Genomic DNA, 144,179 nt, shown 5'->3' with positions numbered 1-144,179 from the left:
GTAGCGGTTGAATAAACTTCGACAGAGTTCTATATCTCTGGCTCTTCAACTTCTTCCACGTAGCTCGCTACAATATTTTATTCACATTAGACTGTCTATTAAAATTGTGTTCATTTAACATAATATGTAACTTTAAGGCAATTTCATCATGTCCCTGGTACCCGAGTGGGGTCTCTAAATCTAACATGATTTGTTAAAGTTAACTCTATGCAAATGTATTGTAGCCATCGGTTCCTTTGTGTGCGCGTGTGTGCGTGTGTGTGCGTGTGCGTGCGTGTGTGTACAGTTGTATGTTGAAATGATTTTCATTGACAAAAAAACAGAGTCAGAGTTCTGTACTCAAAATTGTCTACACTGAGTATTAAAACTTAGAAAGTACCAATTTTACCCAAAACGAATGACTCCGTGCAGTTACCATAAACAGATTTCACAGAGGGATCAAAAATCTCAACCTCTGCATCAACAGCAGTGGATCCAACCACACAACTATGCAAACCACAATGTTTCAGATGTAAATTCTGCATACTGTGCAATGGTTTTAAATCTAAAGTAACCTTGCAATAACCATCTTCACAGGGTAACAATAGGAGCATATACATACTTCAAAACATTTCTTCATAGTGGACTTCGATCAGCAAAGACATTTCTAATACTTCAAACATATCTTCAGTGGACATGGCAAAGACAGTTATAGTACTCTTTTCACATTAGATTTAAAAGTGCAAATACAAAATACTGTGAACTGTTATCACAAACAGTGCTCTCCCGAGGGCAAATAAAAAAAGAATAACACCATTTCCCTGAAATAGTCTAAATCAAACATGGCACAAAGTGAATAAGGCAAAATAAGAGCTAGTGCTTTGTTATTACGTTTACTCCTAAGCTTAAAGGGTAACTACCGTTTTTTTCAACCTGGACCCTATTTTCCTGTTTTTGTGTGTAAGTGACTGATGTAAATGTAAATGGACTATTTTTATATAGCGCTTTTCTAGTCTTAACGACTACTCAAAGCGCTTTTACATAGTACAGGAACCATTCACACACATTCATACACTGTGGCCGAGGCTGCCGTACAAGGTGCCACCTGCTCATCAGATAAACACACACACATTTACACTCCATGCGCCGATGGGAACAACAATCTTTGAAAACTGGTCCAGCATTGAGCTGCAATGTTATATAGGGCAACTGTGATTATTAACTGTGAACAGATTATTATTCTAAGTGTCTGACAACATTATGGAAAGATCCCTACAGAGATAGACCTTTTTGTTAAAGAGTAAGATCCTAAACAGTACTTTTAGTCTGGTGGAGTTTGGTGATGGCGATTTCGGGGTTGTTTCATGTTAAACAAAAAGGATCTTACTCTTTAACTAAAAGGTCTATCTCTGTAATGTTGTATGACAATTAGAATATTAATCTGAGACTGTCAGCAGCAAAAACAGCACTTGGACATAAATTGAAGGTGCGCAATTGTCCTATAATTTACATTGAATCTTGTTTGGCAGCTGCCCACTGCAGCAATCTCGCTTTATACTGGACCAATGTCGAAGATTGTTGTTCCCATCAGTCACTTAGGGGCCGTCCACACGGAAACACTTTTTTGTGCAAACGCACATTTTGCATCGTTTGGGCCGACCATCCAGACAAATCCTGCAAACGCACTGCCTGAAAACGCACTTTTGAAACCTGGTCTCAGGGTGAAAAAATCCGAGAACGGCTCTCATTTGGCTTCGTATGGATGGTGAATACGAATCCGTATTGATGATGTCATCGCAACACCCCTCTTTTACACCCTCTCCCACGGCTGCTGACGCACACAACTGCGGTGAAGCTAAGCGAGCATGTCCCTTCTCCATGGTCAAACCAGCTCACTTCATCTAAATACTTTGTCTCTGCTCCCTGACCCTTCCCTCTGCCCTGCTGGTCCTGGATTCTACACAAGATATATTGCTAATGTTATGTAGCCAACGTTAAACATCGCTAAAGTAGCTGACCACTCCAGCAGCGAAGTAACGTTAACTGCTATGGCTATCTATTTATAAAGTGGAAGTAGACAACTTATGAACTAGCTAGCTAATCTGTCTGCTTATCAACTCCTTGAACGGATTATAGTAACTTTTACCATGGCTTATTGTAGAAAGGCTACAGCAAGAAAAACGTATAGATTATTAAAAAGACATCATTCATGGATCATTGATGTTTGTTTGACTGCCGATGTTAGAGCTAGCTAACGTTAGCTCTCTGCTAGCGCGCTGCAATCATGCAAAATAAAAAGTAATCCAACAGCACATTATACAATGTAAACAAAGACGTTTTCTTGCGGTGGCCTTTATAAAATGAGCAGTGGTGAAAGTTATTATAGTCCACGGATGTATTAAGAGAAAGTTATAATCTAGCTAGTCATGTTATGATGGGAAGTGATATGACTATGCTCTTCTTCTCCGTTTTTTGGTGAATTTTTGTAGCAGAAGCAGTGCCGCCTATAGGCCTGGCATATGAAGTAGTGTATTGAGTCATTTACAAGTGGATTTGTTTGGACGGAACTATTCTTGAAACGAATCCAGGGAAGACGGGTAAAAAAACAGATCGTTTTGGTACGTGTGGACGGGGCCTTAGACACAAGAACATAGGAACATAGGGTCCAGGTTGAAAAACCCAAAGTTACCCTTTAAATTGTGCACTCTGTTTTCAAAGTGGTTTTACAAATGACGGAATATATATATATATATATATATGTGTAATTTTTTTTTCCTGAGGAATAAACACAAAGAGAAACATGTTTTATTTTGAAAATTTTTTCAAATGGCTTCACAAGGGGAAAAGCGGTCCATCTAACGCCACTTGGGATAGGCCCAAAACCTTTAAAGCACACAGGTTCATTCCACTCAATAGGCAAAAACATGTGGTTCCCAGTTTACAAAAATATTTTATTTAATAAAATGTATACTGATATATATTACCATAAAATGTAACATTCATCACAAATAAGAAAAAGAAAACCTAATCAGGGACTGAGGCCTACTGGTGGGAAGAGCAGGTGAAGGAGAATTAAAGAAAACTAAATTAAAGAAAAAGGGTTCACCCAGACACACAGTGAGATCACCAAATCCAAGGAAACACGGCACACAAGAAGGAAGACCACCACCACCCACGTCACCAGCACCACCACCAGCCACTGGAAAGGACAAACAAAAGGAGGTTACAACAGAATTAATTAACCCCAGAATGTACAACAAAGAACAACCTAAAACAGGAAATAATTCACAAAATCAGCTTAAAACAAGTTAACAGCAGAGAGTAGGCTGTGTAGTTAGCGGCAGAGACAGCTGTACATTTAGCAGCAGTAGACAAAGCAGACAAAGCAGCACGTTTAGCAGTTTACAAAGCAGCACGTTTAGCAGTAGACAAAGCAGCACGTTTAGCAGTAGACAAAGCAGCACGTTTAGCAGTAGACAAATGTTAGGTTGTAAAAAGTTAAAACCATGCTTTTGTTTTGAAAATAATGTACTTTTGGTCTTATTTAGCCTGCAGCTAAATCTAATCAAATAACCACACCTAATCAGCATTGGTCTGACTCACACCTACTCAAGTTTCTAAAGAATCATCAGGTCATATCAGTCATTTAGCATACAGGAGAAAGCTCCTTGTCTCAACACATGGAGATCTATTGTTTCTGCTTTTGACCGCCACTCCCTGCTAGGCCAGACGTGATTAGAACAAAGAATGTGTATTCCTATAGTTTGGATTGATTGGGAACGTACACCTTTTCTTTTGAGAGACATCGGACCAATAGGGGAAGATTTCATTTGAGGAAACACCCAGGTGTAGGGAATATAATTCGGATCCTGAGAAAGATTTGGGGCTGCAACTGTGACCCCGCAAGGGGAAGCATGTTGTGGTCCGCTGCAGTGTATTGTTTTGTCATGTCGCATGTTTCAGGACTGATTGATGTAATTCCTGAAGAGGAGGCATGTCATTTCAGTCCACTGCTGGCAGTGTTTCATGTTTCATGTTTCATGTTTGATTGTGTTTTGACTGTCGTTTTCATCGTGTTGTTCATTAAACCTTTTGCTTAATCATTCAATTCGACCCAGGCTCTCCTTCCTCCTCAGAAATCAAACGAACACGTCTTTTAGATTTTTCTTAACACAAAGCAGCACGTTTAGCAGTAGACAAAGCAGCACGTTTAGCAGTAGACAAAGCAGCACGTTTAGCAGCACGTTTAGCAGTAGACAAAGCAGCACGTTTAGCAGTAGACAAAGCAGCACGTTTAGCAGTAGACAAAGCAGCAGCGGCCCCAATCAACTGGTGGTGGAGTCACACGTGAATCACCACCTGTAGACTTCAGCCAGCTGATGAGCGTTCCCTGTCAATAAACACAAAATTAGCATGGCTAAGCTACATTAATCAAGGCTTTTGTGGGCTAGATGTAAGGTAGCATAACTGCTTTCAAAGTCAAACCTGCACAGGGAGAGGGAGGGAGAGAAAGACCCACACGGCAGCGGACATCTACCTGTGACCACACTAGCATTAGCTACAGGATAGCATTCGGTTTAACACAGAGAGAGCGAGAGAACGGACACTTACCACCGCTTGAGAGAACCAAAGAATAAAACGGAGCACGGCGCACAGAGCACTCAGTCGCTGCTCTGCAGTGAAAACACGCAGGCTTTAAGCATGAGGACACAGTAATAAAAAAAGATGAAACAAAGCAATAGCCGCAGCAGTAGCGCGGAGCATTATCTGCACAGCCCAAACACCTGACCCGGAAATGATGCAGCAGTGGGGGCGCGAGAAAGAGGGACGCACTTATATACTGCCGCCCTAGTGGTAAGCAGGCGAAATTAACTGCAGCAAGACAACCCCATTTCTATAATGCTACATTTGCATAAGGTTATTTCCATGTAGTTCCATGCAAATCCTGTCCAGTTAATTCAAACAAACAAAACTAGTCCAAACGGTATACCAACGATGCCTTTAGGGACAACTACGCCATTTGGCTGACGGCGCAGTCTCTCTGTGCCTTTCACTAGAAGAGCCTGTTTTTTATAGCGAGTGCTTTGTTGGTAAATTTCCCTCCATCAAGTTCCATGAAAATCAATACCTTTGGATTACCTCAAAGGTATAACGAAGGTCAGCAGGGTAGCTGAAGTTCAGGGCATACAGTACATCAGTCCAAACAGCATAGCAACAGCTAATGCTACATTATCAAGATCTTGGAACACCTTGATGCCTTCAAGGACAATTCCAATGTCCTCTGGTTCATCACTTGAAGCATGTTCTTTAAGAACATAAATCCCAACAGTGGTGTCTTCAATGGCCTCGTTGATGCATCCATGCCCTATTAAAAAAAAAGGCCAGTAAATAAGACCAATCAAGAAACAAATAAATTAATATTAAATCACAGAGACAAACATTTTTGACAGAAGTTGTAGTAGTAGCAGCAGTAGTTGAGTGTGGGAAGATATATAGTGCTGTAACTACGATTAATTTAACAAATTAATCTTGTGATGTTTTCTTGTTTATTTAAATAATCTGACAAATTTCAAATAATCAATGACTTCTAAATAAAGACTATACGTTGAAAATAATCACATTCCCACAACAACTAGCCAGTCTAAAGTCATGTCTCAGATTTTAGATATAAGTATTGATTGTATAATGCTATGAAACATATACATATTGCTGCACAAGGTTTTCTGGATCTTCAAACATGTAGATACAGACTATCTTGATGGCCCAGTTTTTAATAATCCGGTGGGATTTCGGATCACGGATTGGATCAAATCTTGGATCAAATCTTGATCTTGGAAATGGGTTTTTCAAAAGCAAAAGAGGAATTCCGAACTAAAATCACATCATGTAATCTGATTTTACATTTGATCTGGATCAAACCCAGTGTTGGGAAGGATACTTTCAAAACGTATTTCGTTACAGAATACTGAATACCATCCATCCATCCATCCATCTTCGTCCGCTTATCCGGTGTCGGGTCGCGGGGGGAGCAGCTCCAGCAGGGGACCCCAAACTTCCCTTTCCCGAGCAACATTAACCAGCTCCGACTGGGGGATCCCGAGGCGTTCCCAGGCCAGGTTGGAGATATAATCCCTCCACCTAGTCCTGGGTCTTCCCCGAGGCCTCCTCCCAGCTGGACGTGCCTGGAACACCTCCCTAGGGGGGCCCAGGGGCATCCTCACCAGATGCCCGAACCACCTCAACTGGCGCCTCTTCGACGCAGGAGCAGTGGCTCTACTCCGAGCTCCTCACGGATGACTGAGCTTCTCACCCTATCTCTAAGGGAGACGCCAGCCACCCTCCTGAGGAAACCCATTTCGGCCGCTTGCCCCTGGATCTCGTTCTTTGGTCATGACCCAGCCTTCATGACCATAGGTGAGGGTAGGAACGAAAACTGACCGGTAGATCGAGAGCTTTGCCTTCTGGCTCAGCTCTCTTTTCGTCACAACGGTGCGATAGATGGAATGTAATACCGCACCCCGCTACCCGATTCTCCGACCAATCTCCCGCTCCATTGTCCCCTCACTCTCGCGAACAAAACCCCAAGGTACTTGAACTCCTTCACTTGGGGTAAGGACTCATTTCCTACCTGGAGAAGGCATTCCATCGGTTTCCTGCTGAGAACCATGGCCTCCGATTTAGAGGTGCTGATCCTCATCCCAACCGCTTCACACTCCGTGCGAACCGATCCAGTGAGTGCTGAAGGTCGCAGGCCGATGATGCCATCAGGACCACATCATCTGCAAAAGCAGCGATGAGATCCCCAGCCCACCGAACCGCAACCCCTCCCCACCTCGACTACGCCGCGATATCCTGTCCATAAATATTACAAACAGGATTGGTGACAAAAGCGCGCCCTGGCGGAGGCCAACCCTCACCTGAAACGAGTCCGACTTACTGCCGGGAACCCGGACACAGCTCTCACTTTGGTCGTACAGAGATTGGATGGCCCTGAGTAGAGACCCCCTCACCCCATACTCCCGCACGCACCTCCCACAGGTATCTCCCGGGGGACCCGGTCATACGCCTTCTCCAAATCCACAAAACACATGTAGACCGGTTGGGCATACCCCCGAGGCCCCCTCCAGGATCCTTGCGAGTGAAGAGCTGGTCCGTTGTTCCAAGACCAGGACGGAATCCGGATTGTTCCTCCTCAACCTGAGGTTCGACTATCGGCAACCACCCTCCTTTCCAGCAACCTATGGGGTAAACTTTACCAGGGAGGCTGAGAAGTGTGATACCCCTGTAATTGGCACACACCCTCTGGTCCCCCTTTTTAAAAGGGGAACCACCACCCCAGTCTGCCACTCCTTTGGCACTGTTCCAGACTTCCACGGCAATGTTGAAGAGACGTGTCAACCAGGACAGCCCCTCCACACCCAGAGCCTTGAGCATTTCTGGACGGATCTCATCAATCCCCGGGGCTTTGCCACTGTGGAGTTGTTTGACTACATCAGTGACTTCCGCCCGGGAAATCGACGACAATCCCCGTCATCCTCCAGCTCTGCCTCTAACATAGAGGGCGTATTAGTCGGATTCAGGAGTTCCTCAAAATGCTCCTTCCACCGCTACTACCTCCTCAGTTGAGGTCAACAGTGTCCCATCCTTACTGTACACAGCTTGGATGGTTCCCCGCTTCCCCTCCTGAGGTGGCGAACAGTTTTCCAGAAGCACTTTGGTGCCGACCGAAGTCCTTCTCCATGTCTTCTCCAAAACTTCTCCCACACCCGCTGCTTTGCCTCTTTCACGGCAGAGGCTGCAGCCCTTCGGGCCTCCGGTACCCTGCAACTGCCTCCGGAGTCCTCTGGGATAACATATCCCGGAAAGACTCCTTCTTCAGTCGGACGGCTTCCCTGACCACCGGTGTCCACCACGGTGTTCGTGGTTGTCTACGCCTTGAGGCACCTAAGACCCTAAGACCACCCCGCCCCCCCCCCCCCCGCTTCAGCAATGGAAACTTTGAACATTGTCCACTCTGGTTCAATGCCCCCAGCCTCCACAGGGATGCACGAAAAGCTCCCCGGAGGTGCGAGTTGAAAGTCCGTTGGACAGGGTCCTCCTCCAGACGTTCCCAATTTACCCGCACTACACGTTTGGGCTTACCAGGTCTGTCCAGAGTCTTCCCCACCCCTGACCCAACTCACCACCAGATGGTGATCGGTTGACAGCTCTGCCCCTCTCTTCACCCGGAAAGTGTCCAAACATACGGCCTCAGATCAGATGAAACGATTATAAAATCGATCATTGACCTTCGGCCTAGGGTGCTCTGGTACCAGGTACACTTATGAGCATCCCTTATGTTCGAACATGGTGTTCGTTATAGACAATCCATGACTAGCACAGAAGTCCAACAACAAACAACCACTCTGGTTTAGATCAGGGAGGCCGTTCCTCCCAATCAACGCCCTCAGGTGTCTCCATCATTGCCCACGTGCGTTGAAGTCCCCCAGCAGAACAATGGATTCCCCCACTGGCGCCCCATGCAGGACTCCACTCAAGGTCTCCAAGAAGGCCGAATACCCGAACTCCTGTTTGGTGCATATGCACAAACAACAGTCAGAGTTTTTCCCCCACAACCCGCAGGCGGAGGCGACCCTCTCGTCCCACCGGGGTAAACTCCAACGCCGCGGCTCAGCCGGGGGCCTTGTTAGTATCCCCACACCCGCCCGGGCGCCGCACACCCTGAGCAACTCCGGAGAAGAAAAGAGTCCAACCCCTATCCAGGAGTACAGTTCCAGAACCGGACGGTGCGTAGAGGTAAGCCCCACCAGATCTAACCGGTAGCGCTCCACCTCCCGCACCGTTCCGGCTCCTTCCCCACAGAGAGGTGACGTTCCACGTTCCCCAGAGCCAGCATCTGCTGCCCGGGTCTGGTCCGTCGAGGCCCCTGACCTTCACTGCCACCCATGTGGCAGCGCACCCGACCCCAGCGGTTCCTCCCACAGGTGGTGGGCCCATGGGCTGGAGAGATGGGAGCCACGTAGCTTGTTCGGGCTGTGCCCGGCCGGGCTCCGTGGCAAACCCGGCCACCAGGCGCTCGCCGACGAGCCCGCCGTCTGGGCCTGGCTCCAGACGGGGGCCCCGGGCTTCCTCCGGGCAGGGTCACTCCATTTCTACCTTGTTTTTCCTACTGAATACTGAATACATGCCCACAAATGTAATTTGTAACGTATTCAGTTACGTTACTCACTCTGAGTAATGTATTCTGAATACTTGGATTACTTCAGGATTACTTTTATAAGAAGAATTGCGTTTTATAAGTGTAGGAATGCAGCTATCACATCCAGCTTACTAAACAGGCCTATAATGGTGTGTTCTTTTTATTCCAACTAGCTGAATGTGTACCTGAACAAGCAGATAGATTATTGTATTGGTAGTCCCGAACTGCATACTACAAAAATCTAACCGCAGTCTTGCTACCACGAGCTAATTTTAGCTAACGTTAGCTAGCATGTCAAACGGGGCTAGTCAGTCTTGAAACGGCTCTGGAGCTAGTAAATCAGCACGTAGGAGAATGTAAAGTCGCACGTCAACGTTAAAACAGCAAGGGGACCAGTAAAACTACAGCAGACGACTGGCTAATTAAAAAAATAACTTACTTTAAGATGCTTCTCCAGCTTGGAGGTGGAGTAATTTGGACGCTGAAAGGAGGTTGGTTGCTGGCAAGCAGAGGTTGCACTGCACAGTTATATTTCATTCTCCCTGTTCGTTCTTTAATGTGAAATGCTGTTTGAATTTCCAAGATAGAAACTTATTCCTGCCCTGGCTCTGTCGTGCCGGTTCCGACTCCATTGTGACTGATCACGCAAATAGCTATTTTTTTCGATTTCATATCGGGGCTTCTGGGAAATGCATAGAGTTGCCTTAATTTATTCAGAGTGAATGAATAAACTCGTGAAACAGAGAAGTATCGTCGTGTAATCCATTGATTTCAACAATGTAACTGTATTCTAAATACCAACTATTTAAATTGTAACTGTAACGAAATACAGTTACTCATAATTTGTATTCTGAATACGTAACGCCGTTATATGTATTCCGTTACTCCCCAACACTGATCAAACCTGCCCTTTGGGTTTTTAAAAACTTTGAACTCGGTTTGGGATCTATTTGATACAAAAAAAACAGGATTATCCTGATCCCATCAGAAGGGTGGATTCAGTTCAGAGTTTTTTTTTGTAAGTGAATGATCATAAAATAAAGGTTTACTCATGATATATACATTTCTTCATATTTGAAGCATATATGAAGCATGTCACATCTAATGAGATATGGACTATTGCATTATTGCATTAATGCATATGAGTATTATTTTTGTTTTGTTATTTAACATTATAACAAAATAAGGAAAGTAAAATGTTTCTGTTTATTACAGTGTTTCTGTTTCTTCAAATTAAAACAAACAACAGCTATTTGTGGCCACCGGTATTTTGCCTACCTGTTGTTCTTTGCTGAGCCAGCAGGCTACACTGTTGGCTCCATTTAAGGCTCTGGTAAACAGGATTTGGTAATCCTGACATTTGGTATTTGGATCACAGTGATCCAATCCAATGTTCCTTTAAAAAACGGGCATAAAAGTAAGATGGATCAGGTGATCCTGGATAGCAAAACATGGGATTTCCAAATCCGGATCAATTTGATCCAGATTAAATTTTTTGAAAAACTGGGCCGATGATACACTCCCGTCCCGCATCTATATCATCACACTGAAAGATTTTTTTATTTTATTTTATTAGCGTCTCAGTTTAGCACTTTTGCTTCATTTTGAAGTCAACTACTGATGTACAGTGTCATATGGGTATATATTCTTAGGATAAATAATAATTTCAAAAAAAAAGAAAAAAAAACCCAAACAGCTAAATATTATATTATTTTGATAATGTAAGAATACTAAAACTATATTACTGATATTACTATAGTCACTGCTTAGACATGTGTTGGTGTGGATTGCATTATGACTGTCTGCCAGAGTAGGAGACTGCTGCTGTAAAGAGGAGAGTTCATGTGTGGAGCACTGAGAGAAGAGGATGGGGCCCAGTGTAAACATGTGCAGTCGTAAAACTGACTTGTATTTGCATTAGCTTGTGTCACCCTATAAGGACATAAAAAAAATGGTGAAACAAACCTTGCTGCGCCTGGGGGAGTGAACCAACAACTGTACATAAATAGGGGAGCTTCACCGGCAGGAAATGGAGTTAGGGCACCTTGTGCTTCGGATGCAAGGGCTTCAGTACCTCAGCATTCAGAGGAATTATTCATGGAACCTACTTGGTTCGGGGCTTAGTGCATTTTCATTTTCTTTCAATTTAGCTTATTTGCTTTTTTTAACTTTCTGCTTCAAATGAAATAAAAATACCTGAGCTCGTGTTGAGCTAGGGAACCAAAAAACTCGTGAATCTTTTGTGCCTTTTTTTGGAAGACTTTCTCTCTTTTTCCTCCACCCCTGCCGTACGGGCGGGGGCCACCCCTGCCGTACGGGCGGGGGCCACCCCTACGGGGGACAGCTCAGACTCCTCTTTAACCGCCCGCGGCGAGTTGCGGCCCGGCGGGGACCGATCTTGACAGTCAGACCTCCTGTTATCTCCCAGCAGAGTGCATTTCCCTACCAGCTCGGCTGGTCACAGCCCCCGAGCGCTTGGCCTCTCTCGACACGGCGACCAAAGGAAGGCTAGCGGGCGTCCTTCGGAAGGAAGGGACCTTCGGTGATCCTGGGAGGAGCAGCCTTAAACCGTGAGTACTTAAGAAAAATCATTTGGTTGTGAAGATCCCCTCGAGCAGTGCTTTTCATACACAGGGGGATAAGAGCCTGTTAGTTGGGGACATCTAGGCTGGTAATCAAAGCCCTTTAGTACGGGCGTGTGTGTCTCTCTAATAAACTAACAAACAGGGTAGTATCTAAAATAACTCCTTTTAATATAGATTAAAACATCTGCTCCGCTGACGGTAACTGGTGTTGCCGTACGGCAGAAGAAGGCATAGAAGACGCAGGGGTTATCGAGGGGAAGACATAAAGGGAGTTGGCTTTTGACGAGAAAGCGATACGACGCCTCGGTAACTGTCACATCGCTCGTCAGTAGGAAAGAGATTGACAGTAAAGACAAAGAAAGACACAAATATGAAGATAAGTAAGAAAATAAATAAATAGAGGAAAGGTTAAAACTGAGACAAAAAGATGAATATAGTAGGAGAAAGATGAAAAATAAATAGACGCAGGGCCTCCCTTGCTTTCTGTACAATTTGTATGCCGTTCTTGCCAATAAATTGTGGTAAGTAAAATATTTTACCATTTTACATAACCTTTCCACAATTCTAAAATCTTATGTTTCTGCAACATGGCATCATGACTTTGTGTAAACATACACGGCACTTTCCTAAAGCCAAATGGCACATTTTGAGCTATCCACGTGTATGTCTACGCTGTATACAGCAGATGTAATCATACACAGCATGTGGCGTCGCCACGTGGCGTGTTATCGCGAGAATGTGCCGTACTATCCCGAGAACAACGTCACGCGTGAAAAAAAAAATATGAAAAAAAAGGTTGGGTTTAGGAAAAGAACATTGGGAAGGCTTTAGTAACACAAAAACACGACGGTGACCAACATCACACGCTTAGGAATGTTATTTTTGGTTAATTTGGTTGAAAGAAACCCATATTTCTTATAACAACACAGTGTTAGATGCCTTTTTACTGGCTGGTCTAAGATTAGAGTGACTAGTCAATAATTGCCACACATAATAATAATAGATGAATGTAGATGTCATGTGATTTTAAAATTATTATTAAATAATGAAATACTTTATATAACCCTAAATAGCTAACTTTAGCCTAATCTGACAAGCTACAGGCAAACAATGTATTCATAAAGTGCCTCATTCTTCTGGCAGTTATTACAGCTCTCATACTTTTATTTTGACACGTTAATGTTCCTTCCTGTCCAGAGCGCATTGGTTTGAGTCAACTTTGATCTTTAACACGTAAAACCAAAATAAAATTATAAACGAGACCTGTGTTACATCGGATTTTCAGTGATTATGCACATTATAAAAATTAGCCGATTCTCGCTGTTGGGTTAATACGGAAACATGAATAACAGAAAAACAACAATTGAAAAACGAGCAGTTTTCCAGTTAATTTTTTATTTGTATGGACATTGGAAAAATGGGAAAACGGAGCTCATAGTTTTGTTTTTTATACTTTAGTACCCTGACCGTTGTAGCCTGTTTGAGAGCCTCGAGATCACGTTTCCAGCCCAGGGTAACCAGTTGTTTTAGACCCATTGTTTCAGAATCTGTGTGCTATAAACTGCTATAATTTATGACAAATCCTTGTACACGGATAGTGCAGAGGTGTAGCAGAAGGTTGGAGTGCTTGATATAGTTACGTTTTTAAGCCTAAATCAAGGTAACCTGTTGTTTCGGAGTACTTAGATAAACAGTGATTCATGGCCTGCTGAGCAAAAAGAAAAACAAAGTCGTGTCCTGTCAACTGATGCGATTAACGTGGTAGTGTAGTGAACAGTGATGTGATTAACGTGGTAGTGTAGTGAACAGTGGTGTGATTAACATGGTAGTGTAGTGAACAGTGGTGTGATTAACATGGTAGTGTAGTGAACAGTGATGTGATTAACATGGTAGTGTAGTGAACAGTGATGTGATTAACGTGGTAGTGTAGTGAACAGTGATGTGATTAACATGGTAGTGTAGTGAACAGTGATGTGATTAACATGGTAGTGTAGTGAACAGTGGTGTGATTAACATGGTAGTGTAGTGAACAGTGATGTGATTAACATGGTAGTGTAGTGAACAGTGATGTGATTAACGTGGTAGTGTAGTGAACAGTGGTGTGATTAACATGGTAGTGTAGTGAACAGTGATGTGATTAACATGGTAGTGTAGTGAACAGTGATGTGATTAACATGGTAGTGTAGTGAACAGTGATGTGATTAACATGGTAGTGTAGTGAACAGTGGTGTGATTAACGTGGTAGTGTAGTGAACAGTGGTGTGATTAACGTGGTAGTGTAGTGAACAGTGATGTGATTAACGTGGTAGTGTAGTGAACAGTGATGTGATTAACATGGTAGTGTAGTGAACAGTGGTGTGATTAACGTGGTAGTGTAGTGGACAGTGGTGTGATTAACATGGTAGTGTAGTGAACAGTGATGTGATTAACATGGTAGTGTAGTGAACAGTGGTGTGATTAACATGGTAGTGTAGTGAACAGTGATGTGATTAACGTGGTAGTGTAGTGAACAGTGGTGTGATTAACATGGTAGTGTAGTGAACAGTGATGTGATTAACATGGTAGTGTAGTGAACAGTGATGTGATTAACATGGTAGTGTAGTGAACAGTGGTGTGATTAACATGGTAGTGTAGTGAACAGTGGTGTGATTAACGTGGTAGTGTTAGTGAAGCAGTGATGTGATTAACATGGTAGTGTAGTGAACAGTGGTGTGATTAACATGGTAGTGTAGTCAGTGATGTATTAACTGGTAGTGTAGTGGACAGTGATGTGATTAACGTGGTAGTGTAGTGAACAGTGATGTGATTAACATGGTAGTGTAGTGGACAGTGATGTGATTAACGTGATAGTGTAGTGGACTGTGAAGCAGACTTGTATATTTTTATTTTTGCTGAGGAAGGTTCGAATCCAGCGCGACAAGGATCATCCTAATTACTTTTAAAACACATTTGTCTCGCTGTACAATGTTATAGTAATGTAGGGCTCAGATATTCAGTTCAGCTCAGTGTAGTTTTTATTTGAGTTGCGACATGCAAAGGCCAGTAAAATTTTTATGAATATGTAGCGAATCTGTTGACGTGGGTAGGTTGATAGGTTTACGCGGCATCTGGACAGGCTCGGAAACCAGTAGGTGGAAAAACCAGAAGGCCCATAACACCGGCGGAGTGGGAAAGTGGTCTCGTCCCAGAAGCTGTGAAATCAGCCGGGACATGAAACCAATAATATCGCAAAAAGTGCAATTCTGTCTCCATATGTGGGAATGTATTTGGCCAAAGCTGAATCATCCATAAGCAGGATGACATCTATGGACTTTTTGCATGTGAATCTATCTGTAAGGAATCAGCTGTGACTATGCTTGACTCTAAATGAACCCGCTAGGCATACTGAAGCATCATAAGAATCATGGTTGGCAAAATGCATATCAATAAAGGATCAATGTCAACTGTGAATTCACACTAGAACCAATTGTACTGTCCCTAAAGTGTAAACATTGCCCATCAAACAGACAGATTGAAGAAAATGTTTATACAGTAATTAAAAGAATAGGCCTATAAGTTGATAATTGACCCAGGCCTGTCTATCATTAAGCTCTTTGTCAGGATCCTGATTATTTGAGGTTAAGACAAACTGAAATAGGTTATAAGTACAAAAAATATTATTCATAAATCACAAGGGAATCAGCAATCCTGTTAAATTAACTTTGTATTCTCAGAGAATAAATTAATTAATTCGTTAACATTACCCAGGGGATACCTGGCAAGCCTGTCAACTGAACTTCTGCATCTCAGCTGCCATATACGCACCTTTTGCTCCTCCATTAATGTGAGGGCTTCCTCTGGGACCCCCCGATCTTGTAGGAAATCTGTCACGGTGATTGACATTTTTACCAGGTACATGGAACTGGTGTTCTGGCGAATAATGGTCCTTTAACATTGACATAAAAGAGTCACATGAGGTTCACATGAGCTATTCGTTTATAGTTGAATAGTAACAACAATCAAGATGGTGCTCTGTTTCTATCTTTCTTTGATAGCATCTAACAATTTTTAGGATAGCGGGCTGTTGATGACTTCAATTCTGCTAGGCTGGTAACGCCAAGGTTAAGCATAAATAAATAGGCTTTACCTTATTGATATGATACAGCTTTCGGTTGAGAATACAGTTGCACCGCTTCAGAAACTCACCCTAATGCTCCGTCGTAGTGGGCAGTGCACGACACAAGCGCATAAATGCTGACGATTGGCTGAGGTTGAGTAAAATGTCATGGTAAGCAAATCAGAGGTAGAGTTGGGCGGGTGTTCGAAAGCACGCATAGTCAGATGCACAACGAACAACACAAGTGAGTCAGTCAACGAGAGAGAGACACAGGTATGGCGTTATGAAATCAAGGAGAGGGTTAACTTCACCTGCTCCAGATTTCCCACCGTGGTCAGAAAGTACAGGGGAGACACTCCCTCTGAAGCTAATCGCCGTCACTCTCTCACTTCTCCCGCTCTATCACACACACACACACACACACACACACACACACACACACACACACACACACACACTACGTTATTTGCACTACAAAGAGTGCATATATTTGTTATTTATTTTTTGGTATAGTGCTTAACAAGCATAATTTAATTTTGCCCAGTTGCGGCCTGTTGAGGTGTTGTTTTATTTGTATCGATCCACTATATAAACATAATATCTACAGTCGTGGCCAATAGTTTTGAGAATGACACAAATATTAGTTTTCACAAAGTTTGCTGCTAAACTACTTTTAGATCTTTTTTTTCAGTTGTTTCTGTGATGTACTGAAATATAATTACAAGCACTTTTATTGACAATTACATGACATTTATGCAAAGAGTCAGTATTTGCAGTGTTGGCCCTTCTTTTTCAGGACCTCTGCAATTCGACTGGGCATGCTCTCAATCAACTTCTGGGCCAAATCCTGACTGATAGCAACCCAGTCTTTCATAATCACTTCTTGGAGTTTGTCAGAATTAGTGGGTTTTTGTTTGTCCACCCGCCTCTTGAGGATTGACCACAAGTTATCAATGGGATTAAGATCTGGGGAGTTTCCAGGCCATGGACCCAAAATTTCAACGTTTTGGTCCTCGAGCCACTTAGTTATCACTTTTGCCTTATGGCACGGTGCTCCATCGTGCTGGAAAATGCATTGTTCTTCACCAAACTGTTGATGGATTGTTGGAAGAAGTTGCTGTTGGAGGGTGTTTTGGTACCATTCTTTATTCATGGCTGTGTTTTGGGGCAAAATTTTAAGTGAGCCCACTCCCTTGGATTAGAAGCAACCCCACACATAAATGGTCTCAGGATGCTTTACTGTTGGCATGACACAGGACTGATGGTAGCGCTCACCTTTTCTTCTCCGGACAAGCCTTTTTCCAGATGCCCCAAACAATCGGAAACAGGCTTCATCGGAGAATATGACTTTGCCCCAGTCCTCAGCAGTCCATTCACCATACTTTCTGCAGAAGATCAATCTGTCCCTGATGTTTTTTTTGGAGAGAAGTGGCTTCTTTGCTGCCCTTCTTGACCAGGCCATCTTCCAAAAGTCTTCGCCTCACTGTGCGTGCAGATGCGCTCACACCTGCCTGCTGCCATTCCTGAGCAAGCTCTGCACTGGTGGCACTCCGATCCCGCAGCTGAATCCTCTTTAGGAGACGATCCTGGCGCTTGCTGGACTTTCTTGGACGCCCTGAAGCCTTCTTAACAAGAATTGAACCTCTTTTCTTGAAGTTCTTGATAATCCTATAAATTGTTGATTTAGGTGCAATCTTAGTAGCCACAATATCCTTGCCTGTGAAGCCATTTTTATGCAACGCAGTGATGGCTGCACGTGTTTCTTTGCAGGTCATCATGGTTAACAATGGAAGAACAATGATTTCAAGCATCACCCTCCTTTTAACATGTCAAGTCTTCCATTCTAACCCAATCAGCCTGACATAATGATCTCCAGCCTTGTGCTCGTCAACATTTTCACCTGAGTTAACAAGACGATTACTGAAATGATCTCAGCAGGTCCTTTAATGACAGCAATGAAATGCAGTGGAATTTTCATGGCAAAGAAGGACTATGCAATTCATCTGATCACTGTTCATAACATTCTGGAGTACATGCAAATTGCTATTATAAAAACTTAAGCAGCAACTTTTCCAATTTCCAATATTTATGTAATTCTCAAAACTTTTGGCCACGACTGTATATACCGTACATGGTATTTGATACGAGGCTAGTCTCACTTTGTCCCACAGCAACATTAAAATAGTTTAGATTTGTGTACATTGTTTCTGTTAATAATGTATTGTATTAAAGTGATGGTTCGGAGTAATTTCACCCTAGGGTCCTTTGCACCACGACCTCAAGCCAAACACCCCCCCAGAAGCTTTTTTCACCTGGGTCGAATATTGGCAGGGTTAGCGTTATCAGCTGAATAGCTTAGTGCAGGCGCTAATGGATCCAAGAGTGTATCTTGTACATTACCCCACTAATAATGCCCGAAATGATACCAAACTTATACATTACTACAAATAGGTTATGTACTCATAAAACGATGGCTTGGAAAGTTTGTAAGTACACTAGGAGTTTATTTAAATAACACTTGCCTGCTGGCTTCTGCTCTCTGCTGCTACCGGCAGTAAGACGAGTGCTTAGGGACCGTCTACAAATTACAACACCAAAAAGAGATACAACAAAAATATTTATTAATTTAACTTATTTTTTAAAAGTGCTGTAGTACAACTAACAGGAGACAAGTTATAATTGAGGTAAGTTTGGAGACATTACCTTATTTAATTATTAAATATTTTATATTATCTCTTTTCGGTGTTGTAATTTGTAGACGGTCTCTAAGCACTCGTCTTACTGCCGAAGTTTAACACAAAATGTGGAAGAATATAAGAAAATCATGTAGAATATAAAAACAATCATGTTTAAAGGTAATTTTGCCATTACAGGGGTCACATTTGAGCATTTAAAAATGTACATGAAAGTAACGCAATAGTTACTTTCATAATTTGTAACTGAGTAACTAATTTAGTTACTTTTTGGAAGAAGTAACTAGTAACTGTAACTAATTACTTTTTAAAAGTAACTTGCCCAACACTGCTGAAGAGAGAGAGCACCTGGCGGCATTAAAACAAAGCAGTAAATCCGAGAAATAAAACATTTTCGCCAATTTCTCACTCGAAATGCAACTCCAACAAGCATCTCACTATCGCTAACATTATCCACATTCATATTTACAAACAACAAATAATATATCCAGCTACAAAAAGCCGGAAAGTCGAAAGTTAGACAGAAGTACAAAGAGTTGATGAATATGAAGATGATACACCGTCTTGTCTCGTCTCATTGGTGTTACAGATTTTTTTCGATTGCTAAACAACAGTGGGCACAACTCCAGTCTACACACCAGCAGTTCATGTGGACCAGACTCTAACTCCAGTCTACACACCAGCAGTTCATGTGGACCAGACTCTAACTCCAGTCTACACAGCAGCAGTTCATGTGGACCAGACTAACTCCAGTCTACACAGCAGCAGTTCATGTGGACCAGACTCTAACTACAGTCTACACAGCAGCAGTTCATGTGGACCAGACTCTAACTCCAGTCTACACAGCAGCAGTTCATGTGGACCAGACTCTAACTCCAGTCTACACAGCAGCAGTTCATGTGGACCAGACTCTAACTCCAGTCTACACAGCAGCAGTTCATGTGGACCAGACTCTAACTCCAGTCTACACAGCAGCAGTTCATGTGGACCAGACTCTAACTACAGTCTACACAGCAGCAGTTCATGTGGACCAGACTAACTCCAGTCTACACAGCAGCAGTTCATGTGGACCAGACTCTAACTACAGTCTACACAGCAGCAGTTCATGTGGACCAGACTCTAACTCCAGTCTACACAGCAGCAGTTCATGTGGACCAGACTCTAACTCCAGTCTACACAGCAGCAGTTCATGTGGACCAGACTCTAACTCCAGTCTACACAGCAGCAGTTCATGTGGACCAGACTCTAACTCCAGTCTACACAGCAGCAGTTCATGTAAACCAGACTCTAGTTCGTTTGTCATTGCTTGAACACAGTTTTCAAAACTCTACACACTTATCCCATCACTTTAACCACAACATGCACAACACTGTAGATTTACAGCACTTTGTTCAAATGCTAACACGCTGCTGTCAAAACTGTTAACCACACATTCAAAACAGAATAGATTTCAGTCTGGTGCCTATCAACCACTTCTGATTGGAATTTTAGCTGAAAGCCTAAGCAGGTGTCTTGTTTTAGACTAGTTACAGTTTTTTTACAGTTGCTATGACGCATTTCTCAATACTTGGGTCACTTTGTCAAAACTCTTCACACAGTGAGCACAACAGAAGTATATGTGGGCTAAACTATGGATCATTTATCATTGCTTTGGCACAAAATGCATTCAATGACTACATCTTTCAAATAACATGCATTCTTTTCTCACTTCAACACAACAACCGCCAAAACTCTATGTACCTACAGGCCAATTTGCACATGCTAACATACTGTTTTCAAAACTGTTAAACTTAAGTTCAAAACAATAACATAATAAAAAACTGAATAAGACAGCAATTTGCTACATTTCTACAGTACTATTGTAATATTTTGAATCGAAAAATTAAATGCTATGAAAACAATTGGACAATTGGACCAACCACAGCTGATTCTCATTATGGCTGAACACCTACACAGATGTTACTCTTTCAATTTCATTACAAAAGGAGACAACCTCAGAATAGTTTTGTATTGTGATGTAAACATGGACCCAGCCAGAGATGGAGAAGTGTCTGAAAGAGGAAGAAGAGTGGCTGGGAGTGAGTGAGTGGCATCTATTGTTAGAGTTTTCCGGCAAACCAGCAGGTAACTTGTATTCTGCATGGCATCTGACCGAGCTGCACATTACAGAAGTAAATGCAGAAGACCGAGTAGATTAGCATTCCTATTGTATCTGTATCAGTGGATGGTCCATCCATCCATCCATCCATCTTCGTCCGCTTATCCGGTGTCGGGTCGCGGGGGGAGCAGCTCCAGCAGGGGACCCCAAACTTCCCTTTCCCGAGCAACATTAACCAGCTCCGACTGGGGGATCCCGAGGCGTTCCCAGGCCAGGTTGGAGATATAATCCCTCCAGCTAGTCCTGGGTCTTCCCCGAGGCCTCCTCCCAGCTGGACGTGCCTGGAACATCTCCCTAGGGGAGGGGGCCAGGGGCATCCTCACCAGATGCCCGAACCACCTCACCTCAACTGGCTCCTTTCGACGCAAAGGGAGCAGCGGCTTCTACCCGAGCTCCTCACGGATGACTGAGCTTCTCACCCTATCTCTAAGGGAGACGCCAGCCACCCTCCTGAGGAAACCCATTTTCGCCGCTTGCACCCTGGATCTCGTTCTTTCGGTCATGACCCAGCCTTCATGACCATAGGTGAGGTAAAGCAAACTGATCGTAGATCGAGAGCTTTGCCTTCTGGCTCAGCTCTCTTTTCGTCACAACGGTGCGATAGATGGAATGTAATACCGCACCCCGCTGCGCCGATTCTCCGACCAATCCCCCGCTCCATTGTCCCCTCACTCGCGAACAAAACCCCAAGGTACTTGAACTCCTTCACTTGGGGTAAGGACTCATTCCCTACCTGGAGAAGGCATTCCATCGGTTGTGGATGGTGTGTATACAAATTCTTGTATTTTGGAATTACTCAGTGTAAATAAAAGACATACAATATATTGAAGCGTACTGCATCATGTCTGATTCATTCCAGTAACATGTATTGCAGTGAATTCTAAACAGTAGAGAGGTGTCCTTGTTTTACATAAGAAAGCCTTGTATAATGATAGCTGTTGTTAGTGTATTTTAGGTCATTGTTTTGTGGGTGACAAAGTGTGTTTGTTGGCTGTCAACCTTTGCTAGTTTTATGGGAGAAGGAGTTGATTTGAGACATGTATGAAGTGATTTGGTAGTTTTAGTGCATTTTGAATGTGAAATGAACTGCTGTGCCGAGCTGAAAGTTGGTTACGAGAACTGTGTTACAGTTTTTTTCGATTGCTAAACGAGGCACAACTGGAGTCACATGTGCAAAACTCTAACTACAGTCTGCACAGCAGCAGTTCATGTGGACCAAACTCTAGTTCATTTTTCATTGCTTGAACACAGTTTTCAAAACTCTACACACTTATCCCATGACTTTAACCACAATGTGCACAACACTGTAGATTTACAGCACTTTGTTCAAATGCTAACACACTGCTGTCAAAACTGTTAACCACACATTCAAAACAGAATATATTTCAGTCTGGTGCCTATCAAACACTGCTGATTGCAATTTTAGCTGAAAGCCTAAGCAAGTGTCTTATTTTAGACTAGTTAGTGAACATATATGGTATTTATACAGAGAAAGCTCAGAAAGTCTTTTTTTGTATACAAACACCAAATAAGAATGAAACAATTATACACTGTACTGTTTGAGAGAAACGGGTAAAAGAGCAAAGATACCAACATGTCCAGGTAAGATGTCTGAGGTTATGTACACAGCTATTAAAAAAAGTGAAAAACACTAAATCTTTACAATAGTAAAACTGCGTTCTTACTGTTTTTCAGAAAGTAATGGAGCTGAAAGCAATAGAAACACCACATTCATTAGTATTTAGAGATGATGCAGACATCCAATGTGATGAAGAAAACTTGCCACATGATGCTGGAGAGAGGCAGGATTAGTCACACTATTCGTTGGTACTGTTATGTACCTTTAGTTTTTTTTCCCCAGTAATTCCATAAATTACTAGAGACAAAATACTTTATTGAAGAAAACTGCTGATTTTCATTCCTTCTTGTTTATATTATGTAAAAATTGGTATGCTATACAATATATATTTTTTCCTTAAATAAACTGTTGAGTAGTGTCAAGTCACTCAAATTGTTCAAACTGTAAAGATGAGAAAGTTTGTAATTTGTGTATTGGTGTTTGATGCTAGTGTTTTTACCCTCAGTGCGTTCTGAGTGAAAGTGTGTGTTATCTCAGTGAGGCCTGTGCATACTGTTTGCTGCACTTAGCCTGTTTTGAGACGTGTGTTAAGAGTTGTGTTGCTTTGAATGAGTTTTGCAGCTGATGTGAACTGTTTAGCTCAGGTGACTGTAGGTAGTGCAGACTGGAGTTAGAGTTTTGCACATGTGACTCCAGTTGTGCCCACTGTCGTCTAACAATCGGAAAAAAAACTGTAAGAGTTGTGTTGCTTTGAATGAGTGTTGCAGGTGATGTGAACTGTTTAGCTCGGGTGACTGGTGGTAATGTAGACTGGAGTTAGAGTTTTGCACATGTGGCTTCAGTTGTGCCCACTGTCGTTTAGCAATCGGAAAAAATCTGTAACTGGCAGCTTTCAGAACGGTGCGTTGCAAGTAGCTGCAGGATTCATCAAGTCGTGAATCCTTGGTCTGAACTTGCTACTACACAGTGAGTGATACAGATTGTACTGACTTTTACTCGCTTAACTTTAGCTATGTTTACTTGAGGTAAAGATAAAGGGAGATTTTAGTTGGCTATGGTAAACAATAGTCTAGCTAGATTGAATTAATGAAATACAAGAACTAACTAACCTAGTTCTCTATTCTTTGCCATTAATATAGCATGCTATCTCTATAGTATTAAACACAATATCAGTCCCCACAGAATGTTGTCACTGAAAACTAAATGTCATAGTGTCACTGGTAATGCTATTGCACCGTTATATCCTTCAATTCATTCAGCAGATGGACACTGGAATATATTGAGAGAGAGAGAGAGAGAGAGAGAGAGAGAGAGAGAGAGAGAGAGAGAGAGAAGGGCAGCTGATTCTAAAGGAAGCAGCTTGATTGATTGAGGTCAGTAATGTTAGTGGTCTACAGCAATGGTTCTCAAAGTGTGGTCCAGGGACCCCCAGGGGTTCTTGAGGGGGTCCCCAGCAAAAAGTGATTGTTTTCACTATAATTCCATCCATAATTAACAGATTGTTTCATAGATTAATTCATAGACTCATTCATAGTCTTTCTGTAATAAAACATCTAAAAGCAAAAATCCTATTAGATGGGGACCCTTGGACAAAATCTAATCAAATATTGGTCCGTGGTCTAGTTTCTGTCAGTTTAGGGGTCCTTGATGTCAAAAGGTTTGAGAACCGCTGGTCCAATGGGCTAAAAGGTCTGGGATGGGATGTTTTCTTCTAACAACAGGCATTTGTTGGCAGGTCTAGGCACTAAGGCATAGCCTAAACAAAATTAATATTTATATATATGCTATGTTCTGACCAACTTAACTTTCTGCATTCATTTGCTGTAATACATTATGTAGATGTTGTAGGCTAGGCTATACATGAGCATACATAACATACATACATAAATACATATAGTATTCATTGAAACTTTTATTCCTCTGCCATCAGGTTATTAAATTCAAACAGTAGATACTTTAAATAGAATCCAGCAGAAAAACACAATTATTAATGCTGAAGTAGTAAGTGATGGTATTTTCTAACTTAGTTATAAGAAAACCGATATATTAATATAACTTTATACTGCTCTTTATTACGTGCAGTACAAAAACATAAATTTAATGAAAATGTTGTCTTTATGAACATGAACAAAAATCATTTTGATTGGCGTTGTCCTCGTTGTTTCAATTTGACTGTGTTGGCATTTAGCACATTACCGCCACCTTCTGCTCCGGAGTGCCACCTACACTTCCTGGCGCCCTTTGATTCAAATATACCATTTCCAGTAGTGACCAAACTTAATTTGATCATTTAAAATGTTCAATTCAATCAATTTCAATCAACGCAAAAGGAATCCATACAGTTAACATTCTTCAAAAACATCTGAAGTCTACATGATTGAACCATGTTCTTGAAAGGAATATAAATGAATTGCGTAGCATATTCTAAATTCATTTTTGTAAATTCAAAGACCTGCTATTTCCCATTTTATCAATGTGCTGGTAAAATATGCAAGTGGCTGGTAGATTTGATTCACTCACCAGCCCAAGCTAGTAAAATTTAATTCATTCACTAGCCAGAAAAATAATTTTGGACCTGCTTATACCTATACTGTACTAAATCATATCATACTATGTCAATTTGTTATACTGTCTTACAACATCATATGCTATATTATATTAATATTTTGTTATATTAGACCTTATTGGTAGCTGAACGGGTGGAGGGGGGACCTTAAGTTAGCCACTGCAGTAGCTAGAATTCAGCGAATAAAATCAAATTTGTGTATAAGCACTAGTCTATATCCAACACGTTCCACTTCCGGGATTGTTCCGTTGCCGCCAGAAATTCCGCCCAATTTCATTCTTTTTGGCCGGATGTCCGTTTCCTTCCGCTTCCTTTGTGTTGTAATTTTAAATTCCTCAGATCTCTGCAGGGTAAATCCAGACAGCTAGCTAGACTATCTGTCCAATCTGAGTTTTCTGTTGCACGACTAAAACTACTTTTGAACGTACACATGTTCCAAAACAAGTTTCTTCCTGAGGCTATTTTGCAGCAGCACCGTGTCTTTGCCCGGTGCTTAGCGCCGCCCATGACGATTGTGATTGGTTTAAAGAAATTTCGCTATAGTGTTAATTTCGTCAGACGAGACAAGACTAAATATGTTCGTCAACGACCTTTTTTTCCATGACTATGACGAGACTGCACCAATGTCCAAAAATGCTGACTAAGACTAAATTAACGTGCATTATTGTTGACGAAGAAAGACGAGACTAAAATGTTTTTCATAAAATAAAAACTAAGATAAAATCTCTCTTAATTTTCGTCTACAATTGTCTCTACTTTTTCATCATGAGATAGACTATTCAGCTGTTACGCCTTCAAAATATTCCGAATGAGTTTGTGCTGTTGCTGCCAGCCTGTGGCTGCAACACGAAATTCAGTTTTTCTGGGTATACTTACTTTATTTCTGCTCTGAACAGAAAAATGAGACACATGGCAACCAAAAACTGTTTTAAAAACCTTTGTAACTTGTCAGTCGGAGTCTGTTGGGCCCCAGCTTTTGAATTGTGTTCAGAGTTTTTGGTTCCAGAACAGCTGATTTGAGTTCAATCAACTCAGAGTAGGTTCACTCAGAGTTAAGCTTCACAATAAAAAGGCAGCATGAATGGAGCCATGATACTACGATTCACCATGGTAACAACCACAAACTGGTCAGCGGAAATACTCATGCGCACATAAATGCGTAAGTTCCAATACTATATTATATTAATATTAATACACTATGTATTAATATCATATTTAATCATGAGTATAATATTACAGGTGAAATGGTATTGAACCCATAATCTATTTCATTTAGGTGCAATCCTGCGGGTGAAAAAGTCCTAGGCCTACTATAACTATATACTCTCACCCCCCAATAATGAAATCTGGCCAGTTTGGAACCGATATGCATTTACAGTGAAAATTAAAATCTTTAAATCCAAATTAAGATTTTGGAATGTTACTCCATGTTAACTCCAACACAACACTTTGTTTAAATGCTTGAAGGAAGTATTTAATAAATGGGAAATGGGAAACTTTGAACATAAGCAGAGGGACAGACAGAGCTGTAGAGGAGCCAAAGTTAATTTTTAACTTTATCTAGTGTAATGTCGTTTTATTTCTGCTTTAATTCTCTTACAAATGCTGAAAGAGTTTATCTCATTTCCCACATGTAGATTTTGATTCTAACTTTGTGAGACATCCAGTCTGGAACATAATGTGAGCACTGTCTGTCTGAACAGATAGGGGCTACAAGGTCACCCTAAAACTAGCTCTAGTTTTCCCATGCCGTTTGAGATATAACTGGGGGATGACAGTCGTACAGGGAGGAGGAGGAGGCGAAATGGCCCCAAGATGTCTCTTGTATTTCTTGATTGTCTTCATGTGTATCAGATTGCCTGTAAAAATTGTAGTGTCATAATTAGCCAAGTGCGTGTGTGCTGTCACTTTGAAGATGCATATAAGCCTGGTGTTTCTGTTTGCTCATTTGAGGGACTGACTCCACACTGGGCCGCTGTGCCTTTTGTGAAATCATGTTGCTCCTATATTTGCGAATATATATTTTTAATAAAATACAAAAACCTAAACTTGGTTTAGTTTCAACTGTCTTATTTGTTTCACGTTACTAAACTTTGAAACCTCTTCCCCTGCTGCAAATGAAACTTCCACTACACTGTTATCAGGCAAATAAAATGCAGATACAGATCATCTGCCAACTGACAAAACCAGGAAATAGTTTGAGCTGTTATCAGTAGGTAGGTGAAGTTTGATTGATGGCCGGAATATTTCCCATATTTCTATATATTTAATAAATACAAAACCTAAACTTGTTTATTTTATTTTTTCCGTTATAAACTTTGAAACCTCTTCCCCTGCTACAAAGAAATACTACCCCCCCCCCACCCCCCCACCCCACCCTGATGACGTTAGGATGTATTTATTTTAGCTCCGCCTGACATGAATCAGACGCATAGTGGAAGCAGTGTTTGAGCAGCGGCTCTGACTGTATTTGCTGTGTACGCTACATCTCTTGTCTGAAGGGCAGAAAGGCTTGGGACTTATCCTTGACCAGGTACAATCATTTCTGATGGTTATTATTCACATAGCTTAATTATTTACTGCCCTTCAATTATTTATGGTTGTATTGTAGTATGTTATGAGTTTAGATCTGTGCATGGCAGCCGTCCTAATGACTACATATTTCAGTTAGTGAATGAACTGCACAATTTGACTAATTCCACATTGTGTCTGACAGGTACATCAGGAGGATGAGGCACACTGTGTCTAATTTATTCTTCACCACTGGAATGATGCTGGGATTTCTTTCCGTTCGCTTTCTGTCTGACCCAAACTTTTCAACAGAACAAGTCTCATATTTCATGAGGGCTGTAAAGCATGAGGTCAAACACGGTTTACAGCATGTACATACAGGTAGGCATTGTCTTAAGAGTTCATTTCATTGTGTTTTTATTTATGTTTTATGGCTGATGTCTTGTATTTGTTTTTCCTTTTCAATTAAAGCAGTAGTTCTTGGTGTCGACATTGTCTGTTAAAAACAATTCCCCTAAAAAGTTGAAATCAATGCATAATATATGTATCAAATATTGTTAAATATATGTTAAATTGTCATGAAAAAAATCTACATGTTATGTTGATATATTTAAAATGGACATTTTTAATGGGGGAGCAAATTCAACAGGAAAAATCAATCCAGATTGATTATGAATCCATTTACAGTTCTTTCTTTCTCGAGTTATGTTGGTTAAACTGCTGCAGTATTAGATTGTTATCATTAAGGCAAAATCAATTATAGCTGCAAGGTAAATACATATGGAGTAATTTAGGGATGTGTTTTTATAGGAGTTAAATCTAAAACATTTCACCCTAACAAAGGATATGTTTTAAAGTTTTAAAATTCAGTCTGTTGCTTTAGCCCCCCACACAGTCTAGGTTTTCAGTTTCATTTTATGAATCGACCGGGCCCTGTGGCAATAATGAGCTTTAGGATCTTTGGTCTTTGGATTTAATCATCTAACACTTCAGCTCCAGCTATTTTCAACCACATGGACATCATCATTGAAATTTCAGATACTGCCATTTTCCCAAAGGTAAGACTTGTTTAATTATTTTAAGTTGTAAACATTTTACAATGAGTTGCTGTAACAGTTAGCAGTTAAACATTGTTTTGCATTGCTGCAAGTTACCCAACAATCCAACTTTACTGGCTGAAAGTGAAAATAAAGATATGTTAGCCTAAGTTAACGTTACAGTGATTCTGCCTAATGTTTAGACTAAAAGCGTGGCAATGAAGACTGAAAAAGTAGCCGGTTAAATATCACAATTTCATGTGATTTTTCCAAGTATAACATTATAGATAATGGCCTCTAAGATACCAGCTAACATAATCTACTTTTGCCATTTTCCTGGCATTGGCCTGCGCCTTCACCCCTCCTCCACCCTAACAAGCTGAATTAGCTAACGTTAGTCTGTTAATGTGTTTTGCGCACTCTCTGGAGGGTATGCTTATCCCAAATTCACAGAGGCTCCATGTCAAGTACTGTTAGCCATGCAGTTTCATGTCTCAATTCACGGTAACATACAATGAGGCACAACAGGAGATGGCATAAGCATTTTCAGTTTTTCTCTGTCGGAGTATACCTTCAAACCGGTTTCAGCACGTTCTCACAGATTACACGGCGAGCTGAGTCTGAGGTCAGTAAATTAGAGCATGGTGCGGACTTTGCGCTGCTACAGAGAGGCTTCGTCCGTCTGTTTGCAACAACAGATTTAACACAATTATGTTAGCATGTCATGCTCAGTATATCCAAATTCTGTCAACAACGTGTCTCCACGATAAGACCAAAATAAAAGACCGTATTCACACAAAAAAAGGATCATAATACCTTTGATAAATGATTTGCCTGATAATTTTTCAACCACTTATAGGTGGAAGTGAAGGACACCTATAAGTGGTCATTTTTATCATGATAAAAACGTCACATCACTGGATATTAGCAATTTTCTTTGTTAGGTTCACTCTTAATTCTTATTTGCTACTACATGTTTCAGTGTTTCTAAGCTTTAATAATTACTGTTGCAAACCACAGTTTTTAATAATTTGCCATATTTTTTATGGAAGTAATTGTCCTGTAAGTGTGTCTAACTAGTTTGACTGTGTGTCAGAGCAAACTGGGTTATTTTAATGCAGTTCTGTACAGACTGTACTTAGCCTACTGTAAGTATAGTCAATTATATAGGTAGGTGTTATCATGGTGTGGTGGTCTAACACAGACTAACTACTCTTTACCTGAAAAAGATCACCTGTGGTTGAATCAATTGTGGTACTATGAATGCACATAAAGTACAAGACAGAGGCGTGCCACCTTTTCTAGTATGCCAGTTTCAGCTCCTTGTGGTTACACATTTTCACTCTGTTGCTTGTGTGTTTAATATGTTCCTGACAGAAATGTGCATGATTATTTTCCAAAACTGTTTAAAATATTTTCTGTTACCTCAATGACTATGTTTGAATAAGGCTAATATTTTCTTCATATGTGGCATACAAGTGTAAACTTTTGGTGTTTGTTTAGTTACTCCTTATATGTTACCTCGTATGTGTAAAATATGAACTTTTCCAATTGAATTTAAGCTCATTTGAATTTCTTTCCAGGTGCATGAAGAGTCTTTGACTGAAATTTATCAACATGTATGTATTTGACTTGCATGCAAAACACAAAATGCTGTGATACCACATTTCACATAGAGTACATGTTGTGTAAAGGTTTATACAATATTTTTGTTTTACTATTTCTTGTATCAGTTGGTGGCTTTGGTGGTGGATTTCATTTTATTGGCATCCTACTGATATAACCTTTATTTGAAGAGCGTTTATTTATTCTGGTGGCACACACCAGGCTCTTAATTACATTATTCATTGTTAAGTCTGGTGTCATGTTTAAGTTTCTGCTTGCTATTGAACTTTTGTCCTTTCACATTCTTGTCAATCTGGCAGAGATGGACGCAAAGCTCCGAGTAATACTTAATTATCGAGTTGAGAAGTTGGTCCTTCCGTCAGGAATCCCACCCACTGTGGAGGAGCTGCAAACTGTTGTGAAGGAGACCTTTGGAATTTCTGATGAGTTCAGTCTTCAGTATTTGGACTTGGAATTTGAAGATTACTTTACTCTTCATACAAGTGACCAAATTAAACATAAAGACACCATAAAGATTGTTCACACTTCCCTGATTGTTCTTCCACTTGATGTTTGGGCATTTCCTTTTTCAACTGTTAGGTAGCTGAAAAATATTGATTTTCAGTGCAACATGTGGTTGCTTAGAAATATCAAACCAACCATATTCATTTAACGGGAGTGGCATTATGTTTTTGAATTTATATTGCCACAGGCAGCTGTTATTGTACCTTGTGATTCCTCTGTGTACACCAGGGATGCAAATTTGACATGTTTTAATTGAGGAATTTAAAACAAATGAATGTGATTGTTGTAAAGTGAGTCCTATTTTAGCAAAAAGTAAATAAGTAAGGCTAATGGAATTACTTGACCTTATCCCAGACTCCATGTGATATTAATCAATTACTTTTAGCCATTTGAAAAACTTAATGGCCCTGACGATTTCAATTGGCACATAAATGAAAATGTAAAAAGAAATTGCAGACTGAAAACATTATCTTAATTTAAATGACAATGATAATTTAAACAGGACTAAACCTTAAATCACATCACAAATCACTGTGGACAATTTAAGCCAATGATGTAGCAGAAATGAAACGCCATTAAATAATTAAACTTTTATTAACAAAAATCCCAAATGCTATTATATTGTGTCCCTATTGTACACATACATGGTTTCTGCCTTTGTTTTCTTATAGCCTCTCTCTGTGTTTTATTGTTGTAATTTGTCATTTTGCACTAAACAACTTGAAAAATGTTAGATAAACATGTTTAGAAATAAATTGACAAATAAATGTTTACCTGCCGTTCTTATTATGCATGATGATTTGTTAACCCAATTTAAGTTACCTGTGGCATCATGAAGGCATGATATTGAGTGAATTATACATAGAAAAATGATGGCAACAAAGTGACATTCAATAGAATTGATTAAATGTAAAGTAATGTGAAACCAATTAAAACTTCAATGTAAACAATTAATTTATGTACGGATAAATAAGAAACGCAGTGTAAATGTGTTGAATTAGGCAACAATGTGCTAAAATATTAGTTAATACAACTTGTTTTTATCCATATATTTAGTAAATCTAAATTAATTTCTCCCAGCTATTTAGTAAATCTAAAGCAATTTCTCCTAGATATTTAGTAAATCTAAATTACTTTTGCTCAGATACTTATTAAACATAAATCAGTTTTCCTTGTGAAACTGATTTGGATTTACTAAAAAATGTTTGGCTAAATAACTTATCATTTTGCATGCTATTACTAAATCCAACACATTTTAAGTGTTGCTTTTATGAACATATACTCATTTTTTTTGTTTAAATTTAGTTAATTTATTCAATACTTTTTAAACAAAGTTGTAGAACTTAAAATCTATTAAATTATATTACGCATGGAAACTAAATGCACACTTCCTGCATTACTTCAAATACTAAGTTACTCATCTAGTGTGCGGTGGTTTATGGGATGAGTAGTTCCTTTGCTCTGAAATGACGATATGTACATACGTTGTATCAACAGTCCCGCCCCTCCTCTGAGAGAGGGGGCGTTCTTCTTCTACGGGGGTAGAGAGGGAAGGAGGTGTTTCTTCTTCCTCTTCTTCTGAATTTCTGGCAGACTGATGTGTATGTTATAAGGGCAAGGGTTTAATATATGAACTTATTTCTTCTATTTCTTAGTTAATATATCCATGTTTAGAGGGTGTGTCACTTTATTTCTCCTACAAATACTGGTGATACTGTTTACAACATAGTTTATAATATGAACAATCACACAGGTGTGATTGTTCATATTTTAAACTATGTTGACATGATAATATAATAACTCCATTAAATACACCCCTCCAACAAAAAATACATTATATATATATATATAGAGAGAGAGAGAGAGAGAGAGAGAGAGAGAGAGAGACAGAGAGACAGAGAGAGAGAGAGAGAGAGACAGAGAGAGAGAGAGCCCTACAACCCAGAACATGGGTTACTCTTTGAAAAATAACCCAGCAACCCAAACAACCCAGGAATTGGGTCAGAATATTAGCCCTATAACCCAGAAAATGGTTACTCTCTGAAAAAATAACTCATAATTTTAACCCAACACAAATAGAAATAACCCAGGAGTTTTTAGTGTGTAGGGGTTAAAAAGACTTCTGTAGAAGTTGAAGTATCAACTCATCTTTTTACTCAAGTAAAAGTGTAAAAGTACTGGTTTCAAAACTACTTAAAGTATAAAAGAAAAGTTAGTAAAACTAATGTAAGGAAAAGAAATGCCATTAAGGACAAAAGCTTAGGCTGCGCCACAGGGGCCTATAGTGCACTACCCCACCTCAACAATGTTTTTTTTTTTCTAAAGGCCATAATGACTATAATGTTATATTAAAATGCTAATGTAATATTTGGGATGGGGGGGTTTTTTTTTATAAATTTTTTAAATTTAAAAAAAAAAAATATTATAAAAAAAAAAAAAAAAAAAAAAAAAAAATATTTTTGTACTGGGGGGGAAAGGGTTTTTTGGGGGGGGGAAGATATGATGACTAGTTGCCTATAAATATTGTAATGGTGCAAAAGTCAAACTTCAGAGGCATGTTATCAATAGCCTTTATTGGATTATAAATGTACATCCAAGCTTAGCTGCAGGAATCTGTGAGGGCAACTGATGTAAGATAACCAAACTGGACAAGAAAATTGCCGGTGCTTGGTTGGGGGGTTCTCTTGAGTCTCTGCCACGGACATCTTGGTACTAGGCTACAGACGTCTGCTATTTCCTTGCGTACAAACCAATAGGGTGTCGGAATGGTACATGTTTATACTTCTCATCCAACCACAATAAAATTCACTCTATCTGGATGGCGCGATTTATCTGGATAGGTTTTGGTTTTTTTGGTGTTTTTTTAACGATAACAAGCCGGAATGAAAACAAGCCAAACTGAAATAGGAGTAACGAGGCTATTTTTAAAATGTAAGGAGTAGAAAGTACAGATAATTGCGTGAAAATGTAAGGAGTAGAAGTAAAAAGTCTGCTGTAAAATAATGACTCCAGTAAAGTATAGATACCCAAAATTTCTACTTAAGTAAGGTAACAAAGTATTTGTACTTCGTTACTTGACACCTCTGTGAACCAGTAAAGGATGTATTTTTTAGAGCTGGACAGACAGAAGCCGGGTCTTCTGGTCCAGCTGTGGTGTATGCCCCTCTCGTAAAGTGCTCTTTTATGGCTCATCAAAATCAAACCGCAAAAGAAGACGGGTGCTGTGTTGTTGCTAGGTGCTCATTCTCTCTAAAGACGATGATAATCAGAGGTGGGTAGTAACGAGTTACATTTACTCCGTTACATTTACTTGAGTAAGTTTTTGAAAGCATTATACTTCTAGGAGTAGTTTTAAATCACTATACTTTTTACTTTTCTTGAGTAGATTTGTGAAGAAGAAACTGTACTCTTACTCCGCTACATTAGGCTACAATGAGCTTTTTTTTTCTTTTTACCTCTTTGGTATTCTACGCGTCATTATTTTAATCCCCACGCCGCGCATGCTTAATTTTAGTGTTTTATTTTGACAGAGAGAGAGACTAGTAAAAGGCTCTACCATGTGACTGTGTTTCACCAATCAGACGTAGTTGTGCAGTCTCGTCATGTGACCATACTCAATCTCAGCGGCGGGACGGGTTAGCTTTACAGTCGCAGCAAAACTAAAATGTCAGAATCAACCGTCGGCAATGCAGACCCAGACGAGGAGGAACAGCCCAGAGGCCAGATCAACATGTCCTGGATTTATTTCAGTTCCCCGGCTTCACCTAACCTAACAACCGCGGTCCCGCATAAGCTGTGTCACCACGCTGGTTAACAACTAGTTCAGTCAACCATCAGGGTTTCCTAATCCAGCGGCACACGTGTTCACATAAAAGAGGCGATGTTTGCACGTGACAACATGACCAATAGCCACATATTTTACATAAGAAGAGCAAACTATAATTCTACATAAATATGAAGAACACCGACACGGAACACCGACACAGGCAAAACACAATACAGTCGCTGAACAAAAAATAGCCGACGCTGTAGATAAATTAAATTAATTAAATTAATTAAAATTAAATCACAACGCTTATCAATATCACTTCATCATCAGTCAGGACCAAGATCTTTCCATAAACTGCCGTTGCTTCAGCCTTTTATTTCAGTTGCAACCCTGGCAGTGGAAGAGATCGTGAGAACAAATAAAAAATATAAAAAACATAATTCAAACCGCGATTGAACCCGGTAACAAGTGATCCACCTTCGTGATACAGAAAACCCTGGTGAACCTGAAGTTAGCTCGTTAACGCCAAATCTTGCTTCGTAGTAGGACTAGGCCTACAGGCCTCTGGCCTCATAATGAAAGCATGTTTACCTTATATTGTATATATATAATTATAATATATATATATATATATATATATATACACAGTATTAGTAAAAGTGCCAAACAGCAGCTCCATGACCTTGTTCTAGTTCTGCCTGCAGAGCCTGGTGAAAAAAGTATAAAGGTTTGGAAATGTGTGTTACTTGTGCTTATATATTTTTTATGTATTATTATTTTAATGATTTTATTTTTTAAGTACTTGGATTTACCTGGATTATTTTAACTGAAACTATTTTGTAATTAATTAATTTAAATGTATTTAATTGATTGGATGAACTATAATTTGCCTAAAGATGATTATTTTGTATTTTTGTCCGTCTGATTGAATGCTTGTGTTAAAAAATAAATCAGAAGTTAGTCAACAGTTACTCAGTACTTGAGTAGTTATTTCACCAAGTGCTTTTTTACTCTTACTTAAGTAATTATTTGGATGACTTCTTTTTACTTTTACTTGAGTCATATTATTCTGAAGTAACAGTACTTTTACTTGAGTACAATTTTTGGCTACTCTGATGATAATAACACAGTGTGTTTACATGCAGTTTAAAAACCCGATTATATTCCCCCACTCATGTATACGGGGAGAACTGGCATAACCTGGTTACTCACTCATGGTCTTACCCCGGTTACTGCTGTGCAATGTAAACAAATTGAGTGACTTATTAGAAATGGTTGGTAGTATTGTTACCATAAGAATGTTTCATCACAGTAGTGAAACTGGTATACCAGCATATCACTAGCGGAGACCGGGGATAGTTGTGACATTTGTGTCTGTATCTTGGAGCTCTTTTAAGCCTGTGCGTTCAAAATGTAATACAAACTAGTTAGATATGTCTGCTATTAAATGGTGTAGCTGTCATCTCTGCAACCCAATGGTTTACTCTCAAACACTAGGGGCGAAAATGTGACAATTTACCTCATAGTACGGGTTAGTTGTGCCATACCCTGGGGTGAAATGTAACATTATGATATACACTGGGGTGACATGTAACATCATAAAATTAGGATTATAACACAAATTTGATATTGAAACTTTTATTCAACACTTAAATTACTTTTTTTACATAATATTTTTGTGTGTATGCATTGAGAGGGACTCCTCGGTCTGTCTTTTTTTTTTCCAAGACATGGTGCTCTTTGGATGCTTTTATATAGACCTTAGTGGTCCCCTAATACTGTATCTGAAGTCTCTTTTATATAGACCTTAGTGGTCCCCTAATACTGTATCTGAAGTCTCTTTTATATAGACCTTAGTGGTCCCCTAATACTGTATCTGAAGTCTCTTTTATATAGACCTTAGTGGTCCCCCTAATACTGTATCTGAAGTCTCTTTTATATAGACCTTAGTGGACCCCTAATACGTATCTGAAGTCTCTTTTATATAGACCTTAGTGGTCCCCTAATACTGTATCTGAAGTCTCTTTTAATAGGCTTTTAGCCGTCCCCTAATACTGTATCTGAAGTCTCTTTTTTAATAGAACTTCCTTAGTGGTCCCTATAATACTGTATCTGAAGTCTCTTTTATATAGACCTTAGTGGTCCCCTTAATACTGTATCTGACTTATTAGTCTTTTTTTGTAGACCTTAGTGGTCCCCTAAAACTGTATCTGAAGTCTCTTTTATATAGACCTTAGTGGACCCCTAATACTGTATCTGAAGTCTCTTTTATATAGACCTTAGTGGTCCCCTAATACTGTATCTGAAGTCTCTTTTAATAGGCCTTAGCACTCGACCCCATACTGTACCTGAAGTCTCTTTTATATAGACCTTAGTGGTCCCCTATACTGTATCTGAAGTCTTTTTTATATAGACCTTAGTGGACCCTGCATATGTAAAGTCTCTTTTATATAGGCCTTAGTGGTCCCCTTAATACTGTATCTGAAGTCTCTTTTATATAGACCTTAGTGGTCCCCTAATACTGTATCTGAAGTCTCTTTTAATATAGACCTTAGTGGCTCCCTAATACTGTATCTGAAGTCTTTTTTATATAGACCTTAGTGGCCCCTAATACTGTATCTGAAGTCTCTTTTATATAGACCTTAGTGGTCCCCTAATACTGTATCTGAAGTCTCTTTTATATAGACCTTGGTGGCCCCTACGCTAATAGTGTGTTCTGAAGTCTCTTTTATATAGGCCTTAGTGGTCCCCTAATACTGTATCTGAAGTCTCTTTTATATAGACCTTAGTGGTCCCCTAATACTGTATCTGAAGTCTCTTTTATATAGACCTTAGTGGTCCCCTAATACTGTATCTGAAGTCTCTTTTATATAGACCTTATTGGACCCCTAATACTGTATCTGAAGTCTCTTTTATATAGACCTTAGTGGTCCCCTAATACTGTATCTGAAGTCTCTTTTAATAGGCCTTAGTCGTCCACTCATACTGTATCTGAAGTCTCTTTTATATAGACCTTAGTGGTCCCCTAATACTGTATCTGAAGTCTCTTTTATATAGACCTTAGTGGACCCCTAATACTGTATCTGAAGTCTCTTTTATATAGGCCTTAGTGGTCCCCTAATACTGTATCTGAAGTCTCTTTTATATAGACCTTAGTGGTCCCCTAATACTGTATCTGAAGTCTCTTTTATATAGACCTTAGTGGTCCCCTAATACTGTATCTGAAGTCTCTTTTATATAGACCTTAGTGGGGTCCCCTATACTGTATCTGAAGTCTCTTTTAAATATAGACCTTAGTGGTCCCCTAATACTGTATATGAAGTCTCTTTTATATAGACCTTAGTGGTCCCCTAATACTGTATCGAAGTCTCTTTTATATAGGCCTTAGTGGTCCCCTAATAATACTGTATCTGAAGTCTCTTTTATATAGGCCTTAGCCTGGTCCCCTATACTACTGTATCTGAAGTCTCTTTTATATAGACCTTAGTGGTCCCCTAATACTGTATCTGAAGTCTCTTTTCCGAAATTCGGCCTTGGTGCAGAATTACAGCCACTAGAGCCAGTCCCACAATGAGCGTTCCTTAGGATGTACCATTTCTGTGTCTGTAGCTATAAGGAGGAGAGAGGGGGGGGGGGTGGAGGGCAATGGGGGTTGGCGGGCTTGACCAACTGCCACTTTGCTCGTTGTAAAAGCCATGATGTCTCTCCTCTCCCGCGGGCCCGGCCAAATTCTCTGGGCGGGCAAAGCAGAGAAAGGGGGAGGTAACCTTTCCCCTTACTGACCTCATAAGGAGAACGATTCGTATTGGCCCATCTGAGCTTTCATTTTCTCAAAGGCAGAGCAGGATACCCAGGGCTCGGTTTACACCCATCACCATTTCTAGCCACTGGGGACCATAGGCAGGCTGGGGAACTTAAAAAACTCATAAAGTGACATCTTAATGCCATGGGACCTTTAAATACATAAATACAACCAAACTCTTTGCTTGGGGTAGGTTGAGACCTTGGGTTGAAGGTTCTGCTTCTTCACATGTGTAACAAGGAATGAACATAGCATGTTTAGAGTAAATCTGGTGATTCAAAACTTGCTCCTGTTTGGGGAAATTGGTGTTACAACTGACCCGTGTTACAACTATCCCCGGTCTCCCCTACTTATGATAAACCTTAGGTCTTAAGCACACAGGACTCAAATGTCCATGCAGCACTTTTCTGATACTTTGTTCTGACATGTTTCCAGTTAAGAACGAGAGCTCGGCAGATAATTCCACTCACACAACACGGATCTTGTGCTGGATCATGACGGGCCCCAACAACTTGGAATCTCGCACCAAGCACATCAGGGAAACATGGGCCAAGCGCTGCAACAAAGTGCTGTACATGAGCTCCGTCAAGACTGACTTCCCCACTGTGGAGCTGAACGTGAGCGAGGGGAGGGACAACCTGTACTGGAAGACCATCCGAGCCTTTCAGTACGTCCACCAGCACCACCTGGACCAAGCAGACTGGTTCCTGAAGGCGGACGATGACACCTTCGTGGTCATGGAGAATCTACGCTACATCTTGTCCAAATATGATCCAGAAAAGCCGTTATACCTGGGCAGAAGGTTTACCCCCTTCATCAGGCAAGGCTACATGAGTGGAGGAGCAGGTTATGTCCTCAGTAAGGAAGCACTGAGGAGATTTGTCACAGGGTTTAATACTGGGGAATGCACCCATTTCTCCACCATCGAGGACATGGCTCTGGGCAAATGTATGGAGACAATGGAGGTGAAGCCTGCTGACTCCAGAGATGTGAAGGGGAGACAAACATTTCATCCTTATCCTCCAGATCATTACCTGGTCAGACAGCCTCCGAGACCACGGCCTTGGTATCTGATTTACGACCACTATACTCCAGTAGAGGTATGCAACAAAATACACAAGTTCCTGTTAAGTATCTGGATTTAGACTGGTCTTAAGAAATCCCATAGTACGAGCTCAGTGTCTCAAGATGCCAGTAAGAAGCCCATCATTCCTGCATTAAAATGAATCCATATCGGACAATTCTGCACCCCACAATTGAATTGTGCAAGCAAGTAATCAAGTAAAATGTATTTATGAAGCACATTTTACGGACACAATCACAAAGTGCGTTACGAGACATAGAAAACATACAAGAGAACATAATACATATACAAAAACACAATTGCACACAAAATGACATAATAAAACAAAGTGCAGATGGGTCAACCAAACCCCTGTCTAAAAATGTAGGTCTATATCTGATTTTAACAAGAGTCCACAGGAACAGCAGACTGTAAGGGTGGGGGCAGAGGGTCCAAAGCCGGGTGCGTGGAACAGACAGTAACTGTAACCACATTAATAGAGGAGGGAGGTCATTCTGAAAGATATTTCCTACTTGACAGAATGAGCTATCCTACTTTCAAGATATTAGACCTAAGAGAGCGAGCTGGCAAAAATGAATGAAGTAGTTCAGCCACATATGCAGGTGCCTGATCGTGCAATGCTCTATGTGTAAGAGTGAGAATTTTAAAAACTGAATCCTGTATGTGACCGGGAGCCAGTGAGGACACTTAAGAAAAAGGGTAACATGTGTGAGACCATCTATTTGACTTAGTGAGTAGCTTTGTGTCAGCGTTCTGGATTAACTGAAGACGATCAAGAGGAGACATACAAAGCTATAGTTTGTTTGCTCCAACCCAATCAGTTGTTGAGTTTGTAAATTTGGAGCGTTTTCACCTTGCTTTGATTTCGTTTCATACGGAGAGAAATCCAAGTGAACCAAAATGCATCACTTCTAAACCATTTATTGGTCAAATGTATCTGTATCTTGCGGGAGCAAGAAAGTAAACACAGGAAGAAGGTCCTATGTTTTGGATGCAAAATTACAAATCCCACTATGGCCACGCCAAGACCCGCCCTACGAAGCAGCTCGATTGGTTGGGCTTAGGCATTTGACCTCGAGTGGTTAAGGTTAGGATAGCTGATTGGTCAGGGGAATGGACCTGAACAATTCAGGTTACGTTACCTTGCGTAAGCATGGATGCCTGGCCAATAAATGCTATTGAAGGGTTGCAGGTCTTGACGGGGCCATAGTGGGACTCATAATATTGCGTTCTGGACTAGTGCATATTGCTCTCATCTCCATGGTCAAACCAGCTCATTTCATTTAAATAATTTTCTAGAAATTGTTTTGCGAGCAACATTACTACATCTGCTCTGCTCACAGAGACTTAGCTTTGCCGGCGTTTACACTACTGTCCTGCTATTATTACAGACGTGAACTCACCACAGACACATGCCTCATTCATGAATTCATGGTGGTGCGCTGCTGAGAGTAATTAGGGGCAAAAGTGGAATGGATATTTGGCTACAACCTTCATCTAAACTTTATGACAAAAGGGGAATTTAGATATAGGCCTATAATTGTTGGGTAAAAGCAGTGTCTAAGTTGGTTCTCTTTAATATGGGCTGGATGGTAGCGTGCTTAAAATAGGAAGGGACTCGTCCTGTGGACAAGGAAGAATTTACAATAGCTGAAACAGCAGGGCCAATAATTGGTCAAACTTTAAAAAAAGAAAGAGAAAATGGTAATCAGAGGGCCTAGAAGATCATCTTCATTTTCCTAATCAAATCCAACAGATCTTGTAAACTGATTGAAAAGAATTTTAACGAGTAGATTGAGAGGGGGTTGGGCAAGTCCCAGGATGAAAAGTGGATCTAATAGCCATAGTTGTGTTGGATTGTACCTGCTAACCTCTTTGTTTCTCTCTCTTTCTCTCCAGGGTCCAGGTTGCTGCTCAGATTTTGTTGTGTCCTTTCACTACATTTACGCTGTCGAGCTGTACGTTTTGGAGTACCTGACGTACCATCTGCGGCCATACGGATACCATTACAGGTTTAATCCGGATAGTGATGAAGAATTTAACACAACAACTATGTCCACATAAAATGTTGGAGTGCGCACAACAACCTCTGCACTAATTGGAGTAGGGGTTGGAGGTACCAGCAGGTTTTAGAGCCATAATATGTTTAATTCTCCCCAACCATTAACTTTATAATTTAAGACTTTTTAAAAGATGTGTTGATTACCTCCACCTGCTCAAGTATTCCTGCCCACGTCTGATTTCAACTGCGAGTACTTTGTTCATGATGTTTAGGGGTGTGAGTGGGTCTGTTTTACTAGCTGTTACTTTGTATGAAATAAGAAACGAAGAAATGTAAGGAAATATCCAATTTTAAGTGCCTTCAATCTACCTTCCTTATTTTGGTCTTTTATGGCAATGCTACTGTATTTGAAGAAGCGTGTCTTTCTCTGCGAAAACATCTGTGTATATTCTGTGTTGAAGTTGGTACAAAAGAATGAAGCAAGTTCTGGCAGTCACGGAGTCAAGCTCGGCTATTATCTCAGCTCATAGCTGACAGTTCCTAAGCCAGCACACCAGCTGATGGCTCAACTGATTGCCTCCTGAGCATATGATTGGATTTTCAATTAGAGAGCTCTATTGAACTGCTTTTCCCAGCCTACCTTGCTGCCTCCCGCAATTGCACCTGACTGCAGTACGCAGATCGGGGTTGGGCCAAATGTGGGCGGAGCTAAACGTTTGACTCCGTGGGCGCGCCATCAGGTGGCGTACATCATGCAGCACATTCTCAAACGTCAATAAATAAATAAATAATGATATTTGAATTGTAAAAAGGAAAAATGAACGGGGTTGGGAACGCCAGACAACAACTGACGGTTGTTAAGGCAGAGGCGGAGTGGCAATCGGGAAAGTCTGGACGGACTAACCTGCCAGCTGGCTGCCCGCGGACGGACGCTGGCCGGCTGCCCGCGGACGGACGCGCTGGCCGCTGCCCGCGGACGGACGCGCCGCCGCGCGTGACGGGACGCTGGCCGGCTGCCCGCGGACGGACGCTGGCCGGCTCCAGGGGACGGACGCTAGCGCCCGCGGGACGCTGGCCGGCTGCCCGCGACGGACGCTGGCTGCCGGTGTTCCGTTTAACGAGAGGCCATGTTAACTGGCGACCGTCAGCCAAATGCGTCTGCTGTTGTCGTAATTGACGCGTACGCTGTTGAAAACGGGAAGAGAATACATAGCTGTCCGCGTGAATGCCTTTCAGTTAAGTTGTCATTAAAATGTTAAAACAACGACGTTTACGTTACCTCTCTGACTTGTCTTTGGAGTGTTGTCTGAGGAAACTTGTCAGGTCGCGGTTTGAATGTGGCTTGCTGTTAAGGAAAACAGGAAGACAGCGTTGCTCTTCCTGTTAATGTCTATAATACGTTTTATTGAATAGACCTATTAGTCTGCAGAGCTTGTTTAAGTAAACACATGTCACGCATGGATGTATTAAGAGAATGATGTCACGTAGAAAACTATGAATAAATTAATAAACAACTTGGATTCGAACTCGTACCATTGTGGGGGAAAAAAACAATTCAGCAGTCTAACGCACTGCGCCACCAAATTGCATTGTTGATTGGTGGGCATGGCATGATATGAACTCAAACATCACACAGAGCCTCTTAAAATTAGGAGGTAGCCAGATCAAGTTGTGACCATAACCACACTGCATGCAAATAACTGACAAGCTGCTCTTGCTCAGAAATTGTCTTTGTTTTGTTTGATTCTCACAAAAAATGCACGTCTTGTATGTTTGTCCACGGTAAACACATTGAAATAAACTTGAAACTCAAGTGTCCATCTCTGATAAATCAAATAATAAATCAATCAATAAATAAACAAACATGATTTCACGGGATTCGAACTCGTGCCATTGTGGGGAAAAAAGCAAGAGACTAGGTGACCAACACAGTACACCACAGGTTCTACAATGAGTTATGGTAAGTATAGTATCAAAACATCTCATATATCGTATATTTAAAACAGTAGGCAGCTAGATTAAGTTGTGACCACACTGTCCATGTACATAAGATCATTTTATTTTACTGGTTTCCAACACAATTAACAGCCATTTAAAACCAGATAATTGTTATAAAATGTTGATGTGGTAACAGTACAGTTTAAGTAGGCATTACAAAGCTGGCGCAAAGTGAGGTGTAGGTAAGTCGAAGGATATGCGAAAGTGATAAGGTAATAACACAATATGAATAGACAGTCAAGTACTTACTTTTTCAATATTATTTATATTATGGTCACACTTAAATATAAATATAATTTATATTATGGTTAATTACTTTCGCTGTTATGTAATTACATATTTTTCAATCTAATTTCACGTCAATTACTTACTTACATTACAGTATTTTTTTTGCACTATGGCCACCTCACTTTACTTAAATACTTTTTATATAATGCCACTTTACTATTCAGTGTTTTTTTTTTGCTCATTGTCTGTTGTTTGCCTGTTTGTTTGTTCGGTTGTTTGTTGGTTTGTTTTTATTGTGGAAAAACTGCTGCTGTAATAAGTGAATTTCCCCATTGTGGGATAAATAAAGTATTATCTTATCTTATCTTATCTTATCTTACGACAACAGCAGACGCATTTGGCTGACGGTCGCCAGTTAACATGGCCTCTCGTTAAACCGAAACACCGGTCTACAAAATTTCCCGGGAGATGTTTTGGTTCCACTCCGCCGCTGGGTTAAGGAAAGGATAACGGGGAAAGCAAACGTAATTCGCGGGAAACGAGCCCATGTCTCTGGGGGACTCCAACAACGGACGGTTGGGTTAAGAAAAACAACAACGGGAAAAGCAAACTTCACACGCGGGAAAAGATCTCCGGTCAGCTTGAAAGTCCTGCGTTTTCCCTTCAGACCAATTGCCAATTGCTATTTGGCAAGTGGGCGGAGTCAAATGTTTAGCTCCACCCACATTGAGCCACTCCTCGATCTGCCTACTGCAGTCAGGGCTTACTCGCCTCCCGAGCTCCTCCTTTTACATTTATATTTATAATGTCTGACTTAATCAATGTCATGTCTGTTGTCACTGATGCTGCTCTGTTCTGTACCCTATGGGGATCCTGCACTGCTGCTCTCCCAGCTTAAGGCTTTCCATGTATGAATGTATGGAAGGGCGGGGAGGTGTGCTCTCTCTGCCTAATGCGCTCCACGTATGCATGTGGAAGTGCGGGGAGGCCCCAGAATAGAGCCATACCGCCAAATACAAATTGCAGTTGAATTAATCCATTTATTGACAAAGTGTTACTGACTAAAATGTGTAGTTTGGCAGTAGCAAGGGTAAACCACATTATTTGACTGTGACAGATGATTTTTAAAAAAAAAAAAAAAAGATGCAAGGGCAGGGGTGTCAAACATATGGCCCGTGAGCCATAACCGGCCCGCCAAAGGGTCCAGTCAGGCCCACTGGCTGACTTTGCAAAATCTGTAAATTGCAGAGAAGCAATTAATTCCAATTCCAAATTTACCCCTTTAATCTCAGAGAATATCCGAGTTCAATTTCCGTAAATGTACAAAAAGTTTTTTCTCTGAATATTACCCCTCTCTCCTGGGTCCGTAACAATATTTTTTTTCTACAATGGCCTTAGAATACTGTCGTAGCAGAAGCAACTTGCATTTGCCAACATCAAGCTGAAAAGAAACTGGACTGGTGTACTGGTCTGACCCACTTGAGATCAAATTAGGGGGATGATAGCCCATGAACTAAATGAGTCTGACGCCCCTGAGCTGGGGATCTGCTTCTCCTGCAAACAAAGCAGCCACTTCTTGTATACTGGCCACCAAAAGGATGATGGGATGATGTACTGTTTGGGTGCCCAGGCTGCTCACCTGGTTGAGAGTGCGCCCCATGTACAGTACACGTTTGTCTCTGAAGTAAAGGCTGGACTACAATAGAGCTGTTTGGAGCAGTTGGTGAACAGTGTTTTCTGTTGGAGATGGTAAGTCCCTTTGGGGGGGACTTTGGGCTTTTTCACTTTGTAAACCTATAACGTGCACAAAGAGATATATAACACAATAAAGGAAAGGGGAAAAACCAAAAAGCATAATATGAGCACTTTAATGACAGTTCAGTTTTAGCAGCTAGCACCTAGCCTTGTCCAATGTGCTCCAGGCTCTGTGGATTTTTGTGACTTTTTGTCCCTCTCTGACCCGCCTCCAGACCCCTTTCTGTGGATGAAGCTCTGAATATAACACAGGAAATGTACCAAACTCACACAGTAACGTAAACAACATTCCTCAGTCTAGTTTAGTCATGTTATTTTAATTTTGTTCTCCAGAACCATCTGGCGACCCCCAAAAAATGATCTTGCGACCCCCAGGTTAAGAACCACTGATCTAAATTAAAGAAATTAGATCTTATTTATTGAAAATTTTCATTTTTATTTTGTTGAACTACCATGTTCTAAGTTTACTATTCCTTCTGGCACTTTTACAGTGTTAAACAATAAAACAATATATTTTACAGTCAAGTGTGTCTCTTTCCATACAACATTCATCATAATGGAGGATTTGTGTTAAGATGAACTAAAACAACTACAGCTTAAGAAATGAACATTGAAGTAGCTACAACATAGTGTAAAAAGACCATAAAGAGTTTAGTCATTAAGATGCCCTTAAAGGCATCGCTGCTGTGTGGACACATCTTAAAGAAACACCTACAAACAGTGACCCACACAAACAAGATATAACCAGAATACAATACCCTAAAATGAAATACAAGTTGTTTTACATAAACTACATCTGTAACAACAGTAACTATATTCACATTGCAGGTGAAAGGGCCTCAATTCTGATGTTTTGCCCCTGTGCTCTTTTTTAATTTTGATATAGTAATAATGTCATGACCTACTTCTTACTGCAATATACACTACCGGTCAAAAGTTTGGGGTCACTTAGAAATTTCCATTCCACTCCATTATAGACAGAATACCAGCTGAGATCAGTTGCATTGTTTTTTTAACCAGGGCAGCAGTTTTCAGATTACATTATGTGCTTACGTAATCGCAAAAGGGTTCTCCAATGTTTTCTCAGTTAGCCTTTTTAAAATGATATCAGATTAGTAAACAGTAGGAGCCTTTGGGACATTGGATGAATGGTTGCTAATAATGGGCAATGTAGATATTGCATTAAAGATCAGCCACCCACTCAGATCAGCTGGTATTCTGTCCATAATGGAGTGAAATTTCTAAGTGACCAGTACTACTACTACTTTGACCAGTAGTGTATAATTAAAATGACAAGATTTACACACAATGTTAATAATTCAGAAATTAGTTGCCATAGTAATAGACAGAAACATATATACTTTTTACCACGTGTCAAACTCATGGCTCGCGGGCCAAATCCGGCTCCTCTCAGATTTTGACCCGGCTCGCATATTGATTATTGATTTTAGTTCACAATCTTTTTTGGCCGCCTAGCTGAGCGCCAAACCAAAAAGACAGACAGGAAACTGTTTTTCAAACTGTAATTACGCCACACTCCGAGCAGAATTAGACAGATTTCTTGACTTTGAGACTCAGAAATTCCCCCAGAAGCAGAGAGTTTTTATATCCGGTTGCTGAGAGTTGGCTAGCTGCTTTTAAAAATGTAATCTATAGAAGTGATTTTTCTCTTATACGACAGGCTTAAAGTTTTTAGTCATACCTTGACAGGTTCGACTGCTGACTCTGCAGTCGCCTTCAGAAGTGTCACGTGATGTTGCCGTGACGTCTACTGTGGGTGTGACAGATTCAGTTTGGGTCCTTCCACCTGTGGGACGGAATGACGCTGTGTCTCCCCGCCGTCCAACGACCCCCCAGGGAAGCGGGCGCGGAGCCTGACGGTCCCCTAGACGGCAGAGAGAGTCTCTGTAGAACTGCGTCCCAGGTGTGGGAAAGTTGGTATGCTCCTTCAGCCCGTCGTTTAAGAAGAAATCACTTAAAGAGTAGGCTAAATGAACTTGTTTGGATTATTAATGTAATCTATAGTTTTGCTTGATTTGCTAAACCCTATGATGGCTAAGAAACTTTTTTGTAGGGCTTTGTGTTGACAAAAATGCTCCAAAAGTCAAAAAAGCGACAACAACGTAAAAGAAAAGGCGACAAAAAGTTGAAAAAAAAAGCAACACATTGTTAAAAAAAGTGGCAAAGACGTTGGAGAAAGCCACAAAAAAATTAAAGAAAAGGAACAAAAATTATGAAAAATTCGTAATATAGTCAAAGATGCTTGACTTTTTCAATGAAATAAAAGCATGCGAATAAACTCGACATGTCTGGCCCTCGGTGTGATTCTCATGTTCCACCGGGCCCGAAGTGAAACTTGACACCCCCACTCTATACGTTGTCTGTCCACACCTGTGAGTCCTGCCCGGCTGCCTGGATTAGACAGAATGTTTGAATAAACCGATGAGCGACATCTCTTTGTCTGTTGGGGCTTTGGTATTCTATAGCTGACTCCATCTTGTTTCCATGTTGCTATTTTTGGACCCACATGGGAGTGACCAACACGACGACACTGTGGGAACACTTTCAGGGGTGCTGTTTAAACCCCCTCCTGGTTTAAATGCGGTTCCATCGCCTCCATAAACTGTTTCTGCTGTTTAGATTTAATGCAATAGTTTGACGTTTTGGGAAATACTCTTCTTTGCTTTCTGGCGAAGGGTTAGGTATTCAGATTGTGACCAACCACACTCATAGAAAATACTCTCTAGACCTACTCTATCTGTAAAGTGTCCTGAGAGAACTGTTATAATTTGACACTAAATAAAAAAAAATCAAATTTAATTGCTGGCTGTAGCTTCATACTTAACATCCACACATGACAGCCTTCATCCGTGGTCTAAAATGTAAAGAAATGAAGTCTGGTTTGTAGAGTAAGTATCGTAATGATATTGTATCGTGAGGCCTCTGGTGAGTCCCACTCCTAATATGCACCACAAAATGTGTCAGCTGTTAGTGATTTCATCAGCTCAGAGAACAGGAGGAGGTCTGTGAGACCATGGAAGAAGTAGAACCGGTTTTGCTAACGTGACGGCACTGACTGATGGGGGCAAACATTGGGAAGTCACACAAAAAGCACCTAGCCTTGTCCAATGTGCTCCAGGCTATGTGGATGTTGGATGTGTTTGTGTCTTTTTCTCTCCCCCTGACCCGCCTCCAGACCCCTTTCTGTGTCCCAGGACCTCCTGATTTACAAATGAAGCTCTGAATACAACACATGAAATGTACCAAACTCACGCAGTAATATAAACCATTCCCCGGTCTAGAATTGTATTTCATGTTTTTCTCCCCGACCATCTGGCGACACCCAGAAATGATCTCGCGAATGATCTCGTTTCTCTTAGCGATAGGGTGGGAAGCTGAGGAGGGTCCAGCTGGGAGGAGGCCTAGGGGCGAGACCCAGGACCCACCCTGGCCTGGGAACGCCTCGGGATCCCCCAGTCAGAGCTGGTTCATGTGGGTCGGGAAGGGAAAGTTTGGGGTCCTCTGCTGGAGCTGCTGCCCCCGCGACCCGACCCTGGATAAGCAGTTAAAGATAGAGGAGTGATATTACACTGGGAACACAGCGCCCGCCTTAAGTGCCGCGTAGCGTACATACGTGCCTGATCGTGTGCCTGGCCTTTCACAAGTATTTCTACGCACCGGTGTGAACGGACAGATTGGATAATAGGGGCGGCAGAATAAAAATCGCTGCGCTACGCTGCTATACCCTTTACTCCTGCGGTGTGTTTTGGCTGTTATAGTACGTTCTCTACTCATGGTAAAGAATTTGAATGTGCTGGAAGAGCTTAAGCCAACCAGTTTTGTGATATCAGTTACCCAGGATCACCAGTGTTAAAGCTGACGTGGCTTTGTGATACATGCAGGGTTTCCCCCAGTGTACTGTAAGCCTGGTGGCCCACCAGGCCTAAGCCATTGGGAATTCTTTTTTTTAAATGTTTGTTAAGACGTGTTTTAAAACTAGTTACAGTGGGGCTGATCAATTTGAAACTTAGACAGAGTCATATATTCAAATCTCCAGTTAGCTTTTAGCTCTGACTTAATGTGGGGCCCTGTGGAATCTGGGTTTAGCTCTTTTAAATTTCAATTTTGCGATTCCATTCATGATTGTGTTACCACAGAAACTATTGGGCTCTACATTAATGCTGCCATCGGTCTGGGACTGGTCCCGGCCAGGGCCCTCTTTGAGAAAAAGACACTTGCAACCAGGCTAAACAACTTTTCTGGGGGAAACCGTGACGTGCCCCTGGTTTTTCCAGTCCAGTGTAAAGAGGGATTATGGTTAGTGTTTGCATGGAGGACGACGAGGCAACAACAAAGAAAGCAAAAACAAAAGCATTTGAGTTTGGGGACGACATTTTGAACCAGTCCTGTGACACTCCTGTCAGCCTGTATTCTTTTTGAGTTATATATTTAGGTGTAAATCCAAGAGCAGATAGAAGTATTGTCCAAAATGATTAGACAGTTAGTACATGTGCAGCAGTTGAAAACTGAGCAGGAGCACCTGCAGTGTGAACGTAGCCTGAGAGACACTGAGGAGGGCCAAGTCTGCTCTTCATCACCATCTGGTTCAGAGTGAGCTGCTGGTCTGCATCATCAGTCTGTTGTGTTCCTCAGTGGTAATGGAGCATGTTGGCTCTGCACACACCCTTCTCTCCAAACTCACAGTTTGTTACGTGTAGACGCAGGAGTTCTTGCAGCCAGCTTCAGTCTCAAAGTTGTTTGCGTTGCCCTGACAACCTCCGTACCAGAACTGAGCGCAGGCGTTGGCCTCGGGGTCGTAGTACCACCGGACTACGTACTGCCGACAGGGACCGGGGTCCAGAGGCTGACTGCACCCCCGATCTGGAAGGACAAGAAGGGTGCAATAAATGAGTTGTTCAGCTTAGATGAATAAACCACTAGCGTCATTTCAACTGCATTTCACGGTTGTGTCCTGTGGCAGATCCTAACCTGACACAGACTGGAGTTCAAACAGAGGACAGTGAAGAAAAACAACCTGGTGAATCTGAGTGGACTCTTTACTAGTTACTTCATTCCTAGTCTGGATCATCACGAGTACATTTCGCTACGGGACACAACAACAAACCTCACGCTAGCAAGATAAACGCTGAAAATGTCTTTGAAGAACATTTGTATTGTATAACAAGACAGGCCTGCTTGATTCTTTCAGAGAATGATTGTAAACATTTAAAAAGAATATGTTTCCTCTCTAAATGGGACGTTCTGGGACTGATTGGTGTAGGCTTAATATCGTCAGACGAGACGAGACCTCCACAGCATGAAGAACTACTTTTTCCCTACACATTCCAAATTGTAAAGCTCAGCTCCTTATAATCTATTCAAAGGTGGAAGTATTCAGAGCCTTTACTTAAGTATAAGTAGAAATACTACAATTTAAAACTTGCACTGAAGTAGAACAAGCGTATTATCAGTAAAATATAAGTATCAAAAGTAAAAGCACACCCTTGAGTGTTATATTATGATATATGATATTATTGGATCATTATTTCAGATGCATTAATGTGTAAGGGGCTTTGACTTTTGGACATAATCAAACGCATGTTTAAATTGATTATGTTGCTCTGTGTATGATAACTTTGTCACTACACAATGACGGTAGCACATTAGAAGAACTATCTGTAAAAGAAACCATGCTCCTCTGGCCCCCCCGTAGTGCTCCAAATGGTGTCAGGTTTCCACCGCGCCCGAAGATTAACAACCAATCAGAGCAGAGGAGAATCAAGAATGTTTTCAGAAACATATTTTAGTGTTTAGCTATAAAATAAGAGAGTTTACAGCTAAACACTGTAACAGATCAGCGCTGCCTAGTTGGGCCGCAGTTCAGAGAGTCCTGGGCTCTGATTGGTCGTTTTCCTTATGCCATAAGGAGAACAAGGGGGAGGCAGAGGGACGGGATTGTTTTCCCCCCACAGATTATCGGATTCATGTAGTACTGTCAGGATACAGTGACAGTTTGAGCAAATGTGATATAAGTACATTTTTATAAAAGTTACCAACTGTAGCTTTAAATCTAAATATACAAAAGTAACTACAGTAACTGAAATTGGAAACTATGAAATTAATCTAGTGGAATAAAAGTTACAATATCTCCCTCTGAAATGTAGTGGAGTAGAAGTATGAAGTAACATACAAATATCTAAATATTGAACTTGTTATGAAATACATTACAACATACATTCCTGAATCTGTTCTCATCATTTACAAATAATCACAAAAGATATGGACATGGTCACCCCAAAACTTAAACAAAATAAAATGAATGGGGAAAAAGAAAAAAGTGGGAAACTAGGAGGGAGGGGGGGGGGTTGTTGTTGTTGGAAGATCGCCGTTGGTTTAGTTTCCGCAGCACCCTTTGTAGGCGCTGTTTAAACTAGCACAACTTTTGATTTCCCGTCATCTTTTAGTTTGTGTCTTTGTGAGGTAATACACTTATCAGAAGACGGATTTAAGTGACATGTACCGAAGGCGTAGTCCTGTGTTTACCTGGCAGCGCTGAGTGTGTCAGCGGGGGAGGGGGGGCGCTGGCCGGAGCCTCTGTGCTCTCAGCCTCGTACAGCCAGTCAGTGAGAGTCTGAGGACCCGCCACGGAGATGGCCCCGGGGCCCCCAGGAGAGCCCGGCGTGATGTCCGGCAGCTCGTTCCAGGGCTCAGTGTCGAGCAGGTTCCCGTCGGGCCGCCGTGCCTCGTGGGGCAGTGGGGTCGGGGCGGTTACTGTCTCCACTGGGAGTTCAAGCTGGGAAGTAGAGGAGTTCAGATAAGACACTCTTGTAGGTTACACCTTTAACACACTTTGATTTTTTTCCCAGGGCTGCCAAAATTAACCCTATAATAACGACTTAACACAAATTCCTTTTTCATGCCACTAATTCTTTTGACACTCGATTTACGCACAAGAGTTCTGTGATTTGGGCCTCGGGCCGCCCCGTAGTTTGGGAAATCAGGAAGTGATGCTGCAGTAACTAGTGGTGTGCAGTACTGCAATATTTGGTATCGATCCGATACCAAGTAAATCGCTGATATCGATACGATACCGATACTTCACGTGACGATACAACTTCAAATCAGAAGAGGGGGGAGGAGGAGCAAAGGGTGTGACAGGAGCGGCCCCGACACAGACAGCCAGAGAAACTGCAGCGGTGCATACCGAAGACAAACTAAGCTAACAGTAAAGCTAAAGTATCAGTCTCATTACACTGGTATTGATCAATATCAATACCAATGTTGGTATCAATCTTATCGATATTTGGATCGATCCGCCCACCACTAGCAGTAACCTTGTGGACAGCTAGCAGAAACAAACCTCCTTGAGTAGAAATGGATAAAGAGAAGGGTCTTCTGAAAGGCAAGTTACGTTTCAAAGCCCTTCCAGATGGTTCTCTCCACAAGATTATTATATTTTACTAGTTATTTGCACGTACTGTCGATGTGAACCGAGTTACCACGGGAGTAGTCGAGTCTCAAACAGGCCTACCAAGCACACACGGCATACAGTACCTTGGGGTTATTCTGAAGAATATTCTAGAACGTATTGGTCAATGTTTTGGATTGTTGCAATAATAATAAACATTTGCATTAAGCAAGCATATTTGTCTGCTCCCATGTTGATAACAGCATTAACAACTTGAAAGATATCCTTTTTGAAGTACATTTGGAAGAGATAAAAAATGTGTGATTAATTTATCTAACTATGGACAAATAATGCAATTAATCGCAAATAAATATTTTAATCGATTGACAGCCCTATTTATTTATTTTTTACAATGCAGTCTGTTGTGGTTTCTATGCAGCCACTGTTTATTTCAATAAACAATGAAAAGAAGCTTGCAGAGACTTGTTTAAAAGACTCGATTGCTGTAAAAATGATGAAATGGGGTCATATTTATGCATATTCATGTATATAATTATTTTTTGATCATGCAAAAAAACAAAACATGCAAGAATTAAATCCCCCTTTCAATACTACCATGGATATAGAGCCACTCGGCCAGCCATGCCAAAACACTCATTTATGAACTTCAATATCCAATGGAAAATAATCTCAAAATAAAATAACACAATGTGGTGTCAACATAAAACACAGCGCCGTGTTTGTTTTAGCTACGATCCTTTTCATAAACTTAACTAGTGGTTTTGGCGCCTAAACTTAACTGGTGCATGACACTGACTCCTCTACCACGGCCCCTGAGAGGAGCGTCATCTGGCGGTGCCTGTAGCCGGCTCACAGTCACCTGTTGGCGGCTGAACACCTGCCGCTGGTAGCCGGCGTCCCGGAGCTCTGTAGCAGCTAAATACAACCAGCAACTGCTGCTGGGATTTTACCGTTCTATGGCACTATAGACACGTTACAGCGCTTTACTTAGTTTAAAATACTTCTATTTTAGGTTTATAATACATGGTCTATTCAGAAAACCGCACCCTGGTCCTACATGGGGACTCATTCTAACTAAATAATGACATACATACACATAAAAATGTGTGTACATTACAACAAGGTGTTTTGTCACATTCATCACCTGAAGACAGTTTTCTCAAGTACTCAGTCTATCTATCATTTTTCCAAACGAGATTAAAGCAGCATTACTTGGATGTTTTCCTCGACTGGGAACTCTTTGGAGCGGCGGTCTTCTGGAGCCTTCGGGTGGATTTCCATCGGTGGAAAGACAGAGTTTGGTAGAAAAGCCATTGTGTCATCCTGCTCACAAATCCGACTCAGTATTTTGCTTTCCAGAGCTGGACCAAAATGAACAACATAATTAGAAAGAATATTTTTTACAGGAAGTGACAGAGGAAAGATTTATAATAGTAAGCAGGATTAATAATACATCAAAGTAGTAGTAAGTTATACCTAATGTTTGACAAAAAATCAAACTACTGTTCATTTCACCTTTCACAACAGTTATAACAGTGTTATGTCAGCACATTAAGCACAGCCCTTCAGAGTGATTCTGTACTAGACCAACGGAGGTGTGACTGATAATATTTATGGAGTTTGTCATTCTACTGTTTGTTCTGACTGACAGAAACATGTTTTGAGTTGTTGGTACTACAGTTTCCATCATCCTTTCCATCCAGTGAGCCAGCACTTATCTTTACTGTAGCCCTGTTTTGTGCAGCTTGTGTTTCTTTACCTTTTGGTGACTCTGACCCATGAAAGTCATGCTGCATTATACGACAAGTAGATCCGACCAGCCAATCTAATTGGTCAACTGGACATTTAGAAGGTGCTCAAATCAGCATGACAGCACACCCAGAGCCGTTTGTTGACATGATGCTCATTACAAAAAATATTACTCCACCATTTCCATGGCAATGTTATAGAGTTGAAATAAAAAATGTGTAATCATGAAAATTAGAACATTATGTTATTTATTTAGAATATTTTACACTGTAAAAATAAAAAATAAAAATAAAATAAAACCCCTTCCTCTCTCCTCCCAAACCCGTCCCTACAACCTATTAAATTGAATAATTATTCAACTTTTATTCTTGTATTTGTATATTATTATATTTTATCCTGTTTTATTTTCATCATGACCGTTTTTAATTGCTCTTTAATGTTTCATGTAAAGCTCTTATAATTGCCTTGTTGCTGAAAGGTGCTGTAGAAATAAAGTTGCCTCTCCTTACAGCCCTAGCCTGTCAGTCAGTCCCCAGGGCACAGAGACCACCGTTGTGCCTGCTCGTGTCAGAGGAAGTGTAATGTCAACAGCACCGCGACCGCTTCCACCTCGCCATTAATATCATATCGCAGCAAACGCTGTCTGCGTGGAGTTTTGTAAAACTGTCACCACACTAGAAACCACTTTATCGGCATCGCCGTGACTCTCTGGGACTTCAACCAAACTGCAGAGCCCACGTAGTTTAGTCGCGTTTACTCCGTCCGCACCTCTGCACGCGTGTGTGTGTCGGACCTCTGCTCTCTGTCAACATGCAGAGAGGACAGATAAGCTTGCGTTTACTCTCAGGTACCGAAATCTGGCACCGTTTGATTTTACGTGAACCATTACTCCCCAGACAGCAAAATGTATTTGGGCCAGATTTGGACCAGGTCTTCATTAGCATTTGGCGCAGATCCGCTAAACGGACCTGGGCCGGGCTCATCTGTTCCAACGGCCCAATACCGGAACAGGTTGGAATTACGGATCAGAGACAGATCTGGGCCAGAATTGGCCCAGTACAGTTATTAATGCCATGACGTGTGGTGCGGATCTGGCCCAGACTCATATTTTACATCTGGGGCTCATCTGGCCCTGATCTGTGATTCATATTTACAAATATCCATGTAATTTTCAAAATAGTTTTTATTTTTTATTTTAAAAAGGCAAAAGAGAAAACTACAGCATGAACAACCATCTGACGTGAATCCAGATGCACAAAAAGAGAAAAAGCATATGTTTAAAGATCATTGTTAATTATTCAAATTACAAAAAAATACAAAACCAAGTAACCTAATGTGAACACTGCGCCTACTGTAGGTATATTTACTGCTCATTAGTTGGGTGAAACCGGGCACGGCGTCCACCCCCGCAGTCTTAAGGCAGATCTGGCTACTGATTTATCTCCGTGTCCGTGGCTTTGTCAGACATGCGATTCTTCCTCATTGCTCCTGTAAGACGTAGCCTACAAAAAGCACACAAAAGCAAAGAAACAAACAGTAGGCTATGTTAGATTAAGTATTCAAAGATTATTTATTACATGACATTATAGTAAAATGCTTGCACAAATGTGACGTGGTGTGTAGTGAGTGAATGAGTGAGAGAGTGATTAAGTAAAGACTAACAAAACTAACAAAAGACGGTTTAGCCGGGTAGCGCTAACAAACGATTTTGCAGCTAACACACAATGGACACGATAATAATAAGCAAAGATCACTGATTCAGCCTTAAAGCCTGTTCACATTAGTTGTGGATGTTTAAAAGAACCTATAGCTACTACAAGCATAGCCTAGCTATAGGTCTACTAGCCTACCCAGCGTATTGTCTGACACGTCTCAGGTTGTCAGAATGTCAGTGTAAACTAAGTTTGTAAACGTTTATGTTTAGCCTATACATATTTAACATATTAACATGACATCAACAGCAGTTTACTTTTACAATTTTACTTGTATAATGCACTTACCAATAATCACAAAGACGGTGCAGCCTGCAGTCTTCCTCTCTGCATTTCAAATAGAGTTGCGGGTTTATGCAGGAAAAAAGCGTTCCGTTAGTTGTGGCGCGTCCGGTCTGCGCAGCTCCCGTGGATCTGGCCCACACCCGCCGGGCGGACTCCATTCAGTTGTGGCGCGTCCGGTCTGCGCAACTCCCGTGGATCCGGCCCACATCATGATGTATTAGAACGGGCCCACACCCGCGGAGCGGACTCAATTCAGTTGTGGCGTGTCCGGTCTGGCCCACACCCGCTGGGCGGACATATTTCAGTTGTGGCGCGTCCGGTCTGCGCAGCTCCCGTGGATCCGGCCCGCACTCGCCGGGCGGACATGTGGCGTGTCTGGTCTGGGCAGCTGCCCCGGATCTGCGTTGCACCCGCCGGACGGACTGTCATTCTCAGAAGCTACAGACAAGTCTGGCGCAAAGTTGGTGCAGATCTGCATACTGAGTGTGACTGCTGCGCAAATCTGCTGATTCGAAAACGGATCTGGCACAGATGTAAATGCTGTCTGGGTCGGTAGTACCGACGTGATTCGGTCGGTACCGGTAAAATTACCGGGTTTGGTACCCAACCCTATTCAGCAGGCACTAGACATTTACTGGGGGGGTTTGTAAGAACATTGCCCCACAATATGAATACAGTTTGATTATATCTTTTATATAGTATATATAGTATAATCACTCTGGTGTAATTTTGGGTGAACTTGTTATAGAAAACCAAGTCTGTATGGACAAACTCTTAAATGTGCCAGCATGCCAATACAACAATAGTCAACAGCAGGGGCGTAGCCATAATTTCAGAAGTAAAAAGCAGAAGGATTTTTATTGAAAAGATCCTGTACCATTTGTCATCTGAGGGGAGAGTAGGGGGTCCGGGGACATGCCCCCACAGAGGATTGTTTTTGGCCGTAATACCCCAAATTTGGTGACCTCTGGCACATTCTAATACCACTATTCATATACCATACTATATCATATACACTGATCTTAATTTTTTGCATTTAATGAGTTTTCCTTCCTATATTTTTTTGTATGTATTTTCATTATATATTATTTTATTATTGCTTATGTATATGAGTCTATCAATCAACTGACGCAACCTGAGTAACGTGCACACTCGCCTACTTATGGTGCGTTCAAATCCACTCAGGCGTGTTTTAAGTGTGGGGGATAGAGGGCCCCCGCGTAGCCCGTGTCCGCTACTCCCTTGGTCAACAGAAGGATTGGGCATCGAGAACCCGTTCCAACTTGGAATCATTTCAAAAATTACGATTCCAATGGAACCGTTTGGAAAATTTGGTTTTTAATCCGATCATTGTTCGACATTTAACATGTGCATGTTTTGGTTTCCGTAGCGACCACTGTATTTCCAGGTGTTGTGTGGCTTTATTTTACTTTGAAAAAGCCCGGTAAAACTGTAAATCACTATGGAATCCAAAAAATATGTTCCTGTTATCTGTGATTCTGTGAAATAAACATGTGACCTGTTTCAACTCCACCCCACAAAGAATCTGAATGCAGAATGGATAAGTGCCAGATTTGAAAGGACGAATCGGAATTAGCCTTTCGCCAAGCCCCGCCCCCCTTAGTTACTGTTGCTACGTCCGACAAACAAATGGTCAAACACGACCAGCGCGACAGATTGCCATGACGGGAGGAGGTATACCCGTGCGTGTCAGTGACCTTTTTTGGAGCAATACCTCCGCGATATCCTCCAGATCGAAGCAAAAGGGGTTACAGTATGCAGTGGAGGGATGTATTAAAATGTTCGACTTTGTTGTAAACTGACGAAAAATAAAGTTGGGGAGCTCAAAGACCCAACACAACAGCAGCTAATGTAGCTAGCATTAGCTAACATGTTAACTAATGTTGGCTAAAGCTAAAGGGCTCGTTAAACTTAGCTTAGAGAGTAGGTTAACTTTGGTCCAATTTGTGTTCTTGCCTCTAGTTAGTAGATTTAGACAACACGGTAACTAGTTAGCTGTTAGCCTTAGCTTTGAGCAGACGTATTTATGCTTCGTAATGTTCAACACATTTGTCCACATGGTTTGATCCACTGTAGGCACCGCTCACGTTGGCCCTCATTTATGAAACGTTTTCTCTTGAACGTGAACGATTTATTTGTATTATTTCGGCTTGTTTTTCCAGCCCCTCTGCTGTCAGGAGACCGGGTCCAGCACGGGGGGGGGGGGCGGAGGACACGCACTCTCCCGCAGCTGTTGCCTCGTTCTGACTCATGAAAAAAATGAGTAAAATAAAAGACACTGCATAAACTCAGCTACTGTGTGTTTATTTAAATATAAGTACACCTACATGTAGGCCTAAGAGACTGCAATATAAGCCTGTATATTACTATTAGGACTATAGAATACATGTGTCAAGGATGTAGGCTATAAACTTCAGCTGGAGTCCGATTTACTACGGCAACACTGTTGACCGCATGATCTCTTTTCATTCCGCATTCTTTCTACAGTCTTTAATAACAGTTTTCAGGCTGCCAAATAGTACACACGTTAGTGCAAATGAATCCTCCAGACAATCTCTCGGGGTATCTAGTGTCCGATTTACAAACGCCGTGGGCGCACCGCTTCACCATCTTGCTTGTTTGTCGGACCTGCTCACATAGTAACGGTTGCTATGATGTGTGATTGGACAATGGCCGTTTTGGGGGAGGGGCCGGCGAGAGGTCAATTGGAATCAGAATTGTTAAAATCAAAACGATGCCCAACCCTAGTCAACAGTGTGGTTGTGGTTTGTCTGAGGCGTGAGGTGACATTGAGTGCTTACCGGGGAGCATCCTGAAGTCATCTATGAGGTAGACGTGCTCTTCATCAGGGTCAGAAGCAATAACATCCATCTGAGCCTGGAACTCTTCATAGAGAGGGTCCGTCTTGTTCGCGACTCCTATCACAAACATCTCGATGCCCTCAGCGTGGGCCTCCGTCGCCGTTTCTTCAAACTGCATGACGTCGCGGGCGTCGGCGTGGCCATCCGTTAACACCACCGCCACCTTCCTCACGCCAGGCCGCGAGGCCTGGAACAGCTGGTTGGCGCGATGGATGGCGCTGCCCGTGAAGGTGCCTTCGCCGAGGTACGGCATCTTCCTGACGGCGGCCTTGACGTCGTCCTGGCTGAGCTGCTGCTGCAAGCTGACCACCACCACGTCCACGTGGCTGTAGAGCACCACGCCGATCCGACCGGCGTCTCGGCTCACAGGCAGCCGCTCGATGACGGCGTTCACAAAGTCCTTCACCAGCTTAAAGTTCTCTGGTCCCACGCTCTCGGAGCTGTCGACCACAAACACCAGCTCCAGAGGGCTCGCTCGGCACTTGAGACCACAGCCTGGGCAACAGATGTCAGAGATAAATTATATACATTTATATAGGTAAACAAAAACATGAACCAATGCAAAACAAAGCTATGTAACACTGTAAGTACCATCTCTGACAAAATATGCTACAATAGTCAATAGCCTGGAATAATCATTACATAACTTACATTACAAATGTCTGTTCAGACTTCACTTAACTTAAAATGAAAAACCGAAGCACTGCAGAGCTTCTTGGAACTGGTCTTTGTGAAAATAAAACAGGGGGGCTCTTTGGTAGGGGGGCATAAACAAATCCAGTGAGAATAAAAAAAAAAAAATCCAAGGCACTTGTTTTTTGGAAAAAAGGTAAAATGCCTTTTTAATCCTGATAAGGGACCTCTCAAGACCAAGAAAAGTAATAATGTTTTTCTTGGTCTTGAGAGGTCACACTTTTACTTATGGGGATTTTGCCCCCCCCGCTTACCCCATTCATAATTTGGGATGGACTGGGATAGTGCGTTCCATTTATCTCGGAATTCAGAAGCCGGAGCTGGGAATGACGTCACACCCGAATCGAATGTGTTACATTTACAAGTCAATTTTTCGTTGTTGGGTAGCTCTAGCCAAGTTAGCTATTGTTAGCAATACCAGTTGATAACAACGCATTACGCTGTTTTTTTTGCATACAAATAGTGTAACATGACCACAGACAGAAGTTGGAGTGGTGTGTATGACTCATTTAGTGAGAAAAAGACAGAAGTGCTAAAACTGTATGTTACTACAGCTTTCACAACTGTGGGGACAGCCGTGTTAGATTTTGAACTCAGGACACTCGGTGGTTGTCCGAGTTCCGAGCTCGGAAATCCGAGGTCAGGGGGCGTTTCCAGCTTTACCTCGCAAAATCTGACTTCCGAGTACAAATGGAACGCACTATAAGGGAACACTGTTTTACAAAGTAGATTGGTTGACCCTGATTACCAAATGTCTGCACCTGCTGATTTGCTCACACCTGATGCATTATGTTTTCACCTTTCCTGTAACTTCCTGCTGAAGGCTGGACACCAAACGCATTGTTGTTTTTATTCTTATTCTACTTAGAATGTGCTATATGTAATAAAGTGGTGGGACTGCATTATATCATAAGGATGTTTCTAATATTTTGTCGACTTAATTTACATTTATTAGACAAATTGGCTCCAAACTAAGCAACACATAAACAATTACTTTTGACTGATGATTAAACTGCTGCCAAACTTGATAAAATGTGTAATTTACCACAGATTTCCCTTATAATCCTGATGACCTCTTCTCTCTGTGTGCAGAAACAAAGAAGACGAAGAAGAAAAAAGGTCTTGAATTTCAATGTTAAGATAGAAAGCTCAGTGTCATTTTGTCACTTTTTGTCACTTTACTCACCTTCAGTCCTGGTTCTCCCTTTTCTCCAGCCCTCCCCTGTAACATTAAACTCCGATTAGGAAGTGGAATGATAACAGAGTGTGGGCCAATCTCCATAGGACAAGCACACAGTGAGCTTATGTAAGAGACAACACATTCTCACTCCCATCGCGTCAAAAAGAGACGCTTGGTCAGGTGCCTTTTGGCGTCATATTTAGATGTCGGGACTCTTGGCGTCACTATTTGACACTTTCGGGACTCGCGTTTTGCCCTTTAGCGTCATATTTAGAGCCTCTGGGTCGAGACTCTTGTCGTCAATTTTTGACGCGCTTGGTCGGGACGTACGTTTAACTGACATGCGACACAAGAACGGGACAGTTAGGTTTAGGAAAAGATGGTGGGTGGGGTTCCAAAATGTACATTTCAGTGACATGCGGGACAAGAACCCTGGTCTCCTGGGTGAAAGTCATACGTGGAGTTTGCGGGGGGGGCAGGGGGAGCACTGCCCCTGTGGTGGCTGAAACAGGTAATTGCATTGTTTAAAAAATTTGTGGAATAATTACTTCTGGCATGACCAGATGTTTTATTAATATTTTAAATAACACAAAACAACTAAATAGTGGTAGGGTAATACATCTGATTTCATAAAGGCCTACTGCTTTAGTAAAAAAAAACTTTTTATACGACTTTTATACGTTTATTCCACTTATTCCACAAGTGGAGAGGCCTCGTTCACCTGTTTGGAGCTGGCTGGTGAATGTGATGCTCGTATAGGCCTTGCTGGATACACCGTGACCCTTTTTGTGGATCTACTGATCGCTGTGGATTACTTTTTTTTTCGTGTCATTGGATTACAGCAAAATACGGATCTTTTTTCTTAATGTGTCTTAACATTTTATGGTGTGATTGCGCTTCATTTCTGCATTTGGAGAGGCATCTCAACAGACTGGAGGTCCATCACTGATTGTTCACTGTTACATTTTAGTTGAATTTAAGTGTACAGCCGTGCTGCAATTGGATTTCATAAGGGCGAATTGTTAAATTGTTACAATGTAATTTAAAATCTTCTTTAAAAATAAACATATATGTTTATTTAGCATGTTTGTTTTGTCCATATGTGATTGTGCTGTGTTCCCCAAGTGGTAAGCCAGGTCTCAGCTGCTACAATGAGTGTTTTTTTTTTTTTGCCCCCCCCCGGCTCAAGTGTCAAATTCCGCTTATGGTGAAAGTCCTGTGTTGTTTGACCCATTCACCCCCCGAACCTTCGTCCTTACACAGAGTTTAGGTCTTTCACACCTCTACTGTTGTCTCTCTTAATACTACAACATCATCTTACAGCGCCGCGGTGAGTTGCCGCTCTGCCCGTTGTGTCCCGTACAGATGCTAAAGGGTGAATTTTTCGTCGGTATCTGACGCTGAGAGACACAGACCAAGCATCAGTATTTTACGAGTTAGGAGTGAGAACGGGTTGGTAAGGGATGCTCCAATAGAGCTGGGCAATATATCAATATTATATTGATATCGTGATATGAGACTAGATATCGTCTTAGATTTTGGATATTGTAATATCGTAATATGGCATAGATTTAGTCTTTTCCTGGTTTTAAAGGCTGCATTACAGTAAAGTGATGTCATTTTCTGAACTTACCAGACTGTTGTAACTGTTCTATTATTTGCCTTTACCCACTTAGTCATTATATCCACATTACTGATGATTATTTATCAAAAATCTCATTGTGTAAATATTTTGTGAAAGAACCAATAGTCAACACTACAATATCGTTGCGGTATCGATATTGAGGTATTTGGTCAACAATATCGTGATATTGGATTTTCTCCATATCGCCAAGCCCTATGCTCCGATATCACCGGTAATGCTAATTAATGTTTGTTTTCATCCAAAACAGTCATGTGATTATTATTATTTCATCGAGATAAATTATCCCGCTAGGGGCCATTCATTAAACCATTTTAAAAGAAGAGAGCACAATGAGATGATTTCATTAAAAGAGCTCCTGTAAAATGTCAAACAATGGAAAACCATGTGGAAAACAAAATGAAAATACGACATTTATGTTGGATACGCGTATTCATTTAGGGAGGTTACAATCTCTATATTGGTCCACACAGATGTTTTCATTTCCGTCTCTTCAGTGACAAGAAACGCTTGAAATGCTTTATGTACGTCAAAAGTTATTCGCTAAGTCTGTTTCAATTGCGCTTGGTCGCTGTTATTTGTTTCTATCGATACAGCAAATTTTTCTACATAAATTTATTTTTGTGAATTTTGTGTAAATACCTATAAAAACAGGATGGAAACATATTTATAAAGCTTCTTGCAATTACTTTTAAAACTATGCAATTAAAAAAAAACATTTGCGGTTTGAGAGATTAAACAATAAAATAAATTGAAACGGAGAAATAAGCACCACTTTTGTGTAAAAAGAAAAAGAAGAAGAAAAAGAAACTGAGTCCCACAACAAATTATAGCTGAAAAACAAATCATTCACAGAGAACTGTGATCATCACAGACCTTTTGAGGAACTGCTTGGGAGATTACTATATAAAGTTATTCCAAGACTGGGCATGTTATATTACCATTGGTCCAGTAGATCCCGGTTCTCCATAGTCTCCCTTGTCTCCTTTCCTTCCCCGGTCTCCAGCAATGCCTCTGTCACCCTGTGTGTTTGTGTGTGTGTGTGTGTGTGTGTGTGCGTGTGTGCGTGCGTGTGTGTGTGTGTGTGTGTGCGTGTGCGTGTGTGTGTGTGTGTAAAAGCAGTCATTAGTACAGCAAATTTGGAGCAATATGTCACAGGCCATGCAGCCACTGGCACATGCAGTAGCTGTATTGTTCTTACCTTCTCCCCTGGAAGGCCATCCCCCGGTGGCCCCCGAGGGCCCATTGGCCCCTGAAACCCAGGCTCTCCCTAAGAATAAAGATGGATAAATTTGTTAGTGTGACAAGAGTATCATCAGCATATAGAGGTATCTGGAAGTCCTTCCCATTGAATGAAACACCGCAGATTGATTGGTTTGATGGAACAGCAAAGGCATACGACTCAACAGGGACAACCTATCAACACGCTCAGCTCCACCAGAGCTGAGTGCTGAATCCTCAAAAAAAAGAACCTAACCCACCTTTGGTGAACAACATGAAACAGTTGGAATTCGGGTTGGGTACCGAAACCCGGTGCTAATATGGCACCGGTGCATAAACTACCGGTATCTACCGCACCAAATACCAACATGGATTTCGGTGCCTCAGACGTTAGAGGCAACAGAAGCATCGCTGCACGTGACCCTAGTTAACACATCGATACACTTGAATATCGCAATATTTTATTTTTCAATACTGTATCGTTTTTTTTTTACGTTCAAAAATATTCATGTAAGACAGTGGTTCACGTTTATGTTGTGTTTAAACCCCCTACCGCTAGATGGCTATGCTGAGACGCAAGTGTCCTTGCCTAACAGTGCCTAGAAATGCCTGACTTTTTACTAAAAGCTAACAACGTAGCTATGGCTGAACTTTGGCCTACTTTAGCCTATAAAAATTTGTTCACTAAGAACTTGTGAACCACAATCCCTGTGTACTGAATTGTTTACCTAAAGTAATCTTCTTTGACTTTTATGAACATCATGTCATTAGTTTTTCTAAAATTATACTAAAATCCCAATATATCGCCTTACGCACAGTATCGAAATATATTGCAATATATTGAATCGTGACCTATTTATCGTGATACCATCGTATCGCCAGATTCTTGCCAATACACAGCACTATTAGCTACCGTTAGCTAGTAGCTGGATTAAATACGGTTAAAATGCTGACATCTTAACGGTGTAAGGTGTGACTGTATTTCACTGTAGAGGATTCCAACACCGGCACGTACAACAGTCTGCTGCTATCGCTGTCGGAAAAACAACACAGACGGTACGTTTACTTGAAACTGGTAGCCTAAGTGGTGCATTCAAACTTATTGTAAAATACCCTTTTCTGATCTGGTGGTTGTTTTTGTCTTTTAACAGCAATTTACTGGTGAAATAAGTTATTGTTATAAGTTATTGTTATTACATTTTTAATAAGTCATTTCATTTAGACCATATGGCCTTAGCAATAAACAAGCCGACTGTCTTGTGCTCTTCCTTTTTTTAATATATATTTTTTTTAAAGTATCGTTTCAGGTACTATTTAGACACTGGCCCTGTTTTAAAAGTATCGTTTTAGCACTGGTATTAGAAAAAAAAAAACGATACCCAACCCTAGTTTGAATACATGTGTGATCCCATTGTCTTGAAAGACACTATACCAGCCTTTGTTAAGTGTTTGTATGCTCTACCTTTGGTCCCTGAATGCCCTCTCCTGGAGGCCCCATCATGCCTGGTGGGCCAGGCTGCCCTGTAGAGCCCTGGGAATACCACACATCACAGCAACTCAAGTCATACGGCTAAAATCATGATGATATGCAGAGGAAATGGTTTCTAGGAACAATATAAGTTGTTTAACTCCTTTCAGACTGCATGTACACACACTGACCTTCAGTCCATAAAGCCCAACTCCAGGAGGGCCCGAGGGCCCCGGCACGCCCGGCAAGCCTCTGTCACCCTGGCAAACAGAGAAACTTAATAAAAATATGTCCCACTGCTTATCCATCTTATACAGCACCTTACACACATTTTAGTTTGTTCCATTTCCGCTATTGTCTCTTTCCAACGACAATAAACACAGGTCAACAGTATCTGTTTGAATTGGTCCATGTAGCCTGCTATGAATTTCACAACCATATCCACCTTTATGAGGAGGTCATATTTTTTTGGCTCCGCTTGTGTGGAAGCTGATAGTCAGACGGTACAACGTCTTCTGTGAATCAGCTTCTGGCTTGTACAGTAATATGCTATGGCTATTGTGTACAAATATTTCAATATAAAAAATAAAATCCTATTTTCTGACTCTGGTATGTTGAATGACACTACAGTTCCTATGAGCTTTAGTGAATGTCCCTCTGAGGACTCTCCTAACACTTCATAAATACATTTAGTAACACTTAGGGTTTCCCCCAGTCTATTGTAAGCCCAGTGGCCCACCGTGCCTCAGTTGTCCTCCACCAGGCCTAAACCACTGGGAATTATTTTTTTATGTATTTTAAGATGTTTTTTTAAAACTACAGTTACAGTGGGGCGGCTCGGTTGGAAACGTGACGTAACATTAGTTTTTACTAATGACTTAATGTAGGGCCCTATGGCGTCTGTCTTAAGGCTGTACTCCTTAAATACAGTGTCAAGAGAGGATGCTGCTGTCCAAAATACACTCCATCCTGGACAACTCCTCCCACCCACTCCACAACACACTGGTCAGTCTGAGGAGAAAGGGAAAAAAAAAAAAAAAAAAAGAAAGGGGGGGGGGGGGGGGGGGGGGGGGGGGGGGGGGGTCCTGGGTGTTACACAAAGGGGGAAAAAAAAAGCCCAACCCGCATGCCCCCACATCACATTTCAATTGTGTTGAACAATTATGTACATTATTTACTTCCAACATTGTCAAAATGTGTTATTTATTTTCTACTACTTATTATTCTATTTTCATTGTATTATGTTATTTTTTACTTTATAACTCACAATACAATTTGTGTTACAATCCATTTGAAACAATCTTTATAACCTAATCTCACTTTACTTCTACTTCTAACGTTTTTATTGTTTCTTATTGTAGCTATGCTACTTTATACACTTATTAATTTGCTCTTTTTTTACTCTTATTTTACCGTGAATTTCACTGTGAACAACTGCCACCAATTAATTTCCTTGAGGGGATCAATAAATAAATAATAATAAATATGCTGATTCTGATATATGCACGATTCCTTCCATGATTGTGTTATCACAGAAACTGTTGGGCTCTACAATAATGCTGCCATCAGTCTGGGACTGGCCCGCGCCGCGCCCTCGTTGAAAAAAAGACACTTGCCACCGGGCTAAACAACGTTTCTGGGGGAAACCCTGAACACTTGTGCTTCACCTTGGCTCCCGGTAGTCCTTTCCCTTCAGGTCCCATCTCTCCTTGCACTCCTGGTAAGCCAGGCAGCCCCTAATGATCAAGGAAAAGATGTTCATCCACAAACCTAAGTCTTTCTCACACATTGAATATGAGGATCATTCAACTGTGCTCCTCATTTTTGATGTCCGTTTCCTCTCACCTGTGGTCCTGGGAAGCCATCTCCCTTCATTCCTGGCGGCCCCACAGGTCCAATGTTTCCTTTGTTACCCTGAAGGAAGAGCAGAAGAACAGTCAACATACTGGGGGACAAACAGTTAGAAAGTATAAAAGATATACTGAACTGCAGGTGGGTATATTGCAAACATATTGTAATGTGATTTAACTGACCTCAAACATTCAGACCCTACATTATTAAAGTATCGGGGAAAGTAATGAGGCGTGATAGATAGATGCTACCTTCGGGCCAATGATTCCTACTCCATGTTCTCCAACAGGTCCAGCTGGTCCTACAGGCCCAGGATCCCCCTGTTTTTTTGGACAAGTGAACGAACAACCCACTATTATGGCTCATAATATAAGCAATACAATCTATATACTTATATACCCCCTCAAAATTGTGTTTTGTTTGATGTACAGTGCCTGAATTAGACCAAGAAAATGTGCCAGTACCCTAATTCATCAGTTGTGTGACATGATCATTGCATGTGTCTTGGATATATTTATATTCATCATATATATTATAGGCGTGAATCCGAATAGTCGACTATTCGGCGATTCAATCTAAGGAGCCTGATTCGACCAATCTCACAGTCTGAAAATGTGGTTATTAAACAAAAGATCATTCCATTTGGCCTTCAGTATATTGGGGGGCTGGATGTCGGATTTTGCATTGAATTGCTTGTTTTGTTTCCGATAAATCATGATATAGCCTGTATAAGCCTATTAATAATACTGTTAATTACAATTAAAAGTAAGGGTACTCATGTGGACAAAAATCAGAAGTGCCAATACTTAGTAATTGTGAGTACTGGCCCATTTCAGGCACTGGTTATGTATCAGGAGACTTCAAACACAGTTGTGGTTAAACAGATGTTATTTTTCTAAATAGTCTAAATTTATAGCTATAGCTACTAGTTTCTTTACACATTGTGATTCTACACTCTAAACAAATGTTTAGAGTGTATGATCTTCTTCAAATAGAATAAACTATTCAACAAATATATATGAGGAAGATCAAATTTGCCCCATCGACCAGCTACAGTGTACAACATTAAAATGCTGCATACATGTTATTGCATCTGTAATAATCCAATAATATGATATACTGTATAAATAACTTAACAACCAAATAATTTCTCTGAGGGGATCAATAAAGTATTGTGATTCTGATATATACAGTATATACACACAATTCTGCTGCATTATTGATTACTTTTACTTCTGTCTTGTCGCACTTTTACTTTGTAACATCCTGCATGCAGAACTTTTACATTGTGGTATTGCTACTTTTCAGTGTTTCCTCTATGTTAAATTATTGTGGCAGTGTGCCATGGCAACATTTCTTCTGCCACGCTATCAGAAATAGGGGAGACGCACAATAGTCACGGTTGCCTTTTAAATGATCCTGCCGACATAATGCACCAACGGGGGGTTGGCTGCCACTCACATTGCAATTTAACAACAAGGAGAACTATTCAGAGGTTATTGGGACCGTCCAGTTTAACTCCACATACTGTTGTGTTGATGGAGTTTATTGTCAAAACGTTCGCTTTCTTCGAGTCAACTATTAAACGACCAGCTCCACCAAAAACGTCACCGCGGGAGATGGCTTTGAAACGCACACCCCAAAATCAAGGTAAGAAATAAATAACTAAGGCTAACATTACAAGAAACATAAACAGGCTAGCTATCTAAATGTTATCGATCTCACGACGTGACTTTTTGCCCAAAGACAGCGTTGTGGAGAGTGAAACGGGAGACTAGAAAAAGGCGTTCAGGTAGTGGGTTGTTAGGATGGCTACAGTAAATCATAGGCTCCTGTTATCTGAAAGATTTTCAGTGTAATGGCTCAATATCTCAATGATTTCGACAATGTGGATGAGGTCGTTATAATTGGATGGCCTGTAGCTTCAAGCCCAATTCCTTTGGATACAAGCGTTACATTTTGGAAGATAGACGGGATTCTGAACAGCGATGCGCGTGCGCGCACACACGCACACACACACACACATGCACCTGACTGGGAAAGATACCGCTACGCTCGTTACTGTAAATAGGCTACAATAAAACCTAAAAGTATTTAAAGCTGCATGGATGGGCCCTTGCGCACTTGAGCGCGTCGTGGTTACTGGCGGACTCCGCTCCTTGCGACCGTGCATTTGCGCGGCACTCAGGCACCGCAAATCGACACCAATGAAAAGGGAACTCCGTGCTGAGTTCAACGATACCTCACACAAGACTCTAGGTCATACAGTTCATTAGCTGTGAAAAGGGGAGTGGCTAAATTATAGGGGGCGGGCCAAACCATCACCAATTAAAAAGGAACTCTCTGCTGAGTTCAATGACACCTCACACAAGACCAGTGTTGGTCATCTTACTTTAAAAAAGTAATTAGTTTCAGTTACAAATTACTTCTCCCAAAAAGTAATTGAGTTACCACATTGTAAAAGTAATTAGTTACTCAGCAAAGTAACTGTGACGTTATTTTTTATGTTCTATAACGCTATTACGTTCTATAACATCTTTAATGTTAAAGTTGCTGACCCGAAAAATCAAGCATTGCTTTGGGTTAGCAGCAGCAACAAGTGTTGTGTTAGCATGTGTTGATGTGAGGTGATCATAAGATTGGAGTTGCTTGAGGCAGACGTGGATAAAGTCTTTTTTCCTGGGCATAGCGTGCGTGTTACATAAACATTTTTGCCTTTAATTTCAATGAGTGAGAAGTAGTGCCGCTACTTCCAGTTTGAGAACGCTACCTTTGAATTTCCCTGGCCCGTCGCCATTGTCGCTGTCTTGTGTTTAGTGGTAGTCAGAGCGTGCAGTGAGACAGCGTGAGCAGGGCATCCGCTCAGCCAATCATCATCGCATTTGCAACGGTGTCATCATCCCCCCCCCCCCGTTCTCTCCAGGCAGCTGATGTGCAGCCAAAGCCTGACAGCTCACACTTCATTCAACCAAATTGTAGTAACGCGCCACTTTACATTCTCAGTAACGATAACGCCGTTGCAACGATGGGAAAAGTAATTAATTAGATTACTCTGTTACTGAAAAAATAACGCCGTTAGTAACGCCGTTATACTTAAACGCCGTTACTCCCAACACTGCACAAGACTCAACCTTAGATGGGTCAGCAATTATGAAAGGGGGCGTGGCTTAAATATAAAAATATAAATACAGCCAAACCATCACCGATGAAGAAGGAAGTCTCTGCTGAGTTCAATGATACCTCACGCAAGACTCTACCTTAAACGGTTCAAATGTTATGAAAGGGGGCGTGGCCTGAGTAAGTGGGTGTGGTCGTATTATAGGGGGCGGCTCAGTATCACATGTAGACCACACATTCTGAGTTTCATGTAAATCGGATGATGTTTGTCATATAAGGCGCATTCCTGTTGCCAGCGGGGGGCGCTATTACCAAAAGTCAATTTTGGCCTGTAGGTGTCCTCAGGCCTGGACCCTTGTCAATCGTGAGAAATTTCGGGCGGATACGACAACGTACACTCAAGTTACAACAACTTCTTTGTTCATCGCTAAACACTCAAAATGGCCGCCACGCCACGCCCACACCATCTGACGAAAAGTTTTTCTTTTAATAACTTTTAATCGGGAAGGTGTTGGGATGGTACAGACCAAGTTTGAAGTCCATTCGATGAAATCTCTAGGAGGAGTTCGTTAAAGTATAGCACCTTGACTTTTAGGCCTACTTCCTGTTGCCACTAGGGGGCGCTATGACTTTAAGTAAATATCGGCCTTTATTGTCCTCAGGGTTGGACTCTTATGAATCCTGAAAAGTTTCGAGCCAGTTGGACAACGTACACTCGAGTTACACCCGCTTCCTGTTTTGATGGCAAAACGCACAAAATGGCCGCCCCGCCACGGCCACGCCCTATGAAGAAAAGTTTTTCTTTTAACAACTTTTCATCTTTAACGTCTTAAGATGGCACAGACCGAGTTTGAAGTTGATCGGATTAAATGTCTAGGAGGAGTTCGTTAAAGTACGACATGTGGAAATGGCCAAAATCGCACACATTTTCGAACATTGAAATCAAAATGGCGGACTTCCTGTTGGGTTTAGGGTATGGCTCTAATGAAGTTTTTTGTACATCTTGACATGTTACATATGTGTACCAAGTTTCGTGAGTCTCAATTTTTTTAACTTTGTAGGGGGCGCTAGCGAACCATTTTTGCGCACCTATTCCCAAAACCCTTAAAATACGTAAATTTTCACCAGACTTGATGCGACCGCCAATTTTGGTGCGTTTTTCAATATGTTAAGCCCCTCAAAAAGGTGATTTATTTGCAGAAAATAATAATAATTCCTTCAGTTTCAATAGAAATATGTATCTCACCTGTCTACAGGCATACACATGTAGGAAGCGATATATTTCAATCTGATCTGTCTGGGCAGTCCACTCTCGTCCACACTGTGCTGTTTACACAAACACAGCTCTACTCTACTCTAACTAGCACATTTTGACAAACAAGCTAAAACGAAAGCTGTTGCAGTGTAGTCTAACTGTTTATCTTATTTTGCCTCAAATCTTGAAATTTGGGCCAGAATAAACTCCCCTTTCTGGTCTACCTATCCCTGCCTCTGCTGAATTATTTTTACCCCCGGTGGGGACAAAATGTAACCCCACCCCTCAAAGTGATCAATGCTATTTCACCAATAGACCATGTATTATATACCTAAAATAGAAGTAAAGTGAACAGTCTATAGTCTATAGTGCCATAGAATGGTAAAATCTAAGCAGCAGTTGCTGGTTGTATTTAGCTGCTACAGAGCTCCGGGACGGCGGCTACCAGCGGCAGGTGTTCAGCCGCCAACAGCTGACTGTGAGCCGGCTACAGGCACCGCCAGATGACGCTCCTTTCAGGGGCCGTGGTAGAGGAGTTTAGCCAGAAAAAGTAAGCGTCATGCGGCAATGACAGTAAAGTTTAGGCACCAAAACCACTAGTTAAGTTTAGGAAAAAGATCACAAATCGCAACCTGGTAATAACTGAACATGAAATTGAAAAGTGACAGTACATTAAGCAGGAAAAAAGCTTTAGTTGCCTATGCTGCAACAGTTTGGCACAGAGATGAATCAGAATACCTTGCCCTAGTCATGTCTGTGGTTGAGGCTACATAGTCCATGTTTGAAATTATGTTTAAATGTAGATGATTGTGAGCACCATGCATGTTTAACTGTGCAACAATATGAATGTCACCCATCACTCGATCATAGGAGCTAAGCTGGTCAGTCAGCGTGGCTGTTTGTTTTGGCCGTTTGTGTGTGTGGGTGTGTGTGTGTGTGTGTGTGTGTGTGTGTGTGTGTGTGTGTGTGTGTGTTTGTGTGTGTGCCATCACCTTTGATCCTGGTAAGCCACGCCCGGCCGGTCCAGGTAGGCCCATCATCCCTGGACTCCCGGGCTCTCCCTGAAAACAAAGGGGTCATTAATAAATGACATCACGCGGTCAGCAGGTAAATGCATGTGTCAAGACAATCAAAGCAAAGCAAACATGTACCATGTATTCCTACGTCTTAAATACCTTTTTTTTTTTAAACAGCTACTGATGTCTGCTCAGTGTCATGCTTTGGATTTCTGCTTCTACCATCTTAGCAGTTACTGGGCCCTGACCCACTCTAATAACTCTCCAACTGCATGGGTCCCGTGTGTGTGTGTGTGTGTGTGTGTGTCCGTCCTATGTGGGTATGTAAATCCCCCCAGGGGATTAATAAAGTGGTTCTCCTTATTCTGACAGTACTTAGGCGTAAACTGTATTCTGCATACCTTAGCTCCAGCAGGTCCAACGGGGCCTGGAGACCCTGAAAGTCCCCTCGCTCCACGGTCACCTCTGTCCCCCTGTGGAAAAACACCTGCACATGACGTCTTACATCCCAGCCTGTCTGGTACTGTAATAGGAAGGTATATTTTGAATTCCCAAGGAATCTCTGCTACTTAATACAACAATCCAGTAAGTCAACATTGCATGTACGTACCTGCGTAAGTCAACGAGGACATTATCAATACCGATATGTAAATATGTACTGTAACCACTTACACAATTCCAAGTAACTACTTGCGTATGAGCCAGTTTTTACAAGTTGCACCTACAAGGAACCCACATGCAACAGCTATTCATACAAAGCAACTTTGTTCATGTTAAACAAACAGCTATCAGGATATCCTCGTGGATTCTGTAAATAATACCTGGGCAGTGAGTATGCATTACCTTTTCTCCCGGGAAGCCTTTGCCCGGTGCTCCCTCTAGGCCTCGCAGACCTGGCAACCCCATCTCTCCCTAGATTAAACAGCAGACCAAGCCGCATTACAGCATTAAACCAACATGTGCAAATAGCGGAACACAAACTGCTTTGTGACACGTGTGCGTGTAGGCAGAGGAGGGAGCAACATCCTGCTGGAAACTCGAGAAGGACCTTCAGCGTGACTCTTTAAAGACAACATGACTTTGCATCTTTACTTCCTTGATATGTCAATCATGCTGAAGTGAGATGCTGAGGTGGGACATGACACAGAGAGGGGTAATTTTATGTTCACTCCTACTGTTTTTTTTCCATTTCCTGTTTTGTCTCCTAACTTATTTCTAACTATAGTAAATCCAAGTTTAAGTCTGGGTCCTGATTGGTTCACACAGTCTGCTATACATTTATCAGAGCTGGGAACACCTGAAACCATCAGGGTCACCACAGATTTTTTGCTTTGGAGCAAAGTTACCTAAGGGCTAGGTGGACTGTAACTAAATATATTTATCTTTTAGTTCCTATAACAGAGTACTTTTACTTAAGTAAAGGATCTGAATACTTCTTCCACCACTGCCTAAGGGGATTAACTATCTTTTAACTTGCTCAGCTATCTCACTGTGTTTGGTGTGAGAAATGTACTGATGCTAATTCATCAGTACGACGATGCAGGTTATCAAATGATAACGGTCACTCAATCTTTCTCTGGAAGCTGATTCAAAAGTTTTCACACAACTACATAATAATTTAATTTCAAATAATCATCTTGTTACACAATGATGGGCCCATGTCATAGATCCACTGTCTTCCAGAAAGGGACAGTTTTGTTTAGATCTTTTTATGACTACCCATTTCAAAATATAGAAAGTAGGCTACCTGTTTGGTAACTGGGTAAGTTCCATATCTGAACTGCACTCAAGCCAGATTGGACCATATAACTTACAAAACTTACAAAATATGAACCTTTGGCCTGCAGTCCCTGACTCACCTTAGGCCCAACAGCTCCATCCTCCCCAGGAATGCCAGGTATCCCAGCAGCCCCGTCGGGCCCGGGCTCCCCCTGGAAAAACCACACATTAACTCAAAACTCCTAGGTCCCACTGTGCTTTTTCACTGAACAGGCTTTATTTAAAAGGGGAGTTTGGTTGTCCTACCTTCGGTCCTGGTTCACCAACACCCCTATCTCCCTGAGGTCCAGGCTCTCCAGGGAAACCCTGGTCACCCTGGGAAACCATATAAATCACTGACTGATCACATCACATGACCAACAACAGAAAGATGCTTTAGCGCTCCCTAGCTGGTGGGTAAATCTAAATATTTCAAGATTTTACATCTTAAAGCTTTGGTGCGTAACATTTTGATATTAATGAACGTCCGTTCGTACATTTTCCAGTTTTCTAAGTTTTGATTTGTTTTTATATATAAAATAAAAAACACAAATATTGAACAGGTGGTTGCCAAAGGGGGCAACCAGAGACTAGTGATGGGACATCCGACTCTTTTACGTGAGTCGGTTCAACCGGACGGTCGTTGGTTAGCCTACCGAGTTAATAGATTCGGTCACCGGTTCGCGTGCCCTCGGCGGGTAATCGCGTTCCCCCGCCAGGAACCAAGACACCGCGGAAGACTCGAGCGGTTGTGGTTACATTCGGTCTCGACATACTATTTACACACTCATACTGACCAACACTAGACTCACGCACTTGCCACGGTTACATTCGGTAGCCTGGTGGGCGGTCTCCTCATGACAGTCTAACTACCATGTAGCAACATTCACTTCAAACATTTAACTTAACATAACTACCAAGATAACATTATGTGATATAATACTTTCCCCTTGGTAAGGTAGTCTATGAATTTGTTCCATGAACACAATTCTAAAATGCACGAGACATAAAGGCTTCTGCTATCGGATGATAACTCAAACTTGCCGACAACCTAGACACCCGTTTGATTACATAGACTCATGCATTAGGCACGGTTACGGTCTGGTTCAGTAGCCTGGTGCGCGGTCTCCTGGTGACAGCCTACCTATCACGTAACAAACATTTAACTTAACATAACTACTAAGATAACATGACGTGCATTTGTATGTGATATCCATCGATAATGTAGTCTATGAATTTGTATGTACACAATCATCTAAGATGCACGAGAAATAAAGGCTTCTGGGATTGGTTGATAAATCAAACTTCCCGAGAACAAATGAAGTAAAAGAAAAAAACAGGGGTGAGTCGGTTCATTGACGTATGGCACTCTTGTCTCCCGTCGCTATGGGCGTGCCATAGGGGGCTGGGCCCGCCCCCCCACTTGAGGCACAGATCTCTTAAAAAAATTACTTTATCTGGAGACTGGAGACTGGAGAGAGGACAGCGCTGCCTCCACTTAAAGTACCGGTAGGTTCAAAGTCTCTGTGCGTGCGTGTGTGTGTGTGTGTGTGTGTCTCATGGCAATGCATATCAATCTGTTGACTGCTTTAAAATGCAATGTTTGAGAGATGCTTTAATAGAGATCTAATATGTTGTATAGTCAAGTGTTTTATGGATATTCATAACATTGCTTCTATGTAATGTGGTGTAGGCTATAGGCTACCTGGTCATATTGCTGTTGGTTATGTTTAACGTGATAATTACCTGCTGTGCGAATAGCGTATTCGATTATTATAAATATACGTACTGTAGGCTAAAGTAATTGTGCCCTCCCATGCATTTCATATGCCCCTTAAGACTGAGGTCTGGCGACGGGTCTGGTCTCCCGGTTCAGTGACACGAGTCGGGGTAATTAACCGGCTCTTCGGCTGAACCGCTCTACCACTGAGCCACATTTTTATTGGGTGGGCTGGCATTGGGTGTGGTGGGTTGGCGTGGGAGTAGGGCTGGACGATTAATCGAAAATGTATCAAGATCGAAATTCTGAAGATGTTATCGACGTATTTTTCCCGTGACGATAATTTTGATAATTTATTCCTGTTGGTAGGCCTACTTTCTCCTTAAAACATTCTACCGTGTGTGTAGTCACGTGACTTCCCCCGGACCAGTCAGCTGCATGGAAAGCATAACGGAGGATAACTCAAACACAGAGTCCTAGTCAACTGAGCAACTTGTGCCCCAAAAAAAACACAATGTCTGTCGTCTGGAAACATTTTGGCTTCAGAAAAAATTATTTAGAACAATGTGATTAATTATCATTCATTTATGGTCATCGAGGTAGAATGTGCAATTAATCGTGATTTTGATTTTAGGTCCTATCGTGCAGCCCTATGTGGGACTAGAGATGGATGTGCTTCGTATGTTTATGTGCTTTATGTATTTTAATCTGGCAATGTTTCATGTTTGTTTAAAAAAACAAAAGCCCTTCTAGCGGCGGGCATTGGAAATTAGCAATAGCCATAAAAGCTGTGATGCTGTACATTGGTAACGTGTTGCACAAATGTCTATGTCGAAGCATCTGTCCCTATTCAAATACACATGAAATGAAAAAAACTGCTACTAACCTTTGGTCCAACTATACCCAGTCCAGGAGGTCCTCTGGGACCAGAAGGCCCAGGTGGCCCGTGGTCCCCCTAAAGGCAGAGGGAAACATCACAATTCAAAATACAGCTACACAAATGAAAGGCTAATTAGGGGGAGCAGATTCCTAACATTTTTATTGGCCTTGCCTTATCTCCTTGCATGCCTGCCCCTGGAAAGCCCACCAAGCCTGGCAGCCCTGGTGCTCCGGTGTTCCCCTGAGGGCCAGACAGGATACAGGTCAGACAGGTAATCCGTCACAGCATCAGAGGGTTTTTACCATACGTGTGTCTGCGATCCCAACCGTGTTTAACCGTACCTTATCACCTTTGTAGCCGACTCCTGGAGGTCCACGGCTGCCTTTGGGACCCTCATACCCCCGGTCGCCCTGCAAGAAACACACGGGGAGGGTTAGGAGTACAGTAAGGCCCAGGAAATAGCAAATCATTATATTGGCATATTAAGACTCAAATCATACAACTATAATCTGAATGATTACAGTATTGACATATCTAGGCCTGTAACAATTATAACATAATTGTCTAATTGTCAATTTTTTTTTTTATAATTTGACTGAAAGAGACGATTATATTGTTAATTGCAATTATTTCTGAGACAATTAATTGTACAGCAACATTTGGAATGTCACAGGCTACAGTATAGCAGTTACATTTGAATACCTTCCACATAATTTCTGATCAGGTGGCTTCTGATTTTCTAACACCTATACCACAAATTATAAATAAAACAGAACTTTAAAATTAGTCTTTCTTCCCTCTATTTGTGTCACATCTCATATTTTGTAAGCACTTTGTCATTGTTTTGGGAAATGCGTATCCCCGTGCATTGCAGATGATCATAAAGTGATGGTTCGGAGTAATTCACCCTGTCATAACGCTAACTCGTCCAATGTTAGACCCAGCGGAAAAAAGCTTCTGAGGGGGTTGTTTGGCTCGAGGTCATGGTGCAAAGAACCCTAGGGTGAAATTACTCCGAAACATCACTTTAAATAAAGGATAGATAAAATGACACATGCTAGTTGTAGTGAGCCAGCTTGTCCTGGAACTTACCTTGGGCCCTGGGAGACCCTCACCCGAAAACCCCGGCGATCCTTGCATCCCTGGTGGCCCTGCTGGACCCTAAACTCAGCAACACAAAGAGAAATATCAAATGTTGCATTAACAGATATGACATTATATTAGTAATTGTAAACTGGAAGCACTATAATATTCACGCAAAACAATAATACAAAGTTGCTTTAAAAAAAGCTGCACTGCCAACAGTAACTTATGTGGTTCAAAAGGAGGGGACATGAATTTTAAAGCTCCGCACCAAAATGGATGCTGCAAGTCTTTAAAGTATTTATTCTTTGCGCAAAGAAGGTTCAGTTCATCATGAGAGTCTGGGAGAATGAACAGAGTCTTGGAGAATAACTTGCTTATTAACCCTCTAACAAGCTGACAGCACTGGGGAGGGGGTCAAATATACCTTTTTCACGGCAGACATGTTGACATGTCATAGTAGGAAAAGCACAGGTGTGTTCAAAACCATTAATGATGGCTGCATTCCACTTAGTAGAGACCCTGGTATTAAACCATTAATGATGGCTGCATTCCACTTAGTAGAGACCCTGGTATTAAACTATTAATGATGGCTGCATTCCACTTAGGAGAGGTCCTGGTATTAAACCATTAATGATGGCTGCATTCCACTTAGGAGAGGTCCTGGTATTAAACCATTACTGATGGCTGCATTCCACTTAGGAGAGGTCCTGGTATTAAACCATTACTGATGGCTGCATTCCACTTAGGAGAGGTCCTGGTATTAAACCATTAATGATGGCTGCATTCCACTTAGGAGAGGTCCTGGTATTAAACCATTAATGATGGCTGCATTCCACTTAGGAGAGGTCCTGGTATTAAACCATTAATGATGGCTGCATTCCACTTAGGAGAGGTCCTGGTATTGTGCATGCTGACTGGAACTGAGCCATCGTTAAGGTTATCAATTTCAGCTGTGCTTTTCCTACTATGACAAGTCAACATGTCTGCTGTGAAAAAGGTCCATTAACAGCTCTTCTGACTATCAGTCCATCTGATCTCTGACCTCCAAATCTGTGATCAAAATGGGAGGTAGAGAAAAGCCAGTCTCTGCACTTTAGATAAACAGAAGAACATAAAGTTAGGCCATCAGGGTCAATACATCAAAACAGAGGTAAAGAGTTCACACAGCTAAAAATTAAAAAACAGTCAATAGTAAGATATGTTAATAGACAAATATGTGATTTTCCAATACAGAAGCCCAAAACAATGGAGATAAACTGAAGTGTTTGTGCTATGCAAAGCATTGAAAAATGACTCAGTTACTCAGTTTGGGATTTAGTATATAAGACATGTATGGAAATGACATCATTAAAATATTTTTTAAATAATTGTAAATGTTCTCCAATTTTACATTGTACCACTGGGTATAAAATCCTAGAGGGGATCTCATCAGACAAAAAAAACAACATTTGTGCGGCCGGGTCGGCTCAGTGGGTAGAGCAGGTGCACATATACTGAGAAGCTTATGCCTCGATGCAGAGGTCCAGGGTTTGAGCCTGACCTGTGATGATTTCCTGCACGTCTTCCCCCTCTCTCTCCCCTTTCTCACCTAGCTGTCCTGTCAATTAAAGGTGGAAAAGCCCCAAAAAAAACTATGTGTGTGGAACGATCACTGTGGGTTTGCGACATAATGTGTTTTTCCTTTATAAATCTAAACTAGTGTGTATATGTGGCCGGTTAGCTCAGTTGGTAGAGCGGGCGCACATATGCATTTCCTGCATGTCTTCCCCCCTCTCTCTTTCATATCTCTCTGCTTTCCTATCCAATAAAGGCAGAAATGCCCCCCAAATTTTTTTATAAAACTAGTGTGTATATGCAGGCTTTTTAACACACCCACTAAAAATAGGGGATAGACACCTTTCCCATTTTGTTTTGGTCTGGTGCTTCACATTCAATTTCAAAAACGCACCAGAAAACAGGCTCAGTAAAAGTAGAAAGCAGCATGGAGGCCAGTGAAAATGTTATGGAGGTTACGTCTTTTTTATATTGGTTACTTATTCAGTCTCTCTTTCAAACTCGGTGCCCACTTATTTGGAACAATGTCCGAGCGTCGCTTGCAGAAAGACGGACCCAAGCCTGCGGAGTAGGGCTGAGTACCGAATTCAATATTATTACATTACATTACATTACTTTTATCCAAAGCGACTTACAATTGCTATATATCAGAGGTTGCACTCGCCTCTGGAGCAACTAGGGGTTAAGTGTCCTGCTCAGGGACACTTTGTTTGATGTATCGCAGTGGGAATAAATCCCGGATCTCCCACACCAAAGGCATGTTATATCCACTGTGCCATCACTTCCAAACTTTATAATACTTTTTAGGCATCGACCGAATTGCCTCTAATGCAGGGGGCTTCAAAGTTGTTTAAGCCAAGGACCCCTTAACTTAAAGACAGACAGATCAGGGACACCCTACTACATAATATTGTATAAAATTAAGTTGCATATTAAACTGGGCCTACAATAACATGTAGGGTGGCCTAAAGTCTTTATACAGACCTTTTAAGTGCATTTAAGCTATTAAAATAGTTGGCATGGTTTTATAAATCACAGTGGCACAGTGTTACTTCATATTAACTGTGTCTGTGGATGGTCTTACTGACCTTACCTATAGGCCAGTAAGACTATCATCAGTGTGGTAATAGTATGTTGGATTCATGTTAAGACATTTTAGTATTTGAAAAAACTTTTAAAAAAATGAACAATAATTTGGAGGTCCCCCTGCAGTGACTCGAGGCCCCCCTAGGGCCGATTGTAACTTTCCCCACTGCAGACAAACACCAGATGTTACATTTTCTTTTGTCCAGTGGGAAACGGGCTTTAGTTTTGTCAACTCACTGGTGTCCCTGGTTCACCCATACCCATTGGTCCAGGAGGACCTGGTCTTCCTTGGTTTCCCTTGTCACCCTGAAAAATCAAGTTTACAGATTACAGATAAACTAAAGTATACAAGACACACATTGGCTTTCTCGCAGATAGGCAAGAAAATTATGTAATCAAATGCTAAACCAAACCTAAATGTACCTTGGGACCAGGGAACCCAATGCCATTATCTCCCGGAGGTCCAGATGCTCCCCTCAGTCCTCGGTCACCCTTTTACGGAAGGGAAAAAGACGCTTACAAAAATATATATATATAATAAATATATATATATATATATATATATATATATATATATATATATATATATATATATATATATATATATATATATATATATATATATTTATATATATAAGAAACATGACTGTCAGTGTTCTTACTTTAGATCCAGGTGTCCCCTCTGGACCCTGGTCTCCAGTTGCTCCTCTGGCTCCCTGTGATGGGAACAAAACAGGAAAGGGCAAGTAAATACATATGATTCCATAAATAACATAAAAGGAATTCAATTTTAAAGAAAAACAAAAACTCTTGCATTTTCAATATGAAGAACTAGTTGATATTGCTGGTATCTTTTGGGTTTGAGATACACAAATCGTGACGTTTAGCGTATTTGACAATCTTTGCCTTTATCGGAGAGTTCAAACAGAAGGTAATGTAAGAGCTGTGGGTTTTTTCTTTTTCAGTTCCCCCTTCTCGTCACTGCCCACTCTCTGGGAAGTGTGTGTCTCACTGATACACAGATCCCTCACTGGCTTCCCACTGGCTATGACAGCAGGGGTTACTGTTGTGATTACTGAGAGTATCTTCAACAGCACCACCCAAGTGTACATAGTCATATTATTAGGATTAAATGGTTGGGGTTAGGCTAAGGATAACAGTTACATATAGGTTATTAACTATGGGACGTTAAATGCGATGCAGAGAACCAGAGATATTGTCATTTTTATGTTACACCTTTTTCTTCCTTTTGAAAAACCTGGCGCATTACCCACAATGCAGCTCAACCAACATCAATTTGGTCGGAGGCTTGGTTGTGGTGCGGCTACATTAGCCGCTTCTAGCTTAGCTTAGACCTCCGACAGTTGGGTCGGAGATTCAGGTGCGTTATGCTAGTAGTGGCTAATGTAGCCTGCAGCAGAGGTGAGCAGGGCTACAGAGGTTTTGGGGAAGATCAATCCTTTCTCCCCACCCCCAAACTTGTAAGCTTCAGACCCAACTGACACTGACTCAAGTGACATCAGTTAAGGCAATTTATCAGAGGGCAAAAGGCTTTATATAACTTCTTTCACATATGCAGTAGTACTTTCCAACACCTGGAGACAGACTAGATGTGTAAAATCAGCGGAGTTCCCCTTTAAAGAAATACGCCACCGTTTGTTGAAATAGGGCTTATCACGGTCTCCCCTAGCTGTAGATAGGTGGGCCAACGCATTTTTTGTGCATGCATTGTTTTAGTCCGGTGCAACACCGGCAGCGCCGCCGCTAGTTAGCTTAGCGTAGTGAATGGAATCCTATGTTGCCGGTTAGCATGTTGTGAGCAGGGGTTAAATTGGGCTGGGGCTCTCCGGGGCTCAGCCCCGGCACATAAGCCTGCTCGTTTGTCCGGATGTGTCTGCTTGCAGTCTAAATATGTCACATAAAATTTTATGAAAGTGATGCTTTTGAAAACATGATATTTCTGACAATAAATGAAAGATTTTTGAAATGGCATGTCTGTTTGGTCTCGGCGGAGCTAAGATGACAACAATCAGAACACGGCAACAACCCGCCCAGAACTGCAGACATTTCACCACCGCGGGTCAACTACATAACGCCTAGTGTCTCCGTCGGTAGGACTAACAGATAGAAGGCCTTCTCCTAAAGCTAAAAACTCCGTTCGCAGCGGTGGAAGCCCGGTGCTCGGAAGCTCCCCCGGCCGCTACGAGTTCATGTCGCTGACCAAGCCGTGGAACCGGTTCTCGCTGTCGCATCTCCTCCAGCAGCAGGGATCTGAGCCGGCCACGGCTCGCCTCCGAGCATCGGAGAGCCCTACTCGGTGCCGTGTTTGCCATGTGTGCGTGTGTGTGTTAGTAAAGAGAGAGAATGGGAGAAGGAAGTTTGTGTGAGGTGGACCTGGTCACCACAGACCCAAATCTTCTCAGCTGTTGCTAATGCCATATGCTGCACTGTCTCTTCATGTGGCACATTATGTTTGGCACATTAATGTGAAGAGATGGGTCACTTCTTATATCATAACAAGGTAATACAATGTGTAATCAAGTGATGACTGATTAACAGTAATGTAAATGCTAAATGCCCTAATACCTGTTGATACTACAACAATGCAAAGTATAGGCTCTTAACTTTACAGTTTTGCATATATCATGTAAGATTAAATTTCTCCATTTCTTTGCAAAAAATGCGTTGGCCCATCTATCTACAGCCAGGGTAGACCATGATAAGAACTATTTCAACAAACGGTGGCGTATTCCTTTAAGGTATGTCATCATGTTGATTCTACTTCCATTCAGATCCCCTTAGACTAGAGACAGTTGAAACTAGGGCTGAGCCTCTATAATGTAACAGTTAATCATGCACGAGTGATTATATATATATATATATATATATATATATATATATATATATATATATATATATATATATATATATATATATATATATATATATTTATTTTTTATTTTTATTAGATAGTGTAGATCACATGTGTCAAACTCAAGGCTCGGGGACCAAATTCCTTCAAAATTTTTTATCCGGCCCACATATCAATTTAGGTTTACAGCAAATTTTGGCCCAACTAGTTGTGCAGTCAGTAAACTGTTTTTCACACTGTAATTGTGTGACACTCAGAGCAGATTTTGGCAGATTTGCCGACTTTGAGCCTCAGAAATTCCCACACAACCAGAGAGTTTACATATTCAGGCTGTGAAACCGGTTGTTCTGAGTTGGCTGTGTGGTAGCCTGCTTTTGAAAATGTAATCTTTGTTTTTCATGATTTGCTAAATTCTATGAAGGGTTTTATGTCAACCTAACTGTATGGGAGAAAGCTATATGAGACATGCAATAATACAAAGTTATTTGACTTTTTCTGTTATAATAAAAGAAAATAAGGTTGGATTCGAACCCGGGCCGCTGCCAAGGACTCAGCCTACATGGGACGCACGCTCTTACTGGGTGAGCTAGAGGTCGCCCCATGAGTGATATATTTGACATGTGAAACATTGGGAAGCCAGTGTGTGTCTGTGGTTGGTGAGCTGTGACTGCCCTCTGCTGGAAGCTGAGAGGAGTGTGACCGGAGTGGAAACAAAATCTTTGGGGATCAACGCCGAAGAGATCCTAAAGTCAAGATATTTGCAATAACAACCAACACAACATAGAGGCCACCAGTTCCACGGTGGTGGTGAAGTATAGGCTCCAGACAGTAAGCCACTGGATCTCCAAACTAGACCCCTTCTATGATAATCCCGTACTGTATTGAGGGGCTAAACTGAGCTTCTGTACTGTAGCTCCAGGCATTAAGCATGCTTTTAGAAAATGGAATGGAAAATAGAAAATAGTCAATGGGCCAAAACATGCAAAAAACCCAGCTGTTTCATTAAAATGAGATCATTTCATTATTTGAAGTTGTGAACTTTTATAAGATATAAATTACACTGAGTCTGGTGGTCTCATACTGAGACTGTGATGGTGTATACTTTGGTTTTCCAGGTTTGTGAATACACTTTTTGGCAGTGTGGGTAGGTACATTTCATGGGAATATGGAGACAGACAGATCAGAAGGACGTGAAACCGAATGGCACGCCGACGATGGCCGCTGTTGTTCTACCGATGCTAGAGGGGGCAACAAGCATTTAAGAAGAGGGCGAATTGATAACATGTGCTCAAATCCTAATCCTCTGGGACCACGTCTGCTCAAAGACTACAACCAAACATTTCGAGCTTGGATTCCCCGCTTTGGAAAGGCTACATTAGGAGGGGGATAAGACCTAATCCACAGCTCACATTCCACAAGTGCAGAGCAGGAGATGGACTCGGAGTGTGTGGCTTTCACTGCAGCGCTGATTGTTTCAGCGCGGATGTGGGGGGACACAGGAATCTTTCAATTTGACCACACACCCGTTCAGGTATGAAGACTCATACGCATTGAGTCTCCTCAATTTTTAAATGAAAACATGGCATGCCTCTGTTCCATGGGTGTACTGCATGGTGGTAATATCAAGCATAAACATGAACACCTACATTAAAGCCTACTCAAACAATAAATGACCCTGAGATTCTAGTATACTACTTTGAATGAATGTGAACGACACACATTGTTGGCCATTTCTTAAAAGGATAGATGACATTTTGGCAAATGCCCTTTTTCACTCTCTTTCTGAGAGTGAGATGAGAAGATCCATATATCAATCTCATGTCTGTGTGTAAAATAATGGAAGCAGGGGGATACAGCTAGCCTGGCTCTGTCCAAAGTTAAATATAAAATAAAATAGACAATAAAAAGTAACAATAAAAAAGAACATGGTGGTTACAGTCCAAAACGACTGAACTGCAGTTCTCTTGCCATTCTTACCTTTAATGCCCTCCATGTGAATGTTAGCTCAACAAGGCTGCTGAGGTGCCAGAACTATGCAACTGTCTGTCTGTCTGTGGATCCATATTTGTGAAGTGCTGTATGTTAATGTGATTGGTTACCAACACTGATGATGATCACAAAGCATCAGATAAGAGGGAAGACATCTGAGCTAAGATTATCTGAGGATCTGTGTATGATGTACAAAGTACAAATATACAAAATACGAGTATTGGTTAATGGAATCAAAATTTTAAATAATAAAAAACTTCACCTGCTCTCCTCTGGGGCCTCTGGGGCCAGGAGCTCCATCTGCACCCTAAGGAAAGACATCAACTTAGCATCACTACATTTACAAGCATCTCTTAGCAACAGAAAAACATGTTGATTAAATTAATTAATAAATAATAACACCTACCCGTTCTCCCTTCTTACCGGGGGCACCACATTCACCCTGTTCTCCCTAGAAAATACAACCAGATAAGATAAAAGAGACTGTATTGATACCACAATGGGGACATTAACTTGTCACAGCAGCTCAATGTAGCACAGCACAAAACAACAATACACATCAAATATAAATAGCATAGAAAAATACACAAAGAATAAAATAGGAAATAGAAACAATAAGAAGAGAGTAATAACGGTAATATGTACACTATAAACCCTTCTTACAGATCCAGGTGAGTGTAGCTCAGAGCCAACATCTTTCTAATCTGGACACTGAGCCAAGTCCGACACGGCTCATAAAGTCTGCCCGCTTTGTAGTATTCAAACTGTCTGTGTGTGTAGGATCACAGAGCCCTCTAAACATGCATAGAAACAGTTAAGACATATTTTCTTTACCTGGATGTGGCAGTGAAGCATCATGAATAGAAATTGTATTTTAAAAACGTATTATATCAAAAATAATGATAAGACATACCTTTTCCCCTATGCTTCCAGGCCGACCCTAGAGAAAGGGACATTTTAATTCAACTTTGATATCAGTTCAGTATATCAGTTGGCTGTCCACCAACCATCACGCTTCTGTTTAAGAAAATCAACCAACCAACACAACTCTACTTAATGGGATGGGAGATTCCATAGATGAAGACTATTTTTGCTAATTGTAGTACAGTTTTATATATTACAAAAAATGGATTTAACCCATATAATATCTGTAGATCCCTTACATAAAACAAACTGTGGTTTTTCTGTAGGTATGGTTTTATTAAAGTTATATTTACCTATGATGTTAGTCAACATTTCAGGAAATACACTTATTGTTCTAGAGAGATAGATAAAGCAGGGGGAAACCAGCTGTCCAAAGTTCATTTCTTGGGTGAAACTGCTGGGCGCAGTGATCATCACAGTGAGGTTGTCCCGTTGCACCTGTACAGAGACATTTAACTTACCAAAACCTGTGCTGACCGACTGTATCTGGCAATCTGCACTGCACACAAATACTGGGAAAATGGATAAACTTTCATTCTATCCTATTCTAATTTAAATATTTGAATGTGTGTGTGTGTGTGTGTGTGTGTGTGTGTGTGTGTGTGTGTGTGTGTGTGTGTGTGTGTGTGTGTGTGTGTGTGTGTGTGTGTGTGTGTGTGTGTGTGTGTGTGTGTGTGTGTGTGGAGTGAAGGGGCTACTGCTTATATTTCATTGTGCCACCCTGTGTTGTAAAATGACCTTGAATCTTGTAACAAAATAGTTCCAGCACATTTACACTTCAGTTTGTGTATACTTGTTTAAACAGAAGAGATGCAATGTGAGAATTAGTAAACTTTATGCCAGGATCAGACTACTCATTTTTTGTCTTTGACAACAGTCACTTTGTGAGACTAGACAGACATAGTGCCATCCATTCTTGCTGTGTCTCGGACGGAAGAGTGTGCTAGGTGTATTCTGGAACTTTGGAACAGCCAAACCTAGCTAGCTGTTCCACCCTGCTTCCAGTCGTTATGCTAAGCTAGGCTAGGCTAGGCTAGGCTAATTGCCTCTTGGCTCCTGTAGATTAATCTTAATCTTCTCATCTCGTTCTTGGGAAGAAAGTGAATAAGTGTATTTCCCAAAATGTTACACTACGTTTGAAAGAGACAACCTGAAACTTGAAAAGGGGAGAAATCTGTGTGAATAATTAAAATACTCTGTATATTGGCCCATTGCTTCTTACTAGATACAGATACAGATAGCTTTATTCATCCCCGAAGGGCAATTCAGTTTCAACAGTCCACCGAAACATACATACACATACTGCCAGTCATCAGTGACAGAGGGAGCACAATACAAAGGCATATGGGAAAGAGTGAGATTCAGAACAAGAAAAATATTTGAAATAAGAACTGATAAATGGATAAAGTGCCGAGTATATTGCACATACAAAAACGAATTGCAATCCCCCAATTTTAAACACATAACAAATATGAGATTTGTGCAAAATACACTTCCATCAAGACAGCTACTCCACATTCAGCAGCTTAATGGCCGAGGGAATGAAGGATTTGGTTAGTCTTTCTGGGAGACGACAGATAGCGCCGTCCTGAGGGCATTAGTGTAAACTCACTGGACAAAATATGGTCATGATTAATAATACGTTTCGCCTTTTGGAGAATACGCTTTTTTCCCACTCTGATGGGCTCCAATAATTTTGGAGCAGACTTTAACGATATTGTTCAGGCAGTTTCTGTCCTTCACAGATCAACTGTTACACCAACAGATGAATGAAAACGTCAACAAGCTCTCAATATAAGACAGGTGAACAGTACACGGGATCGATCTACACACACCAAAAGAGTTGATGTTCCGCAAGCAAATGGATTCTCCGTTGGCCTCGCCTCTAGACTGCAGTATTTAACAGTAGGGGTGTTGAAATTAATCATTTCATCGATGCATCGCGATGCGGGCGTGGACGATTCTGCATCGATGCAGTGACAGATCATAATCGATTATTGCCTGCTGATGTTACTTGTTGATTTCCCGGTCGCTGCTTTTTTAGTTTCTGCCTTTTGTCTGCTCTTTGCTGTGTTCAGACTCCGCTACATTCAGGAAGTGTTTTTTTAAGAGCAGTTACAATAAAAAGGGGAGTTCATATACTGTATATCTGACTGATGGAATTTGTTGATGAAAACCATGTGTAGAAATATATAAGAAATTTGAGAAAGTGGCGCATGGTGATGCATCAAGATATAGAATCGTATTGAAGCATTGACAGGATAATCGTAATCGAATTGAATATGTGAGACCACCCCTATTTAACAGTACAGTGTTTTAAAGGTCAAACTGTGTAAAGAAAGGGCCAATAGAATCCATTTGGAGCTCCCTCCATGCTTAGATAATAGCATGGAGATAATAGAGAATAGAAACAGAATACCATACTCTGATTTACAGCTTGACCCAGGCAAGAGAAGGTTGGGAAAAACATTTGATGATTACCTCAAGGCCCTCCATTCCTGGACGTCCATTAATGCCCGGTTCCCCCTACAGTGACCGAGCCCAGACAAAACAGCACATCAAACGACACTTCATGGATTCTTTCTGTAACCAGCGCTGGATTATGAAGACAATAAGAGACTTACACGAGATCCCTTTGGACCTGGAGCTCCGTCAGAGCCCGGCTCGCCTGGTTTCCCCTACATGAAAGAAAAGCAAGAGATTATACCCAATGAGAATATTTGGGCCCCTTGTTCACTTTGGACTCTGTGTGTATTTAGACAAAGGTGAGATGGGACATTCTCGGTGCGACCTGTCTGTAACCCCTGTCCAACATAAACGTCCACCTCAGTGCAGCAGGTTCTCAGATCTTCTCAGTCCGTGTGTTTGCCGTGTTTAATCTTCCGTCGTTGACCTTTGCTTCTTTCCGAGGGCCTCTCCACCAGTGAAAACAGCCCTTTCAGCAGGCCCCTGCACCACCTGCTACACTTGCATTGTGGGAAACATTTCCTGCACTTTCACATTTTTTCCCCCGGCAGTGCTTTGAATGCTGGCCAGATACACCTGCATCCAGGGATAACAAGCCACTGTTTGAGGCTTACTGGGCTCTGTGTGGCGGAGGAAGTGAGATCGGCAGCTAGCGGCACGGCTCAGTGATGGTGAGACTCTGTCCACCTGTCTAACACTTTGACGCAAAGCAACTGCTAGCCAGATCGTCAATGAAATGTACCAGATATTCAGGGTCCACTGAAGATGATACTAGGGCTGGACAATATGACCAAAATCTATGGCCACACAGTTCAACTAAACAATCCTACCTCAAGGTCCACTTACTAGCTTTTTCACAATATGATTGATTTCGAGCGTAGCCAATATTAGGAAAATATGCGATAGCGTTGTTTAATATCGCAATAACGATATTTCTTGCGATAAATAAAAAGATATTAAAATGTACTCAGTTCTGCATTGCGGCTGCTTTGAACAAATTTAATTTTGAATTGAATATAAAAAGGCACCACCAAAAAAAGAATGATACATTACATTTTAGGGCGTTTTCACACCTATAGTTAGTTTGCTCTGGTCCGAATCAGTTGATGAGTTTGTAAACTTAGAGCCGATTCCCCTTGGTTTGGTTTGGTTTCACACCTGGAAAAATCCAAGCGTACTAAAATGCATCCTTACAAATCACGCAAGAACGTTCACTCCTCTTATTGGTCGGATGTGTCTGGGGGCAGGAGCAACAAAGTAAATACAGGAATAAGGTCCTGTGTTCTGGACCACTACTATACTTCTCTCATCTCCATGATCAAACCAGCTCATTTCATTTAAATAATCAGACATTGTTTGGCGAGAGACGTTACTACGTCTGCTCTGCTCACCGAGACTTCGCGCTGTCCTGCTCAACAACTCTAGTGTGATTCAACCGAATTAAACGAGGCAAGTGTGAAAGCGCCCTTAAAGGTCCCATGGCATGAAAATTTCACTTTATGAGGTTTTTTAACATTAATATGCGTTCCTCCAGCCTGCCTATAGTCCCCAATTGGCTTGAAATGGTGATAGGTGTAAACCGAGCCCTGGGTATCCTGCTCTGCCTTTGAGAAAATGAAAGCTCAGATGGACCAATCAGGAATCTTCTCCTTATGAGGTCATAACAAGCAAGGTTATCTCCCCTTTCTCTGCTTTGCCTGCCCAGAGAATTTGGCCCACCCATGAGAGAGAGACATCATGGCTTTCAAACGAGAAAAGTGGCAGTTGGTCAAGGCTACACCCCCACTCTCCACCATGCCCCCCCTCTCTCCTCTTCAGTAGCTAGAGACACAGAAATGACACATCCTAAGGAAAGCTCATTGTGGGACTGGCTCTAGTGGCTGTAATTCTGCACCAAGGCTGAATTTTGGGAAAGAGACTTCAGATACAGTATTAGGGGACCACTAAGGTCTATATAAAAGAGACTTCAGATACAGTATTAGGGGACCACTAAGGCCTATATAAAAGCATCCAAAGAGCACCATGGCATGGGACCTTTAAGGTGCAGTTTATTACTGATATTTCTTTCATATAATAAAAAAATCTCTGAGCATCTTTCGCAATATTTCGCAGCCTTTCACGATGTGTTTATTGCGATGACAATAAAAAAACCAATACATTGTGCAACCCTAGTAGCCACCGTAGATGAGAAGACCTAAAATGGCTATGGATGTAGTCATAAAAGCTAATAAGCTCACATTTCAGCAGATCTATCTCCATTCACTCAGGAAAGACCATGTTATATATGGTTGAGTTCCAGAAAGAGCTAGTTAGTGGACCTCAAGTTGGGATTGTTTTGAAAACTGCGATGATATAGATTGTACATCACATCAGCTAGCCCTAGTTTTGTGTTGTGAAAGCTCATGACAAAAAGCTAATAGGTGGACCTAAAGTTTGGATTGTTTGTAAAATTGCTGTTTCCAAGGTCAGGAATTACATTTCCTTGCTCATGCAGAGAAATGATCACATTTGCATGTTGTATATAGATCAGTATATGACCTATACACTGGCCAGGGACAACAGAAGAAAATGAGCCTGCTGAGCTAACTCTGGCTCATTTATAGTTACTTTGCTGTTGATTAATGAGCACTGTCCCTGTCAAATAAACAATGAAGTGAAAAATGCATTTCCTTTTTTCATGTTGGCTCATGTCTGATTGTTTGTCCTGTTGAATTACATTATGACCAGTTCAAGATTTTGGGCTGTTGGCTGAAACTTGTCATTGGTTGTTGTAGCTAATGCCGGTTTATAAATATTTATTGAGAATTGTGATATATGTAAATTTAGGTCAGCAAGAGATTCATAATGTTGATGAATTTACTTTATTGTCCAGATCTACATGATATCTGTTTTCACCAACCCTGACCTTGCCTTTAGCGCCAGCGTTACAATCTCCTAATTACACAAAACAACATAACTCATAATCTAAAGGGAAGATCTCCATAGAACTTTCTGATCTTATTTATAATGCCAGCCTGATTTTAACCCTGGCTTCTGTCTAGCACCACCTACCTCTGTCTGTCTGTCATTGCAGATAGTAGTTTGGTATGAAATACAGTGATTGATGAATGATGGAACACAGATTGTGTTATACAGTATATTTTGGTACATGAAGATGAATGAGCATACTATAATACACTCACCGGGCTTCCAGGGTGACCCCTCTCCCCCCTCTCACACAGACAGCTCTTTGGCTGGGGGCACTGTAATAAAGGGGGAAAAGACAAATACATAAACAAAACTATCAACAAAGTGCTTTAGATACAAAGCAAAAAAAAGAAGGTGAAATAGTAAGACTTTTTTTGTACGTTGAATGTGTTTCATGCACACAGTATCACAATACAACACTGTTTTAAATGATAAATAATGAAAAATAAATTTTTCTTATGTTGATGTTGCCTAACATGTCTGACCATACAAAGTCCTGAAGGGGGAGATGTCTGTGCACTAGTACTGTACGTCACTAATCCGTAAACCCATCACTGACTAACAAACCAGCAAAGAAACCTGAGACCTCCAGCACAGAGCGGACCGTCAGTACCAGAGAGGGAAAACACACTGTCATCGTAGCTGTCAGCCACTGCCAGCTACAAGCTAACACACACAAAGAAAAAAGGCTAACTCCAATTTACCATTCAGGTACGTCTGCTATTCGCCGATTTTAGTGCAAACCAGACTCCTCATCTGATTCTGGGTATGACTGATGCCTAGTGTTGCTAACTTGGGGACTTTCTCCCTAGATTTAGCGACTTTTCAAACCCTCTTTGCAACTTTTTTTTTTTTTTAAAGACGACTTTCAACAAATTTAGCAACTTCAGAGTATCAGGGGAAAATCCAGATATATTATATTGTAAGTGATTTCCATGCATGGTGTTCAGAGTAATCACAGTCCACGGCTCTTCTGCCAACAGCACAGGGTCTCTGTCCATCTCTTCTTGCGCTGTATGCAGCCAGTCAGCCAATATAACCACTAAACAACTAAGTTGTACTTTGGAACTAGTACTAGCTACTTTCATTGGCAAAGAGTTGGGAACACTGCAGACGCCGGGTTCAGACAGGACCCTGAAACTACAGTTGCAGTCCTGTGTCAACCCGGCGTGAGGCTTAAACATGTCGGTCATGTCTGAATCCCTCCGATGTTTCTAGCCATCTTGAAAGCGTGCTGTTCTTCGAACAGTCAACCTAAGGTAGATGCTAGAATGTAGCAGTGGTGGGCGAAGCCAGATCCAGTATTTCTCAATGAGGGACAAAGAGTAGATGTGCTTCCAGCCCCTTTTCTTTATGTGGGTAAACCATGTTAAACAAAATACAGTATCTTTACATACAACAGAGTATTTTCACAAACTGTAAATGTGTCTGGAGTGGGACTTTAAACACCCAATAGCAGAGATGGGGACTCAAGTTCAAGACTCAGACTCAAGTCGCACTTAAGTCGCACACACAGTGACTTCAGACTCGACTCGGACTCGAGATGCGGGACTCGTGACCAATCTTTATGTTTAGGAAACGTCTGATTAATGTTCTTCCCCTCCATACGTAACCCGTAACCTACCTACATTACACATAATAATACATAATATATAATGTATCTGCTGGCGCGGCCACACGTGAGAAAGGACAACAAAAATGTTGATCGCACCTGCTGCTGCTATGCCATTCATTATAAGCTTTGGCTTTAAAAACTTCATACAACAAGAACTATACAAAAGCTTAATGCAAAATATATGAAGACTCTAGCTCAGAGACTTGAGACTTGACCTCTAGTTCAGAGACTTGTGAGCATCTCTGCCTCATAGTACTTACCCCAGTTTTGACAATTGTGTTCTGAAAGAAAAAAAAGAGAGGAAGTTAGACAGTTACTCATAGTCCCGTCCTGCAGAAATCACAAACCTGGACCAACAAACAGAGGTACTTATGTGTCATTTATATTCTGTATAGAAAAACTTTTTTTTTTAACTTGAACTCGAACTACCTTGCATGTTTTGCCACAGCTTCTACTTGCACGTTTTTCATTTCTCCATTACTTTAGCTAATCATTCAAACTGTTCAGTCATTACTTTTAACTAGTTATTTCTACCATTTATTCATTACTTTCCCCCCCTGGGGATCAATAAAAGTATATCTCTCTCTCTGTCTGTCTAAACGTCTGTGCTTGCCAGCTAGCTTTCACACACTCTTACATAACTGCAACACTTAATGTTAATATGTGGATATATTCTTCCCATCAAATCCTAATTTAAATTTTTTTTCAAATTAGTGGAAAGATTGTAGAGTAACTCTCACCTCTACAATCTTTCCACGTAACTCCTGGCAACAGTAGAAGTACCCCCTGGGGTACACGTACACTGTGAGCAGCGTACTGTATGTGTATATAATCCTACATTACATATCGTTGCTTTCATTTATCCAAATCTCATCTGTTTTAATTGCTTGTTTTATGGTCTGAGTATTGATACATTCTGTTCTCTCCTTATGAATGCTAGTGGATGTTAGGGGTGTAACGATACATCGATCTGGGGCGATATATCGAGTCAATCCTCAACCATCCAATATTATCAATACAAAGTGAAAATATCGATACATACGGTCATCTTTAAAATGCGCCTTTATTTTGAAATTCCTACTTTATATTTATTCTTTTTACTAAAAAGAGTAGTTGGTTTTTAATTAAAATGACTGGAAGAGCTTAGTAATGAAATTCTCTAATCATATTGTATTTGCTATTTAGTAAATAAATACAAATGTAACAGATTGTGTTAAATGGGCTTATGTATCGTCTCGTATCGGTCGCAGGACCATGAATTGAATCGAATTCGTATCGTGGCAGACTCTGTATATCAGTAAATATTGTATCGTTGTCCAAAGAATCAATATAATATGGTTTTGTGATAAAACGTGTGATTTTTGATTTGGGAGTGCGAAACCATCATCATTATTGAAGACTAATAACACTGATGCAACCCTGAACACAGACATGACTGACCAGTTCCTTGAAGAGTCTGTCATCCAGATGGCTGTCGGTGAGGCTGAGGACATGCTGCTGTGGGGGGGCGCTGGCGATGGATCTCAGTCTTGCGCCCATGGGGCCGTCCCTCGGCAGGCCCGAGAGCCTGATGGTGAACACCCTGATGTTGTGCTGCTTGGCCTCGGCTGCGGCCGTCACAGCGCTGGGGCTGCGCGGGTGGTCCGTTCCATCCGTCATCAGCAGCGCCACCCTCAGGCTGCTGGGCGACGTCTCACGGTTGAACACCTGCGTGGCGTTGGCGATGGCGTAGGCCGAGTAGGTGCCGTGGCCGATGAACGTCATGGCGGCCACCCGGCTCTGGAAGACGTCCACGTCCTGCCAGTCGCGGAAGTTGTGCTCCACGGACACGCTGCTGCTGTACTGCAGAGCGGCCAGGCGCAGACGCAGACGCCAGCCGGCCGACTGGAGCTGCATCAGCTTGGTGCTGAAGCGCAGGATGAAGTCCTTCTGGCGCTCAAACTGCAGAGATTTGGCTTTCTCGGTACTGTCCACGATGAACATGATCTCCACCGGGCAGATCAGGGCTAGGCAGGAGCCAAAACACAGCACGCTTACATTCCAACAGCAAACATTTAGAGAGGTTTCAAGTAGGACTGGGCAATATATCGATATTATATCCATATCGATATATAAGGCTAGATAGTGTCTTAAATTTTTTATATCGTAATATGGCATAAGTGTTGTGTTTTCCTGGTTTTAAAGGCTGCGTTACAGTAAAGTGATGTCATTTTCTTACCAGACTGTTGTATCTGTTCTATTATTTGCCTTTACCCACTTAGTCATTATATTCACATTACTCATGATTATTTATCACAAATCTCATTATGTAAATATTTTGTGAAAGCACCAATAGTCAACACTACAATATCGCCGCAATATCGACGTTAAGGTATTTGGTCAAAAATATTTTCATATTTGATTTTCTCCATATTGCCTAGCTCTAGTTTCAAGCACTTGGTGCAGTGGTATATTAAAACTGCTAGAAGTGTATTCTATAACAGTATCTCCATATTTGAGACAGCGGTAGGCTCCATTGTTCCACCAGCAATGGTCTGATGGTATGAATGATCATGGTGAACAGAGGAGGATCTTTGCTAAACCTCTGATCTTTCATCTTGTGCTGCCATTGAGTTGAACTTTTTCCTGGACAAACCCTTTTGGTCAAAGACAAGAAATCTTGAAAACTATTGAGTGGATTTCCAACAGCACCTAACCTATAAATTGGCCCTGCTAATTTTAACGGGTTATTAACTCATTGCTTATCAGCTCATATAGTTAAGATGAGTCACGAGAATTTGCAGTACAAATCCTAATTAAAACTGTTTATGCCATGTGTTTAAAATAAAAAAAACATATTCTGCATACAAGGTATCATTATTAGATTTTGTTTACTCTTAAATATTGATACGTGTGTTGGCCTCAAAAAGCCAGCATTGGAAGGGCTCCAATTTTCAACAACGTAATGCTGGAGGATTTTGTTCCCCAAAGGATTAAAATCTAGAAATATTTTTGTTTACATTGTTCAACTGCTAGGCTAATGCACAAAAGCCAGTTTAAACAGGCAAAAGAGACACCGCTGACTGCTGCTACTATCAGGGTTGTAATTGGTCAACTCTCCGCAGTAGCTGTCAAATTGATAAAAGCAGATGACAAAAAAGCCAGTGGCGTGCCAAAGCGCACATTTATTCAGCCTAACATTGTTGAAACAGAGCAGCTGATAGTGGTAGCAGGAGCAACAAGTTAGCAGCCAAGTCTGTGTGTGGTGTGTGTGTGTCACTCTGAGCTGAAATCGAAATGAGTCGAAATAATAATGCGTATACATTGATTTACTCATCTAACAAAATCCATTTCAATATTTTTAAATGCTTCTCATGGCAAATATTGATATATGCGAATGCGCTGAATTTCGATTAATTAATCACAAACCACGTCATTAATTAGATTGTTGTTTTTAAAGCACCCATATTACACTCATTTTCAGGTTCATAATTGTATTTTAAGGTTGTACCAGAATAGGTTTACATGGTTTAATTTTCAAAAAACACCATATTTTTGTTGTACTGCACAGCTCTCTCTCACTGCTGTAGATCCTCTTTTCACCTGGTTTCTGTTTTAGCTACAGAGTGAGACCTCTTTTCTTCTTCTTCTTCTGTACTATCTTTGATTGCACTCGCACATGCTCAGTAGCTCAGATGTAGATCATGTCAGCTAGCTAACTCTAGAGACAGTAAAAGACAGGCTGTTTCTCCAACTTCAGTTAGTTACAAGGCAGGATTAGCTGGGAGACTTCTAAATGAGGGCGCACATGTAAGTAGTTCTTTTGTAGATTATGGTGAACTTGTGTGTGTTGTAGCAGTGCTTTGCTATTGAGAACGAGGTACCATGCTAGTGTTAGCATTAGCGTTAGCATGCTAACGCTAATGCTACGAGCTAACGGTTGCGGTTAGCAAGCTCATTTCGGATTGTGACGTCACAGTCCGAGCCGATTTTGAACAGCTCACCAGGAGACTGAAGGCAGGACACATTCAGAAACCGTATCTCACTCAGAACACCATGGATGGATTTTTTTCAAAGTTTGTATGTGTGTGGAAGCACCAGAGACACAAAAGAACACCCCAAATACCAGAAAAAGTGTTTTTTTCATAATATGGGCACTTTAAGTGCTTAACAGCTTTAGTTGAAACACATCATCTTGGACTTTGGGAAACTTTGATGAACATTTCTTTCACTATATTTTGACATTTTATAGACCAAACGATCAATCGATTAACCTAGAAAATAATCTGCAAATTCATTGATAATTGTTAGTTGCAGCCCTACTTTTAAATCATTTAACACCTATTACACACTTAGTACCTCCAGTAAGACATAAGGCTTTGAGTTCCGATAATGTAAGACTTGCAATAATCTGACTTGTTTTAATCAATGAAGCCGGAATTAAAATATGCATTAGCTTTAAACAAGCTGATACACGGCGCTGATACATTTCACGGCTGTTTAAAACACTCACTTTTGGCCTCGTTAATGATGACCTGGTTATCATCTCTCTGGCCTTTCCTCCTTCTGTTTTGGCATCTGGTCGGGCTCGACAGGGCCAGCGTGAGGATCAAAACCTTTAGGAGCCACTGCATTGTCACTGTTCAATCTCAGCCTGGGAAAAGGGAGAGAAGATTAGAGAGTAGAAGCATTAGTGGTAAAGTATGCTTCTACAGTATGAGAGACTTAACAATGCACAGCATCAGTTCTTTGACATCTGCCTTGCAGCATCCCCTAAACCCACACTCGGTCACGAGCAGCAGAGAGATTCCACATGGACACAAGAGGGAGACAGGACTGCAAGGACTGCTCACAGCGGAGTTCCTTCAGCAGCCGCATCCATCCCTCAGCCGGCTTACAGGTCACACAACTCAGCTATGTGCTCCCTGTGGGGGGGGGGTCACACACTGTGTAATCCCAGCTGCTGTTTGACTGATTTATACCACTATTCTATAGGATTTGTACATGGATGTAATGAAGCAGAGGCGTTGTTAGGATCTGGAAACATTGGGTGCTTAGCCCGGGCCAGAAAAGTCACCTAGGGAGTGACAAGTTTTAATGATGTAAAGACATGTTGAAGGAATTGAGATAGAGCCTGTATCAGGGCCATATTTAGTTCTATGTGTTATATGTCACTATTTTTGGTAGCCTACTGTACTTAAATGGCCAGTATGTACTTTATTTTCTTTATTCATTGAAGCCTCTATGTTTACAGGCTTGTGGTGATGCGCAATGTGCTATAGGTGCCAACAAAAAAAATCTATGTTTGGTACTGTCATTTTGTTTTGTTTTGTCATGGTTCATGTGTGCAATAAACATTACACTTTGTGAGAAAAAAATCATGGCAGAGAATCGTGATATCAATTCAAAGCTAAAAAAAATTGTGATTCATATTTTTCCCAGAATCGTGCAGACCTAGTGCAAAATAATTGTTTTTTTCGATTACATCGTTTTTGGGTTCGAGGACAAATCAATAGTCGATTAATTGCACAACCCTATTTTATGCCACAATATACTATATATTGATTTTGTGATTAAACAAAACTACATACACTCACCTAAAGGATTATTAGGAACACCTGTTAAATTTCACGTTAATGACATTATCTAATCAACCAATCACATGGCAGCTGCGTCGATGCATTTGTGAAGCCACAACACGCACAACCTTGAGGCGAATGGGCTACACCAGCAGAAGACCCCACCGGGTACCACTCATCTCCACTAAAAATAGAGAAATGAGGCTACAATTTGCACGAGCACACCAAAATTGGACAGTTGAAGACTGTAAAAATGTTGCCTGGTCTGATGAGTCTCAATTTCTGTTGAGACATTCAGATGGTAGAGTCAGAATTTGGCGTAAACAGAAAGAGAACATGGATCCGTCATGCCTTGTTACCACTGGGCAGGCTGGTGGTGGTGGTGGGGGTGTAATGGTGTGGGGGATCCCTTTCACCTTCAGAACTGCCTTAATTCTTTGTGTCATTGATTCAACAAGGTCCTGGAAGCATTCTTTAGAAATGTTGGCCCATATTGATAGGATAGGGTCAAACACGGTATTAGTATGTTGTTCCTAATAATCCTTTAGGTGAGTGTATATACACCATGATAAATAATTTCATTCATATCACCCACCCCACCATTACTTCTATCACTAGTGCTACTGAAATTACTAGTGATAATATTATTACAATATCTCCTGCTAATTTCTACAACTACAATTGGGGTACTATTAAAATGACTGCTACTAGAGCTATTATCATTAATAACTCTGGTGTAATACTATACTGCTCTGCTGCTGCCACTGAAATCCTTCCACCATTAATTACCATAACGTTACCACTACTCCTGCTTTGATTACCAGCGTAGTAGTAGTACTTACTAGGGCTGGGCGATATGGAGAAAATCAAATATCACAATATTTTTGTCCAAATACCTCGATATCAATACCGCAACGATATTGTAGTGTTGACTATTGGTGCTTTCACAAAATATTTATTTATTTATTTATTTTAGATAAATAATCATCAGTAATGTGGATATAATGACTAAGTGGGTAAAGGCAAATAATAGAACAGATACAACAGTCTGGTAAGAAAATGACATCACTTTAGTGTAATGCAGCCTTTAAAACCAGTAAAAGACAACATTTATGTCATATTACGATATCCAAAATCTAAGACGATATCTAGTCTCATATCACGATATCGATAATATCAATATATTGCCCAGCTCTAGTACTAACATTTTGAATCTTACCTGTATGAAATGTGCCACACACACACACACACACACACACACACACACACACACACACACACACACACACACCTTTGCTGCTGCTACTGGTACCACAGAAACTACTATGGAATGATCTTGCAATGGTGAATGGTATCTTTAATTGTTCCTGATAATTTAACTCACACACTGAAGCAACCACATTAACTGTTAGCCTAGTTAGTTTCAGGATGTATTCAGCTAACGTCTTGGAAGAAGTTTTTGAACTACATTATGAAAATTTATTTGAAGATACATTAACACAAGGCAAACAGCTAGTGTCCACATTAGCATGCCAATGGCAGTTTGGCTAAAGTTGATCCAGCACGAGACACGTACCTGCGTGTTAAAATGAGAGCTCCAGGTTAGTCCATCAGTGAGTGGGCGGCCGCTGCTCTGCTCTGTCTGCTTGGAGTCCAACCTGCAGCGGTTCTGATGGCCCCAGCACACCGGTGACAAGTCACCCACATTACAACAACTACCACTTCCTGTCGCTCCCTTCACAATAAAACTTCACTTGAGAAACAATGCTACGTATGGTCATTTTCATCAAGTATTTTACACTTAGAGTTGTAATTCACATTTAACTTCACGTTTTACTAAGCAATTAGGAGTATATATTTCGAAATGCTATTTGTAGCTCCGCATGGTGCCAATTGCTTTTATTTTGAAGGCAAATCCTTCTGGCAAACTGATGCAGCTGCAGCGATTTTTTCACTAATTACTGATTCTGATTGAGTGACTGGTAATGCGCCACAAATATCAGAAACCTGTGCTTATGGAAAAGTACCAATGCAAGAATAAAATTTATACAAAAAATTTAATAAAATAAAAAAAGTATACACCTTGCAATCACAATTCACAAATTAACTATCAGCTAACTGTTGAAGAAAAACTTAGTAAAAAGAAGTAGCCTACTATTCATTTTCCAGAGTGTTCTATTATTGTTCAATGTATAGCCTATTATTCAAATTAGTATCTGCAAAACAAATGATGTGCAAGCAACACAATGCTGTAGCTTTTAGTCTTTGACAATAAGTCATACATCATATTCTATAGGCTGATGTGTTTTTGGGGATTACACTCTTCAGTGTTAACAAGGTCAAAAAAGTGCAGTGCTGTTCTGTCTTCCTCTTGTTTAGATTCCTCCTGTCTCACGTCCTTGGCAGAGGGAACACAGGTAATTATAGGTGAACAGCAGTGGCGGAAGAAGTACTCAGATCCTTAAGTAACTTAAGTAAAAGTACTAATAATACCACACTGTAAACATACTCTGTCACAAGTAAAAGCCCTGCATTGAAAATGTTACTTAAAGGTCCCATGGCATGAAAATGTCACTTTATGAGTTTTTTTAACATTAATATGCGTTCCCCCAGCCTGCCTATGGTCCCCCAGTGGCTAGAAATGGTGATAGGTGTAAACCGAGCCCTGGGTATCCTGCTCTGCCTTTGAGAAAATGAAAGCTCAGATGGACCAATCAGGAATCTTCTCCTTATGAGGTCAAAAGGAGCAAGGTTACCTCATGGCTTTCAAATGAGCAAAGTGGCAGTTGGTCAAGGCCACACCCCCACCCTCCACCTTGCCCCCCCTCTCTCCTCCTCAATAGCTACAGACACAGAAATGGCACATCCTAAAGGCCATAGTCGTGCGTAAAATCGACCCTACGCCGTAGCCTGACGTGCACCTCTCGAAAAATGTAACTACACGTCGCGGCGACGCACTTTGCTCAGCCGTGGCTTGGTAGCGTTGCATTCCCCCCCCCCGACTCCTTTCCTGGTTCTCCTTCTCCATCAACAACATGAGATCAAGGAGAGGGTTAACTTCTCCTGCTCCAGATCTCCCACCGTGGTCAGAAAGAACAGGGAGACACTTTGGTTCTCTCACTAGGACTCTAGAGTCACTACTCACTCTGAAGATAATCACCATCACGCTCCCACTTCTCCCTCGCTCTATCACACTCCCCACACACACACACACACACACACACACACACACACACACATGCCGGCTCAACGCACACACCAGTGCACAAGTATAAACATCAGGCCACTTACATTGGCTACGGCGAAAGCTCTGCAACTGTAAAACGGCCTTAAGGAAAGTTCATTGCGGGACTGGCTCTAGTGGCTGTAATTCTGCACCAAGGCTAAATTTTGGGAAAGAGACTTCAGATACAGTATTAGGGGACCACTAAGGTCTATATAAAAGAGACTTCAGATACAGTATTAGGGGACCACTAAGGCCTATATAAAAGAGACTTCAGATACAGTATTAGGGGACCACTAAGGCCTATATAAAAGAGACTTCAGATACAGTATTAGGGGACCACTAAGGTCTATATAAAAGAGACTTCAGATACAGTATTAGGGGACCACTAAGGTCTATATAAAAGAGACTTCAGATACAGTATTAGGGGAACACTAAGGCCTATATAAAAGAGAGACTTCAGATACAGTTTTTGGGGACCACTAAGGCCTATATAAAAGAGACTTCAGATACAGTATTAGGGGACCACTAAGGCGCTATATAAAAGAGAGACTTCAGATACAGTATTAGGGGACCACTAAGGTCTATATAAAAGAGACTTCAGATACAGTATTAGGGGACCACTAAGGTCTATATATAATAAAAAGAGACTTCAGATACAGTGATTAGGGACCACTAAGGTCTATATAAAAGAGACTTCAGATACAGTATTAGGGGACCACTAGGTCAGTTATATAAAAGACACGTATACCGGATACAGTATAAGTACATACAACTAAGGTCTATATAAAAGAGACTTCAGATACAGTATTAGGGGACCACTAAGGTCTATATAAAGAGAGACTTCAGATACAGTATTAGGGGACCACTAAGGTCTATATAAAAGAGACTTCATATACAGTCTTAGGTGGACCACATAAGGTCTATATAAAAGAGACTTCAGATACAGTATTAGGGGACCACTAAGGTCTATATAAAAGAGACTTCAGATACAGTATTAGGGGACCACTAAGGTCTATATAAAAGAGACTTCAGATACAGTATTAGGGGACCACTAAGGTCTATATAAAAGAGACTTCAGATACAGTATTAGGGGACCACTAAGGTCTATATAAAAGCATCCAAAGACCACCATGTCATGGGACCTTTACTTAAGTAAAAGTGTGTAATCATCAGGAAAATGTACTTGAAGTACTCAATGGAGAAAAATCCTCATGTTTTAGAAACTGGAAGCGGGTGTGTTTGTTTAATCATTGTCATCTCAGCTGGACTTATTGGCCTTTATATTGTTGGCTAGTTTAATTTATAGTAAAAGCTCATATTTTATAAACTATGTGTTTGTGGGCAAAAATCTAAATTTTCAAAGTAACTAGTAAGTAAAGCTGTCAGATAAATGTAGCGGAGTACAACTAGAAAGTGACGTGCAAAGAAAAGACTTGAGTAAAGTACCTGAAATTCTTAAGTAGAGTACTTGAGTAAATTTACTTAGTTACATTCCACCACTGGTGAACAGCTGTGTTCATGACTTAAGGAAAAGTCCATCTGCCTTAAAACGATGTCTGCAGTCTCAGAAGAAGTTGAAATTGTCAATAAAATGCACTGAATGGACGTGACATGCAGTTGAAAAGCGTGAATGTGTTTAGTGCTAACAGTCTGCTGAATCTCTCAACTCCTCTTCTGACTGGCGGTAGAGGGCCGCTGATAGACACCTCAGCATTTAGAGAGCTGACTGTGTTCAACAGATCCATAAAGTCATGTTTCAGCACCTTAGACAGACAACATCATGTGACTCTATGGGCAGTATAATGTTTTTCACAGGGAGGGTGTGCTGCCACAATATGTAGGATTCTTTCTGCCAAGTCAGAGACCATGTCCTTGGGATAGCAGAGTATATATATATATATATATATATATATATTTTTTTTTTTTTTTTTGTTACTGAATGTGCCTTTTACATCTCTTAAATCAGAGTCACCAACAATCAGAGTTTGCGAGCAGAGAGAGTGAACCAAAACACTAACATGGACTGTAAAACCAAACCTGAGGGGAACTATAGAGTTAGTGATCATTCTCTCCAGGTTCATCACTTTTTTGGGGGGGGCATTTTAGGCCTTTAATTTCACAGGACAGATGAAGACATGAAAGGGGGAGGAATGACCTGCAGCAAAGGGCTCCAGGTCAGAGTCGAACCTGTGGCTGCTGCTACACTGAGGACCTACATATGGGTGCCTGCTCTACCAGGTGAGCTAACCCCGCCACTAGGATCATCACTTTTTACAATACATGTAATCAGGTTTTTTGATCATGCATAACAAAACAAAACATGAAAGAATGAAGTCCCCCTTGCAATACCACGGATATAGAGCCACTCGGCCAGCCATGCCAAACACTTCAATATGCACTTCAATATTCAATGGAAAACACAGCGCTTTTAAGCCTGAGAGCAGAGTTCACTTCCCGGCAAAAACACAATACTTTCACCCAGGAAACGCTTGTTCATTAATCCAGAAAGGTAGCCGGCTCACAGTCACCTGTTGGCGGCTGAACACCTGCCGCTGGTAGCCGCCGTCCCGGAGCTCTGTAGCAGCTAAATACAAGCAGCAACTGCTGCTGGGATTTTACCGTTCTATGGCACTATAGACTGTTCACGTTACAGCGCTTTAGTTTAAAATACTGCTATTTTAGGTATGTAATGACGTAAATACATACATGTAAATAATTCAGCAGAGGCAGGGATACTGTATGTAGACCAGAAAGGGGGAAATCCTGCGCATCCACCCCTGGAAAATCTCTCACTGCACGTCATTATTTCATCATATGTTGCAGGCTCTCATAAACCATTGGTACACATAGCTACAAAAGGTAAAGCACTGAGTTCGTATGTATTCAATGTATTTCTTGCTGTATGCGTGTATGAACACGGTAGACTGCATAGGGAGGAGGTCGGGAGGGTGGGGGTGCAACGTCAAAAGCATAGAACCCCCCCCCGACAAAAACGTCTGGGGTTTTTTCACGTCACTTTTTTCAGCGCTTTTTTTCTTCATGTTCAATAAACCTCATTTATACAACATTATACCTCATTTTAGATTTAAAGAAAAAAACATTATGAGTTATTTGGACTAATAGTTAAGATCAGAGCATGTTGTGAATCACAGATGGGCCTATGTCAAAGTTTAGTTTTTGGTTTTGAAACCATTTAAACATTTTTTTTTAAATGCTATAAAAATTGTATAAAACACCCAAAATTTTATGAAATTAATCATTAATTTCACCCGCAAAGATGCATCATTGTTATCTTTGGGCAATTTGATTGAAAGAAACACATACTTTTGATATAATAAAAAAAAAAAAAACTCAAATTACAAAAAACTGAAAACGGGTCAAAAGGTCCAAGGCACTCTTCTTGTGAAAAAATTACAAAGCCTTTATTTAGATGGCTATTTCATATCGATATCTAACATTAAAAGTAGAAGTGGGCAGCCTCCCACGCGTATCGGCACACAGCAGCCTTCTTCAGGGTGTACACAGTAGACACCAGGACTGCAAACACCTGGTCATTGTAAACACACTTCTTCTTTTATTTTTATTTTTTTTCACTTTCAAATATTTATTCAGAACAGAGAGTCAACAGAGGGTCCGGGACCCCTAGGGGGTACTCAGAGTTACTGCAGGGGGGGCCTCCAAATTGATGTTCTTTTTTAAAAATTGTAAAGATTTATTTTTTGGGGCTTTTCCACCTTTAATGGACAGGACAGCTAGGTGAGAAAGGGGAGAGAGAGAGACAGGGGGAAGACATGCAGGAAATCATCACAGGTCTGACTCAAACCCTGGACCTCTGCGTCAAGGCATAAACCTCTATGTATATGTGCGCCTGCTCTACCAACTGAGCCAACCTGGCCACAAATGATGTTCATTTTTCAAAAATTAAAATGTCTTAACATGAATCCAACATATTATTAGCAAATATAAATCCCGACTGATGATAGGCTTACTAGCCTATTGTTACTAGTCACTAAGGTAGCCATCAAGTATTCACTGTGCCACAGGTATGTTTATAAAACCATGCCAACAATTATTATTTCAATAGCTTAGTATTCTATACACTTAAAAGGTCTGTATACAGGCTTTAGGCTGCCCTACATGTTATTGTAGGCCCAGTTTAATATGCATCTTCATTTTAAACAATATATGTAGTAGGGGGTCCCTGATCTGTCTCTCTCTCAGTTAAGGGGTCTTTGGCTTAAAAAAAATGTTGAAGCCCCCTGGTTTAAAGCATAACTTGAAATAATTTAAACTGACTTAGGTGCTACAGGTGTTGATCCATGTAAAGCTTATAACAACAATAAACCAGCTTCCACTGGGAAGAAAAACTCAATAGCAATAGTCTGCTCTCTGAGTCGAATACTATACAAGTATGTACTAAAAATGACTTATAGGGTGAGGAAGACAGAACATGGAGTCTGGGCTTGGACTGAAATATGGTTCATTCAGCGTGGGGGAGAGGAAAAGCTGAGTGGCAACCTGAGAATGTTGAGCGGCTGTTAGAAACTGTACCTGGAGGATGTCGGTATGAGAAACTTCTATTAGCTGCTCCCATAATTCATACAGACAGGCTCAGATAAGGCCTCATGCCCAATTCCTAACATAAATCACAGATATGTCTGAGACCTGCCGCTGCTCTCGCTGCAAAAAGTTACCAATCATTCAATAAATATGACCTGGAACCTTTGAGAAGACATTCCTCCACAGAACCTCTCCTTTTATAACATATCGGTTTGCTACTGCTTAGGATAAACTTTTGTATAACAAGTGGTCATGTCTTTTCGGGCAGATTCAAAGATTGGTAGGCTCCATGAGTCACAATGAACCAACAGGATATAGAGTCAAAACCTTTCACAATAAAACTCTGACATATTCTGGTTACGAGAACAAACTAAAAGTAAACAACACATTTAAGACGATGTTTTTTGTAAATATGTTTCTTCCAGGGGGTGTCGGACTGGTGGGGGGGGGACTGAGTACCCAGGGCCCTCATGTGAGGAGGGCCCAAAAAGATGCTAGAATGAATAGCTGTGGATGTGGGGAGATGTGTTCATCCTTCTTCATGGAACTGTAGATTAAACATTATTCTGATGATTTTTGGTCACTTCTTTGGGCTTTTAAGTTCAGCTTGTCAAGTCAAGACAATGGGATGCAGTTGAAAGCTCCAGAAGTGTGTAAGTGAACCTTGAGTGAAGATTGTTTTTTCACAGTTTGAATGTTACAATTGAACAGTTATGCTCAGCCTTATATGATGTTTTTCCCCCAGCACAACACAACCCATTATATATATTAATAATATGACTGTGCAATGCTGCAATACTGTCAATTTGACCATTTATTCCCTTTACTTAAATTAATTATATCTGTATATTTATTTATCTTTTATATTTATTCATCTTTAGAGTGTATTGTACAATGTAAATATTTATGTATAAAGGCTTTAGGCCGCCCTACATGTTATTGTAGGCCCAGTTTAATATGCAACTTCATTTAGTAGTAGGATAGCCTGGCGCCGCCCTCCTTCGTACTTCGTACTTCCGTACTCCGTCTGGGTTGGCAGTATATTCTTGCGATGAGTTTTCTGGTCCAATCAGCGAACAAGTGTAGGACACAACAGACTCAAGAACTCCTTTGTCCCTCATGCCATCATACTGTACAACTCCTCACTCGGGGGGAGGAGGAAATATGGTAAAGAGGACAGAACAGAACACTGTGCAATAAATTATTAATAATCTACTCACATACATACCTGGACACTCTAACTGCTCTTAATTGCTAATTTATGCTAAATGTCACTTATTTATTTACTGTATAATAACACAATACCATACACAGTCCTATATATCTATATATCTATCCCTATTTATCTGTAGTTCATTGTTGTTTTACTGTTTGTTTATTTTTGTAAAAATATTTAGCTAAAAGTTTATTGTTATTCTTATACTGTATTTTTTCTATCTTTGATGCTAAAATCTGCTGCTGGAAATCTAATTTCCTTGCGGGAGTCATCCCAAAGGGATCAATCAAGAGAAGTCTAAGTCTAAGTCTAAGAGGGAGTGGCTGAGAACGATGACGTAGAGGTTATGCAATAGTTTGAGTTGTAGTTCTGTAATGGCGGCGGAGAAAGATGCGAGCGAAGCCATTCGGTCCGTTGTGGCAATGCTGCCGAATATCCAGAAGTTAAATCCGCTCCGCAAACGCTAGCGATGCTAAGCTGATAGTTGTTGTCGGTCTCCCCTCTTGTTGCACATGCGCATGACATACGTCACGACCAAACGTTAGCGATTGGTTTTGGCAGATCCAGAGTTAGTGTACCAGAGTCTGTTGGGCCAGAGTTTGGTAGGACCAGGCTAATGTACCAGAGCCTGGTAGGACCAGGCTAATGTACCAGAGCCTGGTAGGACCAGGCTAGTGTACCAGAGTTTGGTAGGACCAGGCTAATGTACCAGAGCCTGGTAGGACCAGGCTAATGTACCAGAGCCTGGTAGGACCAGGCTAGTGTACCAGAGTCTGGTAGGACCAGGCTAATGTACCAGAGTCTGGTAGGACCAGGCTAATGTACCAGAGTCTGTTGGGCCAGAGTTTGGTAGGACCAGGCTAATGTACCAGAGCCTGGTAGGACCAGGCTAGTGTACCAGAGTCTGTTGGGCCAGAGTTTGGTAGGACCAGGCTAATGTACCAGAGCCTGGTAGGACCAGGCTAGTGTACCACAGTCTGTTGGGCCAGAGTTTGGTAGGACCAGGCTAATGTACCAGAGCCTGGTAGGACCAGGCTAGTGTACCAGAGTCTGGTAGGACCAGGCTAATGTACCAGAGCCTGGTAGGACCAGGCTAATGTACCAGAGTCTGTTGGGCCAGAGTTTGGTAGGACCAGGCTAATGTACCAGAGCCTGGTAGGACCAGGCTAGTGTACCAGAGTCTGTTGGGCCAGAGTTTGGTAGGACCAGGCTAATGTACCAGAGCCTGGTAGGACCAGGCTAGTGTACCACAGTCTGGTAGGACCAGGCTAGTAGTAGGGGGTCTCTCTCTCCCTTTCTTTCAGTTAAGGGGTCCTTGGTTTAAAAAAACGTTGAAGAACCCTGCCTTACACCATTGCTTAGGGCCCCAAAAAGGGTGTCTGGCCCTCAATCCACCACTGTGACAAACAGAAAATCATAGTGTCATAGTTCTTATCTCATATGATCTCGCCTAGATATATGAAGACTAAACCAGTTTTAAAAAGCCTTTGTGAATGTGCGTGACATGTAATGCATAAATGGTGCATATGGAGAGGCAGTATAAGGGATGTTGTGTGAAGAAAGCAGGCCCCGGGTGCCTTCAGCTGCTGGCTGTATGGGAAGAGACGGGTGGTAATGCTGGCTGTGGCACCCTGTCTGCAGACAGCTCTGTGTTAAGACAACACAGCCAGGCGGCACCAACACCGATACCAGGCTTCCTGCTCCAGTTCAACATATTTTGATAAGACCAACAGGCTTTTGACAGCAGACGGCTGCTCGCCCAGACACTTTCTGGACACAAGCACGGCCATGTGGAACTCTGCCACAGCCTTGCAGCTCCTGCATGTACATGAAACAAATCTAAAATGAATGAAGGAGTTCATTTAAATACTGTTGGAGAGAGACTTTGGGAGAGACCTCGGGAACAGATGCTTTTCAACTGCATTCCACAGCCTGATGGAGGCCATGAGAATAAGCTAAATAGACCTGGCAGATTTTTTTCTTTTCTTTTTTTTTTCAAAAACAACAACAAACATTTGAGAGTTAGTTTATTTGACGACTATAAACCATAGCGCCAGGCCCGAACAAGTCTATATCCACAAAGTTCCACTTCCGTGATTGCTCCATTGCTGGCGGAAATTCTGCCGGATGTCCCTCTTTACGGATCTACATTTTTGGATGTCCGTCCCCTTCCTCTTTCTCTGTGTTGGCGTTCTAACCTCCGGTGGATTTGTGAGGACTATGGTTAACTGCTCCTCAGATCTCTGCAGGGTAAATCCAGACAGCTAGCTAGACTATCTGTCCAATCTGCTGAGCAGTTTGCTGTGTTTTCTTCCCAAAACCAATGGGATTGCATGAGGCAAATGCTGAACTGTTTTCGGGTATGCAAGACGTTCTGTGTCCTTCTTGATCAGTATACAGTTCTCAGATTTGTTCAAGCAAATGTGCTCGAGGCACAAATTCAAACTGAGCTGAACTCAGGGTTGATCGTTTTCAAAAGAAGTATTGTTTTAATGTAACACGTAGCGCTATATATCTCCTGCAGTACCAGGCTGCAGAGACAGTTTTAGAGCCTGTGAATGCTTACATGAGGAGCTTGCAGGTATGGAGTCTTCTTGAACTTGCCATGCTTGGATCATTTGTTAGAGCTTCCCCGTGGCACTTCAGACTTCAGGCCTGACAGCTTCTTACAGTCGGTCCACAAGCCCCGCCTAGGGGCCCTGAGAGGCATGTGATAGATATGCAGGGGTTGTTTTAGACATGTTGGCTCAGATTGCATCATGACGAGCTGCTGCACTCATGGGCAACTACAATTGAATAAAAAAGATCTGTCTACACCTTGCAGCAGGGGTGATTTCAGGATTTTTTGAGTGGGGTGGGGACAGGGGGGGGACCAATAATCAGTCAGGGGTGGCCCGGGAGGGTGGGGGCTGTATCAGAATACAGCATAAAAAATCTGCTTAAACATAGTGGTTAGGATAGAACAACACAATGTACTGTAATCCAATTCATTATTAATGTCACTTCTTTTCATTTTAAACAAATTGTATATCTAAATACCATACACATTTTCTATTGGCTTTTTAAAAACTATTCCAGTGCTGGTTCCATGGTATCAGAATTTTGGATAGTCATTATGGAAACATGAATTGGTCACGTGACAGTTGTTTCATTCTCCATCCCCCCATGATCACTCATAATTTTACTCTAAAGCATGTAATATGTTACTTTGACAGGATACATCTCTAATTTATGTGGTTAACTTTTTTATTTTACTATAGGGACATTTTTCATTCATAAGCTAATGTCTTAAATCACTTTATTTTATTAATAATAAAAAAGCAACACATTTATAGACTGTTATAAGAATGTATTTGATGAGCTACCTTAACACCATATCAGTTATTTATCCTTTATTTATCCTAGAATTTACACAATTATAGTGATTCCTGTTATAATTGTATATTTTTACAATATGGTTTTGTTTTCATTCCTCATTTACTTACTTTTCTACATTTACTTATTATTTATTTACTATCTGATTAGGAATCAGAAGCTTTTTGTGTATTTTTGTTTATGTAGGTTCTTTATGTGTATGTATATTTTATGTGATGTGTTTTTTGTTTGTTTTTGCTCCCGGACATTGTATTGTGTATTGCATGTAATCTATCTGGCTTTTATTGTAAGTTTTGATGAATAAAATGAAATGTAAAACATGCAGCCAAGTGACAGTACTCTGATCCAATGGAAATCTCAATTGTCAGATTGACAGCACTCTAGCCAAATTGATTGGGGGGCAGTCATATTTCAGGAGGGGCCGGTGCCACCCCGTGCCCCCCTTCTAGCCCCGCCACTGCCACCTTGGTATGTAGAGTATGAACTAATAACCTTTGGAGGTATGTAATGGGTTAAACACTGTGAGTTTTACAAGATCCACAGCTTGTCTAGCAGTCTAGCAGTTATTGTGGTCATTTCACGGTTAACAAGCAGAACATAATGGCACCATAAACATCAAGCCCCTCCAAAAAAAAAAAAAAAAAGCTTCTAAAGGACTAACCATGAAGGACTAAGATGGGAATTTACATTACAATGACTGGTGATGACGGGACAAAAGCAAACAGAAACTGGCCTGCACTGATATATGCGTGTGATGATGAATTGGGAAGATAGTTGCTTTTTAAAGTCAAACTTTTGTCCTTTCAGCGTGGACCCACCAACAGGATCAAGAGGATCATTTTATTTGACAGTTTCAGGGGTGTCAGTCTGTAAAACCTGCAATGAAACATGCCTCATTCTGCCTATGGAGCTATTTACTCCCAAGAATTTAACTAGATAGCTTCAGTTAACCCACTTAATCAAAAGCTCGTTCAAAGTTCTGGATTCAAAAGATGAATACTTGTCATTTTAAGCATAGCAAGCAAATATGTTCAATATGTTGGCTGTATGCACGCTAAAAGTATCGCTTTTTTAAATGGAGTCTGGTGGGTTTAGTGCTAGCGACTTCAGAGCTGTTTCTGGTTAAACAGAAAGGTCTCAAAGAGGATTTAAAGGTCTATCTCTGAAGGGATCCTTTCTATAATGTTGTCAGACTCTTAGAATATTAATCTGAGTCTGTCAGCGGCAAAATAAGCCTTTTTGTGAAGGTAAATACAAGCTGGACAATCGTACTATTAACTTACATTGCAGTTTGTTTCGCCAATGCTGACTGCAGAGATCTCACTTAATACTGGACCAATGTCAAAGATTGTTGTTCCCATCAGTCACTTCGACACAAAAACATACAAAAATAGGGTCCAGGTTGAAACAAAAAAAGGTAGTTACCCTTTATAGCTGCACTAATCAATATTTTTAACGTGTTAATTAGTGACCCGGTGACGCAGCGGTTGGCAATGTCACCTCACAGCAAGAAGATTCTTGGCCCTTCTGTGTGGCGTTTGCATGTTCTCCCCATGTCAGCGTGGGTTTTCAGCGTGGGCTTCCTCCCACAGTCCAAAAACAGGTGGGTTTTAGGATGCCAAGCATTCGCTGCTTTTCTGCATTTTTGTAAAACGTTGTGTTTGGACTACTGGTCTGACAAAACCCACACAGGGGTCGATACTGCATAGTATGGCGATATTTTCCATGTCAATACTGTATCGATAGATGCAAAGTATGGATCTTTTATTATATACAGTATGTGTTGGTCAGTCTGTCTGCTTGACTATCCCATTCTGCAGCAGTAACATTGAAGTGAGATGAACAAACAGAGACATTGATCTTTTTAGATAAAACATTTATCTTTTGGGGACATCATTTGAAATTGCTAAAAATTTGAAGTTGGAAAAAAAGGTAAATAAATTGCAATATATCGCAGAATATTGCAATATGTTTAAAATCGCAATAATATCGTATCGTGACAGAAGTATCCTGATGATATTGCATCGTGAGGCCTCCGGTGATTCCCAGCCCTACAGAGTGCCGGCACCTCCTGTGGGGAGTAGGTATGCACCCCTAAACACCTTTAATCATATAAAACTATAATAATAAAAATAAAAGTAATAATGTAATTTCCTATAAAATAGTGGCTAGTGAAAATGCTGCGTCACTAACTTTGGAAAACCACTAGCCAGAGTGGCTGGTGAGCAAAAAGGTTAATGTCAAGCCCTTAATGTATGCTGTGAAATGTACAAAAACACATTTTAAGTGATATAGAAACTAGATATGCTGCATAAAAGGTTGCTTTCACACCTGCCTCGTTTGGTCTGTTTAAAACCAACCCTGGAGCGTTTGGTCGGATGGTCCGGTTGGTTTGGGCCGGTGTGAAGGCTCATCCCAACTCTGGTGCAGATCAAACAAACAAACTCTGGTCCGCTTGAAAACGGGGGTCTCGGTTCGCTTCCAAGTGAACTAGAGTTCAGTTCACTTCAGGTGAGAATGTGATACATGAGAGCATTTACTAGCCTGCAATTTAACCTTTAAACCACACAATTTACAGACTTATATATGATGATTTAAGGGATGATAACTTTCAGATCCATAAGCTGTTCTGAGCACACATCGCTGGTTGTCTCTGTGACATCATCAGTCTGTGTGACATCATCATCTCTCTCTCTCTTTCACTCGCTGTCTGTCAGCTGGTCATTGTTCACCTTCTTCTAAAATATTAGAAACACTAAAGCAGAACCAGAAAACCCAAGACGTTATAAATTTGGTGTTGCTGCATCATTTCTGAGACCAGGACGCCAAGAGACTATTCTTTGTTGGACTTACATTCCTTACTTGACTTAAAAGATCTTTTATTTTTCTTTATTTTTTATGTTTTCTTGTATATAGTGTCTCTACCTTAAAGCTGTTAACACTTTTTGGCAATTGTACAAGCACATTGTGGCTTAATAGTTTGTATTTCTATTGTACAATTAATAAAAAAAGTTGGGAAAAGTGAGTTTTGGATATTCTGTCCAATCACCAAGCGACCGTGTCCATCGTGTGACGTGTGTTTACAGTGTTTGGTGCCTTTGATAAAGTGTGAAAGCAAACCAAACCAAATGAAGAATGAAACAATGTTGCAACTTCACCCCCGAATTGCACCAAGTCCACCGAACTATAGGTGGGAAAGCACCCTAAGTATAACTATATCCAAGACACGTGCATGATCATGTCATGCAACTGCTCAAGGGGGTAACGTTGGGTTCAACATTAGGGGGGGTTGAGATCTCCAACTATCTGTCTGCATGGATTGAGAAGCACGACAAAAACATCAAAAAAAAATGTCGAAAGAAAAACTAAATGTTAAAAGGCGACAAATGTCAGAAAAAGCGTGAAAAACTGGAAAAAAAATCCTTACAAAAAGGCAACAAAACTCAGAAAGAAGCAACAAAATTGGAAGAAGCGAGAAAAACAACAGTCTGGCTATCACCAGATCTTGGTCTAGGGAGTCTGCTCTGTATTTTTTACTGCACAAGAGGCGGGATCAACGGGCCTAGCTCAAATGACTCTGTACGCTATTGGATAGTCCTTCAACCAATCAGAGCAACGATCCGGGTGATGTAGCAGCGACAGCGGCATCAACGGGTTTCGGTGGCCAAATGTTAACAAGAAGCTGCTTGGTCGCTTCTATATCGTCATTGTGTTAAACCCGCCAATAGCGCACCAGGTGGATAAGCCAGTTTGTGATTGGTCCCCGCAAAATTGTAACGGAAGCAGGATAGATAAACGTAGTAGATCGGGCTGGGTTTACTCAGTCTACAAAAACATTGAAAACGCAACAAAAACGTCCAAAAAATGCAACAAAAAATTTGGAAAAAGCCCAAAACGCCTATGCAACTGCTGAATTAGAGTAAAGGCAAAGGCAAATTTATTTATAGAGCACTTTCTCATACACAGAGGTCATTCAAAGTGCTTTACAGGCAGTAACAACAACAAACATATACAATTGAGATACATGAGAAGACCATTTTATAAAGAACATAGTTTAAAAACAAATAATAAAGTAATTAAAATACCATCAAAAGAGACTAAATGAAAGCTCTGGAGAAGAGAACAGTCTTTAATTTAGATTTTAAAATGGTTATAGTTGGTGCTGGCCTTAGATCCAATGCAAGCTGATTCCAGTAGTGGGCAACATAATCACCACCAACTGACCAGGACCTGCTGATCTGAGAGACCTACCGGGCTCATAGTCAATAAACATGTCGGCAATATATTTAGGGCCTACACCATTGAAAGACTTGAAGGCAATAAGTAGGGCCTTGAAATCGATTCTGAAGTTAACCAGCAGCCAGTGCAGGGATTTGAGAATTGGGATAATGTGCTCTCTCCTCTTGGTGTTTGTGAGTATTCTCGCAGCAGCATTTTACCGGCACTTTTTTGGGGGGCCAATTCAGGCACTGGACGTTTCCATGACAAAGTGTGTGCGATGGAAGCGATAGCGTCTGCGGATGGGAGCAGATGGAGCAGATGCTGCAACGTTAACACGTTAACTGTGTCTGGGCTTGCTGGAACATGGCAGCTGCCTTCCTCCAGGCTACTGCTCTCCCACTCATCAACCGGCGGCAACTTTTACAACAGTTGACATTATCACCCCGCCTCTTTGGTAATGATATACACATCAGTACATTGGTTTGCCATGAAGCTATATTTCACAGCGATCATTTCCTCCTTGATCACATTGTATGTCACCCTTCTGAAGTGGTTGGCATTTATCATTCTGTTGAAGGATGAGACTTACGAAATTAAAATCCTGTCAACGTCCACTCAGAACCCAAGGCTCTGGAAAAATACTGATTCATTACAAGCTCCAATAAAAAAAAATGGATCTAATGATTTCGTAAGATTTCCTGGCAAACACCTTGTGAAGGCAAATACATGACATATTATTTACTGAATGAATGGGAAAGACCCAACAACAACCAGGAGCAGGTGGTGGCCTAAAGGTTAGAGAAGCAAGCTTGGGACTGGGAGGGTGCAGGTTCAATCCCCAGACTGGCAGGATAAAATCTGGGTGGGGAAAGTGAATGGGCAGTGCTTTCCCCCCGCCCCCTTGTTACCACCACTGAGGTTACCTTGAGCAAGGCCATTAATCCCAGCAGATCAGACTGTGGCTGTTGGGCAACTTCCATGTGTGAATGTGACAGGTTGTTGTTGCAAAGGAGGATTACTCTCAATTGACTTAAGCAGATTAATTTGTGTAAAAAATATGATGCATACAGAATCTTTAGTTTATCTTTATTTTATTTCTGTCGTCTTCCTATCTATTTATGTTTTTGTGTATAATCTGGGCAATGAAGAAATTCAATATATTTTAATGATGCATGCTTATACAGTAAGTTAAACTAAATAACAATTAAATCAGCTCCATCTTGACCCACCACAACTTTAAAATCCTGCTCACGCTAATGCATGAGTAATAATAGTCTATTACACAAAGAATGGGACACTAAACTGAGTTATTCTGCATAATCAAACTCGTTGAAACTTCAAATACATCTTACTGATACTATTTCTGTAATTTCAATTAAAGGAAAGGTTTTGGTAAACATGCTTATTTACTTTCTTACCAAGAGTTGGATGGGCAGTTTAAAGGGTAACTACGTTTTTTTTTTAACCTGGAACCTATTTTTGTATGTTTTTGTGTCTAAGTGACTGATGGGAACAACAATCTTTGACATTGGTCCAGTAATAAGAGAGATCGCTGCAATCAGCAGCGGAGAAACAAGTTACAATGTGAATTAATAGGGTAATTGTCCAGCTTGTATTTACCTTCACAATGCTTGTTTTGCCACTGACAGACTCAGATTAATATTCTAAGAGTCTGACAACATTATGGAAAGGATCCCTTCAGAGATAGAGCTTTAAAACCTCTTTGAGACCTTTCTGTTTAACCAGAAACAGCTCTGAAGTTGCTAGCGCTAAACCCACCAGACTCCATTTAAAAAAACAATACTTTTAGTGTGTATAGAGCCAACATATTTTCACATGTAAATCGATAAACTATGTGTTTATTTCAACCAAAACTAGAGTTGTGATGGTTGGAAAAGTGTAAAGATGACCCCAAACGGCTTTTCATAGTTTTATTTTGTGTCTGTCAATTTTGAATGAAGTGTGTTTTACTGTGCTAAAATTACTGTTTATTTACGTGGAGTCTGGTGGGTTTAGCTAACGCAATTTCACGGATGTTTTTGTTTAAAAAAAGGATCTTACTCTTTAACAGAAAGGTCGACCTCCTTAGAAATCCTTTCTATGATGTTGTCAGACACTTAGAATAATAATCGGAGTCTGTCAGCGGTAAAACGAGCACTTTTGTGAAGGTAAATACAAGCTGGAATGCTGCCCTATTAACTTACATTGTAACTTGTTTCTCCACTGCTGACTGCAGCGATCTCTCTTATTACTGGACCAATGTCAAAGATTGTTGTTACCATCAGTCACTTAGACACAGAAGAAGAACATAGGACAATAGGGTTGAAATAAATGGTGGTAACCCTTTACTACCACGCTGTATGGTAAATATTCAAGCTGGAGCCAACAGCCAATTAGCTTAGCTTAGCTTAGCTTAGCATAAACACTAAGAAATAAATCCGTAAAAACATCTTGCAGCTAAAAAAATTCTTAAAAAGCAACAAACGTAAAAAAAAAAAAAAAAGACAACGTGGATTTTTAATCTCCCAAATCCTCCGTGGCCAACAAAAGTTGTCGGAGCACACGTTATGCAATTTGAAATGTACAAAACAAAAAATACAACTGTGAATCACGTTCTATGGACAATTTCTGTTCAAATATACAGACATACAACTATTAAAGCAACACTATGTAACTTTTATCTGCAGCTGTAGTTCCATTGAGACAACCTGTAGGGGGACCGAAGCGGGAAAAGGTACATAGTAATAATACACAGATATTTCTTAGAGTGTACCAACACTTAAACATGTTATATAACTGGAGTCTCAACTGGTTGCCCGGCAACCTCACAGTGATGACAGGAAGTCTCTGCGCCCGGCCCAGGCCACTGAGTCCAGGGATTCAAACTGGATCAACATACTGTACAGAAAACACTGACTGGATCAGATCCCATCTGAACAAATGGCCACCATCGATTTAATAATACATAATCTTGAGGAAGTGATTTTACACAAAAAAGATCAGTAAATCTAGCTCTGAAGGAACTATCTTAAGTCGGAAAAAACCCTTAGGGTCTCTCAGTTTGGGCTTGGAGACTAAAGAAATGGTGACAGAAAGACGAGTGGAGGGGTCGCAGCTAGCTCAGACATGTCTGTAATATCAGGATGAGAGGTTTTTAGACAGCGGTGAAAACACTGACATTAAAAGAACTGTTGGTGAGGTTTATGGATATGGACCAAACCAAGTTACAATGATGTACGTCAGGGACGTGAACTGGTACGGGCTATTGTTGCCCGGGCTACAGCCCGTTGGCCCTGATAGGCTCAGCTGTCCCTCTGGTGAAAGAGCCTAAATAAACTTTTATTTCTTTTTTTTTTTTGCTGTTGCATCTATAGCATAAGCCCATCATTAGTAAAGTACATTAAATTAATCGCCACATCTAATTTTGTGTTGTGTTACTTTGTTTATATTCTTACACATGGAGCACTGCAAGTAAAAGAGAGGGAAAGCCTTTCCGCCTTCAGGAAATGCCTGTCCACGTCCCTGATGTACGTGCCCGCTTTGCTGACCTTGTTTCTTTCATGGGAGCTGTAGTTTCTTTCTGTCCTCACAGGGAAAATGTAGTTAACTTTGTTAAAAAAAACACAAAGCTTTCGTTTTCTAATAGCACACTCGGGCTACATTTACATTTCTACGGTTTGGTTTTTAAAAAACGATTATCTTTTGCTACGTTTCCCCCTCTCATTCCCCCTGCTCTGGCATTCCCCCCCTCTCATTCCCCCTGCTCTGGCATTCCCCCCCTCTCATTCCCCCTGCTCTGGCGTATCTCCTTCTCATTCCCCCTGCTCTGGCGTTTCCCCCTCTCATTCCCCCTGCTCTGCGTATCTCCTTCTCATTCTGCAACCATCGATCTTCAAGGCACCTAACCCTAACCTTAACCCTTGCCTAACCCTGATACCTTCCATGCAGCGCTGCCTGGAAGACGATGTTGGGGGCTTAAAACACCAAACACCGCAACACCGACACTGACGCCAACGTTTCACCGTTTGATTGGTCTCATCGGTCACGACGTCTCGTTCTCTGAGACTTACGGTGCAGATCCACCTGGCCGTGCGACGCTTCTGTCGTGTCGCACCCCGCTCTATTCCTATGGGTGACGTCAAGCGACTTCAACGCGCACGCAAAGCATTCCGGGAAGGCGGCGCTACATTTGAGAAAATGTAGCGCGTCAAGAAGCTCGCCGATGCCCATCTTTATGCAAATGAATCCGTTGAACGCGAGGCGACTATCCAATAGAAGTAGAGCACAGAGGACACGGGGAGAACATCACTTCTCCCTGACACAACATTCCCCACTGGACCCGCCCATAGCTGAACCCCCATCAACGGAGGCATCGCGACCGATCGCGACACCACGCGACAGTCGTGTCGCAAAAGTGGATCTGTACTGTAAGGCCGGTTACACACTGGAAGCGTTGCGCGAGCGTGTCAGCTGCGTGGCGTGTCCGTTTATATTTGGGCTCCCATGGTAACAGGTCAGAGCTTACACACTGCCGGCGTGAGACGCGCGTCTCAGGCACGGCTCGAGACGCGCCTGAGACGCGTGCCTGCTAGAAATAGAACCGACGCCTATTTTTCACACGAGACGTGAGCGTGTTGGAAGCGTTTCCAGGCAAAATAGAATAGGAAAATATGTTTATATGTCATTTAGACACAAATATATATTAATAAATGACAGATTGATGTTTGAAAGTCTAGGTTTTGACATCAATGTAGATATAAATGTAATACAAAATTTCAGAGAAAAGATTTTCAAATATTGCACCTGTCATACAGAACGAAACATTCTGTAACATATTTTGCAGTCAATACTGCCGACGTTGTCTTGCTTTAATCAAATCAGTAGTCTATATATAAATGGTAGGATAGGCTACTATATATAAATGGTAGGATAGGCTACTATATATAAATGGTAGGATAGGCTACTGTATATACATGGTAGGATAGGCTACTGTATATAAATGGTAGGATAGGCTACTATATATAAATGGTAGGATAGGCTACTATATATAAATGGTAGGATAGGCTACTGTATATAAATGGTAGGATAGGCTACTATATATAAATGGTAGGATAGGCTACTGTATATAAATGGTAGGATAGGCTACGATAACAACGTAGTGTGTGTTCTGAGTGACGGTCCAACATCAGAGAGGCTATAGAGGCTCTTTACAGCTACACTAAGTTGTTCAGACAGCCCACTTACCCATTTTTCTGAGTTTGAATCTGTCGGCGCTATGTCCCGAGATCAGCCCTCCCTGTTACCTAGCAGCAGGAGCAGCGCAGCGTCGGACACGCTTCTGGTGTGTAGGACACAGAAAAATCCACGCAGCTGACACGCAACAGAAACGCCACGCTCGCGAGACGCGTGCAGTGTGTAACCGGCCTAAAGCTACTAGAAGGAATTGATATTGTGAATAAGTCTTGCAGTAACAAATATAAGAAAGTCTTCTGTTGAGTGATTTAGAGTGGAAAAAGGCATGAACGATTCTTGGAGTATTGTATTAATAAGAAGGTAAAATACGTTTTGTTTAAGATTTTGCATAGAATTTACCCAGCCAAAAAAGTGTTGGAAAGATTTCAAATTAACATTGATTATAATTGTATTTTTTGTAATTTGGAAAAAAAATTATATTTCATCTATTTTATCACTGTGAACACACGATTGCATTCTAGAAAGATTTGGAAAATTTTATTAACAGAAAAATCTGTACGAGTATTTTAATTAATGTATTTGATGTCATGTTATGTTTTGTACTTCATGGTCCAGACAGTTTGAACTATATTGTGCATACAGTTGGGTACCTTTCGCATCTGAACCAATACCACTACCGATACCGGTACCTGGAATTCAGTTCCAGTTCCCCACGGTACTTTTTTCGGTACTTTCCCTCTGTAATTACAAAAAAAATATTTCAGTTGTAAAAATAATTCCTAACCTATTTACTTAGAACATTATGTTATTGATTTAGAATATTTTACACTGACAGAAATTAAACAAAAATAAAACCCCTCCCTCTCTCCTCCCAAACCCATCCCTACAACCTATTAAATTGAATAATTATTCAACTTTTATTCTTGTATTTGTATATTATTATATTTTAGCCTGTTTTATTTTCATCATGACCGTTTTTAATTGCTCTTTAATGTTTCATGTAAAGCTCTTATAATTGCCTTGTTGCTGAAAGGTGCTGTAGAAATAAAGTTGCCTCTCCTTACAGCCCTAGCCTGTCAGTCAGTCCCCAGGGCACAGAGACCACCGTTGTGCCTGCTCGTGTCAGAGGAAGTGTAATGTCAACAGCACCGCGACCGCTTCCACCTCGCCATTAATATCATATCGCAGCAAACGCTGTCTGCGTGGAGTTTTGTAAAACTGTCACCACACTAGAAACCACTTTATCGGCATCGCCGTGACTCTCTGGGACTTCAACCAAACTGCAGAGCCCACGTAGTTTAGTCGCGTTTACTCCGTCCGCACCTCTGCACGCGTGTGTGTGTCAGACCTCTGCTCTCTGTCAACATGCAGAGAGGACAGATAAGCTTGCGTTTACTCTCAGGTACCGAAATCTGGCACCGTTTGATTTTACGTGAACCATTACTCGGTAGTACCGACGTGATTCGGTCGGTACCGGTAAAAGTACCCGGTTCGGTACCCAACCCTAATTGTGCAGCTATTCTAGCCTGGCTCCGCCCTCCTACGTACTTCCGCTCCAATCAGCAAACAGAGGGAGTGGCTGAGAACGATGAGGTCGAGGTCGTGCACTAGTATGAGTTGTAGCTCCGTAATGGCGGTGGAGAAAGATGCGAGCGAAGCCATTCAAAGTGAAAGCCCGAGCAAGACCAATCTTTACTGAGTTGTGTTGGTGGCCATGATGTCGTGGCCCTCCTCCCCACGGGGTACGGTTTGATTTTCCAGCTCGCTCCGTTAGCGGTGAAGGAGTTGGCTAAGGGAAGGGAAGCAAGACTCTCTGGAGAAATCAAATGGACCAGAGTCTGGTAGGACCAGGCTAATGGACCAGAGTCTGGTAGGACCAGGCTAGTGTACCAGAGTTTGGTAGGACCAGGCTAATGGACCAGAGTCTGGTAGGACCAGGCTAGGGTACCAGAGTTTGGTAGGACCAGGCTAATGGACCAGAGTCTGGTAGGACCAGGCTAGTGTACCAGAGTCTGGTAGGACCAGGCTAATGGACCAGAGTCTGGTAGGACCAGGCTAGGGTACCAGAGTTTGGTAGGACCAGGCTAATGGACCAGAGTCTGGTAGGACCAGGCTAGTGTACCAGAGTCTGGTAGGACCAGGCTAATGGACCAGAGTCTGGTAGGACCAGGCTAGTGTACCAGAGTCTGGTAGGACCAGGCTAGGGTACCAGAGTCTGGTAGGACCAGGCTAGTGTACCAGAGTCTGGTAGGACCAGGCTAATGGACCAGAGTCTGGTAGGACCAGGCTAATGGACCAGAGTCTGGTAGGACCAGGCTAGTGTACCAGAGTCTGGTAGGACCAGGCTAGTGTACCAGAGTCTGGTAGGACCAGGCTACAGCTCTTCATCATACTTGGAAAATTCCACATCCACAGATCAACATGGACTGGATGGAAGTCCTGCTTCCATCGCTTCCCTCTGCTGCACCTCAACAGAACACTTAACAAATACTACAGCCATGAAAAGCTCCAATATTCTACAAGAGATTAATTTAAGCTTATGGCAATGTAAGATTGTTTGATGACTTGATGTGTTGTATTTTTTCAATTTTTGATGTTTAAACTTTGCATCAATAAAAAAAAAAAATAATAATTAAACGTTACCATGACAAATACCAGCAATGGGCAGAGTATCCACGCTGCCTCCTGTTTACCCCGGCACGTCCATGCCCAGTATACCAGAATGTTGATGAGATATTTTGGTTTGGGCGTGTTAGTTTAAACGGAGATTAGTTCTTCTACTGGAGATAGAAACACTGGGGTTCACGGAGATCACTTTTGGCTCAAAACTGCGCTAAATAAAATGGATTGGATAGAAAAAAACAAAACGTTGCAATGTAAATGTAGCATCAGAACACCGTTGGAAAGACAGATGAAAGAAATGTTGAGTGAAATATCGCATTGAGTTACAGAAGCAGGTGGAACAGAGGGCCAGCCCGGAAGTGACATCATGCCTTTGGCTGCTATTGGTTAGGAAATGGAGGATCTGATTTTGGAACTTGCCCTATATACCAGAGCTGTGCAGCTGAAGGAGTTGCTAACTCCGCCCAAACAGCTGACGTATTCATGTGACGCTTCAGAGGAAAGGAGGTCTCATCACTCTAAAACACATTCGCTCGTTTCCTCTCTCCTCCTCTTTCCTCGCGTCTCTCCCGTGCCTCCTTGGTGGGAGGGACTAAGACGCGAGCAAGGGAGGCAAGTGGAGGACTTGAGGAGGCAATAACCTCTGGAATTCAAAATCAGGATACCTCGGCCTCTGCAGCATCAATTCTTAAATTCGGAAGTACAATACTAAATCACTTCAGTCAGTGCCACTTTAAAGACTGACTCAGACCCTGAGAGGCTGCAGCTGTGTGTGTGTGTGTGTGTGTGTGTGTGTGTGTGTGTGTGTGTGTGTGTGTGTGTGTGTGTGTGTGTGTGTGTAGACCGTTTGGAACCAGCAGAGTGTGCTGTAACCAAGGCGACGCTCCATCACTGCTCACTGAGACATAAAAAATGTCCATCAGATGGTAGATGTCGTGCTAGACTGGTTTACAATCAATGTTAGGAGTGAATTCAGAAAGCCAAATTTAATTGAAATGAATTTAAAAAAAAAATTTAAAAAAAACTAACTACATTTTTAGGAGCATAGTGTCTGTCATGTTCTGGTCCATTTAGTATCCATATTATGTATCTATCCAAGAGAGATTATTTCATATGAACTGTATAGCTGTATCAAAATGAAAAGAAACTTGAGCATTAGTTCAATCTAAAACATCTTAGCACAAGGTCCTTTAAACACCATCTTATGGGCTTCCTCGGCACATGGAGCTTTGGTTTTGAATTTCTTTCCTTTTTTTTCACCCAAAACAACTCAACAAACTCCAGAAAAAAACACTAGGTGGTGCTTCTAAAGGCAATGAAAAAAAAAAGCTTCGGTCAAAGCTGTTCCCAAAAAGCAGGTCCCATCTTTCCAGCTGACTACCGTCAAATCTCATCAGTCAGCTGTGTTGGCAGCGTGCATTGTGGGATCCTAAAGGGATCCCCTTATGGAGGACACGGCTTCCAAAATTGCCCCATCACAACATGACTTTATGGCTGATAGATCAACGGTCAGTCACTGTCAGATCCTGCTATGTTGGTACAAAGCACTCAATAACCATTCCAAAATGGGTCTATGCTGGTTTGGTTGATTTGTCTCGTTCTTTGGACACAATCATACCTTGTTAATTGCTTCATGCACTGGCTGACATGTCTGTCTCATTGTGAGGAGCTATCTTGAGTGACTGTCTAGATAAGTGGGGTTCTTGTGTTGAGTCCCTGTGCAATACCAGCTGGTGTTCCCCAGGGGGGGCTATTGTCCCCATTGTTCGTTGTCATTTGCATCAATCGCCTGGATTCCCATCTGCCTCCCTTCTTTTTTATCCCTGTGAAATATGCCCATGACCAACTAATCACGGAGCTGCTGTTGGGTCTCTGCCTAGCCTGACTCAGGACTTGGGTTCTGTGGTTGAATGGGGACAGGAGTTTTCACGGGCAATAATTTGAGCTAAGACCATGGCTATGGTAATCAGAGCCAGGAGAGAGAACATGAGATGCACCCTAGAAATCTAGGAAGTGGACCTTTAAAGATCTACTGCCCCACAAAGGCAAAAGAGAGACAAATAAATTATAGGTAGACCACTGGAAATCTGGCAAATGCATGTAAATGTTTTAGTAATACTATTTATCTACATATAAACTCTTGAGCTCAAACTTGACTTTTGACCTCTATTTTTAAGTGACTGTACTCTGCCTTTGTATTGGCTGCAAAAAGTGAGAAGTCACGCCAAGGCAAAAGGCAGTAACTTCCACATTATCAGTGTTTGGTTGCTGATCACCATTTACAAAATCATTACAGTAACACCTGTTGATCATGGCATATATTTTTGGTGATTTAAGAGGAGTTCTAGCCATTTACTTATTGCCATCCTGTACCCTGACTCCATTTGAGTGCTGCAAAACAAAGCCAAAGAGCGGTAACTGGTGTTACGGTGTTCTGCCTTGGTTTCTTGGCTTTTGGAAGGGAATGTTAAGACAACCCTTTATTTTCTCGAAAGAAAACTACGAAATTCAGTCAAGACGCTTATTCCCATGATAAAGGATGTCTTAAATGTCCCAAAAATATAATTAACTCATTTTCTACCCAAAAACAAGTTATAGCCTTTGGCCTTTGCATGGCAGAATAGTACCCAACTCTATATTAATGAGCGTCTGGGTGAAGGCTTGTACCATGTGGACGCGCCGACAGTGTTGTTGCCATTATGTGGGAGACCGAAACTACACACTATAGCTTTGTAGGATAGGTTTACTATACTCACATGCATATATTTAAACAGTTTTGGATTGCTGTAATAAATCCTCTTGTTCATGATGACCCTTCCATGCAAAACTGCATTTCAGTTTTGAGCTGAATGACAGAGGGACAGTTGCACAGACGACAAAAAGTTGAGAATTTCACACTAAAAATTCTCATTTAAAATAAATAAAACTCCACTTCATTTGGTCTTTACACATTTTATTTTACCAACAAAAATGACTTAATATTACAGATTTTCTTTTGTACAAATCAAATTTTTACTCAACAAAACAGGGCCACATGAAACAAACAATGGCCAGTGAACGAAGAGAATCTTTAGTGGCCACATGTTGACCTGGGGAGCCTCATCCACTTGCAGCCACTTCAAAAGGGTAGTACTGGGGGAACTCATTGATGACTTTCAGGGCTTCAGCATACAGCTCTAAATTTTTGTGTGTGTGTGTGGAAATCAATGGACACAACATACTGTAAACCAGCACTGATCAGGTATGCATCTTTTATTATATACAGTACATGTTGGTCAGTCTGTCTGCTTGACTATCCCATTCTGCAGCAGGAACATTGAAGTGAAATGAACAAACAGAGACATTTAGCTTTTTACATAAAACAGATGTTGACAAAGTTTCCTTTTGGGGACATCATTTGAAAAGTTGGAAAAAAAAGGTAATAAATTGCAATACATCGCAGAATATTGCAATATGTTTGAAATCACAATAACACGGTGTGGTGACCGAAGTATTGTGATGACCTGGTGTGGTGAGGTCTCTGGTGGAAGGGATAAGAAAGAAGACCTACCAAAAGGAATGCCCTTGTCCTCTCGCAGCATGTTGTACGTGCTGGCCATTATGGCTCCTTTGTTGGTCACCATGCCGATGACCTCCACAACACCGCTCAGCTCCTCGTCAAGCTGCGGAAGGGGGTGGGGGGGTGGGGCGAATACAACGGGATTTAAGATAAGACAGACTATTAATCCCACACTGGGGAAATTCAGCAGCTCAAAAGAACAAAATGTACACACATCAGAATAACACAAATACACATTAAGAAGACCATAGTACTATAGAAAATACTGTAAGAAATAGAAAAAAATATAATTAGTTATAATTAGGCAGGTCGCAATATGCAATAAATCAAATAATCACATGATAAATAAAAAAGTTTTTAAGTTTTTAAAAATGCAAATTATTGCGGCCCGGAAAAAGTTCAATTTTATTTATTGTTTTTGGTTTTTATTTTTTGTTAACAGAGACTGAGAGTCCATTTTATTTATCGTTTTTGGTTGTTTTGTTAATTTATTGTGGATATTTAAAATATCTTACAGTTCACAAAAACACTACTCACGTACAGTAACATGAGTAATTGTAATTTGTGACTTCCCACCTCTAGTCATGGGCTACACTTTAAGCACACAACACACGCTATAGATCAGTGGCAGAAATGTTCAGATCTTACAAAAAGAATAAAGTAGTAATACCACACTGGAACTCTGTTACCACTTCTACATCAGAGGTAGCTAAATGTACTTCAAGTATCAAGTATTCATTATGTGGTTCTGTCAAATGATATTACTGGTTTATTGCTACTGACACCAACAGTAGGGCTGAGCAATATATGGATATTATGATAATGGAGTATTATGATAATTTAGTAAATATTTAGTGAAAGCACCAACTGTTAACCCTACAATATTGATAGAGGTATTTGGTTAAAAATATTGTGATATTTGATTGTCTTCATATGGCTCAGCTCTAGTGAGAAGCATTTGGTAAGACTTTACTTGAAGGTATCTACATAAGAGTGACATATGACCAGTGTTGGGAGTAACGGCGTTTAAGTATAACGGCGTTATTTTTATAACGGAGTAATCTAATTAATTACTTTTCTCATCGTTGCAACGGCGTTATCGTTACTGAGAATGTAAAGTGGCGCGTTACTACAATTTGGTTGAATGAAGCGCGAGCTGTCAGGCTTTGGCTGCACATCAGCTGCCTGGAGTGTGTGTGTGTGTGTGTGTGTGTGTGTGGGGGGACTACCACTAAACACAAGACAGCGACAATGGCGACGGGCCAGGGAAATTCAAAGGTAGCGTTCTCAAACTGGAAGTAGCGGCACTACTTCTCACTCATTGAAATTAAAGGCAAAAATGTTATGTAACACGCACGCTATGCCCAGGAAAAAAGACTTTATCCACGTCTGCCTCAAGCAACTCCAATCTTATGATCACCTCACATCCACACATGCTAACACAACACTTGTTGCTGCTAACCCAACCCCATAATAACCCCCAGCCCAAATGCAGCTAGCGTGAGCTCCAGCGAAGGAGACGGAGCCACTCTGTTAAAACAAGCAACGCTCCATTTTTCTTTCTTTGACGTTAAAGATGTCAGTTACTTTGCTGAGTAACTAATTACTTTTACAATGTGGTAACTGAGTTACTAACTCAATTACTTTTTGGGAGAAGTAATTTGTAACTAATTACTTTTTTAAAGTAAGATGACCAACATATATAACACTGCATATGACACATGAACCCTAAAGGCCTTTTTATGGTCCTGCGGAGGCTCCACGCAGCTTTCTCCGTAGCCTACGTAAGTGGCCTGAAGTTTTCATGTCACTCTTATGTAGATACCTTCAAGTAAAGTGTAACCGATCATTTGAATATTGTAGCTAGTTGAAGTGAAGCTAATTTGAACCATTTTGTATCCCGTTTAATCTGCAACAACGTATCATATTTTATAAACAGCCATCAACTTTGGCATTTGCTATCAACTTTGCTATGAGAATGTATTCTCATATTGCTCAGTTTAACACAAAACCCATTAAACATACGACTGCACACTACTGGAAAGGAGGGGAACAGGGCAAGAGTTAAAGTACACGTGTAAATCCACTTCTAGCAGTACTTTGTACTGTAAACAGGACTAGGCATATTCCATTCACAGCCCCCAGAAGGAGGACTGATATTTGATATTTAGTGTGCAGACAGAGATTCAGTAACTGTGCTACGCTGCATGTCCCAAGTCAACCCTCAGAATTAGGGATAGACAGATTATCAGGCCGTTTTTTGGCAGTCTGCAGATTATCTCTATCAGCGTTTTATTTGCCTGATAACTGATAAAGTTAATGAATTAAAAGTGGTCCACTTTGGCTCGACTACAGCTCTGTGTCTGTCCCTCTGCTTCAGTTTCACTCCCCACGGAGTCTGACTTAATGTCCCCCCACCCCCAACACTATCTGACTGTTACTGGGGATTATGTGAGTTGGAGTATGTAACATTCCAAAATCTTAATTTTGATTTAAAGATTTTCATATTCACTGTAAATGCATATTGGATCCAAATATCGATTTCATTAACAACTAATCGGTATCGGCTGACCCCTACTCAGTACGGTGAAACCAGGCCCCCAGGAAGTGCGGCGGGCTTTTGAGCAAATTGAACACGTTACATGAAAGGACTTTACCGTTTGTCACTGAGCGCTACCAAACGTTACCACTTCCACCTGCCGTTAAACGCTGTGCCGGTGGAACACAAGCGGCACGCCACTCTGACGACCAGCAAATGGCGCTGTAGTGAGCGGCCAGCGCCGCCAGGGGATCGGTTTATGCCGCTGTACCACAGTGGGAGCCATCAGCCACTGGCTTGTCTATATCAACGAGGTTTCAGTTACGGGATAGTTCCGGTGCCGCCGGAGGTTCCGCCGGATGTCCCTCATTTTCGGCCAGATGTCCCTCACCTGACACTTTCTTTGTGTTGGTATTCTAAACTCTGGTCGATTCGGGAAATATCCTCCACACTAGGGCTGAACGATTAATTGCATTTGCAATAATATCGCGATATGTTAAAACGCGAGAGAGAGCAAATCAGTCTGCACTCCGCAGAGAAAGCATCAACTTAGCACGCTAATGCTATGCCGTACCTTGACCTGATTTCTGTCATTCAAACAACTCTGAGTTGTTTAAAACTTGTAAGGATTTGATTCGGGCTTAGTCCATACATGCAGTTAATGAATACAGGAACGTAGAACTGAAGGCTCGGTTAGCAACGATTAGCTCTGATTAGCTGTTAGCTCCAGTTAGCGGTTAGCTCCGTTATAAAGATATGGAGCGGAGGAGACTGCCGCGGAGAGGGGTAACAACCAGACTCTGATAAATGACATTCGGGGAGCTTTCACAGCAGCGTGGCCACGTTGTTTCAACTGTTTTATTAGTACAGTTAATCCCACGGCAACACCTGCATGCTACTGCTAACGTAATGATAGCCTCTCTGAGCTAGTGCAGCGTCGTTGACGCTGTCAGGCACACGGCACGCAACTTCATGAGGGAGGGAGGGGCTGGAGGCAGCTCCTCTCTGCGCGCTGTAAAAGAAAATACACCGATGTATATATTTTTACTTATTTAACTGTCTAGTAAAGTTCAAAGACAGTGTTTAAAAAGTGTAATCCACATATTTACATATGTGGATGTAAATAATTAAATAATCTAAATACTACTAAGTGTGGTAAAGCCACATTTGTTTTTATATTTCTGCAATCTGCACTTTAGTGTGATTTCTTTCTGACTTTCATATGAATGTTTCCACCAGGCTTGGTCAGTGCTCAGTATACTACTGGGATTGAAGTACGGTAGTTCAATAAAAGATGTAATTCATATAAATTCATGCATCACCTAATTTCATCATCACATCCAGGCCTGGCCTCCAGGAAAGAACAGTTTGTTTCATCTTATCTTGTGTTGTTCACACTATACAATGATTTATTGCTAGTTTTTGTTGAATAATACAGAAGACAAAGAGCTTAAAAAATAATCGCATATTGAATCGCAACCGCAACATTTTAGAAAAAAAAATCGCAATTAGATTATTTAAAAAAATCGTTCAGCCCTACTCCACACTCTTGACAGCCATTTTCATTCCGGAGCTTGTCTCCCTACCTGCACACGTTCCACCAAAACAAGTTCCTTCCCGAGGCTATTTTGCAGAGAAATGCCAACAAACCAGAGCACATTTTTCTCCCACCCAGGAATGCTGTGTGGACTAGCCAGACCTTCCTCCGCAGCGCTGTGGAGGAAGGTCAGGCAATGCGAGACTATCCACGGGGAAAGGCCACTGTAGTGAGCCGCATGTGCCGCCAGGGGATGCCTAACGTTGTGTATCACAGTGGCTGACCATCAGCCACTTTTCGATCTTGGCGCTACTGCTCAATCGAGCATCTGGGATTATCAAAAGGAAAAACAAATGCTAAACTCTATGACTTATATACAACACGAGAGACTCCCATCTGGCTAATAGCTAATATATTTTTGTTTTTATTTGTGTTTTAGTAGTTTTTTTTAAGGTTTCGAACACCACACTTAGACCGAGTGTGTTTTGGTAGGGGGTAAGTAGATGCTCAAATTTGGTTGTTGTTTGGTGTGTGGACGGTTAGCTGCACAATGTGTCGTCCTGTTGTCCTCCAGTAGAAGAAATATTTTTTGTTTAAGTATTCTGACTTATTCAAAAGACGGAGCTTTAAGAGTTTTCTTTTAAAAAGGATAACATTTTTGTAAGAACTACACTGAAGTTGGCAGTTTAATAAATGCAAGTTATTTCAATTGATATTCTGTAATATTTCACATAATTTGCACATAAGTTCCTGTAGATGGCAATACACATTCTCCATTTTTTTGCCAAATAAATGAAAAGCATGTTGAAATCATCAATGTCTTCCCTCTTGCTGTATCAAAATCTCAGCTAGCTTTCCTCAGAGATGGTCCCAATAATGGGCTTAAAGTCAAGTCCAATTCAGTTTGTGCATGATTACATGATATAACTATATCATTATTTAATACTGTATCCTAAATTGTGGATAATTAAGCTATATATATATATATATATATATAAATATAAATAATATGCTGAAGTATATTTCTGGGTGTTAAAGATTAAAAAAAAAAAATAACAAGAACCGTACAGAACCGAAAACCCGCGACCCTAAAACCTGATACGAACCGAAGGTTTTGTGAACCGTACCACGCCTAGATTTTGGTGGAGCTGTTTGTTTAATAGTCGACCCGGAAGAAAGCTAACGTTTTGAACTCCATCGACACAACAGTATGTGGAGTTAAACTGGACGGGCCCAATAACCTCTGAATAGTTCTCCTTGTTGTTAAATTGCAATGTGGGGGGTGCATTATTTCGGCAGGATAATTTAAAAGGCAACCGTAACTACATCTTTTGTATAGCCCTATTTCTGATACCGTGGTGGCAAAAATGTTGCCGTGGTGGGCCGCAACTACAAAATCACCATAGAGGAAACACACTGCATTCCCATGTTGCACTGCGGTCAAGCCAGCCTCCACTTCAAAATGAGCGGTCAAACTAGCCACCCCTATATTTCGCGGTGCGTATACACTTGCTATTACGGTGAGACCGTCAAAACTAAAAACAGGGAATTTTCCGACGAAGGCAATTTCCCATTCATTTATTCTGTCTGCCTGCCTGTCTGTCTGTCTGTCTGTCTGTCTGTCTGTCTGTCAGAAAGAGAGAAAGAAAGATTTTTAGCACACCTCACAACCTGTCATTGCATGATATGCTGAATTCCAAAATAAGAGCCCCCAAAAACTCATATACTTGTTGTTTTGTCTACACATTCAGAAAATTATAAAAATAAAAGTCCTAGCTTCCACAGACCAATTTCACCTCAGATGGAGAGGACACCTTCTCAAGGTGTCAACTACAATGTTTCAGGACATTCTGATGTTGATTTCCAAAATAAGAGCCCCCCCAAAACTCATATATTAGCTGTTTTGTCCATACATTCAGAAAATCATAAAAATAAAAGTCCTAGCTTCCACAGACCAATTTCACATCAGATGGAGAGGACACCTTCTCAAGGTGTGATCTACAATGTTTCAGGACATTCTGATGTTGTTTTCCAAAATAAGAGCCCCCCAAAACTCATATATTAGCTGTTTTGTCCATACATTCAGAAAATCATAAAAATAAAAGTCCTAGCTTCCACAGACCAATTTCACATCAGATGGAGAGGACACCTTCTCAAGGTGTCAATTACAATGTTTCGGGACATTCTGATGTTGTTTTCCAAAAATAAGAGCCCCCCAAAACTCATATATTAGCTGTTTTGTCCATACATTCAGAAAATCATAAAAATAAAAGTCCTAGCTTCCACAGACCAATTTCACATCAGATGGAGAGGACACCTTCTCAAGGTGTGATCTACAATGTTTCAGGACATTCTGATGTTGTTTTCCAAAATAAGAGCCCCCAAAACTCATATATTAGCTGTTTTGTCCATACATTCAGAAAATCATAAAAATAAAAGTCCTAGCTTCCACAGACCAATTTCACATCAGATGGAGAGGACACCTTCTCAAGGTGTGATCTACAATGTTTCAGGACATTCTGATGTTGTTTTCCAAAATAAGAGCCCCCCAAAACTCATATATATGCTGTTTTGTCCATACATTCAGAAAATTATAAAAATAAAAGTCCTAGCTTCCACAGACCAATTTCACATCAGATGGAGAGGACACCTTCTCAAGGTGTGATCTACAATGTTTCAGGACATTCTGATGTTGTTTTCCAAAATAAGAGCCCCCCAAAACTCATATATTAGCTGTTTTGTCCATACATTCAGAAAATCATAAAAATAAAAGTCCTAGCTTCCACAGACCAATTTCACATCAGATGGAGAGGACACCTTCTCAAGGTGTGATCTACAATGTTTCAGGACATTCTGATGTTTTCCAAAATAAGAGCCCCCCAAAACTCATATATATGCTGTTTTGTCCATACATTCAGAAAATTATAAAAATAAAAGTCCTAGCTTCCACAGACCAATTTCACATCAGATGGAGAGGACACCTTCTTAAGGTGTGATCTACAATGTTTCAGAACATTCTGATTTACAGTTAGACAAATTAGATATGATTTTGGATTCACTTCAAAAGGAAACGCCCTGTTACCACAGACTAATTCCACTTGAGGGTTGTGTAGTACACGGACCCTTGGTGTGACCCATTAAGTATCAAGACATTCTGATGTATAGTTTCAAAATAAAAACCTGTCAAAGTCTCAAATAGAACATATGACTTTGGATTCAATTTAAAAGGAAGCGCCCCGTTATCACAGACTATTTCCACTTGAGGGTTATAGTACCCCTGTGACCCATTAAGTATCAAGACATTCTGATGTGTAGTTTCAAAATAAAAGCCTGTCAAAATGTCAAATATGAGACTAATTGCATGATGTTGGATTCACTTTAAAAGGAAACGCCCTGTTATCAAAGAATAATTCCACTTGAGGGTTATAGTACACGACCCCATAGTGTGACCCAGTAAGTATCAAGACATTCTGGAAAGCTGGAAAGCATGAAGACATGCTGGAAAGCATCTTCTGTTGGGGGTAGATTTGCTGCTGACGAATCTCTGGTAGATGCTAATCTGTACCTCAGCACATCCAGGTTGGATGTCCATCCAACTTTTTCTTTTGGCCATACAGAAGGAGGGCATACCTTCTTGCCACAGGCAAAGCCTCTTCCAGGCTACCAGAGAGTCCACATTTAGTAATTGCCTGTAACTTACAAAGATGGGTCTTCAGTCTTGTGAGGGCAGTGGCCTTCCCAATTCTGTACAAACTGCTGGTGGTGTTACAACCTGTGAGGACGTGTCATGCAGGTAAATAATCACAAAGCACTGCTCCAAGCTTCTGAGCGATCAACTAGGGACAAATCTTTCCTTAAGGCCATGTCCCGAAGTGCATAAACACTGCTGAGGATCCAAACATCCCTTTGCTTGAATAGTATAGCAGCAAAACTATTACATCTGTATCATCACATTCAACAATTAGACAAGAATGTGACTGTGCAAGGTGTATTGCATGTACAGTGCCTTGCAAAGAGTATTCACCCCCTTGGCTTTTTACCTATTTTGTTACATTAGAGGCTTTAGTTAAATGTTGTTTTTTTATCTGAATGTTATGTGATGAATCAAAACACAATAGTCTAAGTTGGTGAAGTGAAATGGGGAAAATATACATAAAATTATTTTTTAGAAATAAAAAACAGAAAAGGTCAATGTGCATAACTATTCACCCCCTAAAGTCAATACTTTGTAGAGCCACCTTTTGCGGGAATCACAGCTCTAAATTGCTTTGGATAAGTCTCTATGAGCTTGCCACATCTACATCATCCCATTCCTCCTTGCAAAACTGCTCCAGCTCCTTCAAGTTGGATGGTTTGGCCTGTGAACAGCAATCTTTAAGTCTGACCACAGATTTTCTATTGGATTGAGGTGTGTTTGGGGTCATTGTCCTGCTGGAAGGTGAACCTCCGTCCTAGCCTCAAATCCGCACAGTGTTACAGGTTTTGCTCAAGAATATCCCTGTATGTAGCTTTGTCAGCACCTACATCGCCAGTACTGGGCCAACAAGTGCTGAGAGCCTTGTACCAAACAGCAGTGTGGCGTCACAGCCACCTGGTCAAACCTCTTCTCTGGAACCCAGTTGGAGGATGAAGGCTCAAAGAAGATGGGTGCATTGAACCTGTGATGTTACAGAAGACACCAGCACCTAAAGAAGTTAGAGACATCACCCACTACTATACTGTAAAGACGGAAACTGCAACGATGCTACCAAATGCCAGTGTCTTTCAGTGGGCTTGACCTGCACAGAGTCTTGCTCTTGCCCTTTCCCAGGCTATCCAAATATGACCCACTTTGTCACTGATGACAATGTGGATGAGTGACAGTGGTGTGTTGCAGTGGTAACATCATGGGGAGCTGACCTCCCCAAAGTGGCCACTGGAGATGGCCTAACCCCCAGAATGACTACCAAAAGCAGTTCATGTTCCAAATGGTTGCTGCTAGAAAGAGCTTGAGATTCAGTGATGAGGGGGTCATTCCCCCTCACAGTGTTTATTTTGTTAGATTGCCATTTGTTTGTTTAAGACAGTCATTTAATTTGTATTGTGTTAAATTATAGTTTTATTAAAAGGCTCATTAAGGTCAAACTGCAATCCTGAATCCTGGTCTCCTGTTTGTGCAATGGTAAGGTGTTATCTTTCGATTTCAATCTTTGTTTCCATATGGACTATATAGTACAAGGTGCCATATGATACCACTGATAATGGGCTTTGGACTTGAGACTAAATTATGTCAGTGTTCCATCTTCTTTCATTTTAGACACATCATACATTGAGTGAAAGAACACCCTGATTTGTCATGCTATATTTACACATTTGGTATTGCTGGATTAAGCACAACCCCACTTTTCCAACAAGAAATCATATGTGTTTCTATTATAATCCCTGGCAAAGTAACCACAAAGTAAATGAAAACATTCTGCATAGATATTAATTTTTTGCATGTTACGCCTATTTTAGGTATGTCTTTATTTATTCCATACATCATGATATTCATATCCAGTCTTTTCTAGTAGGTAAAGCAACTTCCTGACTACAAACATGCTAAGTTTCAAAGCTCTCAGAGCTTGTGTGATTGATCTGCATTAGTTTAGATGCCTTAACTCCCATGGACAGGCTATATTTTAGTCCTTCTTTGGTTTTGGGTTGTGTAACAATATCTGTTAATTTAACAATCTTAGCAGTAAAATATCTTTAGCCAAGAATCAATTTCATATGTGGGAGACCCTAGGGATGAGGAAAAACATTGTTGGGTTTAGTTCTACCTCCAGTAGGGGGTATCTCAAAAACTAAAGCCCTTTTTGACCATTTGTCACCAGCCTAAATATGCCTCATATTTGAGACTTTGACAGGCTTTTATTTTGAAACTGTACATCAGAATGTCTTGATACTTAATGAGTCACACCACGGGTCGGTGTAATATAACCCTGAAGTGGATTTATTGTTTGATAACAGGGTGTTTACTTTTAAATTGAATCCAAAATCATATCTAATTTGTCTCATATTCAAGACTTTGACAGGCTTTTATTTTGAAACTGTACATCAGAATGTCCTGAAACATTGTAGATCACACCTTGAGAAGGTGTCCTCTCCATCTGAGGTGAAATTGGTCAGTGGAAGCTAGGACCTTTATTTTTATGATTTTCTGAATGTATGGACAAAACAGCTAATATATGAGTTTTGGGGGGCTCTTATTTTGGAAAACAACATCAGAATGTCCTGAAACATTGTATATCACACATTGAGAAGGAGTCCTCTCCATCTGAGGTGAAATTGGTCTGTGGAAGCTAGGACTTTTATTTTCATGATTTTTTTTAATGTGTAGACAAAACAGCTAATATTTGAGCTTTGAGGGGCTCTTATTTGGGAAACAACATCATTGAATAAATTTAATGTAGTGGTCAGTAGGAAGCTAGGTCTTCTGAGAAAAAAGGGGAGGGAAGAATTTTATTTTTATGATTTTCTGAATGTATGGACAAAACAGCTAATATATGAGTTTTGTAGGCTCTTAATTATGGAAAACAAATCAGAATGTCCTGAAACATTGTAGATCACACATTGAGAAGGAGTCCTCTCCATCTGAGGTGAAATTGGTCTGTGGAAGCTAGGACTTTATTTTTATAACTATCTGAATGTGTAGACAAAACAGCGTTATATATGAGCTTTGGGGGCTCTTATTTTTGGAAAACAACATCAGAATGTCCTGAAACATTGTAGATCACACATTGAGAAGGAGTCCTCTCCATCTGAGGTGAAATTGGTCTGTGGAAGCTAGGACTTTATTTTTATAACTTTCTGAATGTGTAAACAAAACAGTGTTATATGAGTTTTGGGGGCTCTTATTTTGGAGAAAACACATCAGAATGTCCTGAAACATTTATATCACACATTATTGAAGGAGTCCTCTCCAGCTGAGGTGAAATTGGTCTGTGGAAGCTAGGACTTTGAGTTTTGGGGGGGCTCTTATTTTGGAATTCAGCATATCATGCAGTTGTCACAGAGGTTGTGAGGTGTGCTAAAATCTTTCTTTCCTTCTTTCTGACAGACAGACAGACAGACAGGCAGGCAGATAGACAGACAGGCAGACAGAATAAATGAATGGGAAATTGCCTTCGTCAGAAAATTTCCTCTTTTTAGTTTCACCGTAATAGCAAGTGTATACGCGCACCGCGAAATATAGGGGTGGCTAGTTTGACCGCTCATTTTGAAGTGGAGGCTGGCTTGACTGCAGTCATGTTGCCCTCTAGTTTGTGACCAAGCTGACACACTATGGGGCAGAAACAAAGGGGACATGAAGGGTCTATGACGTCATTGGAGGATGTTGCCTAATGTTTCTACAGAACGAGGATTAACTGGCAAATCATTTTAATGATGTAACAAAGACAAATAACTCCAGTCCACCAGAAAACTTAACGTTACCAGCAATTCATGAATTAGAATACGACAGATTCAAGAAGTGTAACGTCAGTCTACTCACAACACACACAAGTTCAACCGTTGCGATCTTCCCTTCTCCATCCGAGACGGTGAACGTTTTTCCTGTTGGGTGAACCTGGCACAGCAGGAAACAAACACGTAACGTTAACGACGTTCAGCTCGCCGTGACAAGTTAGCCAACGCCGGCCTTGCAACTGTTACAACAACGACTGTTTTCACTCCGACTGGCTAAAGCAACACTTACCTTTTCAACACGCCCAACAAAGCAGACCGGTTTGCCTATGTGCTGCGACAACATATCGCAGGTTACTCGGGATTTCGGGACATCCAGTATACCCACCATATCTGCCATTTTACGGTTTTTTGCTGTTATGGCGTTGTTAAACTCCACAAAAAGCAATATCGCGCGGGAAATGTTTAGTTCGATAGTTTTGTATCACACGCAAGCCTACACGGGCGGGGTATCAACATTTCCATTGAAAACCCACGGGGTTTGTTATAACGGCAAACGCAGGTAAACAAATCGAACGCTTCCGACGTTTATCACGCCATATCCGCTGTGCTCTAACATTTTATTCCCCGGAAACATCAGTCAATAGTTCCGCTACATATTGCTGACACACCATCGTTGAACGCGGACCATATTGAGGTCAGTGACGTCGGTGTGATAACATAACAGTGTTATGATAACGCGGATGATCTCTGATATTGCACGGATAAAAGTACAGACAGACGGAAGATTATATCCTGTGGTTTAACAATAGCTTAACGCAACTAACAGTTAGCGGGGCCGTACTAAGCTGAAACGAACCGAAAGGAGTTTGAATTTATGGCCGAAGTCTGAACCTCATGACGAGACACAACGACGGTAAGACCTTCAGCCACTGGATCTAGAGGCATGACTTTTATCTGGACTGTCAAAATACATGACTAAGTTATGGGAGACATTTCAAACAGAAAGAAACCACCGTGACCGTAATTGTCAAGAGCATACAGTTGATGAAAACAGTTAACGTTAGCTATGCTGATTCATTTCAAATGAATACTAACTTACTAAAGTGATTGCTTAGAAGCTCATTGTTCAATTAACTTCAAGAAGGAAGCGTTTATTTATCTTATGTAGCTTAAATGTAGAACAGGCTTTCAAACCTATCGTCGCCTTGAGAACAAACCTATAGCTACATGAAGTCCTACAGAGAAGCCTTTCTGTCTTAAACAGTTGAACTTTGAGTGTAACTAAAACATCAGTCTCGCCACAACAAATAAAATGGCGCTCGAACTTGAATAAATAGCTAAATACCGGCAGCTCCCATGTCGCTATGACTCTATTTCTAACCTTTGGTTTCTTCCGTTGACAGGATAATCATGTTCAGTTTCCTTGGACTCCGCAACAACTCAAAGAAGTCCACACCCGAGAAGGAAGTAGATGGAGGCTTTGTTGTCATTGGTAAGAAGCACATTCTAATGCTATTTATTCGAGTCACGCCATATTTGTATGTTTAATTATTGGCGTAGATTTTAAATATTTAAAAGAGGTAGATTTGTCCCCTTTAAAAATATGAAAGAACCCACTCCCCAAAAGAGGTAAAAATGACCGTTCAGGGGCTTAAACATGTTCTATCCTTCTTAGGGCTGCTTCTTACAAGGTTTTCGCGGGGTCTTAAAAAGTTTAATATTTCCAGAGAATGTCTAATAAGGGGAGAACTTCCACTCTGGAAAATTCCGGGTTGGTACAATGGGGCTAATAGGGAGTGAGATAGGGAGTGAACAGGCTCTCCATAGACAGGCTCTGATATTTCAAAATCAAAATTTTAGGCCTTAAAAAGTCTTAAATTTAAGTATAGTGTTCTCTTAAATAATTGTAAACAACGTCCATGCAACGCTACCTCTAATGCTCTTTCTTTTTTATTGTACTGTTGTAGTTCTTTCTTTCGCTAGTCCAAATATAAGGCTTGTTCGAGATGAGCCAGATCTGCGCAGAATCGATCACCGGCGATCGCCGCCCAATGCATGCCGGTTAGATTTGTGTCCGACTTGATCCCGACTTGCCCTGACGTCATGCACACGTGGGCAACGATGATCTCACGAGACCAAGGCGGCCGCAGTTCTGACCGTGCGTTCATGGACATCGGAAAAACGTTTTTACGAGTGAAAACGTCACCATTCACGTAACGTCCTGTGGGAATCAGAGGTGGGAAACTCGGGCTGGATTTTGATAACCGAGTTCCCCAGTTGGTGACGCGTTGTTGACCACTGACGTTTGATGGAGGCGACTTTGGTTCACTGAACCTATTTCAATGATAATAAACAGTTTCTTGTGGACAAATGCCTCTGCCAAGAAACATGCACAGACATATCATGTTTAAAATTATTCATAAATAGGTATAAAAAAACAACACATTATCCGTGTCTTTTCCCGTTGGTTGTCCTCCAGATAACACAAACAAACACCTGTCCATGTGCTGTTTGGATGCTCGCATAAGAAAACAGCAGAAAATCTTTTTGTTATTGTGGCCTCCATGTTTTCACCACCTGATGCTCTAGGCTACGGCCAACCGTTGGTGGCAGTCATGCAAAAAGTTGTTATGCCAAACGCCAATATAACAGAAGAAGAAGAACACGCATCCCGACCATGTGAACGCTGCCAGTCGGAAAAACAACGTAACCAGGGGGGCGGTGCCTGTTATTCCCAGGTGGCATGAACTAGGGATGGGCGATATGGCCTAAAATCCATATTGCGATATACATTGCAGCCTCTTGCGATAACGATATATATCGCGATATATATATATATATAAATTATAATAGAACCATTTCAGACCAGGTTACATAGATCCTAAGGAAAACCAAACTGCTAAATGTATTTTTTTTTTTTTTAAAGAGAAAGAAACGTAGTATGTAGTTTTGAGAACATTTATTGTTCAAAACTGTAATTATACAACATAATGTTGCAGATAAATAAAATTCAAGTACACTAGTTGCAGAGACTTTGACAAAGAAAAAGCTTAGTATTGGGTGTCTTCTCTTTATTGCAAACCATTCTAAAAGGCACTACACTTAGTTAGTTTAAGTCCTTGGTTCTTAAATGCCACCCAAGATGCAGAGAACAGGACAAACTGGTGTCTGTTTAGTTAAGGAACAGACACTGTACTGGAAATACTTTCAGTATTAGGCAAAGATGCACACATACTTTAAATAAAAACATATTTCAAACAAAGTTTCTTACCTGCAGCCTAATGTAACGCATTTGAACACACACACACACACACACACACACACACACAGACAGACAGACAGACAGACAGACAGACAGACAGACAGACAGACAGACAGACAGACAGACAGACAGACAGACAGACAGACAGACAGACAGACACACAGAAGAGTCGGGACTTTTCCCTGTGGGCCAGTCTGATAATAGTTATACATTGCAAGTTGTTAGTAACACCATCCGGTGGCCTGGCGCCGCTGCCTGCTGGTCAAACGGTGCAGCCTCTGCTCAACCCGTACGGCAGGGGCCGGTAACGTCCGGTACATTTTTGGTCCCCACTCCGCGCTGCACGCTACGCACACCCGCGGCTGTATGTTCAGCGGGGGAAGTAAACGCGATCTGCAAACTAGGGGTGCACCGATCCGATATTTGGATCGGATATCGGCCCCGATATTGCAAAAATAGCTGGATCGGTGGATCGGAAAAATTAACAGATCCACGGGCCAGTTTTTTTTATACTCCGTCGCAGCACCGGGGCCCCTGTTAACTGCGTACCCTTCTCACTCATGGTATTCACTTTATAACACAACAATTAATAACCCACAACTAACTCTCTTAAAAGGATAAAACACCAAAGCATATAACAATTTGAGACTTAAACAGTTTCTAACACTAATAATTTTACATTTACAAATGTAGCTACACCACCGAATGGCATGCTGGGTAACATTACAGCTGCTAGCCAGGTAGCATAACTGTCTGTCTGTTAAGCTGGGAGAGGCTACGGTCGCTACTGCACAAGAACCTAGAAGAAAGTGAGCTAGAGGATGAAGAAAGACCGGAGATACACCAGAACAACATGTGCTCAAGAGAGGAGCCGTCTGTTGTTCCCAAGTTTTTTTTCTTTCTAACAAATCGGACATAATTTAGCCACGGTTGTTGCCCGTCGCTCTAACGTTACTCGGCCGTGCTAACGTTACTGCGCTAACGTTAGAGACCTGTCACTTCAAGCATGCAGCGGAGCAACGTTATGAACGCAATCCACCTCCGGTCCCGCTACAGACCGTTGAGAAAGACGGGTTCGAGCAATGATTAAAACTCTGGATTTAAGATGTCTCGCCTCGCTGAAATACGTCCGCCAACCTACTAACGTTATTCAAACAGCGAAGGAGGCTGACAGCGGAGCTACGTTCAGTCCCACACTACAACCTAACTTACTTGTGGCCAAGGTAGTGGTTATACAGTACTAGCTAGCTTACAACTATTTAGTTTTGAAAGGGAAACGGTGTTAAAGTTGTTTGTATGTGTAGGCTATTCATTCGATTTGAGTTTATTTTACTACTTTGCAGTTTGCACAATACAAATAGTTTAGCTTCTGTAACTGTTTCATGCATTCCCCTTCATACAAAGTTATTGTATAATGTTGTGGAGCCAAGCAAACCCTTAATCAAAGCTTTTAGTAAACATGATGACATTAACATGTTTTTGTGATATTCTATGTACTCCTGACAGTATAATAAGCCATTATTAACCTATATAAAGGTGGCCCATTATTGATGGCCCATTATTATGTATTTAAATTTATTTTAAGAAGTTTGATTACATTATATTTTCGATTTGAATGCACAATTGTTTTTTAAATAACAAATAAATAAGAATTCAATACATTACATCTATGTTATTTTGTCTTAGTTAGGAAAGTAATGTTTAGTTAGGAAGGTCTGGTGCCTTTAGTGTCTTCACATGAAAGGAAGGTATGATGTGGAAGTATACAGTTTATTATAATTTTATGTGTTGGTATGACATACAAAAGCCCTTGGTATCGGTATCGGAAAAATATCGTGCACCCTACTAATACCGCTCCAAGATTCCAATTGTCCGTATAGTAATTGTCAGGTAAAGCTCCATGGTAGTTATGCACCACCCCGTTACATAATCAAAAGATTCGGTCTTTTACCAGCTCCTTGTTATATCGTTCAGCCGGTTACAGCTCGTGGCTCTAAACTTCGCGGGTAGATTGCGTCATCAACATGAATTATCGCGATAGTGCAATATAATTAAAATCTCTATCGTAGGCCAATTTTGTATCGTTTATATTGCATATTGTCTATATCGCCCATCCCTAGCATGAACGCAGCATGAGACACAGGTAGCGCAGTTGCTTTTCACCAACTGCAAGAGCCAGGCGGACGCAGGCGGACCCAGTGCATGCTGGGAAACGCCGGCCTCTCAGCTGATCGAACAGCTGATTGGTTCAGAATCGACTCAACATGATGACGTTTTATATAAACTTTTTATTGA

The 144,179-nt window shown here is 41.2% G+C and overlaps 4 protein-coding genes across 4 annotated transcripts in view; 2 read left to right on the top strand and 2 right to left on the bottom strand.

The window, feature by feature from the left end:
* The first annotated feature begins 27,326 nt into the window (after positions 1–27,326).
* Positions 27,327–41,898, top strand: si:dkey-202e17.1 (uncharacterized protein LOC555344 homolog). The gene is made up of 4 exons (XM_039820732.1): positions 27,327–27,388; positions 27,572–27,747; positions 38,540–39,204; positions 41,088–41,898. Exons 2-4 carry the CDS (start codon positions 27,585–27,587, stop codon positions 41,250–41,252), a joined length of 993 nt encoding a protein of 330 aa, XP_039676666.1. The 5' UTR covers positions 27,327–27,388; positions 27,572–27,584; the 3' UTR covers positions 41,253–41,898.
* A 5,468-nt stretch (positions 41,899–47,366) lies between these two features.
* Positions 47,367–100,812, bottom strand: col28a1a (collagen, type XXVIII, alpha 1a). The gene is made up of 35 exons (XM_039821130.1): positions 100,723–100,812; positions 98,081–98,221; positions 95,029–95,594; positions 93,849–93,869; positions 92,189–92,248; positions 89,165–89,218; positions 89,022–89,066; positions 86,530–86,556; positions 86,023–86,067; positions 85,879–85,923; positions 81,418–81,471; positions 81,179–81,247; positions 80,993–81,061; positions 78,122–78,190; positions 77,371–77,439; positions 77,201–77,269; positions 77,036–77,104; positions 74,697–74,765; positions 74,531–74,602; positions 73,515–73,583; positions 73,073–73,144; positions 72,648–72,716; positions 67,535–67,603; positions 67,278–67,346; positions 67,100–67,168; positions 65,624–65,692; positions 65,427–65,495; positions 63,945–64,013; positions 63,685–63,765; positions 61,108–61,143; positions 60,967–61,003; positions 59,169–59,723; positions 53,813–53,961; positions 51,715–51,964; positions 47,367–50,052 (listed from the first exon to the last, which is right to left on the bottom strand). The coding sequence occupies exons 2-35, from the start codon at positions 98,199–98,201 to the stop codon at positions 49,880–49,882; spliced, it is 3,498 nt and encodes a 1,165-aa protein (XP_039677064.1). The 5' UTR covers positions 98,202–98,221; positions 100,723–100,812; the 3' UTR covers positions 47,367–49,879.
* A 25,683-nt stretch (positions 100,813–126,495) lies between these two features.
* rpa3 (replication protein A3) lies at positions 126,496–139,161 on the bottom strand. Its single transcript, XM_039820989.1, has 4 exons — positions 138,912–139,161; positions 138,708–138,782; positions 127,110–127,221; positions 126,496–126,741 (listed from the first exon to the last, which is right to left on the bottom strand). Exons 1-4 carry the CDS (start codon positions 139,017–139,019, stop codon positions 126,659–126,661), a joined length of 378 nt encoding a protein of 125 aa, XP_039676923.1. The 5' UTR covers positions 139,020–139,161; the 3' UTR covers positions 126,496–126,658.
* Positions 139,162–139,464: 303 nt separating this feature from the next.
* Positions 139,465–144,179, top strand: part of umad1 (UBAP1-MVB12-associated (UMA) domain containing 1) — a 30,148-nt gene continuing 25,433 nt past the window's right edge. Inside the window, exons 1-2 of the mRNA XM_039820990.1 lie at positions 139,465–139,535; positions 140,026–140,114. Of these exons, the coding sequence (XP_039676924.1) occupies positions 140,033–140,114 (82 nt within the window). The 5' untranslated portion in view covers positions 139,465–139,535; positions 140,026–140,032. The remainder of the gene's footprint in view (positions 139,536–140,025; positions 140,115–144,179) is intronic.

The sequence above is a fragment of the Perca fluviatilis genome, chromosome 13 (genome assembly GCF_010015445.1).
Source record: "Perca fluviatilis chromosome 13, GENO_Pfluv_1.0, whole genome shotgun sequence".
Classification (NCBI taxonomy): Eukaryota; Metazoa; Chordata; class Actinopteri; order Perciformes; family Percidae; genus Perca; species Perca fluviatilis.
This window is presented reverse-complemented; position numbering and strand designations above follow the sequence as displayed.

Coding starts and splice junctions, on each gene's coding strand:
- si:dkey-202e17.1 (XM_039820732.1), top strand. CDS start 27,585: ATGAGGCACACTGTGTCTAATTTATTCTTCACCACTGGAATGATGCTG. Junction 27,748..38,539: donor TTTACAGCATGTACATACAG/GTAGGCATTGTC, acceptor ACATGTTTCCAG/TTAAGAACGAGAGCTCGGCA. Junction 39,205..41,087: donor ACCACTATACTCCAGTAGAG/GTATGCAACAAA, acceptor CTTTCTCTCCAG/GGTCCAGGTTGCTGCTCAGA.
- col28a1a (XM_039821130.1), bottom strand. CDS start 98,201: ATGCAGTGGCTCCTAAAGGTTTTGATCCTCACGCTGGCCCTGTCGAGC. Junction 89,067..89,164: donor CAGGTCCAAAGGGATCTCGT/GTAAGTCTCTTA, acceptor CGGTCACTGTAG/GGGGAACCGGGCATTAATGG. Junction 81,472..85,878: donor GAGGCCCCAGAGGAGAGCAG/GTGAAGTTTTTT, acceptor TTCCCATCACAG/GGAGCCAGAGGAGCAACTGG.
- rpa3 (XM_039820989.1), bottom strand. CDS start 139,019: ATGGCAGATATGGTGGGTATACTGGATGTCCCGAAATCCCGAGTAACC. Junction 138,783..138,911: donor TTGTTGGGCGTGTTGAAAAG/GTAAGTGTTGCT, acceptor CTGCTGTGCCAG/GTTCACCCAACAGGAAAAAC. Junction 126,742..127,109: donor GGACAAGGGCATTCCTTTTG/GTAGGTCTTCTT, acceptor ACACACACAAAA/ATTTAGAGCTGTATGCTGAA.